Consider the following 144,179-nt stretch of genomic DNA (forward strand, 5'->3'; position numbering starts at 1 on the left):
GGGGATACCTATGTAATTGGGAGAATGCATTCAGATTAAGAACATAAGGAATGCTTTACAAATGCAACGTACTGTTAATATACTGTTCTGAGTTTGCCCCAGAGCATCGTCTGGATTTGTCTTCAGACCAGGAGGATGACAAGCCAATTTGTAAATATAATAAAACTTGCACTCAAAAAGGAAAGAAAATATTTTATGTATTTCCTAGGTGTTTGACACTCCTTAAACTGGTTTTTTTTTTCTATGTGAATTTTACTTCCTTTGGGGATAAGTTTTGTTCCTGTCCTTCTCAACATCAACAGATTAGTCAACAATTTCCTATACCATTATAGATATTTTATAGATACTATTGATACATTAAGAACAGCTTAGATTTTTCATAGATTTATCATTTGAGTAACATATATATTTCTTTTTTAGTTTTTTCTAACATGAAAAATTCTAAACATAATAACTTGAAAAAATAATACAATGAACACTCATATACCTCCATTTAGATAAAGCAATTGTTAATATTTTTCATATTTCCTTTACCTTTATATATTATATGTATATATATAGTCTCAAATATACCACAAAATCATTATTATACCTAGGAAATTTTTTAAATTATTATAGAATTTTTATAGAATAAAAATTACTCCATAAATATCACCTAGTTCCAGTTGTTACACACATTTTCCTAATAATCCTTGACCAAAAATAAATTTTTTTAAAAGGCATCTTATAGCTCACTTGCTATTGATACTTTTGTTGCTGTTTTACATATTTCGTGGAGTTTACATATTTCATAGCTCCTTACTGTCTTTTAATCCAGATCGGTCCCCTTTCCTGTCTTTGTTTTCATGATATTGAACTTTCTTAAGCATTCAGGTCCAATTGTCTTACACAGAATATCCCACATTCTGGTTGTTTTCTCATAGTGCAACTTAGCTTATACCTCCATCTCCTGTATTTCTTAAACCAGAAGTTAGGTTAGAGGTTTCGTTAGATTTAGATGAAACATTTTTGTCCAGAATAATTCACAGGTGGTACTGGGTACCTCAGATTTTAATTATATAATAACATATATAGTCATCCATCGGTACCCTGGGGGGATTGGTTCCAGGACCTCTGAGGATGCCAAAATCCACAGATGCTCAAGTCCCTTATATAAAATGGCAGAGTATTTGCTTATAACCTACACACATCCTGCCATGTACTTTAAATCATCTCTAGTTGCTTATGTTAATAATACCTAATACAATGTAAGTGCTAGGTAAATTGTTATAAATACAACATAAATGCTTTGCTAATAGTTACCAGCACATGGCAAATTCAAGTTTTGCTTTTTGGACCTTTCTGGAACTTTTTTCCAAATATTTTCAATCCCCAGTTCGTTCAATCCATGGATGCAGAACCTGTGGACACAGAGGGCCAACTGTAATGTCAAGTTACAGTTGGACTGTAACAGGAATGTAACTGTTACAGGACTCCTCTAGGAGTCCTGCTAACTTTGACCATTTGGTAAAGGTGTGACCACCTGACCACTCCAGCGTAAACTTACTCTCCAGGGTTTACGATGAATATCCTGTTCCTCAACATCTTTCACCCAATGGCTTTAGCACCCACTGATTATACTCACACTTGAACCAATTGTGACATTAGGGACTACACAGTGGTGATTTTCTAATTTTATCATTCCTTCCACATTTATTAGTTGACGTTTTTCTCTAAGGAAGAATTTTCCTTTGCTTTGTTTATTTCCCCCTCCTCCCTAATTCAATGAACATTTTTTTTTTTCTTTTTGCGGTATGCGGGCCTCTCACTGTTGTGGCCTCCCCCGTTGCGGAGCACAGGCTCCGGATGCGCAGGCCCAGCGGCCATGGCTCACGGGCCCAGCCGCTCCGCGGCATATGGGATCCTCCCAGACCGGGGCACGAACCCGTATCCCCTGCATCGGCAGGCGGACTCTCAACCACTGCGCCACCAGGGAGGCCCCAATGAACATTTTTAATATGTTATTTTTTAGTCTTCATAATGTCTCTAATGTAAATAATATCATCCCTGTTTACAAAACAGTGAAGAAACTGAAGCACAAAGAAGTCCAGCAACTTGCTCAAAATAGCCAGTAAGTGGCAGACAGACATGGAACTCAGACCTCTGATTCATACTCTTATACAGTGGCCAATGCATCACAGTTACTTCATAATATACAGCTTCAGTTGACATAAGGCATCTGTGCAACCCCTCAATTACCAAAGGTTTTTCTTCTAAAGTACCTCCGCTACGGAACTGTGACTAAGTCTCCCCTTAGAAAATTCCAAGAACTAATATTTAAATGTTCTCAGTATACGCTGTACAGTTAGGACTATTTTAAGTGAAAAATAGAAAATAGGTGATGTGCTGGCCAGGAACTGAGATGACATTCCTCACCCCATTCTCTAGTAACTAAAAACCACACTAAAAAATCTGGGGAGCTCTTGGGGAGATGGAATATTTGCTCATCCACCGTTTTTAGACTGAGTCCCTTGAAACCAATTTCCAGATAATTTCCTTATTGGCATTGGCCTTCTCAGGGTTTGGCTGGGGGAAAGATGATTTTTTTCATCATGAAGCTAATTTTGTTTTATTATAATTAAAACTACAATTGTTGGACATATTTGCACCTGGGAAAGCAGTACAGTTTGTATCTACCTATTTCCTTCCCTTCCTTTTCTGTGTCTCTGATCATGAGAACAAATGAGAGTATGTAAGATAGTACACAGCAGGCTGGCACTACTCCTCTTTATTTCAATTTCTTTTTTTCTTTCTCCTATATTCTTCTTTCTCACTCTACATCTATTATTCCTTCCCGAAAAGAAGCAAAAAGTTTATATCCACTTGTAACAAAAATTGACCTAAATTTATTCTTCTGCTAACAAGCATTTAATACTAAGTGCCTATGATTAGACAGGTATGATGCAAGATTGTGGAGAGACAAAGTAGTGAAAATTTTCACAGAAAGTCACACACAAAGCATCCATTATAATGTTGTAAGTACAAAAATTAAGGTCTGCATCTGCACAAAGGCTTGGGGAGCTAACAGGAAGAAATGTCCTCAGCAATATGACTCAAAGAGCTTTTGGAGGTCTGCGTCTCCCATAAGCACTGATTAGGGATGAACAGTTGCTTCATTTCCTTCGAACAAGAAAAAAAATATGCTATTCTGTCTATTTTAATTGAATAAAAATCTAAAAGTGGGATTAATATGAACATGAGTTTATCTCAAAGAGAAGGCTTGTAGAAAAAGGTTTCCTGGGAGATTTGTTGAAAAGTGAAAGCAAAGGCTCGGAATCCTGAAATAATGTTCCTGAGCAGAATTTACACAATCACAGCCCTGGACAGATCAAAGTAGTGCATTCCCAGAATTATTCTTCCTCCTTGACATCCTTCTGGAGTGAGGATGGTTGAGCTTATTTCGTTAGAAGATCTCAGACCCACATCAACCCACATTTAGACAACAGAGCCCCAAGATGAGTCAACTCCCCTGGGGAGACCTTGAGCCCAGTGTAGACAGCCAGTTCCTAAAGTTCAACCAAGACTTTTTCATGGTGAACTTGCCTGGGCAACTTTGAGTGAGCCACTTAACATCAGGTGTCTGTTTCCTCTTTTGTACAGTGGGAACAAAGATGCTAACCTTCCTCCCAGGTACACTTTGAAGAACAACTCATTAGCAATCATAAAGTACTTTGAAAATGTAAATGTTGAATTATAATTTTAATCAACAAATTAACCTTGGTGCTTCCCACTCACTCACTCCCTCTTGGGTAACTGATCAAAACTGTTGGCTGACCCAAGCGCTTCTGAGCCCAGAATTCACCCCTACCTCTGCACAAAACATGGTTCCTCCAGAGACCCACTGGGAGCCCTTCCATGCCCCTGTCACTACACTGCAGCTGCTTTTCTACCACTGATCAGGACACAGGAACCCCAAATGTGAAGGGTATTCAAGCTGGTACTTAACAAACACTTCAAGGAAATTCTGATAAAGAAAATAACAGGCCCAGCCCCAGGAAGGCGTAAACCACATTTTCTCTAGGTTTTGAAAGTTTTCAATTATGAAAGTATGCATTTATTCATTTATTTTTAGCAAATATTTGCTGAACACCTACAATGTGCACATTAGAATGAAGTTCTTTATAGCTCAGCCAGTAGGAATCCTGTAGCAATCAAGATCAATATTCTATGGGCCAGTGATCCACGTTAGAGGATTAAACCACAGTCTCAAAGCCAGGTAGTCATGTGACAGACACATCCAACTCCTAACAAGGGCAAGGGGGTGGCGAGGCCAGGGACAGGGGTGGAGCATGAACACCCGAAGTCTCCACTGGGTGCCTGACTTTGCCGGGTCCTCAGATCTCTCAAAGCAGTTAGTGTCAAGCACATCTTTGTACAAATGACTCCTTATTGCAGATAAAGCAATCATCAAGCCCTAGATTGGATTTTAACTCGATGCTCTCCAATATGGGATAGTAAATGTGCCAATTCCTCTAATACTAAATACACTTTAAGCTAAAACCAGAGGTGCTTCCCTTATCACTTGTTAAGTAAGTTGGGCCATAAATCCCAGTGGAAATAAGTGCCAGGAACATACCCCATCAGTAGGACTTGCATATTTTTACTAAGCTTAATTAATAGTTGCAGGTAGAGCAAAACATAGACTCCTGGTTTAAATGGTGGTATCTCCTTTCACACTTGATCTGAGCCATTCGAAAGTTAATGCACTTATCTGAGTCATTCAACATTTCAACACTTACTATTAATCATAAATTTGGTGTGGTTGCACCCGTCAGAAATTTATAAAATAAAAACAACCTATGGACTGAGCACTGGACCAAGAATTAGTAGATAGATTCAGGACTCAAGCATACCACTTTCTAACCCCCAACTGGCAGTCACTTAAATTCTCTTAGCTTGGATTTCCTCCTCTATAAAATGAGAACAATAGTAAACGTCCCTCCTAATTCCAGGGCCACTGCGAGGCACTAATAGAATCATGCACATGAAAATACTCTGTGAATTATAAAGCACCAGTTTAAGGGATGATGACAACATTTACTTCCATAAAATCTTCATGGAATAGGTGAATTTGGCAACCTTTCATTGAATGAATAAAAAAGACCTGCAGGTATTAGTATAATACAATGCCCATAGGTAATTATAAATATGCGTTGATTATCATGAGGAGGAGAATAAGAAGAAAAGTCTTGTTCTTCAGATTCTGTCTTTGGTTAAAAAGATAAAACTGGCTTCAGTGTGCTTTTCACAGCTATCACATTTATGATCTTTGCAATTAACTTCTAAAATATTCATATTTAAATGGCATGTTATAAAAATAATGGATTCAGAAAGTTACCATATTGGCAAGAATAAAGAAAAAAAATAAAACATTTCTCTTCATTCCAAGAAGTTTCAGAAGTTTCAGAGACATAGTTAATAAAATTCAATATGCTCTCAGACAGTATATACTCATGAATAGAATATCAGTTTAAAGATAATTTAACTCCTTGGTATCACCAAAACCTGCAGAATACTGCCACTAGCTATGATGAGACAGAAAATATAATAAATAGATGTACAGGCAGGTGAAATGCAACATGGATTTGCAAAATAGAGCCATGAAACAAGTTTACATATATTAGCAAATATTTGCAATATTAGTATAAACAAATTAGTATAAAAACACTAAATAGCAATGAAGTTATATACAATAAATATTATAACAATGTAAATTTAGCCTTTGTTTACCTTTCTTCTTAAAATACGTTTACATTTTTCTAAACACTTTTGAAAATATTCACGTGCCATCTACCATTGATTAAGAAAACTACACTTTTTAATATTTTTTTTTATTTTATATAACCAGCCTTCATGTATTTGAAGATTTGTTTGGAAGCCAAATACTCAATTCAGCTCCCCAAGACTGCTATCTTAGAAGACAGGGAAGATAAAAGTTAGAATCCTTGATGGAGTAGAAGGAAAGACAGAGTCAATCTCTCCTCTTCTTCCCCCACCGCACTCCCTTCTCTCTCTCTGTCTCCTTCTCTGTCTCTCTCTTTAGGACCCTCAGCAAAAACAATAGTAAAAACTGTTAGGAAAAAAACAAGTCTAGTTTTCAAACATTTTGCCCAAGGATTTTTTTCTTTTTGTTTAACAGTGTATTCATTATCTATTGCTGCATAACAAATCATCCCAAAACGTAGCTTCTTAACATAACAAACATTTAGTATTTTGTAGTTTCTGTGGGTTGGGTATCTAGGAATGGTTTAGCTGGGTCCCTTAGATTCAAGGTTTCTCATGAGGTTGCAATCCAGTTGTCAGTTGGGGTTATTTAAGGTCATCCCAAGTCCCAGCTACGGCTGAATGATTAGCTTTCCAGCTCCCGTGCATTGTTGTAGCCAGGCTCAACAGCCTCATGCACTGTTGGACTAAGGGCCTCAACTCCTCACCATGCCATGTGGGTATCTCCATGCCCCCATCATGACAGCATGCTTCTTTTAGGGCAAGTGACCCTAGAGAGGGCGCAAGAGAGCACCACAAAGGAAGTCACAGTCCTCTTGTAACCTAATCTCAGAAACGCCATCCCAGCACTCTTGCCACTATCTATACATTAGAAGCAAATCACTAGGTCCAGCCCACACTCGAACGGCTTAAACAGCATTGCATATCAGACTTAGATCACGATAGAAAGTGCAAAACAGTGACAGATGAGTTTATTTCTGAGATGAAACAAAATTGACATGTTCGGCATGACTAACTCCACTCATTAAATGACTTTGATGAATCCAATTTTTCCCAAAAAAATTAATTTAGCCATTTTCAGAATCATTTCTCATCAAACCTGTAAACAGTCTAAGATGTGCCAGGCACTGCGCTTGGTGCTGATGGCACAAAGAGAGAGATAACATCTGCCTTCAAGAGGCTTTTACTTTTGAACCTAGTTGTTTAATTCCATATCCTTGAACATCCTTTTTCATTTTTTAGTTATTTGTATTTGGTTTGGTTTTGTTGAAACAAGGAAAAATTACTCTACTTAATGAATATGCACGTACATGTGCCCTTCCAAAGAGCTCCAAAGTACTGAGTGGTCAATATCTCCCTGGACCTGAGACTCCCTACATAATCAGGTGGAAACTCAGTATACCATTATGCAGGCTAGCATATGAAAGAATTAGGTTGTCTGTCCTATGCCACAAAGGTAAGAACAGGTAAAGGAATAAAAGAATCCATCCAACTTGAATGTCTGTCCATTTTCCTACTCACTATGAATTACTGCATTTCTCTGAGTTCAACAAGCCAGTTTAGAACCATCATTAATTTCACAAACCTACTTATGTAGTTCATTCTTTAACCTCTTTATCCCTTGATTTACTGTAGTCTCAAAGCAATCACACTCTGCAATTCTGCCAGCATTAACCCCTTCAGCTTTCCCCTGCCCTTGTCCTTGTCCTTGCCTTAAAGATTGCCCCATACCGTTGTTCCACATCTCCGTTCTTTCTTTCCAACACACTGTGCTTTGCCCTACATCTTTGAAACCACCTTCAAAAATCCACATTAGATGTGCTTTTGCTCTTTGGAAATCCTGTTCTTCAGTGGGCTTGTAATCAGCTTGGCTTCGATTCTCTCTTAGTTGACAACAGTTTAGTTTAGTCTTTAGTTTCCATACTAAAGGGCCATGAGTTTCATCTCCACACAGCAAACTGCATCATGCCTATCCCAACAATTCGCATTAGGATTTCCACCATCTCCAGGGTTTGCTTCCCTGTCTGAAATCAGATAATGGGAGAATCTGCAAAGTAACAGTCGGTGAGGCAAGATAACCTGAATCCTAAGTCAGAGTTGGCTCTTTAATTTAAGGAGAATCATAATAACAAGATGTGCTGATAGTCCACCTACATAAAAGTGAGTTCAGGTATGTTTGTATCATATTTAATATGACTAGATGAAGGTTACAGAGCAAATAGTTAAAGAGTACTACTCCACTGACATTGTTATCTATTCAGCATTTCCATGGTGATACAAAATGCCATGCAAGATGCCTTTCTGGTGTTTGACACCACATCTGACTAAGCTTGGGTCATTGCTGGACTAATTCATATGAATAAGTGGGCATAACGATTGTGATGATTTTTCAGGGATCTGGAATTCTGAAAAACTTAAAGGAGAAAACAGTTCTGAAGACAGGATTGTCAAACAAAGACAGTTGTTCACCCAGTTGAATTTCACAAACATCACTGGATCCATGAGTTACTACCACAAAATCTAAATGTGTTATAGCAGTGAGTGGTCATAAAAGCATAAATTGCTGTCACTGGCAATCAGGCAGTCTGGGACCTGTAGGGTGACAAGTTGTGTTCATGGCTTCTACTGTGGTTAGCAATATACAGTCAAGAACAAAGTCGGGCCTCCAGAGGGAATCTAGGAAAGGTGTAGACAGATGTTCTGAATCTTAGAGTCTAACAGGAGTGTATTTAGGTCAAGGAATAAGGTGGAACAAGGAGAGAAAGAGCAGAAACAGAATTTGTTGTGTGACCTCTAGAAGTAGTTTCAGTAGAAAATTGTCTTGATATGTGCTTTCTAAAAGAGAAATAAGATTAGCTCTGAACTACAGTTAAACGAACGGCAAAAATCTAGATTTAAATGGAATTACATTGAAAATGTTGTAGTATCCCAGAGTTCTGACATGGTCCATGGAAAATAAATTTTTTTAAAAACAGAATTCAATGCAACAAAGAGCAGCATGATTTTCTTAGGTGAAGCTTGTTTTTCTGCTTTTATTGCAACCCCCTTTTGTGGTCTTAGTTTACGCATTCTGTTGACCTAGTTTACAAATTATTTTCTTTTCTTTGAGAGTAAGAAGAAAGCTCAAAGACAAATCAGAGATAAGTGGGCGCTGCTTCACCCATCTGGCGGCAGCAGTGTGGGCCATGGACAAAAGCGCTAAGTCAAAGAGTGAGGGGTACAGATGCTCATTTTCCTGTTGACTTCTGTTTAGGGCTTAGGGTTGTCCATAAGATCCAGTAACACTCTTCTCAGTCTAATCGGACTAACATACATGGTGAATTTTTCTTGCCACTTAGCATCTTAGAAAAGACATTTTAATTCAGTTGACACAATCAATCCATAAGCAAGTGGTTAAACGCCTCTTTGTTCTTAGTTCTCTCTTAGCACTATTGGGGATGGCTAAAGAGAATAAAAGATGACCTCTGCTTTCTATTGTGTAATATATGACTGAACAAAAATACAAAACACAAATTGTGACAGACACATGGTACTCATTCTAAATATGCACTGCACTAAGTGTTGATTATATTATCCTATTAAATTCTCCCACCATTCAATGAAGTAGAATACATTATTATCTCCACTTTACTAATGGGAAAAAGTGAAGCACAGAGAATCCATATAACTTGCCCAAGGTTATACAGCAAATAGATTGCAGATCCAGGATTCACACCCACGTATTCTGATTCTCCAATCTTTACTCTTAACTAACATGTTCTACTGACACTCAAAACAGTTGAGTGCTAAATTTACAGAAAAGAAGATAAATAAGGGTTGGAGAGGTTCATGGAGAAAGTGGACTGACTTGGAACGTGGTGAATAAAGAGACCCTAGCCAGGCAAAGAGCAAGGGATTCTGGCAAGAAGATGAATGATGAGCATGGAGTGCCCATGGGGGAGTAAAGGGGACAATCTGGCCAGGGTGAGTGGGGACGAGGAGAAATCAGATGAGATAGTTACAGTGGGAAAGGTTATGGAAATCCAGAACACTTCTAGTGAAAACTGAATTCCTAGGAGGATGAAGTTATAATTGGGTTAAAAGACATTAGCTCCAAAATGTATTTTGTAACATTCCAACACAAACAAAGCTTCTCTCAAGTGTAGAGATCCCTAAGTGATCATTTCACTGCTGGCAAAGTTGAAGAGGGGAAAATACCGACTGTCAGGTAAAGGTCAATGCAGGTTTATTTTTAGGTAGCATGGGATGGCACCTGAAGAGCCGGAGTTTTCAGGACTGACTGACAGTACGTTCTGATTTGGACTCCACCTGTGATTTCTGTCTCCTAGACAGACATCAGCCTCTTTTTTAGAAAAATGTGGTTACAGCCATTGAGGCCTGGCCTGGAGGAAAAGCAGACGGAAGGAACTTTTCGCAGTGCTACCTACTCTTTGGAAGATCAGCTGAGAGGCAAAAAGACATTGTGTCTTACCTGCAAAAAGCAGAAAGGAAGGTGAGGGAAGAGAAATGGAAACACATCTAAATCATCTCTGGGAAAAAGGTAACACTAAAAATGAGCTGGCCAAAAACAGGGTGAAGCTGAACAAGGCGGTGCGGGGGGGTGGGCATCTAGATGTGTCACCAGAACAGTTAAGAAAGAGGGGGAGGTAGGCTAGCTCAGGAACGTGGCCAGAATATTAGAAGAACAGGGGGCGATTTCATAACCTCTCGATCTCTCCAACTTCCTACAGTGTTCCAGGAAAGAGAAAGTGTGCTTGATAAGGATGATTTATTGAGCAATTATCTCTTTCCGCCCTCAGCTCTCTGGATCTGGACAGCAGACAAGTCGGGTGAGTTATTTTTGTAGAGTTCTCCGAAAGAGCTTCCTCTCAAGGGTACAGAACTTTCCAGTTAGTCACGAGGCAGCTCTACTTTCTTTCTGCACAGTATCTGTAATTTTCACTCTCCCTTCTCTGGCCCTTTCTCAGCCCATGCTTGCTCCTCACTGACTGAGGACTGTTTACTGCATCCGCCACTAGAATCATTTTGTTCACCCCTTGCATGTTTATCCAAAGTCCTCGCTCCCTTTTTGCTTCTCCCATCGTTCCTTTATGCGGGTCCTACCCTGGACTCGCTGCTCCCCGAGCAAATCATATCCCTCATGTGTGGCGCCATCTTCCCTCCCTCTTCCTGCAGCCATACTTTCTTGGTTTCCCCATCTGCCTCGTGGCAGATACCCTGAAAAGTGAAGTTTTCTGGGCTCTCCTCTCCTAGGAGGCCTCTTCACACTCCAGCATCCTGAGTCTCCACTTACTCTTCTCCTTCCCCTGTTCTTGTGACTGCTGTGGTCACCAGTAACGAGCATGGAAGAAAGGATCTGAGGAAAAGCTGTGCTTTGGGTTCAGTAATTACTCCGATTTCATTTGGGTAGTCTGAGAGTGCTCAGAGCTGTTTGTACTGAACAACCTATGGTCCCAAATATGGTAAGCCAGTCTCGCTTTTCATCTGCTGTCATGATTAAGTGGCAACTTCCAGGCATGGGGTGACTGGTATCTCAAGCACGTGCGTGCAAACAATTACATGAAGAATGCCAACAGATTCCAGACCATCAGGTCATGTTTTAGGGGAGGAGTTGTAGCAGGGAATATGTACCAGCATCTTAGATCAGTTTTAGCACATTGTTTGTTTTAGAAATTTTGTTCCAGAGGTATTGGGCACCTGATAATTTTACTGTTGTCTGCATTACAGACGACAGTAATGGAAGGAAAAACAAGTTTGGGGCTGAGTATTTTCAGTCACCAGTGACTCAGGACCAGGCACCAGACTCATTTCACTTAAGATTGTAGGTTGAACTCAAATTGGAGTCCCTGAAGAGAAAGACTAGTCCTTTATCCAGTACATAAAAGAAAGCATTTCTTATTTCTATGAAACAGCCAGGAAAGGAAAAATTGTGCAACAGCTAGAAGAGCACTGAAAATATCAAGGTTACCAAGAGTCACCCAGAAACCTTTAAAATAATTTAAAGTGGTGATGGAACAAGTAACACACTGTGTCTCTCTTGATACAGTAATCCTTACCCCTTGAACCTAACTTGTACTAACAAGTCAGTAGAACTGTTTCTGGTTGATCTACCAAGGCAATTTCCCACAGTTTAGTGGCTTGGGAGTGGTGCTGATGATTTTCTCATTTATATTACCCACAAAGCACTAAAAAATGTGACTCTGCTGGAATTACCCTTTTATGAAAAAAAGAAAAAAAATGTTTTTTTAGAAATGACTTAACTAATAAATGAATCAAGATAATACTGTACCATGATATTGAAATACATCAAAGATATGTGGATCAGAAATATGATTTTCTCAATTCTTTGCCAGGTACCAAAGCAATTCCAAGAAGTCTTGTTTTATTAGAAATTGGATTTTTAAAATATTATCCATTTAAGTTCATAGTTAGTAGACAGCTACCTTGGAAGTGGAGTTAAGAAAAAATAAAATTCAAAGGTTGAAAAATGACTAAAAGAGCAGTAAGATGCTTTGAATCATTAACAGCACTACGCATGCACACAGAGATATAAAAACAGCTAAAAAAGGCAAGGACAAAATTAAACAGTAATGATGATTTATAGTAAGATACTCTGAGACATGACAGAAATCTCAGTACACCAAAAGGAAAATCTTGTTTGCTCAAATTATTTGTTTCTTCTGTCTAATGAATGTAATTCTAATATACAAGTGATAACACTGGCATTTCTTTGAAATGTTGATTCAGTTTAATTATGAAAATCACCAAGGTATTTTCTAGCTGCTGCATCACTCCCTGTACTAAGATTAATCACATCAACATCATTCATTTAATCTTCAAAGAGGAAGCAGTTGTCCACAAAAGCCTTCAAATAGCTTCATTAGTGCAATTTTTCAGTCTCAAACGCTTAGCTGGCAGCATCTGATTGAGAGTAAAGTCATTATATTCATCTGTTTCCTAATCTAATTTTTTAATGTTTCTACACTTAATGTAGAAATGTATAAATGTGGAGTTTTTGCCTTCTCTTTGTTTGGCAAACAGCTCAAAATATGAAAAAAAAATATGTATGGTGATTAACAAAATATTGGGTCCTTGTGGTTTCAGTTTGTGAAATGTAATGTTCAGGCCCAGAACTGGTACATTTTCCCTTTGGGGGTTTGTTTAATGTGAAAAGGATTGGACCTAGAAATGTGTTTTCTTATCTATTGTAGACAAAGAAAACCTCGTAGCATGAGTGAAATTTCTCAGATGAGGAACTAGAGTTAAAACAGTCATTGCAAATAAAATTTCTTTGGTGTTTTAAAATGCAAGATGGATTTTATATTTTAAAAATAGAAATAGTCAAATGACCTATGCTTACATTACCCACTTTTAGCATCCTTCCCTTTGTTTAAAGCACTAATAATTGCTTCCTGTATTGAAAACCAATAGGCATTGGAGTCCCAGAAAATAACACTGTAACATTTGATGCACTGATCAAATCACAGTATCAATCACTAAAAAATTACTCAGTTGCAATCAAAAGCATTCTCAGAGAGATATACAGCAGAGCCTGGCACGAATAGGGCTGTGGAAGTTGAGTCATTTGTAATTACTGTACCTACTTTGAAGGGTTATAAAATGTGTCAGAAAGTAATATTTGCTGAGCCCCATTACCAAGAAGCAAAACTTGCTAACTGGCACATTAAGCTTTGTATCTTATAAAGGAATGATTTGACTTTTGACTGGTCCACTTGCAGAAATCATTGCATTACAATATTCAGTGACTGTACAAAGGGGAAAGAAAGGATGAATCATGCAGAGACATTCTCAAGTTAATATCTGGAAACCATATAATGCCAAATTTTTAAGGCAAGATCTGTGTACATGGGCTTCCCTGGTGGCGCAGTGGTTGAGAGTCTGCCTGCCGATGCAGGGGACACGGGTTTGTGCCCCGGTCTGGGAAGATCCCACATGCCGCGGAGCGGCTGGGCCCGTGAGCCATGGCCGCTGAGCCTGCGCGTCCGGAGCCTGTGCTCTGCAACGGGAGAGGCCACAACAGTGAGAGGCCCGTGTACCGCAAAAAAAAAAAAAAAAAAAAAAAAAAAAAAAGATCTGTGTACAACGGGACAAATAATGGAGTATGTTGGGGGCTTAGGCCAAGGGATCAGGGCTTTGAGTCATGAGAACAGTCCATAGCCAATTGCAATGACATGAGGCAAGGGCACAAATTTTGTTTCCACAAATTATATAAAGACAATTACAATATTTCAAATATCAACAGCTTTTAAATTGCTTTAAAATAAAACTATGATGAGCTTTGTGGAACTGAATTCTAATTGGTACAACATAATTTTAAGATAAAATGTAAATATGAGAATAACCTCAGCCTGAAAAGGTCAGTGTTGCCATTTGTCCACTGTGTGTGAAATCACCAGAGTAAAATGGAATTATACGAAAGAAGAGCAAGAGACTGCATTATTTACACATGTGTTCAATATGATAATCAGGAAAAAAAACTTTGCACTTCTTAACTCATGTATTCATGAAGTTTTATCACCTACTATATATAATACTGTGTTAGAAATTCTGGGACATAGATAGGTAGAAAAGATAAACTCTCTTCTCTTGAGAAGACTTTATTATGATAGAAATGTAAGAGTGCAAACATGACTTTACAATAGAAGGCAATGTGAATCAAGAGACTAAAGAAAGGAAAAACGGGCCTTGGAATTCACAAGTAGTTTCCTTCCTGGCTAGAAGATCATGGAAGGCTTCATGGCATGACAACATCTGTGCTTCTAAGGATGTACCCATCCCTAAGATGTTGAAAGATCAAGTTTGGAAGGGAGAAGATTAAATATTAGAGTTTTAAAATATTCTGTGTACCCTTCCAAACATTAAATGCATTTTATGTCCTCTGCAGAGAATGATAAAAGTTCTTTTCTTTTCAAAAGTATCAAAAGGATTTTTTTTTAAATATTTATTTATTTATTTTGGCTGCGCTGGGTCTTAGTTATGGCACTCAGCATCTTTTTAGTTGTGGCACGAGGGCTCTTAGTTGTGGCAGGAGGACTTCTTTCAAAAGGACTTTTTATAACAATAAACAAATAAATTTATGAAAACTCAGTGCTCATTCCAGTTGGTTTTTCTGAAATTGAGCCTAAAATACCCATTTTAATGGTTAATGTCAGACATTTAATGCCATTAATACAAAGTGTGATAAAAACAAAAACCAATAAACCTGAGCAAGTGTACATCAACATATTCTGGGAATAAAGGATGTGTCTACTTTTCAAATAACAAAATAAGTTGATTTCTTTCATGTAAAGTCTGGCGGGGAAAAAAATGATCATAAATTAGAGATGTTTAAGACTCTGAATCATGTAGCTTTGTGGATTATTTTTTATGTTTCTTCTCTCTCTCTCACTCTCTAGACAGATAGAGATAGAGATATAGTCAATGCCTGCTTGGCGCTGGCGGTAGAAATTCAGGGGCGGATTAAAGAGAATCCCATCTAAACACCTGTAGTAATGTAAGAATTCAAATATTAAATTTAATAAAGGGCAAAAAATAAAACAAATAATTAATAGAGTTTACTGAATTCATCTAATTCACAAGCACTTCTGATATGCTTCTGGTAATTTCAATTATCACCGTAAAAGTAAAGAACCTGTCTTGCAGAGCTAGATAATATTGGGAAATCAATAAACTAAAATAGTCCCAGGAATAATGGATGTGTATTCCTGTTTGCAAGCATATAAAGGATAAATACAGGTGGCTTGACAAAATACGAAGAGTTCAGGAAACAAAAATAATCATATACAAACAAAAAACAAACAAACAAAAAATAGGACCGAATCTGGGTCCTATTCCGAGCGTCTGGAAAGGGTCTCACTAATATAAGAATATGCAGTGGCTCTTTTAACTTTGAGTAACTGAGAAGCCTCTTTCACAGAAAGCTAAGGAGCTTAGAATCACCTTTCTGACCATCTTTCCTGTCTTCTATATATCCTCATAAAATATTTACTGTCCTTCTGAATGACCACTCTGATTATCCTTAGACTCCTTTCAGATTCCCTGATGATGTCATGGAGATGTTAAACCCATTATGCTAAGTTAGGATCTCCATCTGCAGTGACCTCTTGGCACAGGCTTCGAGGACAGCGTGATATTTTTACATAAAAGTTAGTCTTCATTCAAATCCTCGAGGTCTGATCCTGAAAAGAACACTGACAGCTCAATCAACCCTAATAAATACTTAACAAGGTCCATGGAAAAAAATAATAATACCATCCCCCCCCAAATCCATTATACATTCACAACTCAGTCATAAAAATGTCTATTAAAAGTACAATTATTTTACCACATTTTTATTGGAAAACAAGCGTTTATCCTAATTTACAGGTTTAACCCAAAGGTGATACATGACATTCCTTTTTATTAAGCTACTAGGGGAGTGACAAGCGATGGCGCCCAGCACTAATTATTTTTAATGTAGCATTTCAAATTGATCGTGCATAATGTGATTACAAATCATAATTAAATTAATTTGTATTGATTTAAGATTTTATAAGTTGTTAATAACTACAGTGTAGTATATCTATTTCCACAAGCTAACATTAATATTTTTAAACTGCCAAAGTACTTCCTCCTTTTCACTCCAGTTTTGTTCTCATTAAAAAGTTCACAAACTTGTCAGTACTTCATGCAGGTGAAAGCTAACTTCACAACCCTATAGGTAGAAGTCTTGAGTATTTTTAAATACTCCAAAGGTTCCTCTGAGAAATGATGTCTAATACATTTGTAAGTGTAGGATCATCTGCATTTAAAAATATATCTCTCTCTGAAACATTTTGCCCTCATCTATCTCCTAACTATCCCACCTGTCACAACTACCTTCTTGCGCTTAATTCCAGCTTCTGATAGAGTGACTGACTCTGGAAAGAACTAAAGGAAACCAATGGAAATGTAGAAGTCCTTTCTCCAACATTCCAGGGGATGGAGAAGAATCTGAAAGCCAAAAGGAGGGCTGAGCAAACTTTGTCTAGCACCGAAGCCCAGGGAGTTGGGCCTTCCTAGACACTTGCCTTGTCTCCCTAGCCTAACCACACTCAAGGAATAAAGTCCCCTCAGAATCTCCACAGCTGAAGGCAATATAGAGAATCAACTAGGAGACAGACCAAGAACACCAGGAACACCTCCTTCCCGTTTCTCTCAAGAACTGAGGGGAAGTTGGGACAAGGACGGACGGGAGTGAGGCAAAAGAACAGGACAGAGTAATGGCTCAGAAAGCCCCATCAGTACGTTTTCATAACAGAAACAAATCTTGAACAGATTTGCCAATTCAGCCTGACCGGTTTCATCACATACTAAAGAATGATTCCTTCACCTCCTCATAACTAGAACTTCAATCCAGCCGGACCCACTGGCATAAACCACAAAGAGACATAATCTGGTCCTTCCATCCTCCACGAGCCTTGGAACTGGGAGTGGAGTCCTGTAGACTGTTGCTCTCACAGAGAAGGGTGGGCCTGGAGTTGAGAATTGTTTTTTGTTTTTATTGTCTTGTTTTGTTTTTCAATGTCTTTCTGAATACCTGAAATGCCTTAAGGTCCTATCAGAGGAAAATGAAGTAATCAGTGTTTGGGAGGGCTGGTTTGGAAATGGAAGGGAAATGTTTATGAGGAAGGCTCAGAAATGAACACTGCACACCACGACGGGAAGAGTTTCCCGGATCCCAGCTGCCTTCCCCTAGGACTGACTGGTCAGTAACAGGCACCTACTGAGCTCTAGGAGTGCACGATCACTGCAAGTTGAGGCAGGAAACCCGCTGCTCACTAGCGACCACTACAGGTCTCAGCGGGGAAACGAGCAAAAGCAGGAGCACATTCGGACACTCGCTCCAGGCGAGGAGCCGAACTCCCTTCGGAGGGTTGCCCTAGCTGGACCGTCCCATCCCGGAGGCCGCAAGCCACCCGCTAGCCCTGCCCTGCGTAGACGCAGGGATCCAGCTCCCAGGCGGCCCGGGCAGGGGAGCACCGAGACGTTTGAGAAGAGCACCCTTCTCATCACCACCATAGAGAAGCCGAAGCGGGGCGGGGGGGCGGGGATCCCAAGCGTAAACTGAGCAGGGAAGGAAAAGTACGAACACCAAACTCAGGCGGTACCCAAGCGGGGCTCCGCGGGAGTGAAACGCAGGGCAGAGCAAGGGCATAGGCGGCAGGGGCTCAGGGACCCTCCCCCTATATGGCAACTTAGGGCTTGAATTCTCTTGTATACAGGGTCGAACCATCAAGACAGTTTCAGATACAAACAAGCTTAAGCAACACTTCTCTACACATCTCCCAGTTATTAAATAGCGCGCGGGCGCACACACACACACACACACACACACGCAGGCCCCGCAGCAAGAAAGCAAAAGGGGTGCAAAACAAAGGCGTTGAGTGGGTTGCCAGGTCCTGTTCCTCCCTCAGCTAAGGTGCGACCAGAATACACCCCACCCATCCCCGCCGAGCGGGTGGGACTGCATGTGCAGGACACGCCTCGTGGATAAATGCATGCGTTCGGTTGTTCCAGGTTTCTGAGGCCTCAGTTAGCCCGGTCTCATGACCAACTGCCAAAATCAGTTCTCCAGTCTAACTCTGAAGACGTCTCCTTTCAGTCAAGCCCTTTGCCACAACAGAAGGGGTCCTGGTGATGACTCGTTCTCCCCAACGCTACACAGAGAAACTCTCTCGAATGGACCGTTGTGCCTTAGCCAAAGATTTTAGAAAGATTCTTGAGTTGTGAAGGGGCCTTGCACTAAAAGGTGTTAAAAGGAGATCCCGTACGAGATGGGTGGGACAAATATTTTCAAGCAATCTCCAAACACGTTGTTATTCTGAAGAATAAAATTAATTTAACCAAACGTAACACATTCTTTTCCTTGACTAATAAAATTCACAAATGGAGATGTGGATTTCCTTGGACTTGAGCTACAGTGTAGCAGTACACTCCAAACTGCAGCCCCGAGTTTGAAGTGCTAGCCATGAATTCTCCTATATGTGCTGTCCCTGGGATTGGGATAATGAAGCACTACCCTCCAGGAATTATAACATTTTCTGGGGGGGAAAAAATCCATCCATAAGAGAACTACTTTAAGAAAAAATAAGACTCTGGTTTTAATAAAGTCTTAAAATTGATACTGAAGTTAAGTGTATGTTTGGAAAAGGTGGGTTTGATATTTTGTGGGATTTTTTTTTTTTTTTTTTTTTGGCATCGGTCCGTGTGACTAGCAGTGCAGGTTGTTAAGTTTCCAAGCAGGAGTCAGCTTAAAATGCATGGATTCTATTATATGTACAATTTAATCACAAGGTATTTAAAATAGACATTTCCATCTAAAATCCAATCAGAAATCAACACAGTTCCTCCAGGCATTAGATGATCATCTCGATTTTGCATTTGTAAACTGGGAGAAATAAATGTGACTTGTGGATACCAAGAGGTCAAGTACGGCTGCTCAAATATTTTTCTTACAAAATGACGGATTTATTAGACAAATAAGTAGCCCGGCCGATGCAAAACCCCCAGTGATTGAATTTTGACGTTAAGTCAACAACAACTCGAACTACATCAGTGCTTCAAGATTTAGTTATGATGGTAGAGATTACTGAACAAATAAGAGCCCGAAATGAATACAGATTTCTGAGGATCTGCCCCTGGCACCCTCTTCTTGACATTCTCCTCCATATGCTCCCCATATTCAGACTGTATTATAATTAAAGGACTTGCCTATGCCTCGTGATTGGAAAAGAACTGTAAAAAAATTAGGCATATTTTTCTGTTAAAAAAAAAAAAAAGGACAGGCTCAGGGAGAAAGCCAACTGAGTTTCATTGTAAATTCCTTCGTGGCCCGAAAGTCACCCACTATTTTCTAATAGTGGGCGTGCAGTGGGTGTTTAGTTTACTTTTTAAAAGATCTTATTTTCATTAAGAGTTTTAGCAACCTACTCTCCCTCCCCCCCAATCTCTTTTTAAAATACAGCTTTCCAAAAAAAATTGAGGACTTGGGCCACATTAGTATCCCACTGGTGGATCCGAATCCACTGCTAAATAATTAAACCGCCTGAAGAATTTCAGGAGTATTTAGATTTCACCTTTCCTGGGTTAACGTCTACCCCCCACCCTCCTCCCTTGCCCCGCCCCGACCCGCTGCCACCCCTCCCCCGCCTCCCGGGAGCTGGTCACGGTGCTGAAAATCCTGCGTGAATCTTGTGGGAAGGGAGGGCACCACTCATGGAGGCTTTTGCTCCTCTTGAAAAGGGGCTTAAATAATTGAGATTACATTTAAGTGTAAAGCAGTTCTTTTCTCCTCTTTTCGTGGTGAAAGGGGCTAATCTGCTCCTAGTGTGAAAATCTGCCTTTTATTTATTCTATGTGTGACTGCCTTATTGTAATGGAATTGGTGACTCAATTTCCATTTAAGTCTTGTTGAGCCAGCCAAGAACTCATTCCTTGCACCTTCTCCTTCTCGTTTCTCAATTTTCGGCTATAGTTTGGCTCCCCCTAATCTATGGAACTGCTTATTTTGCCAGGACAAATCTATATTTGATTTTAAAGCTTCGTCCGATCAAGGGCTTAAGACAATTCTCTCTGTAGCTAGAAATGCACTTTCTGGGTATCCAGGCACACACCGCTAGAGGCAACAAGCTGGTACCAGATCTTTATCCCAGATTTTATTTAAATGCAGTAATAATTGCACTCTGTAAAATAAGTTGCCCATCTGGGCTTCTCTCCCAGTTTGTCACATTCCCCTCCCAGGTATGCATGTATCCATAATTTCTACAGATGTTTCTATCATGCTGGTTTTTAAATCATCCATAGTATTAGGTGTTTTCCCAAGTAAATAAACCTGGAAACACAAAATTGCTAGCCCTGAAGTAGCAATAGAATTCATAAGCAGAAAAGAATGTTTCATAATTATTTTGTCACTTCCTAGGATTAGGTAATAAGTTATGCAATTTAAGCTCTTCTACGGGGCGGGGGTCAGGTTGTAGTTCTCTATTCTTCTTCCTTTTTTAATATTGAATAGTACCTTCAGTCCAATAATACATCTGTTTACAGTTTGCCTGAACTTGTTTCTGGATTTATATTTCAATATGCTCTTTAGGATGCAAAATTCCTGTCAAATTAAAGAGTGCTCATGTCTTGCCCGCTTCCAGCAAATCACTTGCAGCACCTAATAAATCCAGCTGGGGTTCCTTCCATAGCCCAATGCTGCCGAAATCATTATTGCCCTGCCTTGTTTCATGTCAGAGGCCTCTTCGCCTCATCTGTCATGAAACCAATTTCACTTTATTTACATCCATTTGCTAGTTTAATTACTGTGCTGATGAATAGCCTGAAGGAATTAAGTTACGAGTCTTTGGAAACCCAATGCGACAGATATATGGGCTATGTTTTAACTACAGGGAAAGAAATGAAGGCTCGTGTGGCATGCACCAAAATTTAAAGATAATAAGTGTTTCTCTGTATGCAGCTACTCTTGAGATTCAGGATGATCTGTCTTTATGTATTCATCATCTCCTGGATGAAATATAGTGCTTTAGAACCCCTCATATTTACAGATTGACTGCAGTTCTCTACAATTATGTTTTAAATGTTTTGTTTGTTTCCTTTTACTGAAAGAGTTACAGATGATTTTCCAGACAAACCAAACAACCTAATGTACTGGTGTTTTTAATTAAAGGCACCTACCAACGTTAACCTTTTCTTGTAACTAAGAGCTTACTTCTATATAAACACAAATAGGTGTATTTGTGAAAATAAAAAATATTTAACACATCCAATCTAATATACAGTACAAAGTACTCCACTTACATCCTATAAATAATGTAACAGATGTCATTTACATGATTCTTGTTTGTTATTGAGCACAATCTCACAAGTATCTTCTTTCAGGTATCTTTAAATCATAAATAAGAACATTTTGCTGGCCCTCTCTTCTCCAAGTCCAATATAATAGAGTACTATGAATCTATGTTAATGACAGAGGATTTGTGGAATGGATGAATAATCTATGTTCTCAAATATATATAGTCAATCACTTGCATATATATATATATATATTTAAAAACCTAAGATGAATAAATTTTTCAGTCATTCCATTATCCTATAAACACTTTTTAGTATAAGCCTACTATAACATTAAAAATCATATTCAAGGGTATTCTTTCCAAAATTGTATCATTAATTACAGATTGTAAATTTAAAATTTATAATCCAGAAATTGAGTCTTCATATGGTTCATAATCATGGACTATCAATTTAGAAAATAATAATACTTGAATGAACATTTGATTTTATATTTTCTCTATCCCTAGGTAACACATGAAAAGAACATAACTTTTAAATCTAAGTGCCTACATGTTTTCCTTTCACTGCTCTGTTTCTGAGAGTTCTGACATTTTAAAATCAATACTTTCATTTGATTTCCCTAAAAATGCTAAGTTTGTGGCACATGACAAACATATTCACCACTTCAAGAAAAAAATTTAAATTTTTCTTATAGACTTAATGTACTTATTCATGTATGCCATCTCCATGTTGAGTACATAGTCAGTTCTAAGGCTGTGTAAACTTTCTAAAGTATTTATCTAACCAAAATTATTTTTAAACATTCAAGGGGGAAGAGATCATTCTAAATAAAGCAGAAGTGAGAAAGAATGGGAGTTTTAAGTGTTTTCCCATTTCCTCTCCTCCTAAAAGGATTAAATACTTTCTGTACCCTGTAGACTCTGCAGTTTCATTTATCATAAAGCCAGCTTAAAAGAAGGGATAAAAATATAAACAGTTTACATTTACTATCAGAAGAACTAAAGGTGGTGCAAACTCTACTGTCAGTGCAGATACATATTGATGAATTATGTATTCATTACAAATCCTCCAGACATCTCCCTCCACAGCCCCCCTTCCATCCCCTAAACACACATTTGCCTCATTCCACCTCCCCTACTACTTTTAATAAAGCTCATCTACAAAACGACCTACGTAACAAAAACAACTTTTTGTATCAGGAGTCTTGCTTATAAAAGTTTCGCAATAAAGGAACCCTAAACAGGACCCTCCAGGTAAAATTGCCTTCTATTTTAAAAGAATCAGATGCTATTCGAGTTCTTTTGGTAGGGATTTATAAACCATCTTTAACTTGACAGAAAGGAAATCTTCAGTGATTGAGCCTTCTTTAGTTATTTTTGTTCATTTTTTAATAAAAGAAACAAAAATGATGGGGGTTTTAAATGCTTTCTCTTTCCCTCTCCCCCCTCCCCCATTGCTCTCGCACCCTTTCAAAGACCCTCTTCTCCCTCTCCAGCTCTTTTTGATTAATAGATCCATGTGGCTAACGGCCTGACATATGGTGTGCGAAGCAGCTTGAGATAGTACCTTAGGCATCCCCTACGGCCATTAACATATTAGGGGCTTATGTGCAGTCAGACAGTCAGACCTCATCTAGAGCCAGTGTGTTCAGAAAGGCTGCACCCCAGAGCTGTTTGATAGAGAGTTTCAATAATGCACCAGACTTCAATTTTAAGGGAGTTGCTTCTGGCCCTGAAACACTGGGACAAAACCAGAATAAAGTTTAGAAACAAGACTCCACTACACTCAACAACAAATAGTAAAAACTGTACTTAGTACAACACAGTAAGAATCTGTTTGTATGTGGATGTGCACGTGGAGGCGCAGCTTCAAGCTCACAAACACACACCAGTTCCTGAGCATTATCAGTGAACAGGCAAAGTTAGCTGCCTGGATTTATTTTGTTTAAAGGTTTATTTTGTTTAAAGTCCTCTTTATACCAGGAATATTAACAGTACAATAACAGTACACTTACTGATAGAGATGATTCAAAAGTGAAAACAAAATACAGCATAATATTTAGGAAAGAAACAGCTCTTAATCATGTAGCTTGACGTTTTTCCCTAGTAGAAGAAATTAAGTGCATTTTTACATCTGTAGCCTTAAAATAAGAAGGGGAAAAAATAATGAAACTGTGGATTTTAAAAGATTATATTTTAAATAGATTGGCGATCAAATCCCTAGAAAGATAACTATTATTGCTCTACAAAACCTAAAAGTTACAAATAAAGTCTTGGCAACAACTCTGAAAGGGGGAGTAAGCCTCTAGGATGTATATATATGCAGAAATATATATACACATGTACGTATGTATAAATTTTTGGCGAGGGAGATGATACTCAAAATCAAAGCAGACATCCCACTTGAAGCTTATTTAATTCACTTCAACGTCGTAACTGAAGCTTGAAATTCCCTTTACCCAACGTTCTTCTCCTTCCAGCCTCCTGCTGATAAACCACTGTACCCCTTTTGAACTGTACTCTGACTGTTAGCTTGGCAAATAAATGCTGTTCCGCCCTATTAAACCTTTTAGGTAGTTTCATCTTCGGATTTCTCAAATACAGAGCTAATAAGGAGGTGCTTTGATGCTGTCTTACTTTCAAACTATAGCCTTGAGGCGTTGAAACGCGCAAAAGGTAACCGAAAAAGTAAATTGCCACGAGCAAGGCGCACCCTCCCTTTCAAAATCGCTCCGACCCTCCGCAATGCACCGCGTGGCAGCAGAAAATCGCCTGTTCCCGTGCAGAACTGCGTCCTGTTGGCAGCCCCTGGGGTTCTGAACCCGTGCCACTTAACCAGGAGGATGGGGAGAGGGGAAGCACTTTTAAGTTTAAAAGCCCTGGGATCCCTTGAGGGAGGGGAAAGACGGGAGGCAGAGAAGGCAAAGCTTCCCAAAAGTTGATTCTAGACAAACAAATATTAGATGGGAAGCGAGAAAGGCAACTTGCTTAAGCACGCAGTAATAAAACTTTTGCATAAGGCGTGGCGACAGTGTACGACGAGAGCCTGCTCATAGGCGCTAAGGCTGATTTCAAACCTCGGGCTCAGATTACACTTTGGAAGGAAGACCCCGGCGCGCTCTAACGCCTCTCACACACTTGATTCCCCTACACACACACAAGCGTGCACATACATACACACACAAGACCTCTTAGTTGAATATAAGCAAATGAAACAATTGAAACCACATCTTTTTCTTTAAAACTGCGATAAAAGAGACTCCCGCTCAAAGGCGTCAGAGTCCCTCTCATTTAGGTATCTTTTCAGAAGAAATGAAAGCCCCTGGGAGACACCTCTGCCCAGAGTCAAATGGATCCTACCTGCTTTTTAAAATGCCTGTTTTTCCATTGCTAACTCATAAAACACATTTTAAGCAGGATAGCTGAGCTCCAATCTCAGCCTCAGAGCTCCTTGTCACGTTCTGGTTCTCTTGCTTTCCCTTTCTTTCATCACAACGCTTTGGTAAAGTCGCATAAGTGATCAAAATTAACATAAATCATTATTAGTTATTAGGATTCGCTCTAAATTACACTGTGACTATCGCACCAGCCCCATCTGCCGCCCCTGCTCTAGCAGCAATAGATTGCAGATAAAATAAATGTCCTTACCCCATTAGAAGGCTCCTGTCTCTGTAGCCAAAAGCCAAACAAAAGCAATAAATACCGGGCTTTCTCTCTCCACTATTCAGCTGTGACTCTTTTCATCAGCTCTTCTTCTAGAAAAGCTCGATAGCTGCCTGAAAATATTGCATTTTATATCACCAAAGGGCGATTAATATTGCATTAACTATATTTAAGAGTTTTTTAAGCGCGAGTATTCTACAATGCGTTGGTTTCTGTTAATATGTACAGGGGGTATCAGAACTACTGCACACCACTTAAGATATTCGTATAAACATACTATTTGTCTCACACTTTGTGTGTGTGTGTGTGTATATATATATATATATATATATATATATATATATATATATATAATGTTAGAGTGTAGCGCGCGATGTTTGAAGTGGAAGAAGACGTGCTAATGGTCTGCTTAAAGTATTCAGACACTGGCTGGAGACAGCCGGGTCCCAGCCTTCATTAAATGTTTATTGTCAACACTTGGCGGGGGCGGGGCGGGGGTAGGGAAAGACTGGTGTAAGAGAATTTCCGCGGCTGGAAATTGTCAACACTTTGTTTTATTCTGACCCATGCCTGCAAAAGTTTGTGTGCATTATGCTTCACTGAAGCCAGGTGTCAAGAGTTACCAAACTTTGGTTTGTAATTCGCTTTACCTAATCAATGCAAGGAGTCTGCCTCTCTTCCTTCTCCATCCCTCCTTTTGCCACCTCTCCAGGCTTCTTTAGTTTTTCTTCTTTTTTCCCATTCTCTTCGCTTTCTAAATCGGAAAGAAGCGACCTCCGGGGCCCTTGGGCTTGGGGCAACGGATGGGAGACAGGCGCTCCTAGCCCCACCCCTGGGGCTGCAGGAGCAGGACACTGGTCCCCTGGCTTGAGCTTTGCCAGCTTCTCTCGAAACCGAGATTTTCATCCTCCGTTTTGCGATCCAGGACTCTACGGAATTCCCCGGGACTAACGCCCAGCGGCCAGCCTTCCTCCCACGCCAGGTATAAGGTCAAATTCGTAGCAAGGTTTTGCTGGTGTGCACCCTAACAACAAAACAAAAGCCGAGACCTTATTGCTCCCAGTTCTTGCCAAAAAACGTCAACCAGTTTTGTTAAGTTTTGTGGTGTTTAGGACGTCTGTTGACGTAGGCAAACTGTGGGGAGGGGAGTATTTTTAACCTCTGCGAGATACTAGTCCATTCCCTCTTCTGGCAGGACGCCCTCAGAAGCCCTTACAGGGTGGGAAAGAACATTCGGGAGCGCTTAATTACCAGCTGCGGAACTCCAGCTCAATTCTCCGAGGTGACGCCGCACGCAAAACGCGCTTGCGCGAGCTCGGCGCGCACCGTGCGCACTCGGAGCGCGCCCAGTACGCGCGGCGCTCCCAGCGGTCCGCACTCCGCCGGTCACGCCTGCGCACGCGCGCCGGACGCTGGGCACTCGGGCGTTTGACCGCTCCCGTCATCCACGGCCTGGCTAAGCCCCGGCCAGGGCCGGTAGGCGGTAGCTGTCCCACCGTCCGAGAGGAGCTGAGGCCCCCGGCAGCTGGAAGCTTCCGGGCCGCGAGTCGCGGCAGGCGGCGGAGGGGCACAGACCCAGCGTACCTAGTCGCTGGGCCGCGGCTCGCACGCCTAGGGCGCTGGGATTTCCCCGCGCGGGCGGCCAGGGTTGGGTGGGCGTTTCCAGGGGGTCTGGAACCTTGCCTTGGTCGGGGGAGGGCGGTTCCCCTCCTGGCTGCAGATTCTGACCCAGTCAGCTCTGCCTGTGGTTTGAAACGGCACCCGCTCCTAAGTCCGAAGTCTAGCCTGAGAGACTGGAGGGGAGGGAGCAGCACCACGAGGCCGTCTCCGAAATCACTCCGGGAGCCGCAGGAGTGTTCGGCCGCTTCAGTTTCAAGGCGCTTCCGGGCCCGCGCCCCGCCCTACGGAGCCCCGGATTTCGGGGAGGGGGAGAGGGAGGGCTGCCCAATCTCTTCACCAGGCTGACTTGACAACAATTACGAAAGTTTTTAATTAGCTTCTTGTTATCATTCATTTTATTAATTTTCAGAATCCTCAGGCCATGAATTATTCAAAGGGCAAGCCAACCCGAGCGGGGCGGCCGCGCGCCCCCGCCGCACGTGCCCGGTCCGGCTCGGGCCGAGCCGCCTGCCCGCTGCCCCCGGAGGGCGTGAGGCGGCCCGGCCCCTCCCGCCGCGGTGGCGCAAAGGTTTGATCAAATATTAAATAACGTAATTATTGCGACAAGGCTTATCTCGCAGGTGGGAAAGAGGCCCCCCGTGAGATTTAGAATTCGGCTGCTATTTTTTAAAAATCAATTAAGCTTGCGTTCTCCTCTGGAACCGCTCGCGAGGGCTGGGGCTAAGACTGCAGCGGCAGTTAGTAACACCCATCAGCAAAACCACACCAGAGAATAATTGTGGTCTTCACCTTTATCACCTCGCGGGCCACCAAGGCCATTCGAATGGGGTGGGGAACGCTGCTTTTAGCCAGGTCAGAAGTCACAATTCCTACCTCACGGATTCGACTATGAAAGCCCATCCAAGTGAAAGATGGGGTAGGGATGGATGCTTCAGGCAAGGTTGGCGGAAAGACCGGGGAGACGGGGCAAGGGGCTGAGGGCGGGAGCTGGCCAGGTGAGTCCTCGGCCCAGGGCGCCCTGTCCTCTCTTGGCGCGGCCAAGTGTAGGAACGGGACCGAAGTTATCTTAATACCACAAGAAATTAAAAGTCGATACAATCACGGCAGTGGGTGCCTACGGTTTATTTGTGAGGGTGTAATCGAAGTTGAGAGCAATTTCAGAACACGCATTAAACAAAAATCTATTAAGAAGTTAGTTGAAGCGTCTTGAGGACATCATTTCCTAGACCCACAGAAGTAGCGGGTCCCGCAGCTAGGACTGGGGAAAAGAGAAAATTTAAAACGAATGGGTGGCTTAAACGTGGTAGATGCATTTTATGCTTACTTTTCTTTTGCCTTTCCTACTCCACCACCGCCTGCATTTCCTGAGAAGCTGAAATGCAAACAGAGCACAATTTTCCCTCTCCAACTTATTTTGAGATTATTTAAAAGGACCGGAGCCACGCTATTTCCACCCACTGACTAGTGCCAGAATTCACTTGAAGTTCCGTTCTTCAGAACCAGAAAACTTTGAAAGGTTAACTACCACTGAGTAGCAGGCCTTAGCACTTTCTCCAGGAGGGCGTTTGTTAGCTTGTTCATTTGTTTGTTCATGAATTGACAGTTAAAGGTATCTCAGAATAGTCTTAATATTCCTTCAGGCAGTACACAGATTCAGTCACTAGACAGCAAGGCATTTCCTGTTTTGTTTTGCACAGCTTCCTACTACGTAAAATAGGAAACTCTGCAAAGCATGTATTTTCATAATCTGTTTTATTAACATAATATTGTCTTCTCTTTATTTGGTAAGGATTTTACTTAATACAAAACAAATGCTTAGGTTCTTATTACATACATTAGTCATCATTATATAATACAAATATATTTGCCTGCAACATTTCCGTTCGGGGCAGTTATTTTTAAAAAAACAGCCTTTGTAAATCTGTTTATTTGTTCATTCCTGGTTCTCCAACAATGAAATCCGGTCATACTTTTCTATAAAATAACGGTATTTTTTTAAAACAAATGTATTTTATTTAAAACTTCGATGACATTTCAAGTTAATAACAACAGAAACAAATCAATTTTGATGGAAGAGATCTATTTTAAAAATACCTCTAGTGCTTTTTTTAAAACATTAACAATTGTTTAAAATCACAGCTTTTTAAATGTACTCTTCTTTTTTGAACATCAAGCATTTTGTTTCACAGATTTGCCGGTGAAATTAAAAAGATTTGGCTAAAGTAGGATGACTTCAGAAGATATAATCCCAGCTATTAAGAAACTTTTTACATTTGGCATCTGATCTAGTCCCGGGTCACCAACAGAGAATCTCTGATCCCTCTGGAGCAGTAGGCGGCACACTAAAGTTCCAAATGAACAGAGGCATTTGACACCATGGCTGGACAGATCAGTGGATGGTTTTTGTTAACCTCCAAATAAAAGTCATTTAGTTTCAACATTTTCTTAGAAACGTTTTTAGGCTAGAACAACACATACAAACCTCCAAATGCCTCTGCACCGAACCTTGATTTAAATATTTGGAGAGTGCGTGGTTATTTATTACCTTCCACCACTCTGAAGCGAGGGCTGTGCTTGAAGGGTTTCTGCAGTTAAAAAAAAGAAAACTTTGATAAACACAGGCAACTAATAGAGAATTCATTTTATTCAGAGCACCGCTTTCACATGAGTTATCTGAAAGTGAATTCTGATTCAGCAGAAAAATACATCATTCTCATCCTTTCCCCTCTTTTCACCTCCCTTTCAACATCCTCCCCTTCCCTGTATTTTTGGTTGAATTGAGTCTCATTTGTTGACCGGCTGTCCCAAGACTTTGGCCCAGTATAAACACAAAAATGCACCCAAATCATAAAACTGCTCTTCTTTCAGTTATGTTTTATTTGTAAGTGTACTGGGACATATCCCCCTGTTGTATTTTGGTGCACAGAAGTGGTTCTGATAGAAGTGGGGAGGAGGGAAAGATAATAGAGCAAAGACATAACCAAGGAAAAAGCTCAGCAGACATACATGGACAGGTAGATCAATCCGTGAGGCATTTCAGGATTAACACTGGCAGTTCGTAACCACTGTGTGAGTGTGTGCATTAAAGAAAATATTTACAGTAATCTTCCTTTTTTCCTTTTCCTCTAAATACAAGAATATGACAAGAATGTTGTGTTTTCGGTGAAAACAGGCAGTAGACTGTGAAATCACACTATCCACAAAACGGTCTATCAGAAAGCTAGCCCAGTTTAGTGCTCAGTTTCAAATGCATAGAATGTTTGCGCTGCAAACAATGATATACAATGTAATTAAATAAATAATGCCTAACCAGAGTGAGATCTAGTTGTGTTTCTTTCTGCACCTTTCAGATCATGCATGATTTCAGTCTTGTTAAATGGCAGGTTTTTTTCTTTTCTCATCTGTTCTGTTTTCAATTTTTTAGTGCTTATTAAAGGATGGTAATAAACCATCTCCACCCGAGATCAAAAGAGTGTCTTGTGCACCAAGCAGGCATTTTACCTAACCACCTTCAATTTTTTTTTCTCTTTTTTTAATTCATCAGTAGTTCATAAAGTACCTTGATTATTACTATGAAATACTATACATGATTTTCTATTTGGGAGACTGATAGTGCAAATTAAAGTTCTTGCTACCCAACATTTATCCCCAGCAATAAATTACTTTTGGATAATAATAATAATAATTTAATAATAATAATAATGAAACAGTTGTTCTGCTTCCCCCCGCTCCCAACATGCAGACCCTTTTGAAATAAATGGAGGGCTTTAAACCTGTCTTCCTCTCATCTGGGACTTAGTTGATTTTCTCACAGCCAAGTCCTGCTCCAAGTGAAAGCAGAAACTTCTCAATATTTCAATGAGAGAAGAAAGGGGACCTAGAAGAGCAAGATGGGTCCTGTTCTGTGGAGAAAATGGGACAGCGTATCTCTCCTACTGTCTGCCACCCCATCAATCTATTTGAATCAACAGGGGAAAAAAAGTAGATAGTTTAAAATAAGCCACTCAGAAAAATAAATGAAAGGGCAAGCAAGTTCTATGAGTGGGGGGGGGAACTTAGTTTGAAATGGTCTGTTTTCTAGATCTTAGATATGAGAGCAAAAATGGAAAGAGTAAAAAACGGGTTAAAATTGTTCTATTTTCCTAGAATAAAATATTTATTTCGGAGCCTCTAAATTCTGCTTTTTAGTCAGCCCAAAGACTATGCCTCTCTCTCCCTAAAGACCCCCATCTGACCTATCAGGCCACAGGAGTATAGGCTGGGTCACTGGAAAACTTGGACTTCACCTAAACAAGTAGCCACCCACCGCCCCTTTCAGCTGTCCCCCTACTCACTTTCTGGCAATGGAGAGTAGCCATCGGAGTCTCATTGGAAAAGAGAAAATAAATCAAAGAGGACTTGGATGGGGTGTAGGTGAGACTTAGAGGAAATATTAAATTAAACACACAAACAGAACAACTAACTTTGCTACCCAGAATTTCACCTTCCGGTTCGTCTGGTGTTCGGTCTTTGACTCAGTTCCTGTGTGTAGGGCTGGGCGACAGTAATAACGTGGTGCTCTTTTTTCTCTTCCTTGGGGGGGAGGAAGGGGGGGAATGAAGCTGCAGAACACGACTCTCCGGAGTTAAATTTCTAAAGCATTTTTTTCTTTGCTTTTGTTCTGTTTTGTTTTCGTTTGTCTTTATTTGTCTAGTTTTTGGTGGTTGGTAGGTTTTTTTGTACATAGCTCCTTGGTCCCCAGGAGATTTTGATAAGTGTCTCTGGTCAAAAACAGTCAATTTCCCTACCCTTCCCGAGTCTCCCCCCACCCTCACCCCCAGAGCCATCCTGCCCCTCACAACCCCTCCTCCACTCTCCGCTTTCCTTCCCCCGACTCCCCCACTCTCACAAATGCTCCCTCTTCTTCCCCCGCCCTTCTCTCTGGTGTCCACACCCGGCACCCCAGTCCTCTAGGCTGGGGAGGGTAAGGGCAGGGAGAGCAGAGAGGAGGTGGAAGCGAGCGCTCGAGGAGGGGCTCCCCAAATGCAAGCTGGACAACGGACACTCTACATCCGAGGGGAAACAGGCCCGGGGAAAGCCCCCCGAAATGCCCCTTCGGCTCCCCGCTCTGCCCCGCCCGGTACCTCCCATTCCCCTCAGTAAGTGGCGGAGAATTTCATCCGCTTCTGCTTCTGTCTCTGGTTGCAAAACCACACCCGCACCACGTTCTTTTTGAGGTCCAGTTTCTCGGCGATGGCGGCGATCTTCTCGGACGAGGGCCGGGGCTGTACGGCGAAGTAGGCCTCAAGCGAGCGCTTCTCGGGCGCGGCGATGGAAGTCCGCTTGCGCTTCTTCTCGCCACCGTTGAAGAGCTCGGGCTTGTTCATTTTCTCGCGCTGCGCGCCCTCGGCTTCCTCCAGCCACGCCTGCAGGATGGGCTTGAGTGCGATCATGTTGTTGTGCGAGAGCGTGAGCGACTCGAACCTGCAGATGGTGCTCTGGCTGAGCGAGCCCACGCCCGGGATCTTGAGGTTGGCCAGCGCCGAGCCCACGTCGGCCTGCGTCACACCCAGCTTGATGCGCCGCTGCTTGAAGCGCTCGGCGAACGCCTCGAGCTCGCGCGGGTCCGTGTCCGAGTCGCAGATGGACGCCAGGCCCGCCGCGCCCACCACAGCCGCCGCCGCCGACGCCGCCGCCACCTGCCCGGCCGCCGCCGCCGCCGCCGCCGCCGCCGCAGCGCCGTGATGCGCCGCCGCCGCCACCAGCCCGGGGTGCGGCAGACCCGACGGCATGTTCATGGCGGCCGCCGCCGCCGGGTGCGACAGGTGGCCCAGGCCGTGCATGTGCGGATGCGGATGAGCCGAGCCGCCCAGCAGCCCGCCGCCCGGGCCCCCGCCGCCGCCCCCCGGGCCGCCGCCGCCCGGGCCGCCGCCGCCCCCGGGGCCGCCACCGCCTGGGCCGCCGCCACCCCCCGGGCCGCCTCCGCCCCCCGGGCCGTCGTGGGCGCCGCCGCCGCCACCCGCCGCGCCCGCGCCGCCCGCGCCGGCCATGAGCGCGAGCGAGGGCGACGAGATGTGGTCCAGCAGGTCACCGGGCTCGAGCGCCTGGTGGTGATGGTGGTGGTGGTGGTGATGCGCCAGCGGCACGGTGGACGTGGACGTGCATGGCACGCTGTTCATCGTGTGGTACGTGGCGTCCGGCTTGAACGGGTGGCTCTTGCCCTGGGACACGGCGATGTCCACCGCCGCCAGCGCCTCGGCCCGCGCCAGCAGCGTTTCGTCTAGGCTGGCGAAGAGGTTGCTCTGCAGCTGCAGGCGACACAAACCAAACCAAAAAAACAACAACCACAAAACCAAAAAAAGCAAAAACACAGAACAACCACACACAAGCCGGAAAGCACGACAAGCAAAAGGCAAACACAAAGCAAGCAAAATAATAACGACGAGGGTGGGGATGGTGGAGACCGGGAAAGACAGAATAGGGACACATTGGGGACGAGACAGGGGGTCAGATGAGAAGGGACGGGAGTGTGAGGAGAGGGGCAGATGCGGAGGAGAGGGGGACACAGGAACACATTCCGGGGACGGGCGTGGGAGACGGAAAAGGAGGGGGAAAGAAGAAGTGCAGATGTAACTCGCAGCTGGGGACCCGTGTCACGCACCCGAACACGCACAGAGAACGCCTTTCCAAGGCATGAAATTAACAGGAAAGAGTGGAGGGAAATCGAGACTCATGGCCCCAGCACTCCCCACTCCGATCGCCGGCGCCCGACACGGAGGCAGAGGCGACGGGAACACGACACTAAGCGCCACTGTACAAAGACTGCCTCGCAGCGGGACTCTTCTAAAACTCCCTGACCGCAAATCCCCGCACCGGGACCTGTACACACATCAGCACCCGACATGCAGCGTCTCGGAGACGGGGAGGGGGCGGGCGCGCGGGCCGGGTCCGCGGGCATGGGGCGCTTACCGGCGGCGTGGGCAGGCAGGCCCGCCGGATGGCCTCGGAGCTGGAGTGCAGCGACGGGTACTTGTGCTCAGGGAGGGTGGGATGCATGGCAAAGTGAGGCTGCTTGCTGTTCATGGACATCATCTTGATGGCTTGGCATGTAAATCCACAAACACTCCGAAAGTCCGCGGGAAAGTGCGCACGCCGGCTCCTCCGGCCTCCCTTCGGAGGCTGCAGCCGCGGCGGCTGGCGGCGCGGAGGCGGCGGACGCGCCGGGGGCCGCTGCTGCTTCTGCTGCCGCCGCTGCCGCCCGGCGCTGCTTTGACCGCGCAGACCGCCGCGCACCGGCCTCGCGATCCCACTTCTCCGAGAGCTCTAGCCCCGTGCGCCGACGGGATGCACTCCTCTTACACCTGAGCCCCAATTCTCGCGGCCGGTCCGGGGAGCTCTCGCGAGAGCTCGCGGGCCCGCCGTGCTGACAGGCATCAGCTGTCTCCGTCTATCTGACGCGCGCTCTCCCTCTCGGCGGCGCCGTGCGTCTGCGCGCGCGCGCGCGCTCTCCCGGCCGCGACCCGCGCGTGGGAGCCGCTCTTATAGTGACCACCAGCAAGGACAGCGCAGGTGATGCACCTGTAGCTACCCGGACATGCGCACTTCACTTCTCACCTTTCCCATCGCGGGTCTGGAAAGATCAAAAGGGCCAGCTATTGTCTGAGGGTAGGCACCTTTTAGGGGGAGAAAGACAAGATGCTCGCCAGCCCCTGGGTGGTTTCCCTCCCTCCTCCATACCCTCACCGTCATCGCAAGCCCTGAATATATGCGCATTACTTAGGCACACCTCCGCTCCGGGACGTCTAACAAGCTGTTATATAATGTATACAGCTGGGCATTTGTATGTTAAATTATGCCCGCGCATTCTTCTGTATGCAGTATAAATAACATAGAAATGCAGAAGGTGCTGTCTTTTGCGGCAAGAACCTGTTTCTTTCATGGTTTATAAATAGGTTCCTGGAGAATGAATAATCGCGGTGACAGACATTTGTTTGAAGCAGTCAGATGCTATTGATTTCCATAGGATTTAATTTCCTCCGCATACTTTGTTGTTGTTGTCGTGACTATAAGTGTGTCAGGCACCGACAGTGACAGCCACTTAGGAGCCACAAGGGGCGTGTGCTTTCTACTAGGGAACGGCTGGTTGTTGAAATGAAGTTGTGCATTTCTCTTATTGTTTGTCTCCTTTAACCGTGTACAAACCCACATTTCAAACGAGCTCCGGATGATCTGAGGCTTCTTGTAATCAAAAGGAAAAATAGTTAACAGGGTGTAGCTGGGATCCTTACCTCTCTTCAGCGTACACACACACACACACACACACACACACACACACACACACTTTATGTTGGAAACTCCAGGAAAAGGAAATAGCTTCATAGAAAAGGGAATAAGATGTTGAAGAGAACTTTATTTTCCCTTCCATCGTTTTGGCTTGTTTGCCCACCACCAGCCCCCACCCGCTCCCCAGATACAGATATACATACAGATGTATAGATGTGTATATATATACACACACATATTTTTTTTCTTCAGTAGGGAACAGAATCAAGCCAATTTATAGGAAAGCGTGATTAAAATATTAATTCAAACCAACTTAAAAGAACGGGGCCCAAGCTCTGGTCCAGCCTTTATTTATTTATTTTTTATTATTGTGAAATCAAAACGTAAGAAGAATAAATCAATTAGCCAACCTGCTATGTGGCCCTTATGTGGCAGGCAGATCAAGGGCCTCCCCGGGGAACCACAGTTCAGGTGCCCGAGTCCCCAGGGACTCAGCCCTTGCCCGGGGTGATAACAGCCCAGATGTTATCACATCTGCAGCGAGAGAGCTGGAGAACGGCAAGGGGCTGCTTAGGGGAGGCAGAGATCAGATAAATAATCTTTCTGGTCTCTCCCACAGCAAGGAGGTCTGTATTTCCGCCAAAGATTAGATCTCATTTCTATAAACCTAAATTTGTGTTCGCTTGGATCTTTTCTTTGGATAAACGCGTGCGTATTTAGCGGACACGCTCCCTACTCAAATTCCAAGAAGAGCCCAGAGGCGTCACCACGGCTTTTTTTTTTTCTTTTTTCTTTCTGTCTTTTCTTTTCTCTCTACCTTTCCCCCTCCCCCAACCCCCTTGCAGCCCGAGAGGGGAGTTAAGAAGGATGTTCACTTGCTACCGTGAGAAGGAGCCTCGTTTCCATCCATTACGCGGTCCCTTGGGAGTGCTAAGTGCAACTTTATCTCTGCGGGGAATGGACCACGAGCAGGACATCGCTGGAGGGAGCGAATGAGTCCTACGGTAGTCTTCGCACCGGGTGTCCAGGCTTAACTTAATCCTTCCTGACACCCACCGCGGCGGTTCCCTGAGCTCGCCTGCGTTAGGGGGTCGGCGGGTCGGGGTGGGGGGGGGAAGAAAGGGCCCCGCAGAGGATGAGCGCCTAGATCCTGTCTCCCCCTCCCCCCAGGGAAACGCTGGCTTTTAGGGACCCCAAAGAGTGCAAGGGAAACAAACGCAAATGGCACAGTTTGGGGGCCAGATGGACTCTGAGAGAGAGAGAGAGGTGAGCCCCTGAGTACCTGAAGCCCATCTCGGTTTACCCTCCAACACTGAGAGAGCGCCAATTAACCCAGCGGGGAGGTCCCTGGCCTGAGGTCAAGACTTCACCACCTTGTCCAGACTCCTCTCCTAGTTCACTTCTTTTTGGACAACCAGAGTCCCTGCCCAGCTAAGGGCGGGCTCAGACCTTTGCTCAGAATGTCTCACTTTCCCCCAGGGCTAGAAATAGGGCCCTGGGTACAATTCCCATCTCACTACCCCCCTCACCCCACTAATGGATTGGAAGCCCATTTAGGGCACATCTGTGTCCACCCTGGCACTTAGGAAGGGTGCTTGTCACAGAGTGAAAATACCCCATAGAACAATACACGTGTGTAGGAAGGAAGAGAAGGCAGACGGCGAGGGCCCGGAGAAAAACAAAGAGAGTTCTGCAAGCCAGGACCAATGGGGAGTGGGGGGCAAGCAGGAAGATCACCGAAGTGGTCTCCTCTCTGCCTGAAAAGGAGATGCAGATTGGAACAGAAGGGCGTGCTGTTCCCACGCAGAGCTGTCTATCTTGATTCCAGCCAGCAATTTTTCCAAAGTCATTTATCTCATCCTTCCCTCATTTACTTTCTACCCTACCTTCCTTCCTCAAATGCTTGCTGAGCACCAGTCTGGGCCAGGGCAAGACACTGGAGATAAAATGAGGTATAAAATACAGGCATCTGCCTTCGGGTGGTGACAGTCTATGAGAGTGGGGTAGCTACAGGTGAAGGGGGTGTTTTTGTGGTACAGGTGTGACAGGTGCGATGAGGGAATTGTATAGAAATACCGGGTGGGGTAGGGGATGATGCTTGGAGAATTATCCTGTCACATCCCTGCTGGGCCTCAGCCCCAGGCTAAAGAGTGGGACAAGGTGGTAGATCTGCCGGTACTTCCTTGGACCTTATCAAGCCTTTCCCTACTCTCCCCAGGGCAGTGAAAGGGAAGGGTGGTGGACTGGGGCTCAGTCCATCAATGTCACTGCTTTGTTTTCTGGGTTTGGCAAGTGCAGTAACTAGATGGCCCCTGCCAGAGCTAGTGATGCCCATGTGGGGTCTGAGCCTTGGCATAGAATCCTGGGCAAGTTGGGGTTTGGTTTTTTCTTTTTTTCTTTTTCCTTCCTGTTTAATGACCAACACAGATTCCCGCCTCACCCGATCTCATAGCTTTGCATTTTATCAAGAGGGAGATAATGAATGCACAGCTATTGATTTCCAAGGAATTTCCGCCCCCAGGGATAGGGAGTCTATCATCTGGATCAGAAACACATTTCTTTCCCTCATTAATTAATTTTCTCTTCCTTCGTTGGCAGGCCCCACTTCACATTTCCTTTCGCCTCTTTCCCGGGCTTAGGGAGCAGACGTTGGTAGGCTGGAGTGAAGACCCGCGGGAGAGGCGCAGCACAAGGGCGGGACCGGCTGGGGGTGACTGCTGCTCGCCTTTAAGCACCCCGCCCCCTCCACAGCTGCCACTGGCTGGGCAGCCTTTCTTCTTCCGAAGCGGCGCAGGCAAAGTTAGCTCTGGACTCAGCAGCCCCTGCCTGCACGTCTCCCTCTCCCCAGCCCCACCTCTGGGCTTGAACCCGATTTATTTATCCGCATTCGGGGACGCCGGGGGGCGGGGGAGGGGGGGAGCGGTGGTCCTGAGGAATGTGCACTGAAGTGAGTGGAGATTGTGCGCGTTCAAGAGACGGGGATCGGGCCTCACGTTCTTGCCCAAACACGGGGATCTGGAACAACATGCAAACCCGGGCGGCCCAAGACGGAGCTCTGCTCCTCGCAGATGCGGGCCGCCTCGTTTCCTCCCGGCCGCCGCCCAGAAACTCGGCCGGTTCACCGCGCAGCCAGCGCCCTGCGCGGGGGAAGTCGCCAGAGCCTCGAGTCGGCCGGCTTCCGAGGCCGCTTGGGTTGTTTTAAGCGGTGGGAATGAACTGGCCAGCAGAGGACTAGAGGCCTAGAATTGGGAGGGGGGCTGGGGGGAGTGTCGGTTCTCGGAAGAGGGGCGGCAGTTGGGAGGTCCGGCTCCCTTCCGCTCAGACACCCTCTGCCCGAAGGGTGGGACAGAGGAGGGGCTAGTGCCGTGCTTTCGCTTCCCCTCCTGGCGGTCTTGCCAGCGTCAAACCTGGGCAGCTCTGCTCCTGGGTCTCTCTAAGCGCTGACCCTTGTGCATTCCGGCCCCGCCCCTCCCGCGGTGTAGGCACTGGGCTCCTCGCCCGCCCAGCCCGCAAGGCCGTCCTGGGAGGTCGCCCTGCCCTGTGCCACCGCTCAGCCCAAGGCGCGAGTTCACAGCCACGCTCTCGTTGGCGAGAGCTGGGAGATTTCCCACAGGCCAGTCCTTCCTTTCCACCCGGCTCTCCCCGCACCCGCGGCCGCTTGTCTCCAAGGCCGGGGCGGGTGAGTTACTGAGGCCGGTGGTGATCAGCTCCTGTGAGGCTCCCAGCTGGGACCTGCGGAGGAGGTTCTCGAGTAACCTCTGGAAAACCCAGTGTTTTCGTTCTTCTAGCCGTTTAATTCAAATGCCACTTCCGTTGGGAACATTTTCCTGGATGTCGAGCACCCCACTCCGAGATGTCCCTGATACACACACTTGGGATCCGAATGATGCGGCAATAAAGTTCACTGCCGGTCATTATCTCTCTTGGCGTTACATCTGTAGAGATCTAGGGGTGTGTGTGTGTATAGATATATATAATATTAATATATATTATATATTAATACATTATATATTATATATATATATATATATATATATATATATATATATATATATATATATATATATATAATCTCCACCCTAACCCCTCGGTGGACTTAAACCCACCTACCTTGTGAAAGCCCTAGGGATGATGTAGGACTACGTCTCCGTCCTAACAGGGGCACGGCCTCCCTCGCCCGCTAGTTGCCAGAACAAGTTTCACTGTCCAAGTGACAATGCTGGACCGCTACGCTTGGCCCCGGGCCCCTGTGGTTTAGGTCCCAAGGGAATCAGAGCTGCTCCCGCCCCGCCCAGGCCCCTTCCAGAAAGGGAGAACGCGCTGGTCAGAGAAGGGGCTTCGAGGTCTCCTGGTTACGAACAACAACGAACAAACCAACTCTACAACAGACACGCCCGCCCCTGACCCCACGCGACCAGATGGAAGTTGTGTCGCCTTCCTCTCCCCGGAGAGCCGCGGGCCCGCCGCTCCCACCCGGCCACACGCGCGCGTTGGTGGGAAGCAGCTCCGCTGGCGCACAAGGACCGCAGAGGACCCCTAGGCCCCCGCGAGCGCAGTTCCGGGAACCGAGAGGCGAGCGCCCGTCGCCCTCCGCAGGCTCGGCTCGGCCTGCAGGAGCGGGATCCCCAGGAGGGTCCAGACGCCCCGAGGAAAGCGCGAAGCCTCGAGTCCACACGCCGAAGTGCGGAGCTGGGTCCTGTCGCCCGGCTCCGAAGCTCGCAGGCGCCGCCGCCAGCCGCCCCTCCTCCCCGCCGCCTGCACAAATCAAAGCCCCTTGCGAGGCACTGGGAAATAGTTGCCTTGTCATGTAACACATTGCCCTGATTTATTATAAAATTTTAACGAAATCATGCATATTTTAACAGCCTTTAATCACTGCATGAAAATTTAATTCATGGACTGTAGCGCGTTTAAATAAATGAAGTGTTAATTCATTAGGATTAATTAATTTGTTAAAGGATTGTGTGCAAGGTTAAGGTGGAAAGAAAACTCTTTGTTGGTTTCGCGTCTTAATCGCCAGGTTTCGCGAGTCGTAATAAAACGAAAGGAAACCGCAGAGCTGGCCCTTTCTTTGGGCGGGGCCCTGGCGGGAGCCTCTGAGAGCGCCCTCAAGAACGCGGGAAACTCCGACCAGAGGGGCACCGGCAGATCTGTCCTCCCGGGAGAAGGGGGAGCGGCACTGGCTTCGAGAATCCGGGAAGGAGGGGCTCGCCGGAATCAGAGGAAGGTAAGCGGGATCGTAGCCGAGGCGGGAGGGCCAGACCTCACCTCCCCACCCCCAGCACAAAGACGACCCAGTAAGTGAAGCGAGGTCGCGCCTTCCGGTCCTCGGAGCGCCAAGCCTCGGCTTAATGGACAGATGATGGGCCAGCCCTGCCACCTCCTGAGCCTTCTAGCCTTCTGGGAATCACAGTCTCGCCAGCAGGCCGCCGGTCCTGGCGGCGAAGCTGAGCCTAGAGTCTCAGGGGATTCTCAGAGAGAGGAGGCGGACCAAAGCCAAACTTGCCAGCTCAGGCTGGGGCAATCGGGAAACCTTTTCAATCAGGAGCCCTGATGTTAGGGAATGGTTCCTTCAGCGCCTCTTCTGAGACATCTGATGAATAGGCAACCCCTTGAAGGAGAGCGGACACAGGCGCAGAAGATATGTCCTCTTCCACATCAAACTCTTATTCATCCTTAAAGACCCAATACAAATAGCACTTCCGTGAAGCAGCCTGGTTTCCTTTCTGCTCCACGCTATCCCCAATACAGACACTTTTCTACTCACCAGTGTTATAAGAATTAAAATGGTCCAGAACTAGGTCCTCCTTCCTCACAGAAAGTCTCAGTAAATGCCTAAGTCAAATCTTTGCCCAAGGGTACTGGATGTTCACAGCCCCAAATTATGTGTCACACTAGGCGAACACTTCTACACTTACTTGGTTAATGCAACTAACATTTATTAGAGGGGGTCTGCTCCCTGTTAAGACACAGCAGACCTAGAAATCTACCTTGATTCAAGAAATGGAGCTTCAATCGAACTTATTCTAGGCTGCCTCTGTCATGTCAAACTGAAGATCATCCAAGCCTAAGCTTCAGATGGGTTCTTAAAAGAAAGCTGCAGCTTCCTCCCTCAGAGTGGGGTTCCGAGAATTAGGCAATAAATGTTCGCTATGCACTCTGAGATCACTGCTTAAAAGGTTTTCTCTCTGCCAAGTGTTATTAAAAGGATCGGGTTACATCATGATAGGCAAAGACTGTTGTAGGACTCCCGCGAATAGGAATGAAAGACCTTCTTATGAGGCCTTGGGAAACCCTTCTAAATAGGCCACACTCCATGAAACTAAACTGTTCTCTACAAATATCATTCACAGGTACAAAAGTGAGGGGGGAAAAAGTCTAGTGCATGTGTTACACTTTGAATTGAAAACCATTCAAGTTTATAGAAACAGGTTCCTGAAACATCTTAAGAATCAAGACCGAAGCTCTTCCCCTGTTCAGTGGTACCTTTAGAGGTTTCAAACCAGAGTAAATACAAACGAACTTATAAGAAAACAGAGAGATTTGAAATGAAGGGGCTATATATCTTCAAGTCTGACATTTTCAGTTTAAGTCTCAGTTGATCCATTAGAACAGGAAAAAGACTTGTCATTTTGTATGGGATGAAGATTTTAAAAATTAAAAGATAAACACTAAAGGTCATGTCAAAATAATATCTAACATCATGTCACGTTCTCTTAGCCATAGCATTTTAAAAAGATGAGCAGTCAAAAGATACTGTTTTTATAAAGACATGAACTGATGTGTCTTTTCCCTTTATCACTAGCATATCTTTTTCTAACATAGCCTTAGTGCTATTTTGAAATTCATCTAAATGTCAGAGTTAATGTGAATCTTTATAAACTTAAAAGTGGCACACACACAACTCCCATCACTGAGCTTCCACTTAGTAGTAGACTTAGATCGAGGACACAGTCAGAAATTAAATGCTACTTGAAAAGAAACATGCTAATACTTCCAAAATACTATTTTAAAAAGAATCCTTGGGAACTTCAAACCCATTCATCCTTTGGCCTATAAATGTGAACTCCCATGCATCCCATGCATGAGGGAGGAAGAGTACAAGGTCTGGAGTCAGAGGCCCAGCTCCAAGACAGGGTTCTAATCCTATTCTAGCTGTGTGACAACTAATTCTCAACTCACTTATTTGTAAACTGGGGAAAATTAATTCTTGGCTCACAGAGTTTGAAAAGAAGATTACATGAGATACAGGTTAGCAAAGTACTTGGTTTCAAAAAAAAAGTATGTCTTGCTTTAGGGTGTGTATATATAATAGATATATTTTAAAATGAGACCACCATATTTGTCATGACATTTCAGATTATGGTAAAGAGATTAGGAGTACAAATGAGAATGTGTCATTAAAATCAGATCCTGCACAGATTATTTCCTTCAACTGAGGAATGTCAGTTATTTTAATTTAATATAATATATGAAATATTGTTTTGGAGAGAATGGAGCAGTGTTTCTGAAGCAGCTAGGAAATACTCTGGCCCAATAGAGACAGCCTCAGCCAGTTAGGCACTAGTAAATCAGGTTACACACTCTGCATTTCCATGGCACAGTGTCAGTTTGTATTAAAAACTAACACACTCAGTTACAGACAGAATTAGAGTGAGGTTTACCCCAAAATTTACTCTATTCAGAAAAATGTTAGATCTCTACGTTTAATAGAATTTCAAATGCATATCCACATTGTCAAAGAGATTTAAACTGCAATATCTCTGAAAGTATCCATTAGCTTAAACATTATCATAAAGACAAAGTAATGCATAAATACTTATTGGAAAAAAATGATAGAACAAAAATTACGCTTTATATTAAGCCTTTTTGTGGGGAGAAGGCTCTTATTACTTCTAAAAGGAGAAGTCATGATTCTCCAAATCACAAAAGTGACTTTTTATACTTTTATGGTTTTGTTGAATCCTGAGTCTATTATAACAGAGGTCAGCAAATTTTTCTGTAAAAGGCCAAACAGTAAATATTTTAGGCTTTGTGGGCCATATGGTCTCTGTTAAGACTATTCAACTCTGCTGTTTCAGTGCAAAAGCAGTCCTAGATAAAATGTAAACAAGTAAGTGCAGCCGTGTTCTAATAAGACTTTATTTAAAAGCACTGAAATTTGAATTTCATATCATTTTCCTGTGTTGTGAAATATTCTTTGGATTTTTAAAAGCCGTTAAAAATCTATAAACCATTTTTGGTTTACAGGCCTTTCACAAAAACAGGTACAGGCCAGACTTTGGACCACAGGCCACAGTCCACCATCATGGCCATAAATATTAAAAGATCAATAAAAAATGGTAAGTTTTACTGGTCTTTATAGGCTAATTCAACATGAGACAACATCGAGGATTACAGTGCTTATGACATCCTTTATTCAATTCACATAGAAAAGCATGCAGTATTACTGTAAAACAGTACAGTATTAATGTAAAACGTTCAGTGCACATTAGATAAACAAGTCATTAACACAAAAACCATTTTTAAAGGCCTATATGGGCATACCAAACATGTTTAGAATAATATACCTTTTCAGAATCTAAATTAAAAATTGTGCTTAGCTCACCTATTCTCACCCCCTTTACACTCTTCATGAAAAAGTTTTTTGGGGCCTACATAAAAGATCATCTTTTAGCCAACTGAAACTTCTTTTTCTTAAGTAAGGAAAACAGTGCAAGCAAGAATGCTACCATGCATACAGTTTCCATGAAGAACAGTAACATGCAAACAAGAACTTTACCACTCCAAAGAAAGTTCCCCTGGGACATAAGTGGATCAAGAACTTGGCAATGAGTGCTTCTGCACCTGTATATCTGAAACGATGAAGCTACCATGTTTAGGCTCCTCCAAACACAACTGTTCCATGACTTCTTGCTAAAGTAGGCTCAATTTCTGATTTTCAACACACACAAAAAGATAAGTGAATGAAAGCTACCTGACATAAAACAAGTATTTTCATATAGAAAATGTATTCTTTCATACTAGCAACACATTTTCACAAAAACTGGACAGAACACAATGTTAAAAATGCAAACATATACAGCAAGGTAGATGAGTATTGGCCTAAGGTTCGAGTGCTGTTTCTCCATCATGGCCTTGAATAAAAGTTAGGCTATCACTAAACATAAATAAAAAGGGGCAGGCAAAATAATTTCCACCCTAGGAAAAGCTTTAAAGAAACTCAAGTGTCTTATGAGCAGTATGTGGCCAACACCAAAAGTTTTATTTTAAAAATCCAAGTTCTGAAGATAACTGAGGCTTACTAACAGGCCATTGTACGTGAATAGTTAAATCAAGATTCAAGAAAACAAAATATACCCAAACCAGATACGTATAATATTCATTAAAAAGAAACTCTCACCCTACCTTTTCTGGTCAAAAAGATCCCCAAATGAAAATGAAAAAGACTAAACTCTTCAAAGTGAACAAAAGTGTCCTGGGTACAGGCTAATCCACCATTCTGACTTGACACCTGACAAAAGATTATCAATTCAAAATGGTATAGAGCATTTATGAGGGGAAAAACTAACTTTAAAATCTTACATTCCTCTCAGGACAAAAACATAAATGACACCTTTCTAATGAGTCAACTTTTAGTTGCTTTTGATGGGCTGGCATTGGAAAGGCTGCTCTGGATTTTTCTTTTTGTTGATTGATTCACATTTTTATTCCTCTTTTCGGGCACAAAGGAAGCAGACCAAGGAGACTGAAGGTGGTTATGAAGACCATGCATCTCTGAGGACATCTTAAACAAAGATGACCCAAACCTTTGATCTTCAAACAGCCTGTGTGAACTGCTTAACAAAACACCCTGGGAAAACTCAGTCTGAAACAAACAGCTTGGGGGTTTGATTTCATTGGTTCCTGGGTTAGAACTGGGATGGAGTGAAAACTCTTCATTCATTTCCTGGTCCGATGGAGAGAGGAGAAAAAAAGAATTGGGTTTCCATTCATTTCCATTTTCTAACTGATCAGTAGTTAGAGAACCTTTAGAAAGGTTTGGTTTAGTTCTTTCTTCCAGCTTATCTGGTTCCTCAAGGAATTCACTGCATTGAGATGACTTTGCTAAGCCATCCAAATCCGATGACTTAAAACCGTTATTACAAGGGCTCTTGCTGTTGTCTGACTCTGACATCATTGAATCCAGCTCTGAGATTTTGTCAAGGTAAGCTGCATCCATTGATGCTTCGCTGGATGTTCTTGTCCGATTCATTTCAAAGGAGCGGAGAGAATTCAACCTCTTGGATAAACATGAACCTGATTTCTCACTCAATTTTGAAGAAATTTCTCCAACACAATTTGCTATCGTGTTCTCTTCTGAGCTTTCAAAATCCAAGCTGGGGGCATAGCTCGTGGAACAACAATCCCAAAACCCCGTCTTTGGGGAAGTAAAACATTCTGATTTCTTTTCACTTTCACTTCTATCATCTTCTGAAGAATCTTTATTACAAACATTCGGAGAATCACAAAAATCATCAAACACCAATTTTCTCAGATGGTTTGAGTGCTTTCTGGAACCTCCTGCTTTGACCACAGAGCTCTCTCTATTTTCTGGCGTATTGAGCTGAAGGCAACTAAGGGACAAAGGAGTACACGGAGCTGGAAGATCATAGAGTTCTTCGTCTTTGTAGGATACACAATCACTTGGCTTATTACCCCATTCTCTTTCCAAATAAGTATCCATACTTGTATCTGTCACATCTAACATTATTTCCACCCGTTTGTGATATAAGTCTTTGTTCTTAGAAGAATTTGGTTCTGTTTTGCTGGTGCTTTCCTGTCTGACAGAACTGCTAGAAGGTTTTGCCAGGTGTGAATTCAAGGTTGATGAGCCAAGCTGCTTTCTGGCACCATCACCTTGATTCTTGGATGCCATATCCTCCTCGGTGCCTTTGCTCCCCTTGCCATCTGTGGAAAGTGCTCTCTGGCAAATGGAATTCATAGCTTCCTTCTCATCACTTGAATTTTTTAGCTGTGTAATTTGAGATTCTAGTTCCTCTATATATTTATCACTTCGTTCCAGGGCTTTCTTGAGGCGACTGGTTTCACGTTCATACTGTTCTACTTTGGACTGAAGAGCAGCTACCGTAAACCTTCCAAACCTACAAAGAATAGAAGGATCGTTAACCTTACAGTTCAAGATTTTTTCTTTCCTTTTCGAAGTTTAAGAGTGCAAACTGTCTCCGCCCATTCTAATTTCACATAACAGTGACACTTCAGACCACTCAACGAACAGGATAAGAGCAATGACAGATGTAGTACCTTCAAAAGAGGGTTTCCCCATTTATGTACTAATGAGCATATGATAATAATGGCAAAGAGCTAATAGGATACTTCCGTGGTCAAATCACACTAGTAGGTAGCAGCGAGGCAGAAACTCGCTGATAATTTCCCTCCTATGAGCTGGCGCTATCAATTCAGCTCATATATGCATGAAGAGTTATACCCTAAAACAATGGCAAAGATTTATGATAACATTTGAACAGTGGTCCACATCTTGAAATATTCACATTCAATCATTTTCCTATCATACAGCACTGTTTTACAATACATTCCTTATACAATGTCACCTTGTCAAATATAAAATGCCAATTTGAAATTCAGAAATCTTAGCAGTTCCAGCAGGAGTGGGTTTAAATACTTATTTGGACCCTTTCAATTATAGCTACCCTTGATCTGAAGTTTTTACTTGGCCTTTCTGAATACTGGCCTTTAATTCATTTCAGCTCTATTTATTTTTGGCATTTCACAACTGTGTGGGATATCAATTTCATTTCTTCCAACTTTGAGGTACAAAGTCAATGCTTGTGCTTCCAGTGTATTACACATAAAAACATTTTCACATTTTCTGAAAAGGGACATTTTGAAGAATAGATGAAAAAGAACACAACAAAAATTCACTCCTCTCACTTGGGATTATCTTGTTTCCACTATTCCCTTAAGAATGGGTACTGGGGTTCAGCTAAGAAAACAAGTTTTGAGTACCTAGTATGGCTCATGGTATATTTGGAGCTGATGATAAAAGGATCAATAAGACTGTCCCAGCTCCAAGGGACACGAAGTATCTATCGTAAGTTCTATCTGATCTGACTACCAAAGGAAATTTCATCTTTCAGGAAACTGCTTCTTATGAGTCAGTAAACATAAGTCTTACATTCTAACCCCATGAAAAATAACTTCTCTCCACAAAAGTTCTTTTAAAAAGCTTCTTCTTAATCATCTTTTTGATGACTTAAATATAGGCCCATCTTGAAGAATTCAGGGATTGTCTGTTTTGAGCAAGGTACTTGAGAAGGTGACTTCTAAAAACTTTTAATCTACGGGTTTAGCTTTTTCTTTCTTTTTTCCCTAATTACAAAAGAATAATTACAATTAGGAAAATGTACTGAGTATTAAAAAATTAAAACGGAGAAGGAGCCAACAGTAACTGTACCTCTTTGCGTCAACAACTACATGTTGTATGACTCTCACTCAACGCCCATCACCTCCTCCTAAACTGTAGCCCAGTTCACTCTCCAGCTCTCCCCTACATGATTCCTGCTCTTGTCACTAAAGGAAAAAAGCAGGGACAAAGGTAAATATAGATTCATAAAATCTCAGGGTTAGAAAGGGCCTGAAAAGACATGTTGCCAAATACTGACCTATTCACTGCAATGAACTGATCTCCCAGAAAGAGCACACTCCCTTCAACCTCTAAAAATCAAAGCAAACACCAGAGGTATAACAAAAACAAAAGCAACTTCAGTAACAAGCCTCCTTGTTTTAAAGACAAAGTTTACTACTATGAGTATTTGGTTAAATGAATGATGGGAGTTTTTCCTTTTTCACCAAAGAAAAATGTTTTGTTTTGTAAATGTAGTATTTGACAGAGTGGTAGTTTCTGCAAGAGAATTTTAAAAAGTGGACAAAGATCTTTAAGTTCATTCAGCAAAAATATCTGTGAGTTCTTGGGACTTCCCTGGCAGTCCAGCGGTTAACACTCCCCACTTCCAATGCAGGGGGTTCGGGTTCAGTCCCTGGTCAGGGAACTAAGACCCCACATACTGTGCAGTGTGGCCAAAAAGTAAAAAATAAAGTAAAAAATAAATATGTGTGGGTTCTTGACTGTAACTACTCTGGCATAATCAAACAACCCACATATTTTTAAATGGAAAAACTATGTAGCATGCAAACAGCAAAAGTGACAACCTTAAATTTGCTTGCCAAGACAAAATTTGCTTTTTCTTAAGTTCAATTTTTATAATAAAACTATCCTCAGATGAAAAATAAAATCAAATGGTTTAAAATCAAATAATGCTACTAGATAGTAAGTCAGCTGTTACCAAAGGATGTCCTTGGGAACTCAAAGGCCTACATAAGAAGTAGTGACAAATAAGGAATGTTTCCCAAAATATTAGCAGCTTCTTATTCTAGGTTTTAGTCTGGAATTTCAGATATAATGTCATTTTATGATGCTATATTTGCCCCTAATTTTTTTATTATTATGTTTTTAAAAGAAGTTAGTTAACAAATGTTCTGAGCTGAAGTCAAAATGATAGCCTAAGTATATTTTTTGTATTACTTCAGAGAGAAAGCTGAAGTGCCATGAGAACTAACAACAGAGGCCAGCAACTAAGCACATATGAGAGGGACAAGCAAGGAGGAGTCACTGATGGAGCCGGCTGTTTTCTAAAAGGTCAATGCCCTCAGTTCCCTTAAGTTCTATTTCAATACTCTGCAAGTCTATAACACTTCAAATATTCAGACCTTTTTACCATTCTAATAAGGGAACTGTGCTGGTGGGCAAACTAAAAGAAATATATAGTGAAACCCAATGAACTGATCAATTAATTTATCAGTCCATGTAGCTTATCTGTTTTCTGTCTCTCTCTTCCCCATTAGAGTATAAGCGTATAAGCTCCAGGAAAGCAGGAATTATGGCTAGCTCCCTAGAACAATTCACAGTACACAGTAGTTTCTCATTAAATATTTTTTGAATAGATGTTATTTTCTTACTTTAAGATACATCAATGCCTTACATCAAGACAGAGCCAACACCACAGGATAATCCAAAGGTCCTTGGGCCTCTTTCACATGTGAGTATTATGAGTCACTATATTACTAAACTAAATGTTTCATACGTTTGAGTTTCATACGTTTGACTGCTTATTTTCTTTTTTTCACTGACACCAGGGAAAGCAACAGAGAATGACATACATACACAGTATAGTTCTTTTTATTGTACAGGCTTGCTGTTCTACACTCTACTCCATCCAAAAAACTTTCACCTTAGCAAGAGAATGCAAACAGATGAGACTTCTGACATATGTCTAGCTTACCCTAGATACCAATATTAAATTTGGCAAGAGACAATTTACTTGATCATATAGAAATAACAATTAGAGATGCACACCTGATGCTATACTTCCACGGATGAAAACAATGAGGATAAGAGCTTATTTAACTTTGGGTATTAATACTCTCTTTTCCACACTAATTCCAGATATTTCCAGACTACATAACATTAAATGAATCAATGCCAAGGCAAGCCAGAGGGATTTCTAATATCATTTACCATACTTCCTTTTCCTGCGCAAATTTCAAAATGGAGTATTTTTATAAACATTCCATTAGAGACCAGAAGGCTTTGATTTTCAAATCAGCAGTGATGGCCAAGGGCTTCATTATGTCAGAGAAAACATAAAGCAGTTTGGGGGCTGCATCTGATATCAGAAGTGTGTTTTGCTAAAATCTAAGGAGAAGCTTAAAGGATTTTTCATCTTGCAATGTTAACTGATGTACACATTCTGGCTGAGAGCTCCCCTGTTCAAAAAGCTACATAAGTACAAGATTGGTCCTGTCCCTACTAGAAGTAAGAGAAATGAAAAGTCCTATTGGTTTGACCTCTGAGGTATTATAACTAGAGTAAGGGCATCTCTAATAATGAAAAGTTCCCAAGACCACATTTTCTCATAGCTCATCACACAGGAGGAACAGGACGTGTTTGAAAGGTGTCAGAAGAAAGCAAATGTGGTAAAAGAATAAATGCCAGAACCAAGTGTCAAAAGAATTAACCTCTAGTGCTATGCAGCCATTAACTAGCTGTGAAACTTGAGTAATTTACTTTGCCCCTCTAGTTCTCAATGGCAGCCCCAACAAAAGGGATTAATGCAGCAAAGCCCAGTGGGTTGCTGAGACCACCAAACTTCAGAAACATCTTCTTGAGGAACAAGAGGGCATCTGGGGAAGTGAGCCCCTCTGCCTTCCATGTACCTTTGATTTTATGTCTTTTCCTTACTTACTACCTGAGGTAAGAGTGAAACAAAGTGAAAGCAATCTTTGGATATGGACCAGCTTTTGTGATCCAGCCTATCTGATAGGTCTTCAATATCGAGGTCCTTGATGGTTTCGATATGCACAAATTTCAGTTACCACAGTTTAGTTAAACACCACCAGTCACTGAACAACATGGTTCAAATTTACCACATTATATTAACTGTGAGTAGCTGCATAAAGTAAAACTTCACTGCCAGCTTTTCAGTTCACAGAACACTATATAAACAACAGACCGTGCATCATGAACAGTGACCAATCAGGTCACTTCTCTCAAAGTCTGAAAGTGACTGTGCACCTGTTATTCACTTCATCCACAGACAATAAAACATAGAGTTGGGCTGTCACATGACATTTTACAAAAATGGATAATCAAAAGACAGAACTAGGCAACAAAGATGAGGTATAGCAAAGAAATGGAAAAGTGATTAATGCCAGTAGTAAAGTTAGAATCAAATGTAAGTGTAGAGAAGAACAGCTGACTGTGGGAATGTTGAAACTGTCACTATTTGAGAGACCCTAGGTAAGCCAGAGGAACTTGGGAAAGGCAAACTTGTTGACATAAATGAAAGAAGTGGCTGTGATGAAAAGGATAAAGATGTCTAGAGGAAGTGACAGGCTGGCAAAAAACTTCGCATTAAAGCAACATGGAGCTATTGCACAATATTGAAAGCACAAAAGGATTAAATGTAAAGCTGATGCAAACTTAGGAATAGTTGTTGAAGCGTTAGAAAAGTTGCTGCCTTCATATCATAAGCTATACGCTAAGAAGGCAAGCACTATTCAAATTATTCTCTGTAAGTTTTTTATAAAGAAATAAAACATTTCAATTCTCAGTTTCTAATGTTTTAAATTGTACTATAAAAATATTAATGTACTAAATAAGTATGTTTTACTATTTTTCATCTTCATATACATTTATAACTGACAGATTTAATGCTTTGATTAAAATTATTAAAGTTTATAGAACAATTTGATTTTTCTCACTGATTATTGAGATTGCTTTGCATGGTTTTAGGTTGAATGGTCATTTTTATGATTCTATACAACCATGCAAAGTGAGGATTACCTGTACTAAAGTAATGCTTGGTATGTGGGAAAACCAAGTAAACTTAAGTGAGTCAACAATTGTTTTTTAAAGAACTGTTACATTTATCTAAGAAAAGAATGACCCAGGCATACAGTATATTTTATTGCAGAGTTGCCTGGCTATATAGCTGCAGTTGCATATCTTCTCATTCCCTGACTTATGGAGATACTAGGAAAGTATCTTCTTTACTTAAAACATGGAAGAGAGATAAAACTTTTAGGGGAAAAAAATTTCTATCGTTCCTTTCCCTTTCCTAAGTCTTTTCTCCTACAGCATAATGTATGGGTTAAAGATTCCTTAAGTTTGCAAATGCCTCTTTTTTTTTTTTTTTGCGGTACGCGGGCCTCTCACTGTTGTAGCCTCTCCCGTTGCAGAGCACAGGCTCCGGACGCGCAGGCTCAGCAGCCATGGCTCACGGGCCCAGCCGCTCCGCGGCACGTGGGATCTTCCCGGACCGGGGCACGAACCCGTGTCCCCTGCATCGGCAGGCGGACTCTCAACCACTGCGCCACCAGGGAAGCCCCCGCAAATGCCTCTTTTTGATTATACATAACTTCAGTGAGTAGTCTGTAATATGAGCTCTTTAGGATCTGAGTTTGGACGGGGCTGGGAAGGAAAGGGGGAGGTCCAGTGCTGTGCTCTGCTGTCCGCATGTGTGTACAGGATGGGGAGGAGGCGTACTCCAGGGAAAGAACACAGGGAGGACCAGCACTGTCGGCAGCTCAAAACTGTACTGGGTGGTGGGGGCCTTTCTCTCACCGGCTCCCAGTGAGCTGTCTGTGCGTTACTCATATCTACTCTCATCCCTGTGTACGTATCAGGAGGATGGGGGAGAGCGTTCTGTCTTTAAACTACTAGAGAAGCTTTGGAAAGTGCCCTATACATTTTCTTCCACTGCTGAACCTGATGACTTGCCAGTGTTTCTTCAAGAGAGTTTTCTCTGTTTAAAATGAAACAGTTATGAAAATGTTACAGTCCTAGAGAATTTGTTAATCATAAAAGTACTGTCTATGGCCAATCTTTGTCACACTAGTTGAGTCCACAAAAATATATTCAACATGAGGCATACCAAAAGAGAACAGGAAAAACCTCTTCCCTCCTGAAGACTCAAGACAATGTTTCTATTCCCTGGCCCAACATCCGAATAAATAAAGAAAGAAAGGCAAGTGAACTCTGGGGATGGAAATTACCAAAAGTAAATGTAACAGACAAATCGGCCACAATGCTGTAAGTGACTACTAAGGACAACGCTGGTGACAATAACAGCAGCAGCCACAATTCACTGAAAGTTTACTTATGTCACGGACGCTGCTATATGCTTGATATATATTTACTTACCTAATTTAATTGTCATGTTAACTTTATGAAGCAAGATCTATTACTCTTATTTTAAAGATGAAAAATGAGACACTTAAAAAGGTTGCCTCTTCTTCCAGGTTATGTAGAAAGGAAGCAGCAAGAAGCCAAGTCTGTCTGAGTCTAAACACCATGTATGAAGCCATATGAGATGCTTGAACACGAGATCCCTTCTTAAATAATGTCAGCACCTATTTATACTATGACATAGTACAAAATGCAAGCATGTCTACTGAGTGCCAAGTCTGTATATATGATCAAGGGACTAGAATTGTTGTAGTATTTATTAATACATACATCTGCTATTAGAAATATGGAGAGGAAATAACAAGATGTAGAAATACATTCAGATATGTATGCACAAAGCCAATAAATATTTATCAAACAACTATTATGTTCTAGACATAAGTTCAAGAGTATTTTCAAACTTCCAAAGATCATTTATTAAAATGGCCTTGCAGGAAACTATAGCACAGACAGATCAACCTGGCAAATGCCAACCCAAAAAGGGTGACTATTTTAACCAGAGATATGAATACGAAATCTGAACCAGAACCATAAACTGGAAGCTCCATCTTTAATTGTGCTATGTATAAAAAGCATACATCTTCCTGTCTATCTCATGCACAATCAGCAGGCATCTTCAACTACAAGGAAACAAAGCTACCAATGTGAAATGAGCAAAATTTTAAATGTATAATTTTCAGACCTAAATATCACATAGGTACTTACTTATCTAGGGTTCTAATAGGAATAAAAAATACAAGCTATGTTATATTGCATCTTATATTGTTATATTTATCACAAAACAGAAAGTGCTCCAATATTTGGAAGAATAGAAAAAAGCCACAATTTCCCCCTAAAGACAAAGGTCACATGGACAGTGGAACTAGACAAAGAACTAAGGCCCTTGCAGTCATTCCTTCTTCCTCCACCTCCCAAAAGTCCTGTTTAAAAATTAAGGTAGAATCTGATTGGCAAGCTTTCAAACGGAGAACAGAGTTTAAAAATAATAGCTCAGGGACTTCCCTGGTGGCACACTGGTTAAGAATCTGCCTGCCAATGAAGGGGACACGGGTTTGATTTCTGGTCCGGGAAGATCCCACATGCCATGGGGCAACTAAGCCCGTTCACCACAACTACTGAGCCCACACGCCACAACTACTGAAGCCCGTGTACTCTAGGACCCGCGTGCCACAACTACTGAGCCCGCATGCTGCAACTACTGAAGCCTGCATGCCTAGAGCCTGTGCTCCACAAGAGAAGCTACAGCAATGAGAAGCCTGTGCACCGCAACGAAGAGTAGCTCCCGCTCACAACTAGAGAAATCCCGCACGCAGCAACAAAGACTCAATGCAGCCAAAAAGGAAAAAAATCTCGTATTATTAACACAATTTTAAAGAAAGGTTTTTTGTGTGTGTTTATTTTATTGAACTAACCATGCATTTGTATTTAAAAATTGTGGTGAAAATTCTTGCTGCGATACCTAGAAATTCTTAATAGAAAACACCCAAGTGCTGGGCAGCATATGTAAATTGAAGAGGAACAGGTTCTTTTTTGTAGTAAGTCTCTAAAAAGGGTTAACCCACATCTATATTCACTGCCTGAAGATGGACTACTCTTTTTACTGTAGAATAAATTCCATTCTATTTGTTAAATATATCTCATTTCAATTCCATGCAGAAATGTCCTAATTTTCTGCCCTAAAAGATCAGCCTCAAAGTTGATATGACATAAATGGCGATCCTAATCTTTCATGGAAGGAGAGAACCTTGAGATATGCTATTTCATATCTTTTTACAGTTCTCAGAGGAATAAAGGATTTATACCTTTTCCCAAAATATACTAACCTTAACAACAACAATAAAATCTCAATAGTATAAAAGAATGCAACTGTTGTTGGGTGAAAAAAAGCATACTTAAAAATCTCTGAACTAATAGTATCTATACATTTTTCACTATAGTTAAATCAATCTCTCTCTCTCAGCATGAAGAACAACACGAAACAAAATAAAACAAAGAGCTGTGATCCAGCCACTCTGTAATTATTGCTCAGACGATAGTTACTGAGGACTAATGCATGCTGAGAGGTGATGAGGAAGGAAAACAAAAGGGGTAGAAGACATTATCCTTGTTCTCACGCAGTTCATCATCTTTCTGACAACCTTACCGCTCAGTCATTAGCATGCACTACAGGCTCCTAAAATATCTTATCAATACAATAAAGGCAAGTTGACAGAAAACTGCAGCAACTGTCCGCCCCCAATTAGCTGAATATCCAGAGAAGGGCCCCTCAGGCAGCTGAGGGGCCTGAGCACACCCAGCTGTCACAGTCTGGCCCCAGGGTATCATCAGGCTCCCCTGACAGTCTACAAGTTCCCCTTCCGGGAAAACCAAAGGGCACAGCAGAATCAGTCAACGGATCAGGCTGGGGTCAAATACCAGGAATCATGGCATTTGTCAGAGCAGAATCGTGAGAAACAAAAAAGGCCAGAAAAGGTCAAGAAGAGAGAACAGCCAAGGCTAGCAAGAGCAGAGATGCTGCTGAGGAAGCTGAAAGCCAGGTGTAGTACTGGCACATCCTGAGACACAGTTTAGGAAGAGCAGACCTGTAAACCAGGAAGGGGCACAGCTCACTGTCAGCATGGAGACAGGTAAGGGCAGGAAAACCTGGTTCAAGTAAGGCGACTCAGACCAGAAACATCGTCCTGGAGCCAGACAAGCCCTGACACTACCTCCTCTTTTCCTCTTTCTATCTCTCAATCTCTAGTACAATTTTGGAAAACTTCAGGAAATTCCTCTACTCTCCTCATTTGGAGAATGCCAGGAATCTCTGACTTTCTGCCCTCTTAAACCCTATATACCTTAAGCTTCAAGAAAGCTCAAGATCTTAATTCCCTGGTCAGTTCCCTCCAAGCAGCAGTATAAAGTATTAGAGTGTAAGGACTCCTTCCTTCTGCCATGTCCCAGAGGAAAAATACACACAAACACACACACACAAGCACTCACACACAAACACTCACACTTTACACAGATACACACTGAGTTCATTAAAAAAAAAAAAAAAAAAAAAAAAAAACATGTCTTGGGCATTCCCTGGCAGTCCAGTGGTTAGAACTCTGCACTTCCATCACAGGGGGCATGGGTTTGATCCCTGGTTGGGGAAATAAGATCCCACAAGCCGTGTGGTGCCACCAAAAAAAAAAAAAAATGTATTAGTTCCAAGGAGCTGGTAGATTAACTGAGCATGACAGTCAGATCTGGTCAGTATACGATGTAATCCTTAAAACAGTATGATAAAAGAACCATCCTGGAAATCTCGGAGGGTCTCATAGATAAACTGACAACTGGGCTCGATCTCAAAGGATGGGTAGGGATTAACCAGGCAGAATAAAACAGAGAGGCTAATGGAGAGGACCAGGGAAGGCAAAGGAAAAGACATGAGCAAAGGTACATGTCATAACATGGCATATCTCGGCCCAGGGAGAAATTCAGCATGGCCACAGCAGAGTATAAGAAGAAGAAGGTTGGAGAGGTGCTAAGAAGGCTAAGCTGAAATCATATTAGTAAAGCAGCTCCCATACTATACTAAGAAATTTGGGCTTCAATTTGTGAGCAATGGGAAATCACCAAAGGTTATTAAGCAAGGCAGTGAGATGATCAAAGTTATATTTTAGAATTCAGGCAACAATAAAGCAGATGCTCCAGGGTTGAGAGAGGAAAAGAAGAGCAATCAGTCGGAAGGTTGTTAAAATCGGCTAAGCACGAAATCACGTGGATCTAAACTAGTGGGAACAAGAAGAAGATGCGTTACCGAGGCATTTAATAGGCAGGATAGAATATACTGAACACTTAGGTGTGGGGTGAGGACAAGGGGTGGAGAAACATAGGAAGACTGAAGTTTTTATCTTAGGCAACCGGATGAGCAGTAAAGCCATGAAGGAGGATAGGAACAAAGCAAGAGGATAAACAATCTTTTGTGTGGGATGGATAATGGATACAGTTATTTAGACACAAACCTCTACCAGTTCTTTGTGTTACATGCTGTGCCAAGGACATACAATTATTTCCCTTAGTCCTCAAAGCAGTACATTATCCACATTTTATATAAAGAAAGCAATGGCCCCAACGGGTCAAGTAATTTATCGAATGTTATTTATCTACTTATTTAATGATTCAGCAAGTATTTATCAGGTGCCTCTCAGGTGCTGGGGTTTTGCAAGGGAAGGACATAGGCAGCAAGGCTGGACTCAAGTCACAGGCTGCTTTCGGCTTTCATGTCACCTCAGGAGAGTTATTTGAGAACAAGCCTTCGGCACTTCAAGTGAGTTGATTTGAAATACTGAAGAATTGCTAACAAGGTATATACAAACATTAATGTGAAGTACGTTGAATTTAATGTTGAATGCTTTCAAGCATTCACCTCACAGAGCCACTGTTCAACACTGAAGGAAGAGAAGGGTGGGGGGGCGGACGCAGCCCTCTGCTGCTGCACCTCCTACTTCCTTACTCTCTCTTTTTTTTTAACATGTTTATTGGAGTATAATTGCTCTACAATGGTGTGTTAGTTTCTGCTTTATAACAAAGTGAATCAGCTATACATATACATATATCCCCATATCCCCTCCCTCTTGCGTCTCCCTCCCACCCTCCCTATCCCACCCCTCCAGGTGGTCACAAAGCACCGAGCTGATCTCCCTGTGCTATGCGACTGCTTCCCACTAGCTATCTGTTTTACATTTGGTAGTGTATATATGTCCAGGCCACTCTCTCACTTCGTCCCAGCTTACCCTTCCCCCTCCCTGTGTCCTCAAGTCCATTCTCTATGTCTGTGTCTATTCCTGTCCTGCCTAGGTTCTTCAGACCATTTACTTTTTATATTCCATATATATGTGTTAGCATACGGTGTTTTTCTCTTTCTAACTTACTCACTCTGTATGACAGTCTCTAGATCCATCCACCTCACTATAAATAACTCAATTTCATTTCGTTTTATGGCTGAGTAATAATCCATTGTATATATGTGCCACATATTCTTTATCCATTCATCTGTCAGTGGACACTTAGGGTGCTTCCATGTACTGGCTATTGTAAATAGAGCTGCAATGAGCATTGTGGTACATGACTCTTTTTGAATTATGGTTTTCTCAGGGTATATGCCCAGTAGGGGGATTGCTGGGTCATATGGTAGTTCTATTTGTAGTTTTTTAAGGAACCTCCATACTGTTCTCCACAGTGGCTGTATCAATTTACATTCCCACCAACAGTGCAAGAGGGTTCCCTTTTCTCCACACCCTCTCCAGCATTTATTGTTTCTAGATTTTGTGATGATGGCCATTCTGACCAGTGTGAGATGATACCTCATTGTAGTTTTGATTTGCATTTCTCTAATGATTAGTGATGTTGAGCATCCTTTCATGTGTTTGTTGGCAATCTGTATATCTTCTTTGCAGAAATGTCTATTTAGGTCTTCTGCCCATTTTTGGATTGGATTGTTTGCTTTTTTGATATTGAGCTACATGAGCTGCCTGTATATTTTGCAGATTAATCCTTTGTCAGTTGCTTTATTAGCAAATATTTTCTCCCATTCTGAGGGTTGTCTTTTCGTCTTGCTTATGGTTTCCTTTGCTGTGCAAAAGCTTTGAAGTTTCATTAGGTCCCATTTGTTTATTTTTGTTTTTATTTCCATTTCTCTAGGAGGTGGGTCAAAAAGGATCTTGCTGTAATTTATGTCATAGAGCGTTCTGCCTATGTTTTCTTAACCGTAGTGATAAAATCATGGCATGGGGAAGCAATATAGCATGTGATTATGAGCACAGGCTCCAGAGCCAGACTCTCTAGAACTGAACTCTGGCTTTGTCTACTTACTAGTGCTGTGATTTGGGGGAAGCATGTTTTAGAAACAGAAGAAGACCAGTATGGCTAGAGCAGGATTAGCTGGGGGAATGAGAATGAGATGAAGTGGAATAAGCAAGCATAGACTAGTTGGTGAAGAGTCTGGATTTTATTTTAGGAAAACACTGGATAGGAGATTTAATAGTGTGGTTTATACTTTATAAACAGCAATTTTGAGCATGGTGAAAATGAACTGGGCAGGGAAAAGAGAGACAGAGTGGAAGCAGGGAAACTTGAATCCAGGTACTGTTGTCTCCAGAACTAAGTATTTATTTAACTACTGTGCTTTGTGGCGAATTTAAGGTATAGGATCTTGAGTGCAAGTATAAAATAGATAGATGGAAACACTAATCTACAGTTTAGGAGAAAAGACAAGGCCAAAGATTTAGATTTTGTTTTGTAATCTCAGACATACAAGTAGATGATTATTAAAGCCATGGGAGTTGATAAGACGGCTCAAGGAACACAAATACAGCAAGAAGGGAAGAACGTGCAGGTTATGACTTACGAAGTCTATTCTTTCCTCCTCAGAGCACTTTTTTCATGTACTAATAATAGGAAATACTGCTCACCATCTAGAGAGTATCTGGAGCCTTTATCTTCCCCCAGAAGGAGCTGAGGCATGGGTGAAGACTGGTCCATAACGATAAGCCTTGGGGCTGCCGGGCAGTAAAAATGATGCTTAACACTACCATACTATCAAACCCACAGATCTCACTAAAGATACAATGACATTCCCAAACACATATTTATAGAAAGGAAAGCCATTAATCCAATTATAACCAGGTTTGATTTAAATCACCTATGGAATTTTGTATATGGAGCTTTATACCCTACGCTTTAAGGTAAGTTAGAAGCTAAGGGCATGGACATCTGCTCTGCCAAAGCCTCATAATAGGCAGCAACATGGCACAAACTCTGCCTAGCAAGACTAGAACAAAAAATATGTCACAACTGAACAGAGAGATCTCAGAGAGAGGGCATGGGACTCTCAAGTGCTTTACAAATCGATTCTTCATACCCTTTCGAGCAAAAAAATCACTAAGGAACTCCTCTATCACGGACAAATATATCACACTTCCTGGTACAGTTCAGGAATAGAGAAATGCAATTCTAAAGTCCTCCCTTTAGCTTCTTACTCTTGTTTCTTATCATGTGGAGGTGTGACACTTGGCATTCCCCGTTAAATAGGAGACTGAGAACAGGCCTTTCTGCTTAGAGCAGAATGTAGTGGAGTACTAGATGTAGTGGAATTGTGCTAACCAGCTGTTTAAGTGGGATGATGATGGTCACAATGGAGAGATGTGCAAATTACACAGAGGACCTCTGCTCTGCTGAGTTTGAGAAGGAAGCCACCGTGTTTCTTGAGCATGACTCGTGGCTGCTCTGGAGACAAGGAACTAGAGCTGAAGGGACCTCTTAATACTCCTAACCGCTCAAGCTGTTTCCTCTTGCTCAGAATGCCTTCCTCTTCACTGAAATCTCCATCTTTCAAAGCTGGGCTCAAGTCCTGCCTCTTAGATAAAGACTCTCGTCACTCCAACCAACTGGCCGTTCTCTGAACTCATACTGCTGTCTCTGCTATTTGACTTAGTAACGATTTAGTATTTAATTGTTTCATGTATTTTTTCTCTTGTCTTCATTAGGTTATGAACTTCCTGGAACCAAGGACTACGTTTTGTTGGTTTTAATCGGAGAACAGTAATAACTCCATATACTCATCACCCACATTCAAGAATTATCAAGATTTTGCCTCATTTCACATATATATATATATATCTTTTGTTAAAATATACTATAGTTCATATTTTAGTATGCATTTCTAAAGAAAACATGGACATTTTGTTAAGTAACCATAAGACCTAAACAAAATTAACAGTAATTCCTCGGTATCATCTAATACCTAGTTCATATTCAAATATATCCAATGGCCTCAAAAATGTCTTCTGACATTTGTTATTAATCAATATCCAAACAAAATCCATGTACTGCATTTGGTTATTATATCTCTTAGTTTTCTTTTACTGTAAATCAGGCTTCCCCTCCCATTTTGCCAATGACTTAATGAAGAAATCTGGTCATTTTTCCAATTGACTATACCATATTCTGGATTTGTCTGTTTTATCATAGTCTTGGGAGCTACGTTTTTATTCATTTACTCAACAAATATATACTAGAGGCAGAATATTAGCCAGACACTATAAAATGCAGGGCTACAACCATGAATAAAACTATAGTCCTCACTCAAAAAGAACATGAAACAAATAATTACACAAAACATTAATTATTAGTAATTGGGATATGTGCTAAAAAGGGAAAGTACAAGGTAGTAAAAGAAATTACAGCAAGGGAACCTAACCTACTTTAGGGGTCAGAAAGAGTATTTATTTTGTATAGTTCAAAGCACCTAGGATACTGTCAAGTAAATAAACTTTTAGTATTTCTGGACTGGTTGGGAGAGTAAGTTTTCTTCGCATAACAGTCTTGTAAACTAAAGGACATTACCACCACCTCTTGAGTTCTGAATATCAAATCTGATTCTCTTAGGAGTCCATGTTAGAGAAAACTGAAAGGGCAAACAGACGGCTTTCTCCAGGTGAAACAAATTAGAAGACAAATTCAGGAAGTCTCTGGCTACATCAAGTCAAAGAAAAAGATTGCATTTTTCTGGACCACCAGTTTAGATATCGAAACAATGAATTTTTGACAAGGAATAGAATGGATATTATTGATACCTAGAAGAGTATGATTAGTAGGATATCTGCCACACTGCTCAAAAGGGCTTTTAACTTAAAGTTGAGAAAGGAAAAATATGCAGGTACACTTTTAAGACTGGATATAATGGAGGGTAAAAGATAGACTGGAAAAACAATAGCAGAGGAGATAAATGATAATCCAGATTTCATTTTAAAGATTATAGCACTGTTTTTAAAAATTATAAAATATATTATTTTATATAATACTATCTACTTGAGACCAATGTAAATGTCTAAGTCCCCCCCTTGTTGACACCAGATGTTAGTCTAGTTCTGGGGAAATAGCATGATATTTGCTTGAGTGTCCTAAAAAGAAATACCTTCTGCTATGGACTGAATTGTGTTCCCAACTTCCCCACCAAATTCATTTGTTGAAGCCCTAAACCCCAATGTGACTATATTCAGAGACAGGGTCTTCAGGAGGTAATTAAGGTTAAATGAGACCATAAAGATGAGGCCCTAATCCAACAGGACTGGCATCCTCATAAGAAGAAGAAGAGAGACCAGAGCGTGCACGCTCTCTCTCTCTCTGACATGTGAAGACATAGTGAGAAGGCAGCTGTCTGCAAGCCAAAAAGAGAGCCCTTGCCAGAAACCAAAATTGCTGAACCTTGATCTGGGATTTCTAGCCTCCAGAACTGTAAGAAAATAAACACCCAATGTTTAAGCCACCCTGTCTATAGTATTTTATTATGACAGTCCAAGCTAACAAATATACCTTCCTAATTTTTTTCCTCTCTAGTATCTAAATTTTAAAACTCTCTCTTCTGCATGATTTGTAGAATATGTCTGCACAACCTGAAAGATACATCAGAAACTAAGGTCATGCGTATAAAAAGTATACCTTGATACCTAACCAAGTAGACACGAGAAAAATAATTTGTCAAGGCACTTCCTAATCAAGGGAATGAAATGGAATAGATGGTTTTTATTTGCTTGCATTTACTTTTAAACCCTTGAAATGTAATATTCTTTTCAATACGAACAGGAGCTCTCTTCAGGTGAACCAGATCTGGGTATTTTCAGCTGTGGTCAGCTTCTCTCTGAATCCCACTAGGGTTTGGTGATGCAGAGTAAACAAGGCTATAAATCAAAAGCCATGCTTTTAATACCTCAGTGCATTGCAAATTGATCAGGAATAGGGGTCAGTTCAAATCGTTTTTTAAGTGAAACTGTTCCCTTCCCCTGAAGGGAAGGAATGGAAGTTAAAGATAGCAAATCCCAAAGTTATATGGGATTCAGAAGTGTGGTTGCTCGTTAGAATAGACAGCAGTGATGTTTCTTTAGATATAAGATTCTTCAGTTGTTTATCAGGTAGGAGTCAGGGCTATTTAAAAACACACATCCTGGTGGCTAGTATTAAATCTGAAATCTGGTGGGCAACTTTTCAAGAAATAAAAGCTACAAACAAAATGGCTTTAGTTCCATTCAGCCTGCCGTGGGGAATGGCTAATGGACAAGCATTACTATGACTGGCAAGGCGAGCTGCCAATAAATGAGAAGAGCAGAGATTCAAACCGCCATATAATAATGGCAACACTTCTTAAGTTTATTTCACTAATTCATCAAAGTACGACATTATCTGAAGTGAAAGAAAAAAGGGGAAGGAACTATTTAAAAGTAAAAGCTATGCTTCTTTGTCTATTGGTTAGTTATCTCTGCTTTGAGTAATTATGGTTTATTTCTACCATTTCCTGATACTATACTTGTTTTACTGAAGGCAATATTTTCTCCTTTTCAAATGACAAGCAGAGAACTACCTCTGGTAGGATAAATTTCCACTGTTTGTTTATGTCTGTCTTTGTCTTTTTCCATTAGGAAAAAATGAAGTCTAATGGTTGAATGGGAAGGCAGTGTGGAGTTCTGATATGCCACTCCTCAGAGGGATGGGGGCCATATTCTCTTTTCACTTGTCATTTTTTTCCCTAGAAAAATAACAACCTTAAGCACTGTCTCCCATCTTTTCTCAATTTTCAAGTCTTAACTCTCAATGGTTTCTTATCATTTTAAACTAACTGTTAAGTGGGTCAATAGTTCCAACTGCTTACCTTTTGGAATGGAGTGAAAACTATCCCATCACAAAAGAATAAATTCAGTTAATTGTATAGTTCAAATCAGTCCAAAATTCAACAAATGATGCCTTAAGATTCTATTTCAGACAGGCTTTTTAGTGTAATGGGTAGTGTGATAGTTTTCAATGTAATGTAACAGAACACAGATTCCGGGGCTAGACTACATTGGTTCAAATCCTATTTCCACCACTTACTAGCAGTGCAGATTTAGAAAAATTAATTTGATCTCTATGCCTCCATTTCATCATCTGTAAATGGAGAATAATAATAGTTCTACATCACAGGTTGTTGCACCTGGCAAAGAGAAAGCACTATATGAATTTTAACTATGATTATTTCAGAAAACGTCCAAAGGGCATTATGTTACTCTCCCTACTCTTTGTTCGGACCACTAAACAGTTACATGTAAAACCAAGTGGAGGCTCACCTATCTTAGGTCACATAAAACAATCCTCTTGCTAATCAGATACGGAAAAAGGATAAGAGGGAAATCTTCTCTTCAACACTAGCCTTAACTGAGACAGATTTTACCAGTAACATAAGTATACACTTGATGTTTAGAGGTAAGACATTCTATTTAAAGTTACATGCTTCAATGAAAAGAGTCAAATGACAAACACAAACTATAACAGCAGCTTATTCTAAAACATTGACATAACCTGAAACATTGCTCTGTTAGCAAAATACATACTTCTGGGGTGATCTGTTATCAACTTCAGCTTTCAGTCGTAAATTCTCCCTCACCAGGCCACCATTTTCCAATTTCAATTTTTTATTTGCCTTAGAAAAAGAAAAAGTGTTGAAAATAATTAAGCACAAGTTAAAACAAAAGTGCCTTGTAAAAATAATGACATGAGCCATCTGTATTTTTTTAGAGCAACAATATCAGAAAACTGAATATTAGAACATGTCTTCAGAAGCTTAAAATCACCATTGGGAATGACTTGTGAAACTGTGAACACAACCAAGCATTTTTAATCCATATTCCCCAAGCACTCTGCAAATCCCCTATCCAGGGAAATAAACGGAACTATGTTAGTCAGCTTAGAGTCATTAAGGGACTAAACTAATGGCAAATATGTTTTTTTCTTTTCCTTTTTCAAATAACTGAATGCTCTAAACATGATAACATTATACCACATGCAATTATTCACAAAACTAATGCTAAGAATCTTGAGCTATGAGATTGATTTTTGGTTGCTATTTTAAAATAGTTTTTAGTGATAACATAGCTTGCTTTCTTCAAAATGGCTTTCTCAAATGCTCTGGCTCACAACTTCTGGGACTCTCAGAATTGAATCAATGTTTTCTAATAAATTCTACGGATTCTCTTTTGATTAAAAAAAAATCCCAAGTATGATTTTCTTTTTTTGAGTTCTATGATACCTAAAAACTGCTTGACAAAACATTAATTCCTAGAAAATCTAGAAGCTCAATATTGAGTCTTGACAGCCCAAAAAGTAGTGTGTCTATTGTAGTCTTCTTAAAAGCTACTTCATTTAACCCCCCTAGTCATTGTGTTTTTCAATTCCAACAAAAAATAAGACTCCTTAGACTAGGAACCAATCTTACCAACCTGGCAAGAGAAATTCATCGTCTGACTAGAACATTAACATTCAAAGTGAAGGGGTCACAAGAACACTTGTCAACAAACAGGTTTAAACCAAGAAAACTTGAAAACAGATTTTAAAAATCTGACCAATAATTTGTAGAACGTTTCACTATATTATTTGTCTATCAACACACAAATGCCCCAAGAGGATGACAAGAGAAGCAGGACAGAGGACACTCTTCTGGGCACCAAGCCTAACTCTCTCACTTAGACTCATCTAGGTTCCTTTTGAGCTCTGAGAACCTGCTTACCTTCGTGGGTGCAAACCAACCAGGATTATGGAGGGTTAATTCTTTAAGTGACTAATAAATACCATTACTGCCCCTCTGAAGACACAGGAAAAGTAATTTACTTCCTCATACACACAAACAATGAATTAAGCCCTCATAAGAGGAGGCACTTAGTGAATGCTTTTTGATGATGAATGACAGGCTTAAATTAGAACCTCATTTGATTTCTTTTCCCCATCCCCTCTGTCAAGGTCTCTCACCAGTCCTGTGGCTCTCTAAGATTCTCTTTATGGGCTGGCTAGTTCCTCAACTATTAGAGATGGTTTCAAGTTCAGGAGAATCAGGTAGGTAAAGTTACAAAGGGGAGAGTTCTGCCTATTTGTTGCACCCAAAAGAGTAGTGAAGACTTCAGCTAATTATTATATTTTGCATTCTCAACACTGGCTTCATAATTGTTCAAAACTCACTTAGCCCTGGAAACATTAGAAAAATAGTCCAGGATTGCTTCAAGATGGTGGAGTAGAAGGACGTGCTCTCACTCCCTTTTGTGGGAACACTGGAATCACAACTAACTGCTGAACGAGCATTGACAGGAAGACACTGGAACTCACCAAAAAAGACACCCCACATCCAAAAACAAAGGAGAAGCCACAATGATATGGTAGGAGGGGCACAATCACAGTAAAATCAAATCCCATAACTGCTGAGTGGGTGACTCACAGACTGCAGAACACTTATACCACAGAAGGCCACCCACTGGAGTGAAGGTTCTGAGCCCCACGTCAGGCTTCCCAACCTGGGGGTCCGGCAACGGAAGGAGGAATTCCTAAAGAATCAGACTTTGAACTCTAGTGGGATTTGATTGCAGGACTTCGACAGGACTGGGGGAAGCAGAGACTCCACTCCTGGAGGGCACACACAAAGTAGTGTGTGCATCAGGACCCAGGGGAAGGAGCAGTGACCACATAGGAGACTGAACCAGACCTACCTGCTAGTGTTGGAGGGTCTCCTGCAGAGGTGGTGGGTGGCTGTGGCTCACCGTGGGGACAAGGACACTGGCAGCAGAAGTTCCGGGAAGTACTCCTTGGCATGAACCCTCCCAGAGTCCACCATTAGCCCTACCAAACAGCCTGGGGTAGGCTCCAGTGTTGGGTCACCTCAGGCAAAACAACCAACAGGGAGGGGACTCAGCCCCACTCTTCAGCAGAAAAGCAGATTAAAGTTTTACTGAGCTCTGCCCAACAGAGCAACAGCCAGCTCTACCCACCACCAGTCCTTCCCATCAGGAAACTTGAACAAGCCTCTCAGATAACCTCATCCACCAGAGGACAGACAGCAGAAGCAAGAAGAACTACAATCCTGCAGCCTATGGAACAAAAACCACATTCACAGAAAGATAGACAAGATGAAAAGGCAGAGGGCTATGTACCAGATGAAGGAACAAGATAAAACCCAGAAAAACAGCTAAATAAAGTAGAGATAGACAACCTTCCAGAAAAATAATTCAGAATAATGATAGTGAAGATGATCCAGGACCTTGGAAAAAGAATGGAGGCAAAGATCGAGAAGATGCAAGAAATGTTCAACAAAGATCTAGAAGAATTAAAGAACAAACAAACAGACATGAACAATACAATAGCCGAAATGAAAAATACACTAGACAGAATAAACAGAATAACTGAGGCGGAAGAACAGATAAGTGACCTGGAAGACAGAGTGGTGGAATTCACTGCTGCAGAAGAGAATAAACAAAAAAGAATGAAAAGAAGTGAAGACAGCCTAAGAGACCTCTGGGACAACATTAAACGCAACAACATTTGCATTATAGGGGTCCCAGAAGGAGAAGAGAGAAAGGACCAGAGAAAATATTTGAAAAGATTATAGTTGAAAACTTCCCTAACATGGAAAACGAAATAGCCACCCAAGTCCAGGAAGCACAGAGTTCCATACAGGATAAACCCAAGGAGAAACACGCTGAGACACATAGTAATCAAATTGGCAAAAACTAAAGACAAAGAAAAATTATTGAAAACAGCAAGGGAAAAATGACAAATAACAGACAAGGGAACTCCCATAAGGTTAACAGCTGATTTCTCAGCAGGAACTCTACAAGCCAGAAGGGAGTGGCATGATATACTTAAAGTGATGAAAGAGAAGAACCTACAACCAAGATTATTCTACCCAGCAAGGATCTCATTCAGATTTGATGGAGAAATCAAAAGCTTTACAGACAAGCAAAAGCTAAGACAATTCAGCACCACCAAACCAGCTCTACAACAAATGCTAAAGGAACTTCTCTAAGTGGGAAACACAAGAGAAGAAAAGGACCTACAAAAACAAACCCAAAACAATTAAGAAAATGGTCATAGGAACATACATATCGATAATTACCTTAAACGTGAATGCAGTAAATGCCCCAACCAAAAGACACAGGTTTGCTGAATGGATACAAAAACAAGACCATATATATGCTGCCTACAAGAGACCCACTTCAGACCTAGGGAAACATACAGACTGAAAGTGAGGGGATGGAAAAAGATATTCCAAGCAAATGGAAATCAAAAGAAAGCTGGAGTAGCAATACTCATATCAGATAAAATAGACATTACAATAAAAAATGTTACAAGAGACAAGGAAGGATACTACATAATGATCAAGGGATCAATCCAAGAAGAAGACATAACAATTATAAATATATATGCACCCAACACAGGAGCACCTCAATACATAAGGCAAATGCTAGCAGCTATAAAAGAGGAAATCGACAGTAACACAATAATAGTGGGGGACTTTAACACCTCACTTACACCAATGGACAGATCATCCAAAATGAAGATAAATAAGGAAACAGAAGCTTTAAATGACACAATAGACCAGATAGATTTAATTGATATTTAGAGGACATTCCTTCCCAAAACAGCAGATTACACTTTCTTCTCAAGTGCACATGGAACATTCTCCAGGATAGATCACATCTTGGGTCACAAATCAAGCCTCAGTAAATTTAAGAAAACTGAAATCATATCAAGCATCTTTTCTGACCACAACGCTATGAGATTAGAAATGAATTACAGGGAAAAAAACGTAAAAAACACAAACACATGGAGGCTAAACAGTATGTTACCAAATAACCAAGAGATCACTGAAGAAATCAAAGAGGAAATCAAAAAATACCTAGAGACAAATGACAATGAAAACACGACGATCCAAAACCTACAGGATGTGGCAAAAGCAGTTCTAAGAGGGAAGTTTATAGCTATACAAGCCTACCTCAAGAAACAAGAAAAATCTCAAATAAACAATCTAACCTTACACCTAAAGGACCTAGCGAAAGAAGAACAAACAAAAGCCAAAGTTAGCAGAAGGAAAGAAATCATAAAGATCAGAGGAGAAATAAATGAAATAGAAACAAAGAAAACAATAGCAAAGATGAATAAAACTAAAAGCTGGTTCTTTGAGAAGATAAACAAAATTGATAAACCATTAGCCAAACTCATCAAGAAAAAGAGGGAGAGGACTCAAATCAATAAAATTAGAAATGAAAAAGGAGAAGTTACAACAGATACCACAGAAATACAAAGCATCCTAAGAGACTACTACAAGCAACTCTATGCCAATAAAATGGACAACCTGGAAGAAATGGACAAATCCTTAGAAATGTATAACCATCCAAGACTGAACCAGGAAGAAATAGAAAATATGAACAGACCAATCACAAGGAGTGATATTGAAACTGTGATTAAAATCTTCCAACAAACAAAAGTCCAGGACCAGATGGCTTCCCAGGTGAATTCTATCAAACATTTAGAGAAGAGCTAACACTCATCCTTCTCAAACTCTTCCAAAAAATTACAGAGGAAGGAACACTCCCAAACTCATTCTATGAGGCCACCACCACCCTGATACCAAAACCAGACAAAGATACTACAAAAAGAGAAAATTACAGACCAATATCACTGATGAACATAGATGCAAAAATCCTCAACAAAATACTAGCAAACAGAATCCAGCAACACGTTAAAAGGATCATATACCATGATCAGGTGGGATTTATCCCAGGGATGCAAGGATTCTTCAATATATGCAAATCCATCAATGTGATACACCGTATTAACAAATTGAAGAATAAAAACCATATGATCATCTCAATAGATGCAGAAAAAGCTTATGACAAAAGTCAACACCCATATATGATAAAAAACCCTCCAGAAAGTGGCCATTGAGGGAACCTACTTCAACATAATAAAGGCCACACATGACAAACCCACAGCAAACACCATTCTCAATGGTGAAAAACTGAAAGCATTTCCTCTAAGATCAGGAACAAGAGAAGGATGTCCACTCTCACCACTATTATTCAACATAGCTTTGGAAGTCCTAGCCACGGCAATCAGAGAAGAAAAAGAAATAAAAGGAATACAAATTGGAAAAGAAGAAGTAAAACCGTCACTGTTTGCAGATGACATGATACTATACATAGAGAATCCTAAAGACGCCACCAGAAAACTACTAGAACTAATCAATGAATTTGGTAAAGTAGCAGGATACAAATTTAATGCACAGAAATCTCTTGCATTCCTATACACTAATGATGAAAAATCTGAAAGAGAAATTAAGAAACACTCCCATTTACCACTGCAACAAAAAGAATAAAATACCTAGGAATAAACCTACAGAGGGAGACAAAAGACCTGTATGCAGAAAACTATAAGACACTGATGAAAGAAATTAAAGATGATACCAACAGATGGAGAGATATACCATGTTCTTGGATTGGAAGAATCAATATTGTGAAAATGACTACAGTATCCAAAGCAACCTACAGATTCAATGCAATCCCTATCAAATTACCAATGGCATTTTTTACGGAACTAGAACAAAAGATCTTAAAATTTGTATGGAGACACAAAAGACCCCAAATAGCCAAAGCAGTGTCAAGACTTTTCAAGACTTTTTTCCCTCAAGGGAAAAAAGACAGAGCTGGAGGAATCAGACTCCCTGACTTCAGACTAAACTACAATGCTACAGTAATCAAGACAATATGGTACTGGCACAAAAACAGAAATACAGATCAATGGAACAAGATAGAAAGGCCAGAGGTAAACCCAGGCACCTATGGTCAACTAATCTATGACAAAGGAGGCAAGGATATACAATGGAGAAAAGACAGTCTCTTCAATAAGTGGTGCTGGGAAAACTGGATAGCTACATGTAAAAGAATGAAATTAGAACACTCCCTAACACTATACACAAAAATAAACTCCAAATGGATTAGAGACCTAAATGTAAGCCCGGACACTATAAAACTCTTAGAGAAAACATAGGAAGAACACACTTTCACATAAATCACAGCAAGATCTTTTTTGATCCACCTCCTAGAGTAATGGAAATAAAAACGAAAGTAAACAAGTGGGACCTAATGAAACTTAAAAGCTTTTGCACAGCAAAGGAAACCATAAACAAGACAAAAAGACAACCCTCAGAAAGGGAGAAAATATTTGCAAACGAATCAACGGACAAAGGATTAATCTCCAAAATATATAAATAGCTCATGCAGCTCAATATTAAAGAAACAAACAACCCAATCCAAAAATGGGCAGAAGACCTAAATAGACATTTCTCCAAAGAAGACATACAGATAGCCAAGAGGCACGTGAAAAGCTGCTCAACATCACTAATTATTAGAGAAATGCAAATCAAAACTACGAGGTATCACCTCACACTAGTCAGAATGGACATCATCAGAAATCTACAAACAACAAATGCTTAAGAAAAGGGAACCCTCTTGTTGGTGGGAATGTAAACTGATATAGCCACTATGGAGAACAGTATGGAGGTTCCTTAAAAAACTGAAAATAGAACTACCATACGACCCAGCAATCCCACTACTGGGTATATACCCAGAGAAAACCATAATTCAAAAAGACACATGCACCCCAATGTTCACTGCAGCACTATTTACAATAGCCAGGTCATGGAAGTAACCTAAATGCCCATCAACAGACGAATGAATAAAGAAGATGTGGTACATATATACAATGGAATATTACTCAGCCATAAAAAGGAACAAAATTGGGTCATTTGGAGAGACGTGGAGGGATCTAGAGACTGTCATACAGAGTGAAGTAAGTCAGAAAGAGAAAAACAAATACCGTATATTAACGCATATATGTGGAAGCTAGAAAAATGGTACAGATGAACCAGTTTGCAGGGCAGAAATAGAGACACAGGCGTAGAGAATAAATGTATGGACACCAAGGGGGGAAAGTGGCGAGGGGTGGTGGTGGGGGTGTGATGAATTGGGTGATTGGGATTGACATGTATACACTGATGTGTATAAAATGGATGACTAATAAGAACCTGCTGTATAAAAAAAATAAATAAGATAAAATTCAAAAATTCAAAAAAATTTTAAAAAGTCCATTTCACTCGTTCTAGGTATTCCTTTATTCTGAATGTTTAGTACTCCTATATTTGATTTACAGTATGTTATTATCTTGTACTTTACATTCAAGGTTTGCCTCTGCAGTCCATGTTTTAAAATTTATTTATGTCCCAGCTTATTGCCTAATTCTACCTAATACCTTCACTGGGCATCCAAAATGGGCTTATTAAATATCCCAGATAATTGTGAGGTCTCAGGGTAGCTCTGGGTATTGAATTTAACACGTGACCTTTAAAAGAACAAAGAAAAACTGTATTTTATGTAGTTCTCTTTTACATACATCTCTTATACCACTCTTTTTTTTTCCCTATACCACTCTTATAAGCCCAGAGTAAAGTTTTCATACACATCTTCATGCTCTAAGAAACGTTTATTGCCAAAAATTTCAATGCAATTCAATAACTATAAGAGACCCTATAGAACTTACTGATGGTTCAGGAAGAAGAAAAGCTAAAGGGGACATGGCTAATTGATAAATACTGTGACTTCCCAGCTGTATTTCCTTTTCATGTTCTCTTCTCTTCTTAGACAAAATGCTAATAATGTTGGCTACCGAAAACCAAAGAAATTACACACTTCCCCTAAACTTGTAACAAACTCGGTGCAATTATGTCTGTAGTTTCTTTTTTCTCTAAAAGCACTAAGTTCCCTTCTTTGTCTCATCTTGGCCTTTTCTGAGCCTAAATGGCATTTATTTTACATGTGGGTATGCAATTTGACTTAGTAATCACACTAAGTTGCAGATACTTCTCTGCTACTTAACCTCACTGAAGATCAGTATGTGGTAGCACATCTTTAAAATATCATATGGAGCATTAATGATTTCAGGAGGCAGGATTTAGTAATTCAGCACAGTTACAGTATTTTAAGAGAATGCACATAGGCTGAATGGGTGGTTGTGGACCTGGATACCACAAAACCATCTCTATTCATCACAAGACTCCACTGTGGATAAATTTGAAGCCAAGCTGAAGGCTAGTCCCTTTGGCCAGCAAAGCTCTACAGCACTTGATTATTACCTCTAGTGCTGATAGCATGGATCTCATCTCCCTTCCTAGACTGGAAAATCCTAGAGGTTTGCCCTTTTCACCTATGCTTTATCTTGTTGTATGCATGGAAGATAATTGAAAAAAATGAACCTGCCTCATAAGCCAAATATTCTTTTTCACGGAGTAGTCTAAGGCAGCTACTCACAGCTCTCTTGGAAGTAGTCATTAAATCTTTAACTATTTACAATATTAAAACAAATCAGTGAATGGTAGTGCTAGAAAAGATATGGTCTAAACCTTTCATTTTATAGGTAGGGAAATGGACAGGTGTTTGTCTTTATGCATACAGGGAAGTCACTAACATAAGCTTAAAAAACAAAATTAAGCCAAACCACAATGAGAGGAATAGAAATACATCCTTTAAATTGATGTCACTCTTCCACAAGAAGATGCAAACTCATATAGAGGCACTACAGAGTCTCCAATTATAGTCACAAATGGAACCACCTGATATTTCTTGGCACCTAATAACATTTAAGGAGAAAAAGTTTTCCTATTTCTTATAAATGCTCATCCAGGGATTTCTGTCCTTTCCCCCCAAATCATCTAATGATGACTCAAAATAATATGGTGACTTATACTTTTGAAGGTACTTAAAATACTACAGAATTTTAAAAACAACCACAACTTACCTCCTTCAACTTTTCCACATCATATTTCACTTTTTCATAGATTTCATTAGCTGTTCTAAGTTTTTTCTTCCACTCTGCTACAGTTTCTGGGTCAATTTTACTTGGATTATCTGCAACTGGATGTTTGTCTTCATTTTGGTTGCCCTGCATCAAGGTTAAAGGATCCAGAATAGTCTTGATCTGTGACTCCAAGCTGAGATTTTTACTCTTAAGCTCTTCTACCTCTTTCTGTAGACAATCTATTTCATCCTGAAAAAGCGTTGCATAGCCATCAGGTAGACAGAGACATTAAACACATACATATGCTAGAGTGAGGCCAATGTGCTTTTAAATTTTATACTCAGAATTCTGTAGATACATAGATTCTTTACGCATCAGAATAGCTTTGCAGACAGAAAGTCACATCTAGTTGAAATTCTTAAAATGTATTTTGACTCTGATAAAAATAGGCATTTCCGGGCTTCCCTGGTGGCGCAGTGGTTGAGAATCTGCCTGCTAATGCAGGGGACACAGGTTTGAGCCCTGGTCTGGGAGGATCCCACATGCCGCGGAGCAACTAGGTCCGTGAGCCACAACTACTGAGCCTGCGCATCTGGAGCCTGTGCTCCACAACAAGAGAGGCCGCGATAGTGAGAGGCCCGCGCACCGCAATGAAGAGTGGCCCCCGCTTGCCACAACTAGAGAAAGCCCTCGCACAGAAACGAAGACCCAACACAGCAAAAATAAATAAAACTACCCCCAACATCTTCTTTAAAAAAAAAAAAAAGGCATTTCCATTGCTTTTATTTTAATTCAATGATAGTTTGTGATTTAAAAAAATTAAAATGTTGAATCTTTGATTCTATTTTAGATATCCAGAAAACACGAAAAGGCACATGAATTCAACAAGGAAGTAGATTCCTCAGAAGAAAATTCTGAGGCATGTTTAATCGCTTTACTGAGGGGAATTTAAAAATACAGTCTTGATCAAGATTTATAGTTTTGTTTGATGTCTATATTTTTGCTTCTATATTTGAAGTAGGAGTAAAACCACATACCATGTCCTTTCACTTTCCACTTCAGAATAGTACCTGTAGTTAATTTTTAACTCTTCTACATTCTGAATCTTTAATTACTGCTAAGACTATTCCAGGTATTAGTTTTCCCCATGTGGAGCTGCTTGCTACCTTAAATCCAGTAACTAAACATTTGGGGCTAAAACTCTTTTCTGTGATACAATTAATTCATCTATAATGGATATTTCATCTTAAACTAAGATTGTCAGAAATTCTGTTGTTAGACAATACATTTCAATATGCCAGTGATCTTCTAAAGGATTAATTTGATTAGCATCTAAGTGTGATAAATATTAAGTAAAGAAGAATACGTTTCAGAGCTAACACAGATAGTGCTATTTACTATTTTAAATTACGACACATTTCAAGTATTACAAAATAGGAGAATCGCTTTACTTGTTTGAATTAATATATTAATGAGTAACCAAATATAAACAGGAAAACACATACGAATGGACATTTATTCAGTCATTTATTTATGTCCCACTTTATTTCAAAACATTTTTGAAGCGGCTGAAGTAGTTCCCATTTACATAGCATAACTTAAAAATATTTTGTGTCAAAGGAAGAGAGCGATAATATCCCTCATTTAGTCGATATAAAATGACAACTGGGCCTAATGTTTATTCAAAAGTATATGTATTCCATTAACATGAAGCTAATTTAGAAAAAATTCCATCACCATGTCAAATCACCTTCACAGGAAGAAAACCACTGCATGAGCTCACATATATGTGGCATCTAAAAGAGTCAAATACATAGAAGCAGAGTTAAACAGTGATTACCAAGCGTGCAAGGTGGGGGAAATGGAGAGGTGGGAGAAATAGGGAGCTGGTTCAAGGGGTGCTAAGTTGCAGTTATACATGATAGAGATAGTCTAGAGATCTACTGTATAACATGATGACTATAGTTAATAATACTGTACTATATACTGGAAATCTGCAGAGAGAGTAGATTTCAGGTACTCTCACCCCACACACAAAGTAACTATGTGAGGAGACAGCTATGTTAATTAGCTTGATTGATGTAATCACTTCACCATGTATATGTATATCAAAACATGTTATACACCTTAAATATACACAATTTTTATTTAAAAAAAAACACTGTTTTACATGGGAAAAGAAAATAAGAATTAGGAAATAGCATATCTCACACCAAAATCTCTTTGCTGGTAGCTGACATAAGTATATTTTCTTGACCAGAACTGATCAGACTTATAATTAGCAGTGAATTTATAGGTAGAAACAAAAACAGAATGATGGTTATAGCCCCTGTTTGCCAGACCATTCACAATGCCTTGTCGGGGCTGGAAGACTGACTTTTACAAGGGAGTTTCCTCTTGAGGGAGTAACTTACAAAACAATGTTTCTGTTGAGGACAAATTTAAAATTAAAAGAAAGAAAAAAGGAAATGTTTCCGTCTGTTCCTTTCCTCTATTTGAAATAGGAAAGGGAAAAAGAAAAAGAATTTATCAAATAAGATATTTTTAAACTGGCATTTAAAATAAGATTTCATTAGATGCTTACTCTAAGAAGTCCAGGGACTGATAGCTCAGTTTTACCTTGAATTCAATGCTGTCATCATTTAACATTTTAATTATTATTTACCTCATATTCTTTGTGGAGTAATTCAAGTCTAGTTTTCCGAAGGTGCTTCCTGACTGTATGGCTTAGTATAGGTTCACTTTCACTTGTTCCTCCTATAGGGAAAAAAAAAGCTAACTTTTCATTCTGATTTGGGTAGAATGACAATTAAAATGAACTCTTTTCTTATTGTTCTATATAGTTCTCTAGCTTAATTTCTACCCTTTTCCTTATAACCACGTGGGCTGCCATCTAGGCCTCTTCTGTACTTTAATCCTGAGAAAAGATAAATAACACCATAAGAAATACCTTCAATAAAATATCATGTTGTGTTTACTTACCTATGTATCTTATTATATTAAACTCAATGAAGGCAAAGGCAATATTTTATTAATGATCACATTTGGACGACTGCAAATTTTGAGCACCAGACAACTGTTAATGATAAAATCAATGACTATATTTACAGCTAACCAATAAGTTGTATAAATAATATATTATCAATATGACCTGTACATGATATAATTATCAAATACATATTATTATCTGTATATATCACATATGATACATATATTATGATATATATTATTATAACCAATGTATTCACTCAAACATATGTGGTTACACAACTGAAAAGATTAATGTGTCTTTTCACTGATTCTAACAACCCAGTTACGATGGATTATAAATCACAGCACTAATTGTATGCCCATAATAACTCACACAAACACACTCAAAATGTTTTCTTCCTGAGAGCTCTTCACTTATGCTGTGGTTACCTTCTTTGTACTTCTTAGCATCATGATAGCAAAGGCATTTACAGATATTCTTTTTCAGGATGTTCTATCCAAATGGCAGGATGGATGAACCATTTTACTTGAGAGAATTTATGAAATATCACTTAGATATGAATGAATAAAGGAAGGAGAAGGGATGTGAAAAGAAGCTGGGGAAAAAACATTCGAATTATTTTAATCAACAAAACTCATATTCCGCAAGGAAAGACCTGACTCCTGGTAAAGGTCAGTGCAGGTAGAAAAGTAGGGGCTAAGGTTAACACTCCAGTTTCCAGCACAGCAGAGAAATATTCCTCTATCAGACTTCATCCAGGTACTCAGGAAAGAAACCTTGGAGCCAGCTCTGATTCCCCTTTCAGATCACTTAGTTCCAAAGTTCCACTGGTTGTTCTTTTGTTCTAGCATATATACCTTCCTTTCCATTATAAAAATTTTAGTTAAGTCCATTTTGCGTAACTTAAGACTATTACAATGACTTCTTAAGTTTTCTGAAAGGTTTTTTTCTATGATTCATGCTATCATGAATTCACTTTCAATTTTTCCTAAAGCAAAACCAAATAAAAATCATTTAATTTTAACAATCTAAGAGAAATAACACTAAAAAAGCTCTTTAAATGCTTTATTTTTCAAGAATCTTCTAGTTCAAGTTTTATCCCCTCTCTTACCTACACTACTGTAGGACTGAATGTTCTTTTTTATTCCCTTAATCCAGAATCACACTCTCCTTCACCTGGGCAAGCGCGTCCAACCTGACCTACTCAACGTCCCGTTTCTCCCCTGGAGCCCAGCCTGCACACATCCCCTGAGTGATACTCCTCACACACATTTTGGGTTGTGCCATCCCCTTGCTCAGACCATCATGCCCACCTCGCCCTTCTCACCCACACAGCAGTTCCCCGATTTAGTCTGTCACTCAAGATGCTCTGCACTAATACACTACCAAATGTAAAACAGATAGCTAGCGGGAAGCAGCCGCATAGCGCAGGGAGATCAGCTCGGTGCTTTCCCTCCCTCCCACCTAGAGGGGTGGGATAGGGAGGGTGGGAGGGAGGGAGATGCAAGAGGAAAGAGATATGGGGACATATGTATATGTATAGCTGATTCACTTTGTTATAAAGCAGAAACTGACACGCCATTGTAAAGCAATTATACGCCAATAAAGATATTAAAAAAAATAAAAATAAAGTCTCAATTTACATTTTCAGTCTTATTTCAACAGTCAGACCCAAACTAGACTACTGATCATTTCCAAAAACATGCCTTACTTTACTACTTCTAAACTGTAGTGCATGCTATTCCCCCTGCATGAAATGCCCTCCCTAATCTTTACCATTTGAAAACTTATCCATCCTTAAATCTCCATCTTAAAGGCCACCTGTGTCATGGATCCCATCTCAATGTTCCTAGCTGAACTTCCCTGTTTAAACTCTGTGGACCTTTCTGTTAGTTTGTTTTTGGCTGTTAGCATCTGCTGCTTTAAACCATTAATATTTTGGTCCACATGCACAGCCTCTACTAGAATGAAAGCTCCAGGAGGCTGAGACTTCTCATAGCGCTTTGCGCTCCTCAGTTGCTCCACTTACAGATTATGCCAAATGATCAATCCATCCAGTAGGATATTGGCAAAATAACATCACTGAAGATTGTCTATTTCAGTCTTCCTCCAAATAGACACTATTTAAGATTGTTTCAAATCTATTTCTATGTGTTTATAAAATAGACCCTTACCAATAATCTCTTTGCAAGGATTTTCAGGAGTGATGGGGACTCTGCAGGCTGGACATTGGCTATTATTCTTCAACCACAAATCGATACAAATTGAACAAAATACATGGTTGTTGATGCATATGACAGGCTGGCGTACCTTTGAAAAAAGAAACATTACTTTTAGTACAGGGCAACAGTCATAATGAGAACCTCAACAGTTTTAGCTTGGAGCAAATCTCTTCTCTAGAGTACAGCGGTAGGTGCTTTAAGAGGAAGTATAACATCTAGGATTCATAAAAACGCTGCTTGTGCTACAACACTGTTTCTTACACATGTATAATACAGATACTAGCTTAGGTGTCTGGTCATAGAGACTGAAACTGTGAACACGTCATGAAATGGTTTTATTCTGTTCCAAACCACACTTATTGCCAAAAAGAAAATGCACCTTGTTCCACTAGGGCTGGGGCAATTTTCCTTCAACTATTCTATTTTTGGATCACGAAATGTCAGAATTAGAAGGTTTTTTAAAGATTATTTAGTCCAATCACCCATATGACATTCAATACTTGAAATCCTTCCCTCAAGTCATTCCACTATATTACAGAGCAATAGCAATCAACAATTTAGCACTGATCCTTACTAGAAAGTCCCTGAAACCAGAGGCGTGAAAGCTACAACAATCCTAAAAGACATGACATACGCTCATGTGGTTTACAATCTAAATAGCAAACAATGCTGACAGAAATACTGAAATACACCGAATACACAAATCTTTGACTCAGTGTAATCAAATACAAATAACAATACTTTACATTTATATTGTCTTATATTTTACAATGGGCTTTCCATGCATTCTCTCTCTCAATAACCCTGTGAGATAAACAGTAAATATACTTTACTAATAAGGAAACCAAGGTGTGAAGATATTAGGTGGCCTGCTCAGGGTTAACGATGTAGGTGTTCTGACTGTGTGTAGCTGTTTTATCAGAGGGAAAATAGAAGAGAAGCTGTTTTAGTTCTCTACTTATTTGTTTACATATTTATTGTAAATTTATATTTATCTCCGCTTTTAGACTGGAAACTCCGTAAGAGCAAGAACTTCTTTCGTCTCATTCATTTCTGAATCCCTGGTACCTAGAAGATAGCCTAGTACACAGCAGGTACTCAATAAAGGCTTGTTGAATGAAGTAATTGCTATTAGGACAGTACTTAAAATTCAATTTATTGGGGAACTTGCCAGAGGGAATAGGCAATTCTTTCACATTTTGCTGTAAAGAAGAGAGCATAAAAATATGGCCATCGTAAGAAATGATAACAGGAATGACACAGTAAAAAGGGATATTAATTAATGATGGAGGAAGAGGGGGAGGGATTAGAGCCATAGATAGCAAAGTCCCTAAGCAGTCAAGAGGGGAATGATATCCAAAGCACAAGGGGGCAGATTTTGGCTTATATGGAGTGAGGATCTGTCCTCCATTTTAACAAAAGGGAAAACCGAGGGTACAAGAACAAATACAAAGTGGATGGAAGATCTGTTGATGGAAAGATGAGGGAACTCATGTTCCAACTGCTTATTCTTTGTGATTAAATATGAGGTGAGGTTACCAGCTGCAAGTGAGAAGAAGGGGGGAATATCGACATGAGAAAATAGGAGAATAAAGCAGTTGTTCTGAAAGGTAAGAAAGTAAATTTACTAGCGTTATGTACAGAGCTGGATTGCCAAACACTGTTGAGTATGTGAATGGCACAAACTGAGAGAGTCATAGAGTCAACCAATGGATCCTGAAAAGGCCGAAGTAATACTGAAGAGTAGGTATGATGAGAAGAGAAGCAGATGCTCATGGTCAAGGTACAGGAGGCGGCACAGCTGCTTTCCCTCATGTTTTGTCCTGGGACACCTTACCTGACAGAGTTCTATTTCCTCTCTCAATCTCATGTATCACATAGTGTTAACATCTTTTCTATGGTAACGGTTCCTGAGAATCCTCTGTAACTGGACCTTAGTAAGTGGCAGAGCTTAGGCTTCTAGAGACAAACCTGGGGCCGACTTCAGCTCTGCTACTTATTGAACTGTTTGACCTTGGGTTAACCCTTTAGTTACAGTGGCATCTGTTTCCTCTTCTGAAAACTACGGTTTAACCTAGTAAACTTTTCATTCAGATGTTGCTTAAGATTTAATAATATAAAGATGTAAGCACAGAGACTTCCACATAGCAATCCCTGGGGAGGGGAGGGGAAAGGCAAAAAGGACTATATCCACGTGCCCAGGACCCAACTCCATGTAGGCATCTTAAAGCTGCCCCAACCATAACATGTCCAAAGCCAAACCTGGCCTCCACACATTCACTCCCACTCCTGCACTTCTTGTCTAAGTTACTGGCACCACCACCTCACCACTCAGGCTAGAATACTCAGAGCTGTCTCTGACTCACCCTTTTTACTTATCCTCGCCATCCAATCAATCATCAAATGCTGGTATCATATATCAGTCTAAGAAGCCAGAGATTTTAAGATATACCCATATATTATGTACCACTAACAAAAAAGAAAGAATGAAAAATGCTGCCAATTACAACTGCAAGATGCTACCGCTTGTAAAATAGAACCAGATTTCAGAAATGTTATAACGTGGAAAAAAAAAGTATATCCCAAAATAGTCAAAATGTGGCAAACCTACCTCTAGATGTTCTTTTACTTATCATCTATCACTTCTTTTCCATCTTCCCCTCAATGACTTCAGGTTCTCATTCTCTTAACCCAATCTATTGCAATGACCTCCTCCTAAGCTTCCTTGCTTCCACATGTTCACTACTGTCCACCTTTCATACTGATGCCAGAGCTAGCCATCTAAAATATGGAGCAGCAGCTTTCACTGCTCTCCTGCAAAACAACGTTTTTTTTTTTCCCTGCTCATAGTTTTAAGTACAGCTTCCAAAGAACAATGTAATCTGGTTCTTATATAGCCGTATCTTTGATCTGCTATTTCAATACTTGACAAAACCTATACTTCAACTACACAGATATACCCAATGTTCATCAAAAAGAATAATAGAGTCTCCTTGTTTACTGGGCTCTCATTTTTTAGCTTAATATGTTCTACTGGCCTCCCAACTTCCCCAATCAAAATAAAATCCTTCCCATCTTTTAAGATGGAAATCAAAGGTTACCTCTTCTGTAAGGCCTTCACTAATCCTTTTTAGAATTAACTGGATCTTTGTCTGATTCTTATAAGGGCACTTCCTATGCATTGATTTAATGTTCACTGGACTTGGAAGATTGTTTACATCCTGCCTTCCCTATTAGATTTCAGGTTCCCTGGGGGCAGGGACACTGTCCTGTTCATCTTTATGTCCACCTACAACAACTTATACAATGTATACTCTAAGATTAATAGAAGTGAATTTTGATGTATTAAAACAAAAGGCTGAGATAATGCTGCTAAAAGCATCTCAAGAAGCAAAAGGTCAATGGCCACTGCCAAATTTTGAAAAAGTGAAAGTTTAACCTTTCCATTTAATCTGCCAAAATGACACAGAAGAACAACCACAGGCAGACTACTTGGCTCTGTCTGCTAACAGCCATTGGCAATGTCACCCAAAGGAGAATCATTTTCACTGTTCAATACCTGGTATTATCATTGCCATTGTGTTGGATTTTGAAACAGTTGACTAATTCATTCTTTGGACCACGTACTTATCAGATGATGATTTCTAGACAATGGTTTAAATGTACTTAGGAGAATAGAAACCTATAAAGGAGAAAGAACTACTAAAACAAATTACTTGTTATTTATTTGACCATAACCTACAGAAGCAAAATACAAAGAATCTAGCCCTCCTTCAATTCCTGTCCACCCATCTCCTCTGCCCAGATCCTGCTATATATAACACCAAAACACATACACAAATAATTTTCTTTAATAAGATCTTCTCAAGATACAGAAATAGTCATAATTTGCCTATGTTATTAGACTTTACATCCAATTTACTCTCAAATGAGATCTGTGGCAATAACACAGTAAGCACTCTTACAAAATAAAAATGCAAGAAGACAATGGCAAAGCTAAGTGGCATGTACAATTCCAAACTCATCTGGAGTAAGCATGTTGAGGTGATATCCTAGGGTAATGCCCCATGAGGCCGGTGAGGAGGAGGAAGAGGAGGAAGAGAAGACAAAGTAAGGGATGAAAAGTGGGCTCTTCTCACTGGAATGGGCCTGAGGAAGCAGTCCTAGGTACAAAAAACATCAACCCTATAATATATAATTCTACTATGTAGTTTCTTTTATCTGAAGATGTTTCAGTTTTAAGAGACTTTACCACCAAAACCCCTTTCATAAAAAGCAAACGTACCTGGGAGGAGTCATGCCTAAAGGTGTTGTCCATTAATATCCATTCTAGACTTACCTAATAGGAGTTATACATTGGTTTAGGGCAGGGTCTGCCAACTTTGACACTACTGACATTTTGGAACAAAAAGTTTTCGTTGTGGGAGGCTGTCCTGTATATTGTAGGATGTTTAGCTAGCAGCATCCCTGGCCTCTATCCACTATATGTGAGTAGCACCCCCCCCCCAAGACAATCAGAAATAGACATTGCTAAATGTCTCTGTGGAACGAAATGTACTCCCATCCCATTGAGAACCACTGGGCTGGGATACTCACATGAATTTCCCTAACAACCTAATGGGGTTGATAGTATCAAATTCATTTTCAGCTGTAGAAACTGAGACTCAAGGAAATAATGATACAGGTTCTAAGTGGCAGAGTTAGCATCCAACCACCATTACACGTGCAAACTGAATGATCTTTCAACTAAGAAATAGTTCTTTCTTCCTTAGAGCAGGTTTAGTAAATAATAACCTGGGAGTAAGAAATAGAGGCCACATGCCTGAAAGGATCAAGACACCAGGATCAGTAGGGACTGCAGAACAGAGCTACTGTACTGATGGAGGTGGCTGGAGGGAAAAGGCAGTAGATCAACTTTACCAACTGGCCTGGCAATTTCACTTCAAATCAACTTCTCTGCTCTTGTCACCTTTACTAGAGACTAGAGCTAATCCTTCTTCTCTGAAGAATATCCTTCTGGCACCTGTGTCAAAATTTTATGGGTTTCATTAGTGGAGACCTAGAAAGACTGAAAAACAAAGCTGAGGTAGAAATGATTGTACTAGGGGCCCGCCTACTCAACCTTAGAAATTTGGAAACTTTTAAAAATAATTCCTGGATTGCTCTTGCTATGTTTCAAGAAATCTTTGGCTCTGGGCCAGAGTTCAGGACCTAGAACTTTAAAACTGTGTGATCCCGAGAACTCAGTTATTATACTTAATGCCTATTGGTCTGGGTCCCCACTTCTGTCTACATAAAAAGAGAGATAATACATTTCCCCTCTCCCACCTTTATCCCTACCTAGAATGCCTTAAGGATAAACTGGAATCTTATTTGTGAAGTAAATATGTCAGCTATTATACGCCAACCTTGAAAATTATTAGGATATATCAACACTTTTTTGAGTTAATTTTTATTATACTCCATGTTAAGACACAACATTGTTATACTTTTCTGAAAGTGTCTACATTCTTCAAGCTTATTTTAATCTAGAAAAGAGAAAATGCAAAACTTATATATTCCACATGACTTTTTTCCAAAGCAAATTACTTGTGACAATTATGTACAAGGCTGGTTCTTAAATCTACTCTTGGGAGCTGAGAGACAATCAGGACTCCGACATGGGCTCAATGTACTGATGTGGATGGCTTGCTGGCCAATCAACAGCCCCTAATGAACACTGATTAATGATTTTAGTCAACCTAGAGTTAGGATGCTACGTTGCTAAGGCTTTGTCTCTAGCCCTATCTTTGCAACATTTTAAATCAACTGCATGTGTGGAAAGCAAAGCAAGAAGTCCTCCCTGAAAGAAGGGTTCTTTTCCACAGTGTTCCTAGTGAGAAAGAGTCCATGCTATTACTGGACATTTCAAGAGACGGACACTCCACATCCTGAGAAAGCTGATCTCATTTCTGATTATTTCAGCCAGAAAGCTTGCATTATATTAAGTACAAATCTTAATATCGCGGCGCTACCCAAAGCTTGATTCCTTTCCAAATGAAAATACTTTAATGATTCGCTATCATGTTCATTCACTCCAACACTATTCCATTCCATCTATATTCCAACCTCAATTTCAATTCCTTTCCAAATGATTTCAAATACTCTAGTTTATTTATATTTATCTTAAAGCGTGGTGCCCCAAACTGGATTCATGCTCAAGTGAGGAATAACTGGATATGATATATTAATGTTAAACAGCATTAGAAGCCTAGTTGCTTGGCACTTCTCTTGAGAACCTCCTTTGTCCTTTGATAAAACTAACTGTGGGCCACATTTGGCTGTCACTCACGGCAAAAACGCTGACTCGGTCAATAAAAGTATTACCTGCAACAGTTTCATTTCATAGCTTGAATCCTAATCGAAGAGATAAAAGCCTGGAATTATCTAGAGATAAACCGGTCTGTAGCATTCTGGCGGCATTACCAAATGTCACTGAACAGATATCCTGGGCTAGATCATTTCTGTACTTTGGCCTGCTGGCCTATTAGCCCAAGGCATGGAAAAAAATTAAAGAGGAATAGGCAAGAAAAGGTTATATATAAATTGTCCCACAGGATGTACCCAACTTCTTCAGGCCACACAGAGCTCTTACTCACAATATTGGCAAGGTTGCTAAACATTATTGGGCAGAGAGAATCTACCTTTAAGACGGAGGTAGAGTCAGAGGTAGGAAATGCAAAATGTTTAAACTTTTCCATTTTAAGCGCATTTGTATTCAAAAGACAGAGCATTAACCACTTACCTACTTGGACTATCTCCACTACTGCTCACCCCCACCCCCGCATTCTTCCCCACCTCCACCCCCATTCCAATCAGCATCTACCTTATCTCTTCAGATTTAAGATCTCTCCCACCCCTATCTTCTTTAAGTAATATGCAAGGTTGTTTTTTTTTTTTACAGTAAACCTCTAGGAATAATGGCCCCTAATTCTGTGGAAAAATCAAAAATGAAGACTGCTAATTCTATACGGTACCAATGGTGAGGGCAGCAAAAGGATGATTATACAGAAGAGGGCTAGTCAGGAAGGACCTTAAGGCAGATCTCAGAGGTGGCCGGAGATGCTGTGTGTCGGGGAGATGGAAGTAACATTAGGAACGCGCTGCTACTCCAGGCCATGCCACCTCCAGTACCCCACAAATACAGCTGTGTGCGGGAGGGTGAGTAGCACAAGCAGATCAGATTTGCTTTAACTATACAAAAGGCAACAGGGATAGGGAACCAGCTAAAACCTCTGGATGTACTGTGGCAATTTCCTGGACAAACAGGTCCCACTCTGTTGGGAATGTAAATCTTCATTGAGTGAGTGTACTGGTCTCATGAAGCAACTGGGAAGAACATTTACTGGGAAAGGCTGGCTTCCTCATTTTGAGGGTCTGCCTCAGTGTCCATAGTAAAGGTTAACATTTATTAAGTGCCAAGCTTCATGCTAAGCACTGCATATGAATTACTTCATTTAATCCTCCCCAAAAGACAAGGATGAATGTTAATACTATTATCAATCCCATTGTACAGATAAGGAAACTGCTCTGAGGGAGGTTAAATAATGTCTACAAGGTTGTATAACTAGTAAGTGCAAGACCTAGATTAGAACTTAGTCGGAACACAGTACTCAGGGCCCTCAACCACTACGCCGTTCTGCCTCCATAGTAGACATAAACAAATGCCTATTTACAAATCATTAACCTTTAATTAATTAATCACATTTAATTCTAGAACACAGTTAACCAGTACATGGCAGAAAAAAGACACCAAAAGTGTCTGCTGTTATGCATGAGTTCAAGTGAGTTTTTAGGAAGTAACTTACTGAAGACACAAATGGTAACAGAGGTTCAAACGCTGGAGACTCTAAGCCTTAGTTTTCTTATTTGGAAAATGGGGAAACCAGCCCTATCTATCTCACAGCACTGGTGAGAGCGGTAAATGAAATAATTAAATGTATACAAAAGCATTCTGTAATCTGCAAAGCACTATATTCTATTAGCTATCAGTTTTGTTAAATACAGGAAGCATAGGTAGGCAAAATCGACCAGGCAAAACACATTTTCAACACAACTGCAAGAGACAGTTTATGAACTAATGGAAACTAGATATAATGTGTACAACTACAACCAAGTGAAAATTATTTCCGAAGGATATTTTATCAGCCCTTTACCAGGCTACTGTTGGGAGTGAATTCACTCAGAACTTAACTTGTGGGAACTTCAAGACAGGAGCCAAATGTAGACTGTAGCAAATTGAAACATCTTCCCCTCCTCTCAGCTATGTATGCAGACAGTGGTAGCACGTGCCAGCTCAAATAACCACCCTCCACAGGCCATCCTTGATCTCGCCAGTCAGAATGGATCAAGCCATCTCTATATCCTCTCACAGCACATCTGCTATTTCCTTGGCATTTCATTCTGATGGATATCATGAGTTATCAGTTTCTTCCAAGCCTGGCTTCCTACTACTTCTTGAACTCAGGAAATTCACATAGACTTAAAGCAGATGATCAAATGATCATATTGGCTGGCACTCAAATGTTTGCTCTATTAAGTTTGCATTTCCCAGTCCTAAGCCTGTGTGTGTGGGGGGGGGGGTAAACACACGCACAAACACACCATAAACGTAAAAACAATTCACTGTGAGAAAAAAAATCTCCTTTCTGGACCTACGTAGTAAAACAAAATGTTCTTCTTAAACCGAACGGGAGGCACAAACGGAAATGAAAGAGGAGACAAATGCATTAGAACCTTCAAAACTCCGTTTCTAATTCTGAACTACTTTCTCCACCTAGTTTCACAAACACCTTAGGCACCTCTTGCATCACAAAAAGACGGTATTCTACCTCCTGACTGGTCCGTTCTTGGAATTAAAGACCGTATCTCTCATTCTAAACGTCATTCAGGGGCACGTACTATTCATTTTTCAAATTCTGAACCCAGAGCAAAAGCCACTCCCAACGCCAGGTTAAGTAAAGGAAATGATCCAGGAAATGGAAAAGACTCTTCAACCAGCACTGGAGGCCCAAGAACAAAACACTCTAGTTTGTGCAGAGGACGAAGGAACCTTAGCGAGGCTCCCAGGAAACGTGCTTTCAGGATTTGATGGGGATGCACAGGGGCGTAAATTGCTGGGATTCGTTTCTGACCAGGCCTCCTTCGACGCCGGAGTCGTCCGGGTGAGGCCGCCCTCCCTCCACACCCCAGACCGCTGTCATCTTCCTCCGAAAGGCACAGAGATGACCACACGAATCGCGGCGCGCTCCCTCCGTCGGCCGGGACGTGGCCTCCCCAGCCTAAGGAGAACGCGGGTCGGCGTCCTCAACCAGCCCGGCGCCTCGCGCCGCGTCCCCGCCACACACAGAGACCGGCCTCGGCTCTGGCGGGCCACTGCACACCCGACCCCGATTCGTAGCCGTGCCCGGAATCACCCATTACCTTCCCCAAGCAGATGTGGCACGTGATGGGTAGAGTGAGCGACAATGTAACGTTCTGCACGGTCTGAGCCATGGCAGCGTTCAGAATCCCGCCAACACGGAAGTCCCGCCGACCACGGCTTCTCGCCCTAACTGAGGCCGCGCGAGGCCGGCTACGGTAGCCCAGCAGGGCCACGCCGCGCCGGTCGAGGCAACGAAAATGCGCTTTCCCAACGCGCGGCCGCCGGAGCTGTTCCCTTCCTTCTTTCCTTGCTTTTCCGTTTGAAAAAAACTCTCCCCGGTTCGGAAGCTACAGGATTCCTGAGAATGGGAAGGAAGGAGGTTTACTACGGGCATCGAGGATCTTGAAAGTTTAAATGAAAGAGTAATGGTGGAGAGAGGAGAGGAAGATGCAGAAAGGCGATTTAAAATCCCAGGATCTTTCCAGGAGGGTGGGGAGGAGGGAAAGAGTTTTCCGACTAAAGATTAAACCCGACACAGAAAACACGGCGCAGTCAAAACGGGAAGAGGAAAGACGTTATCTGTACATTTTAACTTTTCCAGGCAACTTTCTACCGCGCTCAGGTCTTTTTACATTCTTAAATGATGTAATGTCACTTAAAAACGACAGTGATTGTCTCCTTGTTTGTTTCAGAAACGTTTTGCGTACATTAATAGCAGCTTTCCGTGAAGACACGCTTTCACTGTTGGTCCTTCTGTGATTTCTATCCGAAAGAGACTTTAGGATCGGAGCCGTGGACTCTGATTTACACCCACATGTGAGAAAGCTGCAAAGAGCGTGAACCATCCACACTCCCCGACAGCACTCGCACAGGCGTTTAAAGCCTTCATTTCAGGCGCCTGGTTGGATATGAAAAGTACCACTATGCTGCTGAACTCTGAAGAAGAATGTGTGATGTTATAAGTTGACACTTCCTACCAATGAAAAGGAAAAACTCTAAAAGTTCCTAAATGAATCTTTGAGTATAACAGATTTGGAATTCAACTGCAATTTACTTTAAGTGAGGAAGAGCCAGTATGATCAATTTATGCAAACAAATACAATCTGTGAGTAGGGAGGTTTAGAAACAAAACCAGTGCAACTACATCTACTAATCTTTTTGTGGGAGACAGCATTATAATTACAAGAAGCAGCCTCATGGTTAAAAGAAAGGGGTCTGGACCTGGGCTGCAGGGTAGAAATCCCTGTCTGAACAAATTCCTGGCTCTACTGGCTTCAGACTATTTGTTTAACCTCTCTGCTTCTTAGCTTCCTCATTGGTAAAGTGTGTGTGTGTGTGTGTGTGTGTGTGTGTGTGTGTATTGAATGAGGTCAATGTGTGTTTACTATCACGTCTACAAAAGGAACAGACAATTATGAGATTGGAGCAGCTAGTAATTCACTTGAAGTAGCCCAATTCCAGTTCAAAATCGGCTCACAGGTGATAGTGAGAGTTCTTCCAAACAGCTCAGTAACTTAATTTCCTAGGAATTGGAGACCATCACGTGCTTCGGATAGGAGATCTGGGCAAAATAGTCATATTGATTGTCTGTTTAATGGCCACTTTTTTTCTGAATGACTGGCCTAAAAGTCATCTGGTTTGCCTATTCCCTAGCTGTTTGGAGTCATGTTAAATGGGGTCTCGGCTTCACATGTTTTGCTAAATGCATCTTTCATATTCCTGGCTGTAAATCTCAGGCTTCAGAATGCGAAAGCTCCAAGTCATTACCCACAGTTGTTCAAGGTTTGCCTTTTCCCCATCTTACTGTGTTCTTCCCTGTTCTCACCTTGTTCTCACCTTTTTTATACCTAATGTGGTATTTTAGGACCTGTCATTCCCACCCTCTGAGGGGGATGTAGGACTGAGCCTGTTCTGCCTCTCACACCAATCCTTGGAGACAGTGCAATAGGAAGACACGTTGGAGACAGTTTTTTTTAAAAAAAGACTTTTCCAAAGCTACTAGGGAAAGTTCATTTCTTGTTAATCATCCTGATGATTGGTGTTAGTACTCAGTCATAAAAATATATTTAAAAAATCATAACTGACATTTTAAGTAGAACGTTTAAATCTGGACTATTTCGAACATCCCTCGTTTGTATCATTGTCGCAGCTTCTCAGTGCTGTTCTAGTGCTCTGTCTATACAGCTCTTTTTGCACTAGGCTAATAACATTCTATTATAGTTGATTGTTCATTTGTTTGCCCCTACAACAGACTGTCTGTTTCTTGAGGCCCGGGATTGTATTTGAGTTATCTAGTATCTGGTACTGAGTGACTAGTCCACAGACCGTAATATTTTCTTTAGCCACAAACTACCTTTATTACAGACCCAGGCTGCTTTACACATTGAGTTTACTTGTTTTTCACTTCAAAATGGAAAACTGTATTCCATTTTGCTAATTATAAAAATATCAATAGTAAGAGTCATCTTGAAAATTAAGCCATTTATAAATATATAAAATAATAAGCAAAAGTTCCTCTAGGCTTATGCCTCACCTCTCGATCCTGACTGGTAGTCACTATCAACATTCTGGAGCATATCCTTACAAACATTTCCATTCATATATTATTGTGTGCATAAGCACAAATAGGATCATACCATAACATAACATACCTGCTCTGCTCACTAATGCTCTGTGAATAAGTACACACACACACACACACACACACACACACCTGAGTAATATCGTTAGCAATACAGACCAACTAGGACTCTCTCTAGGTCCAGATTGATTCCAGGCCAATTCCCAGGCTTTGCTTTAAATAATTCAAATGCTTTAAGGCCAGGAACTCTCTCTTCCCTCTGCCCTATGAAGGGCATTTCTCTTTTTTGGTGATGCACAAAATTAACTCTTTATTTCACTTCTTAATACATGCACATCCTCCCAACACTCTGGAAGCTGGAGGCTTCCAAAATACGCTGACGTTGTCCTCGCTTTGAGTTTCACTGAATTCCCGCCAGAATTCTGTGCATTGCTAACACTATATGCAAAGGGGTGGCAAGGAATAGCCGTGAACACACATACTGCAAGTATCTTCTCTGCTCACCTGTGTACACCATGGTTCTTACTGACTTGACTTTCGAAAGTCCAAAGATAAAATGATTAAGAATATCAACATGGGGGCTTCCCTGGTGGCGCAGTGGTTGAGAGTCTGCCTGCCAATGCAGAGGACACGGGTTCGAGCCCTGGTCTGGGAGGAGCCCACATGCCGCGGAGCAATTAGCCCCGTGAGCCACAATTGCTGAGCCTGCGCGTCTGGAGCCTGTGCTCCGCAACAAGAGAGGCCACGATAGTGAGAGGCCTGCGCACCGCGATGAAGAGTGGCCCCCACTTGCCGCAACTAGAGAAAGCCCTCGCGCAGAAACGAGGACCCAACACAGCCATAAATAAATAAATAAATAATTAAAAAAAAAAAAAAGAACATAGGGGTTAACATAATTTAAAAAAAAAAAAAAAGAATATCAACATGGCAACATCAAAGCTTTAAACCAAGTGCAGGACTCTTCTGAATGTACGTCTCTGTGTGACTACACAGCTACATGCCCTTGAAGCTGTCCCTGTATGACCAATAGAGTATGGTAGAAGTGACATGTATGACTGCCAAGGCTAGGTCATAAAAGTTACTGTAGCTTCTGCTTTGCTCTCTTGGATTGCTTGCCCTGTGGAAGTGCCTCAAATAGTACTCAGACAGCATTGTGGAAATGCCTACTTGGGGAGGATCTGAAGCCTTTTGTCAACAGCCAACACAAACTTGCCAGCCATGTGACTAAGCTACCTTGGAAATGGATCCTCTGGCCCCATTCACGCCTTCAGATGACTACAGCCCCAGTGAACATCTTGACTGCAACCTTCTGAAAGAACCCAAGCTAGAATTTCCCAGCTTAGTCACTTCTGAATTCCTACCTACAAAAATTATCAGAGATAATTAATATTTATTGTTGTTTTGAGTCACTAAGCTTTGAGGTGAATTGTCCCACAGCGATAGAAAACCAAAGCAATGCTTTAATTCACATTCGCTTTAATTTTAATAAGATATGGCATCTTGACAAATCATATTCTAAACAGACATTATTTGGCCCAAATCATTAAATAATGCTGCCATTACTTTAATAGGAAAACAAAGATTACATGGCTTGTTGACTTTCTGCTTAATTTCTTTCTAGGCTTCTTCATAACCCCATGAGGAGTCCTGTGACCTGAGGAGTTTGATCAGATACATACAGCACCTGGGATAGGCTAAAGCCTCCTGAATCCTTAGAATTATAAACTTTTAGAAGTAGGAAGGATCTTGGGGAGTTTTATGCAGGCCTTTCCTTTCATAAATGAGGAAATTGAGGCCTAGATAAGGTAAACCACCAGATAATGGTAGAATTGGAGCTAAATCCTAGATCTCACTTAGACTCTTTGAGATTGTTGGCTAAATGCCTTCATGTAAGTGCGAGATGTATTATTATTAATAAAGTAGTTCAGTAATAAAAAGTCAGTTACAATTGAATTTCTTTGCTAAGAAAACCATCAAATAGCCGTGGAACACCTTTTACTCCTTGTTTAAATCGGATTCAGTTTTATGATAAATTATTTAAAAGCAAGTTTAAAAAAATATAAAATCTTAAGTGCTATTAAAAATTGATTAGGAATGCATTATTCTTTCATTGACCCAGTTCAGATTGTTTTTTAATTTTTTTGGTCAAAGCTAATAAATTTGAGTAGATGTTTCAGGCAGACGTTTTGTAATCATTTGGTCATCAGTCAATTAATCACAACTTCATAAATATTGATTTCAGATTACGTTTATTTTTCATTCCTGAAAGACAGTCTTTTTTTCCTTTTTTTTTTTGGTTTTAAATTTATACACCCCCAATTGGACTGTGGTTAACACTGAAAAAACTCATAAAAGTTGGATTAAAAATTAATCAGAGGTGCTGGCCCAGTTGTATGGATGGTACCATCTTCTCACAGGCTGGGAATTTTGAGCTAAAATGTCTCAAGATATCATCATGAAAGATGCTTCTTACTATGGCAGAAGGAAGAACGTGGGTTTTTCTTGCACAGTGGTTTTTGTTGTTATCTTTTTGTTGTTTTTCTTTCTAGAATAGACAGTTGGAAGTTAGCATTTATTCATTTAATGTATTTTTATTAAAAACATTAAGGAGGGCTTCCCTGGTGGCGCAGTGGTTGAGAGTCCACCTGCCGATGCAGGGGACACGGGTTCGTGCCCCGGTCCGGGAAGATCCCACATGCCGCAGAGCGGCTGGGCCCGTGAGCCACGGCCGCTGAGCCTGCGCATCCGGAGCCTGTGCTCTGCAACGGGAGAGGCCACAACAGTGAGAGGCCCGCATACCACAAAAACAAACAAACAAACAAACAAAAAAACACATTAAGGAAAACTAACTCAGACAGTTCATTTCATGGAGCTAACATTCTAGTAGAAAAGTTACACTTATGCTGTATTGACTTGGAACCAAATCCTGGCCTCCTGAGTAGCAGTTGAGGTTTTAATACTGAATCTACACATCAAATTTTTATGTAATCACAATATAAGTGATTGCAGAATAAATAAATAAATGTAATTAGTTATTTACTATTCCACCAATCTTTAAATTTTTTTACGTGCCAGGCACTGGTCTAAGAGCTGGGTAGACAGCTGTAAATCAGATAATGTCCCTGCCTGCATTTATTCATTCAACAAATATTTTATTGATTATCAGTGATGTGCCAGCCCCTGTACTGATTATGGAAGTACTGAGCCCAAGTCTTCTATTCCACCATAAAATGTCTATCTTGACAGTGATTTCTCTTCCGGATGGATGTTCTCATTGTTGGTTAGCCCCTGGCATTATGACACAGCAAGTTATAATTTTTAATATTTTTAAATGTTGCAAATTGGGTGATTGTTTTAAACTAGGTAATTTTTTAAAGAATATTTTAGTTCCACCTAAAGCTAAGAGGTACTTCACAAATGTTTGTTGAATGCTGGAGAATGAATGTAGGAAATAATACGTCCAGGAATATCGTAATAGGAATCACAAAGACAGAGAGGTTTTAGGATTTGCCAGAGCAGCAGAATAGGAACCCCAGCTCTGAGATCCTGACTGCTTTGTCTTTAACATGCCCGACAGGGACTTTACTTGTTTGATCCCTGGTCCCTGGTCGGGGAACTAAGATCGACATGCCAAGTGGTGTGGCCGAAAAATAAATTAATAAATACTTTTTAAAAGCTTTTAAAAATATTAAAAAGAAAAAAAAACACTTAAAAAAAAAGATGCCCAACAAAGCACAGTCCTTTTCTTCTTGCCCTTAGTTTAGGTGTGAGCAGCCCTTCCAAGGTGGGACCCTCCCATGGGAACTCAAAACCAGGCCTCTGTTCATCCTATTTACTGAAGCCCTATAATTAATTGCATTCCACCTCTGTGTACCTCTCTCACAAAGACATCCTGCACTTGGCCGTGGAGTCCTCGGCAGCTGGCTGGAGTCTTGCCAAGTGGCTTTACCTCTTTTAGGTAAAGCATCAACACTCCTTTACACACTCAACACTCCCAGTCATTGTTTCAGCAGTTGAATCATTTATTACAAGTGTTATTTAAAATATGGCTTCCTTTCCCCATCGTTTCACCATCCTCAACTCTTTGATCTATGACTTTACTTTCTTTTCCTCCTCACTCCATTCACTATGACCAAGTCTCATCTCTTTCATGATGCTTCTCGTGTCTTCTCCAGCCTGCTCATAATCCCCTTGCCTTTCAAATTCTTGGTCACTTATGATCTACATCCACCAGTTTTTGTACCTCATGCATTTATTCTCCGAGCTCTTATTTCACATCCACAGTGGATCAAGCACCATGACAAATGCTAAAGTTAAAAAGTTGAAAGGCAAGACCAGCCCTGTCCTGGTGAAAGTTACATTCTAAATGCAGGAAGGCAAACATATTAATAAGCCATCAATTATACAATGAGTTAATTCCTGCAGGCGTTGAGAGGGAGAGCACCCAACTGAGCCATGTGCAGTGGCATATACGCCTCTGTTGGGCTCTACATTTTTGGAAAAATCTCTCCCTAACTAAACTGGAGGTCCCTGATCATGAGGAACCCTACATTATCCATGTGTGGCACAAAACACAGTGGGTCTCAGCAAATAATGACTTACTGATTGGCAGTCTATCCCAGTTTTAGCTCTATTTCTCTCTATCTCTACTTGCATATCACCATTTTAAAATGTATATTAATTTATTCGAGCTGTTGTTCTCAGGTTTAGAAATAACAAGTGTGTGTGTGTGTGTGTGTGTGTGTATTTTTACCCAAGAATGATGTTTTCAAACCATCATACAAATTATTATTGTTTATTTATTTATTTATTTATTTTTGGCTGTGTTGGGTCTTTATTGTTGTTCACGGGCTTTCTCTAGTTGTGGTGAACGGGGGCTACTCTTCATTGTGGTGCGCGGGCTTCTCATTGCGGTGGCTTCTCTTGTTGTGGAGCACGGGCTCTAGGTGCCTGGGATTCAGTAGCTGTGGCACACGGGCTCAGTAGTTGTGGCTTGAGAGCTCTAGAGCACAGGCTCAGTAGTTGTGGTGCACGGGCTTAGTTGTTCTGTGGCATGTGGGATCTTCCTGGACCAGGGCTCGAACCCGTGTCCCCTGAATTGGCAGGCGGATTCTTAACCACTGTGCCACCAGGGAAGTCCCTATCATACAAATTAAATAGTAGGATCTGTCCAGAAGAGCAAGTCCACGGGCAGGATCCCTCCGTGGTAAGCTAGGGGAACGGCCTCTTCTGCTACACAGCATGTAAGTTCAACTTAGAGGAAAAGGTGCGGCCACATCACAGAATAGGTCACGGATGCTATTCTCTCAGAAACAGCCGGGGGATCATAGCATAAAAGCACCTTTTTTCTTTTCACTCTTACCCCACCAGCTGCTTCCACTGTCTTCATTACCCTCCCTTAGAAAGCACTGTCCTACTTCCAGAAGCTTGAAGTGGCCTCCACAAGGACAGTGGACTCCTTCCAAGTAGCTAAGTTTGATTGCCATTCAAAGAAGGCATGAAATTATATGATCCCTTTAGAACGATCACATACACAAAACAGTTTTGAAGTTATTGTAATTTAATGATTAAATCACAGTTCTCTGTGATCTCTTATCCACAGTCCTCAGCATGGCTTAATAATGAAGGCATGGCTGTTTGTTTAGAATTTAGCTTCTGTGACCAAAGAAGAGAATCTTCAGTGGGGACAAGGGTATGAGCAAATAGGCACTCTAATTCACCACAAATTAACGATGTAGCTGGATTTTTTTTTGACGTGAACAAGAGTTACTATGATAGCTGTCTTTGTTTGCAAAGGCTGCTGTAACAAAGTACCACAAACGGGCAGCTTAACAATTCAGATGTATTGTCTCAGTTTGGAGGCCAGAAGTCGGAGACCAAGGTGTTGGCAGGGTTGTTTTTTTCTGAGGGTTGTGAGGAGGAATCTATTCCATGCTCTGCCCTTGCTTCTGGTGGTTTTCTGGCAATTTGTGTTGGTCCTTGGCTTGCAAAAAGACCCCTATGATGTCTGCCTTCATCTTCCCATGTCTTTCTTCCTGAGCGCGTGTCTGTCCAAGTTTCCCCATAAGGGCAACAGTCATATTGGAATAGGGGCCTTCTTATTTCAGTATGACCTCATCTTAACTTTAATGAATTATACCTGTGATGGATGTGGAAGCAACCTAAGTGTCCATCGACAGATGAATGGATAAAGAAGATGTGGCACATATATACAATGGAATATTACTCAGCCATAAAAAGAAACAAAATTGAGTTATTTGTAGTGAGGTGGATGGACCTAGAGACTGTCACACAGAATGAAGTAAGTCAGAAAGTGAAAAACAAATACCATATGCTCACACATATATATGGAATCTAAAAGAAAAATGGTTCTGAAGAACCTAGGGGCAGGACAGGAATAAAGACGCAGATGCAGAGAATGGACTTGAGGACAAGGGGATGGGGAAGGGTAAGCTGGGACGAAGTGAGAGAGTGGCATGGGTAATAACCACCACTCATGGAGCACTTATTCTGGGCCTGGTGTGAGGTCTGTGCGGTGCTGTGGGGACCTTGAGGGGATCTCTTTTCAATGTAGAGATCAGGGAAGTTTTTCCATCCCCAGGAAAGGACGGTTAGAATATCTAGCAGTCAGAGGGGACAGCAAGGTCCCTCAGAACAGTGGGAACCCTAAGTACAGCGGAACTGGCTGGGCGAGAGAGAGCCTTCTGGATGTGTGCAAAAGTTTGGCTGTTGGGTGGGGAAAGTGACATCAGAATGTAACCGAGCAGGATCCTCAGGGGACTTCCCAGGGCAGATCCCGCCCCCATATCCTCTGCTGTAGCTCCTCTTTTTTTAAAAATAACGATTCTTTTTTTTTTTAATCTCCTTTTTGAAGTACCCAGATAATAGTATCTCGTGCATATCTCCTGAGTTTTTCAGATGCTAAAAAGCACCACCAAATGGAAGAAGTTGACTACATGATGATCATGAGCACGTAGCCGCCCCTGTCTGCCTCCCCCCATCCCCCAACCTTCTGGCACCCAAAGATTGATGTAATGTTGACTGCCCTGTGACCTCACCATCAACCAATCAGAGAATCGTGCACGAGCTGATCACCCACCCTGCGGGGCCCTTCCCTCACCTGACCTATAAAGATGCTTGGCTGAAACCCTCGGAGGAGTTTCAGGGTTTTCTGAGCGTGAGCCCCCGTTCTCATTCTCCTTGCATGGCCCAGCGATAAACCTTTCTCTGCTCCAAACTCCAACGTTTCGGTTTGTTTGGCCTCACTGTGCATCAGGCACATGAACTTGTCTTCCGTAACAAGGGTTATACCAGGATTTCTAGCTTGGACGACGAGGTAAGGAGTGGAATATGGGCAACTACTGAATTTTCTAATTTCGCTCAAGATTCAGAATTGTGGTCTTAGCATAGGTACTCTCTGCCTGGCAGAATGAACACTTTCCAAACTCTTAGGTTTTTATTTGTCAGAAATAAATTAGTTGTGGGAAAAGATGATGTAATTAAAATCAGGTTTTTAAAAAATTGTTGTTGCACAAATTTATTTTGGAAAAACAGAATATATCTTGGAGCACTTCAATATGCAAACCTCTCCATGAAGGACTCTCACCTTGATTTAAAATCTGTATGTAAAAGATTAATGAACTAGGAAAGGTCTGTTTTAGAACGTTCATATAGATACGAGAGACCAATGTAGTCAGTGGATAGTGGACAGGTAATCACCAGAAGAGTCAGTCTTATTGAATGATAACAGGATACAGTTAAAAATAAATTTTATGGGCTTCCCTGGTGGCGCAGTGGTTGGGAGTCCGCCTGCCGATGCAGGGGACACGGGTTCGTGCCCCAGTCTGGGAAGATCCCACATGCCACGGAGCGGCTGGGCCCATGAGCCATGGCCGCTGGGCCTGCACGTCTGGAGCCTGTGCTCTGCAGCGGGAGAGGCCAGGGCGGTGAGAGGCCCGCGTACCGCAAATAAATAAATAAATAAATAAATAAATTTTAAATTCATTGATGTTTGAATGGATCTGTCATTATTTTGGCATTTTAACCAGTATTTGGAAGATCCACAAGGGATGAAACCTCATTGTTTTAAAAATAAACTTTTAAAAATACAAAAGCACAAGGCTTTAGGAGTCAAAGCAAATGCTAAGTGGAAAATTTTTAAATTACTGCCTAAAGCCTTTTTTTAAACTGGTGAGAATGTTTTATGAGCATACAGTGTGCTTTTTAGGGGAACATGGAGGAAAGCAAGGCAGGAAGGAAATATATACATTCTCTGTTAACATTGTGTGTATGCTGTATGTATATACACACCTCCACCCCCATACACACTTCCCTTCATACACCTATATAACTAACAACTCGCATACTGAATTCAAATGAACAGAAAGCTCAGGTAATCAGTATCAATACTACACAGTTATAACTGAAATTCTTAATGATGGTTCTATGACTCTGAAGAATACTGAGATGCTTCTGGGATCCTAAGGGTATGTTAAATTATGCCTAGGTCAATATTCTTGTTAATTATATTTTATTATATTATTTAAATATTGGCTATTCTTCTGTGTTATATATTGTTGCTCTCATTTGACCTAAATAGTTAATTAACTGTCCTTTAATTTGCTTAGGTGTGAGTATTTGTGAAAAAGGGTGTTAACAAGTTTAATTTCATAACCAGTCTTCAACAGTGGCTGTAAATGTGGCATTTAATAAAACATCCCTTTAATATAAAAAGAATATAACCTGGATGCCCTACTACTGCCTTATTTTGCTTCTACATTAAATTTTTGAGGCGTTTGGTTGGAAAAGGGTGTTTCTTTGTTTTATGAAAAAGTTGACACATAATTTTATTGTTTGGCATCAGCAAACCCTTTTTGTTCTCTAGTTTAGGGCTTAATTCTCAAGTTTTTGTTCTCTAGCTCTCTTTGTCCTTAGTTGTTCCAAGATCTGATCTTCAGTGATAATGCTTGGTTTGATACAGGCATCTCTAGGCAACCAACATTTACCAGAATGTGCTTCCTAATTTGGTTTAGATTTGCAATCCATGGTAACAGAGATTTGGTGTTCAGGTTAGAGCACCCATTCTTTTGGGGCCCTCCCCTTAACCCCAGCCCCAAATGGTAGGGATGATGAGAGATTTGTTTTCAGGATGGTAATAATGGCCAGCTTACTGGATTCTACTTACTGGATTCCAGTCACTGTCAAGAGCTTTAAGTGCTTCCGTTCATTTAATTCTCAGGACAACCCTATGAGACTGTTACTATTTCACTTTTGAGAAAACTGAGGTGCATTCATTCATTTAACAAATGCACATTGAACTCATACTATGTGCCAGGCACTCATCTAGGTTTAGGTCCACAGCAATGAATAAAATAGACACAAAGTCCCCACCCTCTTAGAGATTACCCTCTGGCAGAGGCTCAGAGAGGTTTGGAGACCTTGCTCCAAGTAGGAGAGTAACTGTGGGGTGGGATGTAGCGTGTGAGCTTTAACCACTGCTTCAATATTGTTTTCTCAGCCATGTACATTCCACAGGGAACCTCAATCTATGGTGACTTTTGAACTTTAAATAAAAATGTCATAGAATTTATTTGGTTCAGCAAATGTTTCTGAGTGCCTGCTATACATGGCTTGACGGAAACAGCACAAGACTCAGAGTTGTTTCTCTGACACTATTTAGGGGCAAAGCCCCAAGCTTCTTGGGCCTTATAGGTACTAGATGAGATGTCACTGAGTTACTCTAATTTTTAATGGTTCTATGTGTCTAAAACTTTTTGATGCAGTGTATAAAAATGTATGCATTCCGAAAGCATATGCCAGATGCTGACTTTGGGAACTGTAAGCCTTGTGCAGGATTTTGCGGTTTTCAAATGCATCATCTGATTAGCTCATCATAATGGCCCAGTGAGCAGATTGGAAAGATGTTATCACTTCACTTTTACGTTTGTGGAAACTGAGGCTAAGTGGCTTACCCTAGGACACGGAACTAGCAAATATGGGGGCAAACATTTAGATTCCTCTCTTCTCACAAAATCTGGCCCAGCTGTCTTTGGAGGGCGAGATTGAGCTTGTCTTGGAGAGAACTGTTTATTAACCTCTTACTATACTCAAAGACACTATGAGCAATGACAAATGGAATATGGACCCTGCATCTTCTTAAAGCACTTGTAGTTCAGTGGGGGTAGAATACTTATACACAAATAACTCTTAAAAAGGAATAAAATTGGAAGAGTCTTAAGAGAGATTCAACTATGCAATAATAGGAATTGGGTGGTGGGAAAGATTATTTTAAGTGGATTAAAAAGAAGACTCCCTAGACAAACATCCTTTGGGCTTGTCATATATAGACATATGGAGTAGGGGAAAGGGTGTTCTAGGTGGAAGTGATAACATAAACTAAGTTATGGAAATAGAAAAGCATTAAGGAACAGCCGACAGTTCAATTTAGCTGGAGCATAAACAAACTGGGTAAGGGCAGCCGTAGAGAGACCAGTCAGCTGGGTTGAGGCCAGTGGTCGAGGGTCCCAGGACTTTGGACTTTGCTTTGTAAGCTCTTGGGAGCCAATGGAAATTTCTGAGCAAGGGAGCGTGTGATCAGAGATATGCTTCAGAAAATCCAACCTATCAACAGTGTATAAAGTGGATTGGATTGTGGGATAAAAAGGCAGAATATTATATGTTCTGAATGTAGCCAGGAATGAGAGAGATGAATCTCTATAGTCTAGAATATTGAAAGAGTTCCTGGAGCAGGAATGACTTGGTCTGGACTTAGACGAATGGCCGAATTTGCTGAGGGAAGCCTTGGTAGATGAGGATGAACATGAGTGAGGTTATACCATTCACTCTCACCAGGGCACTCGCTGTTCTCTGGGGAATAAAAAGCCATATGCTCTTTGAACAGCAAAGTGAATACTAAACAGGAGTGCCCCCAGAGTGAATCCAAGGGTTCAGAAAGCTCTGAAATCAATCCAGAAATGCAGAGTCAGGGGCCAGATATGCCTCCTGGGCTGCATGACCTAATCTTATGACAAGTTTAGGCCAAGAGGAATGCTTAGTACCACTTTGGGGTCACAAAACTGTAGTTCAACTCTTAAAGAGAATATCAACCTTTATGTTATTCCCAATAGCATCAAAACTTAAACAATCATCATTAGATTTATAGAGGATAGGTGGAAGAAATCAGACCAGGTGGCTGGACAAAGCACAGAAGCTCAGCCTGAAGCAATGTAGCTCTGCTGTAAACAGCTGGGAAACAGCTGCCACTGACAGCCCCCGCTGACATGCTGCTGCTAGCGACAGGTGTGCTCAGTACTAGAAGTGACATGAAATATGCAAGGCTAAGCAGTAGGACTCACAGGCCAGGCCTGAGACACGCATTCGAAGGCAGGCCTCTTTCTGCTGGTTGACTTACTGTGTTTCCCTTGCCCAGGGAGGAAAAATGCCAGCAGATTATCCTTGCTTCAAATGGAGATCAGGAGGCTCCATTTGGAGTTTCTTAGGTCTTATACGCCATTGCTATCTACATAGAAACTCTCCTGCAATTGTCAGACTTTAGATTGTGTGTTTGTGTTTCAGAAATTGGCAAAATGTTGTCCAAGGTCGTTCATCATTTTACACTCCCCCCAGCAGTGCATGGGAATTCCAGTTGCTCCACATCTTTTCCAACAGTTGGTATGGTTAGCCTTTTATAAGTTTAGTCATTCTGATAGGTGTGCAGTGGTGTCTCTTATGGTATTAATTCACATTTCCCTAAAGGATATTTTCATGTGCTTTTTTGCCGTCATTTTTCTTCTTTGCTCAAATCTTTGGCCCATTTTTGAAATTGGATGCTTGTCTTCGTTTTTAGTTGTAAGAATTCTTTATATATTCTAGATACAAACCTGTGGTCAGATACATGCTTTGCAAATATTTTTTCCCAGTTTGTGGCTTCTTTTTTTATTTCCTTGAGAGTATCTTTTAATAGCAAAAGTTTTTAAGTTTGATAAAGGTTTTGCTTTCTCTTGCCCCCATCTTTTTGATTCTTTCAAGTCCAGGGGAAAGGGCAGACTCTTCTGGCCCAACTTGGCTGCTGTTTGAGCAGGGCCATGTCAAATATCGTTCCCAACTTTAGTCCAGGTGTTCCTCTTTCTATCTAATTGTGATTGCATAGTTGCTGTGGCAAAGAATAGAGAGAAAGAGTAAAGGATCAGGTGAGGTGTGGGTTTTGGGGGAACTATCAACAGATCTTAAGTCCAACCACGACTGGCATTCAATCCACCGAAAGGATTTCGACGGAGTTTCTCTTCTTTTCAATGGAAGCAGATTCCTTGACAAGTGTCTTCTCAGAGTCCCTTGCATCCCTTGAAAAGTATGATTTATGTGAGATGGAAAGGTTTGATTCTGAGCCTGTGACTTGTGCTGATAGATTTCCTTAAAGGACACCTCGAGTGACTTTAAACTATTCCTGCTACATTTTTGTCATACCCAAACACTTCAGAGGCAACAAGGTTGCTTTTTGTCTTATTTATTTATTTGTTTACTTATTTATTTACTTCAAGAGGATAGATACTCAAGGCTGAGAACAATGGCCTTACTTCCAGAAGATATCTGTAATACCCTTTAAAGAACATATTTCATGTTCCTCTAAAAACTTTCTAAAAATCAGAACCAGCTAAGTAAGAACAGTTATTTGTTTCCAACCCCATACTTACCGAATCAGAATTTCTAGGCTGCAGTTCTCCATGTGATTCTCTCATTTACACCCAAATTTGAGAACTATGGGCAGAAATGTCTTTTCTTGTATGTTTGGTCAGTCATAGAATATGAATACTGGTCTCTGTGCTGGGGCAAAAGCGTCACAGGAAGGCAGAATTTATGTCCAATCTCATGCCTTTTACAATCAAAATTCTGTGCTTCCAAAGAAAGTATAAGGAAAACAGGAAGAGATCCCCACACCTGCCTCTGGGAGAGAAGGAGTTAACTTGCAGGATGCTAACTGATTATCACCTGCTCTAGGCAGGAATGCACCTAAGTCTATTGGCTGCAGGCAACAGAGTCCCTAAGGGGCGTGGGGCAGAGCCTTCTGTGGTTGGAAGGCATTATTTGCTGCCTATTCTGTGGGGCTGAGAAAAGTGGATGTCATTTTATTGAAGTCAGAAGGAGTGGAGAAGAATGGCAGAAGTCATTTCCTAGAGGTTTGGCATTTGGTTGCAGAGGCATGACGCCTATTAAAAAGCATGGCTTTTTAATACTTTCCTAACAAAATACAAACTTTCTTGTAATTGTTTATGGGAATCACTACGTTAGCACAATGCTAAAACAGAAATGGTGTTCATGAAATACAAAAAGACTGCAGGCAAACAATATATCCCTTCATCCACTGCATGAGACAACCCAAAGCCAATGGAAATTTTCTTTTTTAACTTTAGAATTTTTTTATTTATTTTTAAAATTTAGTTATTTTAATTTATTTATTTTTGGCTGCATTGGGTCTTGGTTGCTGCGCACAGGCTTTCTCTAGTTGTGGCAAGCTGGGGCTACTCTTCGTTGCAGTGCACGGGCTTCTCACTGTGGTGGCTTCTCTTGTTATGGAGCATGGGTTCTAGGCATCCGGGCTTCAGTAGTTGAGCTCAGTAGTTGTTGCACACAGGCTTAGTTGCTCTGCGGCATGTGGGATCTTCCCGGATCAGGGCTCGAACCTGTGTCCCCTGTATTGGCAGTCAGATTCTTAACAACTGTGCCACCAGGGAAGTCCCGCCAATGGAACTTTGTGCCATATTGGATATACACTTTTTCCCACCTCCTTGCCACTGTCTATGTATTTCCCCCTAAGTATTACCATCATTCTATCCATCTTTCAATGATAGGCATAAATACTGTCTAACCTCATGCCTATCCCATTCCCCAACTCTTTAGCTTGAAGCTTTTCCACATCTTGCTACTGTCTACTTTTAATTCTTCCTTTCTGTAGGAACTCATTGCTTTGCCTACCTAGGTATGTTTCCTCACAACCATTACAATGCTAGGCGGGGACCAACATCTGTTTCACTGTACTTGCCATTTTTTCCCTTTGTCTAAAATGTTTTCCCCTTTCTATGATTTTAATACTACTCATTTTTTAAGATCAGAATAAATTCCATGTCTTTCTCAAGTTCTCGCCTGCCCATGGAGAGCTACCATTATTTCTGCCTCTTCTGCTACTCTAAGAGTCTGTACCTCCTCTTTGGCATTTTTCATAATTTGTGTGATTCATTATCTTTTCATGAGTTTTATCTTCTTAACCAAATTGTAAGTTTCCTGTAGGCTGTATGTCTTCACCTTCTTCACATTCTCCCGCAAGACTGTCAAAGAAATCTGGCAATTTTAATATTTCCTGGTGAAATTCAATATATGAAGAGAAGATTCTAGAGGCTGGAGTAACACAGAGAGTTGTATTTTAGTCTGCAATTTAGAACGTATCTGAGTCGTACCTGTACTTCTCATATCTCACCAAATGGTGAGCATCTAGATGGCAAGGAGTCTCATATATATCTTTGATAGTAAATGAATATTTATTGAATGAATGATTAGAAAGAACTTTCTTGTAACATCAAAAAACATGCCAGGGCTTCCCTGGTGGCACAGTGGTTAAGAATCTGCCTGCTAATGCAGGGAACACGGGTTCGAGCCCTGGTCTGGGAGGATCCAGTATGCCGCGCAGCAACTGGGCCCGTGAGCCACAACTACTGAGCCTGCGTGTCTGGAGCCTATGCTCTGCAACAAGAGAGGCCGCGATAGTGAGAGGCCCGCGCACCGCGATGAAGAGTGGCCCCCACTCGCCGCAACTAGAGAAAGCCCTTGCACAGAAACGAAGACCCAACACAGCAAAAATTAATTAATTAATTAATAAACTCCTACCCCCAACATCTTCTAAAGAAAAAAAAAACAAAAAGCCTACTCCACTCTTACCTCTCAGTGTTCTTGCCTTTTTTTTTTTTTTAATGTGCTTTTAAAAACTGTAGTATCCGTGGATAGAACTGCTTAGAAATGGATACAGTGCTTCACACATACCCTGCTGGTTCACACCTCTGTGTCTTTGTCCGTGGAGTGCCCTCTGAAGTATGCTTTTTCCATCTTTCTTCACTTGGCCAACTTTAACCCATTCTTCAAGCCCCAACTCAGTCTCTCCTCCAGGAAATCTCATCAGAACCTTCAGGAGTTATTCACCTCTCCTCTATTCCCAGAGCACCCTGTACACACTCTAAATTATGCTTTATCGTGTATTGTTGAAACGTTCTGTTCATGTGCCTGTCTCTCTTGTTGAACTACCCTCTCCTCCAGGTCACAACTGTGTTATGATTTGACACAGGTTATTTCTCAGCCTCACCCTAACCCCATCCCTCACTTTGCACAGAGTCTGGTATAATGATTCAATAAATATTTGTTCAACTCTTGGCCAGTGATTTTCAACTGGGGGGAGGATTTTATTCTCCAGAGTTTATTTGGCAGTGCCAGAAGGTTTTTTTTTTTTTTTTTTGTTGTTGTTGTTGTTGCGGTACGTGGGCCTCTGACTGCTGTGGCGTCTCCCGTTGCGGAGCACAGGCTCCGGATGCGCACAGGCTCAGCGGCCATGGCTCACGGGCCCAGCCGCTTCGTGGCATGTGGGATCCTCCCGGACCGGGGCACGAACCCACGTACCCTGCATCGGCAGGCGGACTCTCAACCACTGCACCACCAGGGAAGCCCCAGAAGGTATTTCTGATTGTCACAACTTGGGGGGAGGTGTTGTTACTGGTATCTAGTGGGTAGAAGTTGGGGATGCTGATAAACATCTTACAAGGCACGGGACAGTCCTAGCACCATTCCCTCTGCCCCCTACTCTCCCACCTCAAGGAACAAATAATTATCCAGTTCAAAATGTCAGTGGTGACTGATGAAGCTGAGAAATCCTGTAGCAGAAGAGGCAGACATAATGGCTTAAATTGTGATATGAAAAGTGTTTACTAAAAGGAATGCTTTGGAAATTTTAGTGGCTATGTATGCTCTCATCTCTGTATTATTTGTTTTTCAGGAAGACTTTTAGATTTGCATTAACAGTTGGGAATGAACTTATAATAACAGCAACTTGTGATATGTGAGTGAAATGGCTTGGTTTCTAAGTGTGATCAATGTTGGAAATTAGAAGTTAAAAGCTTTTGTTCATGAAGGGTTCTATAGGTTTACTAAAAACCTCTATGCAATTATTTGAATTTGTTTCAGGTGAATTTAAAGATGATCAAACCTTTGTGTGTGAAAAATCAATCCTGTAGGGATTCAGAATAGCATCTCCTGGTCATTTATGAACTGAACTGGGGAACTTTTTGAATTTTATGTGCTAACTGTAGCCATACTCCCACATAAAACTGCAGGGGGAACTGTACTTACACAGGAGAGACTCTGGTGTGTAACTGCATACAAACACGGCTTTCAAATGACTTCAACTCACCTACTTAGACCAAAGAGGCTGTCAGTTAATTTAACAAACTATCCCTGTTCCCTGATCTTTCGGCCATAAAAATTGTTCATCTGCTCAGTCACAGGCCATTTAATTTTGCATGCATCGTTGCCAGTTGGTTACAGTAATTAGCATTCCCTATATTGTGGCAGCTTCCCTGAAGCTATGCTAAGTAGGGTTGCACTTTTGTGTGGAAACATAAGCTGGGTAGTGCAAATGAGCCTGGCCACCCATCTTAGAGACAGAAGCCCTAACTACCGTCTTCTTGGCTTGGGGTGCCTTCCAGGCCCACCTGCAGATCTTATTTACTGATTATTAATGACAAGAACTGTAGGCAGCTGTGAAAGGCGCAGCATGGCAACTCAAAGCTGCAACTCACAACTATCCTCCGTGGGACTGTAATTTTCTTGAATGACACCTGACTTCATTTTAATTTCTTTCTTTGCCCCAAATGCACTTGTGCTGGAGAAATGCAATAGAAATTCAATGAGCTCCCCATTTAATAGGCAGACTTGCAACATTTGTTGGTGCATCTGTTAGTTTCCTGGCAGACGTGGGGCATTTGGAAAGGGAATATACATTTGTGTTTGTTCCATAGTTGGCACACAACGTGTAAGGCAATGATTCAGCAGGGCCCCTGGTGAGATACCAAAGAACAAGGTTACCTAGTGGTTTACTAGTTGCCAGTCTATGGAGATCATATATTATATGGGTTTAAAAATCAAATTTGATTGAATAAATGTTAATTTTCAAACAACATTATTGTTCATGCTTAGGAGACCAGATTTTTATTCCAATTTAGAGGGACATGGCATTTTGTGTAAACTCAGAAAATGAATTGGCTTCATTAGGAATAAAAACTGGATTTAGTTCTTTGAAATGCACACAGCTGCATTTTAGTTTGTACATCTGCAGAGTTTTGGTTTCCCGGGAAACCACCATGCAAGAGTTTGTAAGAAGGATACGCCACACATTGCTTTATATCCAGAGTGATTTTATTTCTTTTTCTAATATGCTAGAAAGTAATATTTCACCAGTGGAATTCATTTTTGCATGTTTAATTTTCAGGTTAATAGGACGAACACCTTGAATGTAATTAAATATAGGTTATGTTGTTTTCTTCTATTGACCGATGCTAATGCAAATATGGGGCTTTAGCTCACATTAGTTGCCTTCTTTACTGCAGGGCTGAACTGTTCAGATGAATAAAAGCATCTTAAGTTGAAATTTTGGGGGGTGAGGAACTTATAAATTTTATGATGGATTAGCCATTTTGCTGTCCTATTTAATCACCAGATTCTCTAAGTACAGTGAACTGTGCTAATTAAAAAATGATCTATGTAGTCTGGGCACAATTAATCTTTATTTGCATACGTTTTGAGGTTAAATAAAGTAAATATTACAAGGAGAGAAAAGAACTACTTGAGTATTTGGTGATTGTGTATGCAGTGGGAGACGGTGAGGGTGACTGACAAGATGAAGACAAGGGATGTGGCAGTGTAGCTGTTTTACTTTACTATTTTTTAACAGGAGTCGACAAAGGCTCATTTTCATAAATGTCAACACAAGCATAGGAAACCAATAAGAACAGTGGATGTTTGGGAAAAAAACTGGGCCCGAGTGCAGTAATTTCTTATTTCATTTGTTACCAAAAAAGAGAAAGAAAAAAGGCACGGAATGCCCAACAGACATTTTGCCCAGCAAACGGACTTCAGGACCCCATTTTAGAAATTCCTGTAGACCACATCACAAGAGCTATAGCAGGAGGAAAAAGTGGGGCATGTTTGCATTGTCCAGGATGTATTTCTGTGAGAGTGGGTATCTTAGAAAAACTAAAGTCTGCTTCCAATGGCCTTTTACTCCTGTTCATTTCTTTAAGGTAACAAAAATGGTCTTGCTTTTGATGGGGGAGGAGGAAAGAATGTAAATACTTGTCTAAGAATATTGTGGTGAAGGGCCTTTGGAAAGCTTTATTGACAAGCTCCACCTCAGTTACAAATGAAGGGAAAGGCAAAGGGTTTGTCAAGGCAGTTTCTTATTGGGGTCTCCTAGCAGGTTATTCTGGTCAATGTCCAGAATGGATCAAGAACATGAGGGATTCAGAGCCACTAAAATTCTGTGCTCCATTTACCACCCTCAATGGCTGTGGTGGGGGGATTAGAGACTCAGGAAGATGAGCAATTTCTCAGGTGATTACGAAGAACTTTCATTTTAGCCAAAAGACTTTTTCTAGGGGAGTCAGTGGTATAGGAAGAAACTCAGCCCTACATTCTTGAACTTTTTCACAGAGTTATTTCTTGTATGGAACAAATATACATATTGTGCTCAGTTTTACCTGTTAGCAATAACAGGTCATACCTCTTTGTGATATCTCGGTGAACTAGATCCAAAGTGGTGAGAAAATAAAGTGATGGTAATAGTCATAAAATCATATAACTTAAGATCTGAAAGGGACCTTTAACACCATCAAAGTATAGAAAGTTTTCTTCCCAGGAAACAAGCAAAACACAATTTTTGCCCCATTTTAGCTTCTATTTAAAACAGTGGCTAAGTTTCATAATTCTTTGTAGGCCGCTGGTTCTGCATTGCCATTGACTCCAAGAAAATAAAGGACAATTGTAAGATAATTGAAACCTGTTCTTCAAAAATTCTCTGAAGTGAATACCCTGTCATTGCAATTCAGAGGTGGGTCTGGACCTGGCCCAACTTTCCATGTGGATGATACTACATCTTGGAAGTTACCCTTAGGAAACCAAGTATTCTCTAGTCATTCTGGATATTCACATCTAGTACCATGTGGATTTGGAGTGGAGGTGGGGAGGTGTTTATCATTGAGGAATATATTTACACTGATGGTGACATTTTGGTATATTTAAGTTTAAGGGGGTTTTCAGCCAAAAAAATCATCTGAGACAGGTCAGATTTGCTGACTACATTAAAATGTACCCTGAATTTGGTTTAGTCAGTTGTGATGAGGCCAACAGATCAGGAGACAGCTGCCATGAAGGAAGAAGCTTTTAATTCCAGTTGCCTAGAAACAGGAAGCATGGCATACAGGGCCACATGGGGAAGCGCCCAGGGCAGTCAGGAGGCAGAGGGGTGAGGGGAAAGAATGACCACAAGCCTTTATTTTGGTTTCTGTGGGAAAGGCAAGGCAGGGTGGGGTAAGCACCTTAGGATTGGCTTGTTTGAATAATTTCAGTGGGCTCTAGGCTATAGGGGTGATCTCTGGTTGTCTGGTACCTGGACTGGGATGATTTAGAACAGGGGAAATATTGGTTTGGTGTTTGAGATTTAGTTAAAAGAAGTGTTTAGGGTTGGATCTGTTGGTTTGTATATCCAAAGGTGCACTCCCAGGCAAATTGTTTGCTACCTCTAGGAATTAGCTAACCCTGGGAGGAGCAGGTTCCCCAAGATGCCAAAGATCATAAAATATAGAAAAAAATATATGATTAATACACTGGCTCTACTTCTACCCTAAAGCCTGTCCTGTAGGACCAACCTGCAATCAAAGGTGAGATTTTGAGGTTGACGGCATGTTGGTCTTCCTCTCCTAAGGGGAAGTGGGGCCTTGACAACAGATGGGAGCTTATTTTAAATGTTTGGCCAAATAACCCTCAAGGAAGCATAACAATAATGATAATTACTATTTATTGATCTGTTACTCTGTGCCAGGTACTATGTTATGCACTTGGCATATATTATTTATTTCTTTTTTGAAACGTAGGTACTGTTTTCTCCATTGTAATATGAATAAACCAAAAGCTTAGAGAGGTTTAGCAGCTTGTCTATGGTTTCTTCATCAATAGAAAGCAGAGCAGGTATTCTAATCCAGCTCAGACCACAGAGGTTAAGGTTTGTGCTCTTAACCTCTACACCCAGACTCTGAGATTTCACGGAGTAGTAAAAAAGGAACAACGGCAAAGACGAAGAGCCTGACAGAGGGTTGGCAGTATTTTAGTTTTGCAAAGCAAGGTCGTTTTAAAAGGAGGGCAGTGTTATTATACTACTCCAACAAAAGAAAAAAACAGAAGTGAGAAACATGTAATCTCAGAATACAAGGCCACTGTTTCCATGGAAGTACAACAAGTCCCCTACATACGAATGAGTTACGTTCCGAGAGCACGTTCATAAATTCAATTTGTTCGTAAGTCAAACAGAGTTAGCCTAGGTACCCAACTAACACAATCGGCTATATACCACTGCTTTTACATTTGCTTCCAGACAACCTGGGCTTGAAATAAAGATACTGTACTACTGTACTCTATACAGTACTGTACAGTAAATTATACAAAACACAGCCATTTGTAGAAGATGCACGTCCGTGACAATGTACTCCAGACACGTGAACTAACTTACGTAACTGGACATGCGAACTCATGTTCACATCTTTGAAATTTTGCAACTTGAAGGTTTGTATGTAGGGAACTTACTGTAAATGCAGTTTTATGAAAACTCAGTGTAGTATCTTTGTTTTTCTCCTGTTACTGTGGGCAGTGCCTGATGGGCAGGGTTTGGGATTGGTGTGGGACAATACGACAGTACTGAGTAGTGATGAGGGGCCCTGGTGGCTACTGGCACTGCTCAGGATCTGGTGTCAGACCCTGCAGGAGGTCATCCCCCAGTGTGGTGAAGAGGGCATGAGGTTAGAGAGGCAAATGAGAGCTATACAGCTCTTTCTAGAAACACCAATTTCAGAAGCTCAAAGGATGAAACAGATTTAAGGCAAATACAAAGAGAAGGGGATGGATTTGGTATCTTGTTTGAATGAAAGACAACAGGAAAAATGGTTTGTTCATAAGATAAAATTTAGCAAAGCTGAAGAGGACAAAGGTGAGGGATGATTGAATAAGGGCACAGGAACTTTTTGCAAAGATGACTGGTGACCAAATGTGTTACATCCTTATTAAGGACAAAAAGGGGACACTGGCTAAAATAGCAGCAGCAGGAAGGTAATAAATCAGATGGAAGGAGCACATGATGGCTGTAAGTTTCCTAAAATATTGGAGTTAAGAGTAAGACGTCCTGTTCCAACCCTTAGGCTCATTAATTCTTCACTGTTGACCAATACAAACAATGGAATTCATTTTTCTGTTCCTCTCATTTCTGTTTAGAGCTGAAGTGAGTTCTAGGATGGGTCTTTTCCACTTTCCACTTTGCATTTTTCACTCTGATAAAATATTTTTACGTTTTTCTTTTAAAGCTATTGTTGGAGGAGGCCATTGAGAGGACATGGTTGCTGGTGAGCTGAACCCAAGGTACTCCTCACCCCCTCCCCTGTCCTTGGAATGTATACTCTGCCCACCATTCCCACAGTGGGAACATAGCCTTGAGAGAGTAAGGTATTGTCGAGCCCATCTGGACTATATGACTGAACCCTGTTAAGGCCTCTATATAAACTTTTAAGATGCTGGTGGGTGGATGTGGAGAGCTAGTCATCTTGCAGCTCCCCAAGACAAGCCTTGTAAGTAAGTTTCCTTGCCTATTTAAACAGCCACCTACCAACCTGGAGTGGGCTGCCTCTTTCTTCAGTCTCTCCTTGGTTTCTGTGTATGGGGCCAATTTGAAAACCAGCAGCTATCAAGGTTGAAATAAGGAACTTTCTTTTTTAAAGTTGGGAAAGACAAGGTAGATTGACAGGGGAGATGTCCTACCTAGGTCTCGATTTGGCCTTTAGAAATGACAGCAATACTATGTCTATATACACATAGAGAAATGCTACCTGTGACTGTGATATAATGCCCAGGAGTTTATAACTCAGCAATTCAGGACACAGCTTGCGGGGAGGGGGAGTATGAGCTTTGTGATAAGGTCCCAGTAAAGTCAAACATAGTGTGTGATAGTCTGGCACTCAGGAGACCTGAGTTCTTGTTTTCACTTTTTCCCTATCAGTTTCAGAAACGTTAGTTTTCTCTCTGTCTATTTACACCTTTGCACTTATCTTGTTACCCACTAGCAAGCTATGGTTATTACAAAAGAAATGACAGATATGTCCCAGGCTTCTTGCATAATTTGGAGCATGATTTTACCAGGTCACTTATCTTTATCTTTATAACAACCCGGCAAGGGAGATATCGTTTTCTATATTTTATAATTGAGGAATCAGAGACCCAGAAAGGTTAGGTGACTTGCCCAAAGCTGCACAGTAGTGGAGATGAGATTGAAACCCCAGGCTTTGTTCTGGTACCCTACACAAGGGCTTCTCCAACTGTAATGTGCATATGGGCTACCTGGGGACCTCCTTAAGCTGCAGATTCTGGCTCAGTAGGTCTAGACCTGGCCTGAAATTCTGCTCTTCTAACATGCTCCCAGGTATTACCCTTGCTATTGGTCCTTGGACCACACTTTGAGTAGCAAGGTATTACGTACCCATCGTTGACAAATATGGTGGAAGTCTGAAGTTGTGTTCTTCCTGAATTTAGGGGAAAGTATTCATTCAGTCTTTCACCATGAAGTACGATGTTGGCTATAGGTTTTTGTAAATGTCTTCTATCAAGTTAAGGAAGTTCTTTTCTGTTCATAGTTTGCTGAGAGTTTTTATTGTGAAGAGATGTTGAATTTTGTCAAATACTTTTCTGCATGAATTGATATAAGGAATAAACAAACAAAACAAAATGAAAACAAACTCCTAGATATACAGAACAAATGAATGGTTGCCAGAAGAGGGGCAGGGCAGAAACAGGTAAAGGGAACAAGAGGTACAAAACTCCAGTTATAAAATAAATAAGCCACAGGGATATAATATACAGCATAAAAAATATGGTCAATAATATGGCAATAACTTTGTATTAGTACAGATGACTACTAGACTTATCATAGTGCTCATTTCATAATGTATGCAAATGTCAAATCACAATTAGTATACCTAAAGCTAACATAATATTGAGCATCTACTATATTTCAATTAAAGAAAGTGACCAAAGCACAGAGTTCCCATATACCCCTTATCCGCACACATCCTCCCCTATAGACATCCTGTGCCACATTGGTACATAGGTTAAAATTTATGACAATATATTGACATATCACTATCACCCAAAGTCCATAGTTTACACTAGGGTTCACTCTTGGTGTTGTATATTCTATGAGTTTTGACAAATTACCTTTTAAAATATTATCTATGTGTTTTATATTTATTAAAAAATATTAAAAATACTTTTATCAAATTGGCATTGCTATCTCATATTTTTAAACTTACATTTGAGTTTTTACTTAGGAGATTCTTATATACTCAATTGTATTGTTTATGTTTATTTACTTTGCCCATGATATTAACATGCTTGTGTATGTTATTCATTTGTAAAAGATTTTTATATATTAAGGCTTATAAATAATACATAAAATTTTATTTTTTTAAATATATTAATTTACTGAAATCTCTTAATAGATTCAATAGTCTTTCTATTGATTTATAAAGCTTCCTTCTGATCATCTTGTCATCTTCAAACAAGGACACTTTTCTCTTTCTTATTCTTTTCCTTTGCAATATGTATATATATCTTGTCTTTTTGCATTGGCCAAGATTTCCAGAACACTGTTAAAAATAGCAATGATAGTGAGCTTCTCCTATTTCTGTCTTTAATTATCAAGGGTCTTGTGTTTTGCCATTTAGAATCACCTTTTTCGCTAGCTCCTAAAATAAACTTTTAACATGAGAATGCTCTTTTCTATTTCTCGGTTACAATGAGTTCTTATCAGCAATGACTGATTCCTGATTTCAGTCAGAATAGCACTAATCTTTGACTCTGATAACTTTCAGTACCTAGACGCCAGGATTGGACCTCAAACTGTTAAGCTTAATTTTCTAAGCGTGTCTTAGAATTCTTTCTGACAGCAGCCATTACCTTGGTGTCTCTCTCTGATATTTTTTTACTCAGCAGTATATCCAGACCACAAAAATCAATCTAGACTTTAGCTGCTGAAAGTTCTACAGTCACCAGAGACTCCAGAGAAAACCAAGCCCCTCAATAATCAGAGGTTTCTACCATTTCCATCATTTGGTAACATTAAGTATCCTGTTTTAATCCTCATTCCTTGGATTAGGAATCCCTCAGAGCAACCATTCCAGTCTTTCTGCTTTTCAGCACCCAAGTGCCACCCGTCTCCTCACTCCCACTCTACCTGGGAACTGCTGATATTAATTGTTTTAGAACTCCTGTGGCCAACTAAATTCTCTCTGATTCTAATTCACCTAGAATCGAAGTTTTGCAAAGGAATTAGAAAAACTGGAGGTGGGGAAGCAGGTAAGCAATTTGATTATCTCAAAAAGCATCACTTGTACCTAGAGGGACAAGTCCTCAGAATTATGGAAATTGTTTTGCTGAACAAGGGGCTGAGGGTGGAGGAATGGTCAGCGTAGCTTCCAACCTTCCAGATGAAGAGGTTTGCTCTTTTTCTTGAAAGGCACTATAACAGAGTGGGTACAAGCAGAGATCTAAATCCTGAAAATATGTATTTGAATTCTGGCTCCAACATTTTTTTTTGAATTTTATTTTATTTATTTTTTTATACAGCAGGTTCTTATTAGTTATCTATTTTATACATATTAGTGTATATATGTCAATCCCAATCTGGCTCCAACACTTTTAACTCTTTGGTCTTGTGTAAGTTACTTAAGTTCTCTATATCTCAATTTTTTTCAGATATAAAATGGGGATTAAAATATCTTGTAGCATTCCTTTGAGGGTTAAATGAGTGTAAATACACACATAAACACACACACATGTATCTCTCTATCTTTCTGTCTCTATCTATCTAAACAGGTAGATATATAGATATATAGTGTTTAAAACAAGCATATGGCACATAGTAAGCTATCATTATTGAGGTGAAGCATGGTAGTCCTCTATTTATTATTCTTTTTTTTTTTACATCTTTATTGGAGTATAATTGCTTTACAATGGTGTGTTAGTTTCTGCTTTATAACAAAGTGAATCAGTTATACATAAACATATGTTCCCATATCTCTTCCCTCTTGCGTCTCCCTCCCTCCCACCCTCCCTATCCCACCCCTCTAGGTGGTCACAAAGCACCGAGCTGATCTCTTTGCGCTATGCGGCTGCTTCCCACTAGCTATATATTTTACGTTTGGTAGTGTATATATGTCCATGCCACTCTCTCACTTTGTCACAGCTTACCCTTCCCCCTCCCCATATCCTCAAGTCCATTCTCTAGTAGGTCTGTGTCTTTATTCCTGTCTTACCCCTAGGCTCTTCATGACATTTTTTTTTCTTAAATTCAATATATATGTGTTAGCATACGGTATTTGTCTTTCTCTTTCTGACTTACTTCACTCTGTATGACAGAATCTAGGTCCATCCACGTCATTACAAATAGCTAATTTTCGTTTCTTTTTATGGCTGAGTAACATTCCATTGTATATATGTGCCAGATATACTTTATCCATTCATCCGATGATGGACACTTAGGTTGTTTCCATCTCCTGGCTATTGTAAACAGAGTTGCAATGAACATTTTGGTACATGTCACTTTTTGAATTATGGTTTTCTCAGGGTATATGCCCAGGAGTGGGATTGCTGGGTCATATGGTAGTTCTATTTGTAGTTTTTTAAGAAACCTCCATACTGTTCTCCATAGTGGCTGTACCAATTCACATTCCCACCAGCAGTGCAAGAGTGTTCCCTTTTCTCCACACCCTCTCCAGCATTTATTATTTCTAGATTTTTTGATGATGGCCATTCTGACTGGTGTGAGATGATATCACATTGTAGTTTTGATTTGCATTTCTCTAATGATTAATGATGTTGAGCATTCTTTCATGTGTTTGTTGGCAGTCTGTATATCTTCTCTGGAGAGATGTCTATTTAGGTCTTCTGCCCATTTTTGAATTGGATTGTTTGTTTTTTTTGTTATTGAGCTGCATGAGCTGCTTATAAAATTTGGAGATTAATCCTTTGTCAGTTGCTTCATTTGCAAATATTTTCTCCCATTCTGAGGGTTGTCTTTTGGTCTTGTTTATGGTTTCCTTTGCTGTGCAAAAGCTTTGAAGTTTCATTAGGTCCCATTTGTTTATCTTTGTTTTTATTTCCATTTCTCTAGGAGGTGGGTCAAAAAGGATCTTGATGTGATTTATGTCATAGAGTGTCTGCCTATGTTTTCCTCTAAGAGTTTGATAGTTTCTGGCCTTACATTTAGGTCTTTAATCCATTTTGAGCTTATTTTTGTGTATGGTGTTAGGGAGTGATCTAATCTCATACGTTTACATGTACCTGTCCAGTTTTCCCAGCACCACTTATTGAAGAGGCTGTCCTTTCTCCACTGTACATTCCTGCCTCCTTTATCAAAGACAAGGTGACCATATGTGCATGGCTTTATCTCTGGGCTTTCTATCCTTTTCCATTGACATATATTTCTGTTCTTGTGCCAGCAACGTAATGCCTTGATTACTGTAGCTTTGTAGTATAGTCTGAAGTCAGGGAGCTTGATTCCTCCAGCTCTGTTTTCTTGTTCTCAAGATTGCTTTGGCTATTCAGGGTCTTTTGTGTTTCCATACAAATTGTGAAATTTTTTGTTCTAGTTCTGTGAAAAATGCCAGTGGTAGTTTGATAGGGATTGCATTGAATCTGTAGATTGCTTTGGGTAGTAGAGTCCTTTTCACAATGTTGATTCTTCCAGTCCAAGAACATGGTATATCTCTCCATCTCTTTGTATCATCTTTAATTTCTTTCATCACTGTCTCATAATTTTCTGCATACAGGTCTTTTGTCTCCTTAGGTAGGTTTATTCCTGGATATTTTATTCTTTTTGTTGCAGTGGTAAATGGGAGTGTTTTCTTGATTTCACTTTCTGATTTTTCATCTTTAGTGTATAGGAATGCCAGAGATTTCTGTGCATTAATTTTTTATCCTGCTACTTTACCAAATTCATTGATTAGCTCTAGTAGTTTTCTGGTAGCATCTTTAGGATTCTCTTATGTATATAGTATCATGTCATCCGCAAACAGTGACAGCTTTACTTCTTCTTTTCCCATTTGGATTCCTTTTATTTCCTTTTCTTCTCTGATTGCTGTGGCTAAAACTTCCAAAACTATGTTGAATAAGAGTGGTGAGAGTGGGCAACCTTGTCTTGTTCCTGATCTTAGTGGAAATGGTTTCAGTTTTTCACCATTGAGGATGATGTTGGCTGTGGGTTTGTCATATATGGACTTTATTATGTTGAGGATAGTTCCCTCTATGCCTACTTTCTGGAGGGTTTTAATCATAAATGGGTGTTGAATTTTGTCAAAAGCTTTCTCTGCATCTACTGAAATGACCATATGGTTCTTCTCCTTCAATTTGTTAATATGGCGTATCACACTGATTAATTTGCGTATATTGAAGAATCCTTGCATTTCTGGAATAAGCCCCACTTGATCATGGTGTATGATCCTTTTAATGTGTTGTTGGATTCTGTTAGCTAGTGTTTTGTTGAGGATTTTTGCATCTATGGTCATCAGTGATATTGACCTGTAGTTTTCTTTCTTTGTGACATCCTTGTCTGGTTTTGGTATCAGGGTGATGGTGGCCTCGTACAATGAGTTTGGGAGTGTTCCTCCCTCTGCTATACTTTGGAAGAGTTTGAGAAGGATGGGTGTTAGCTCTTCTCTAAATATTTGATAGAATTCGCCTGTGAAGCCATCTGGTCCTGGGCTTTTGTTTGTTGGAAGGTTTTTAATCACAGTTTCACTTTCAGTGCTTGTGATTGGTCTGTTCATATTTTCTATTTCTTCCTGATTCAGTCTTGGCAGGTTGATCATTTCTAAGAATTTGTCCATTTCTTCCAGGTTGTCCATTTTATTGGCATAGAGTTGCTTGTAGTAATCTCTCACGATCTTTTGTATTTCTGCAGTGTCAGTTGTTACCTCTCTTTTTTCATTTCTAATTCTATTGATTTGAGTCTTCTCCCTTTTTTTCTGGATGAGTCTGGCTAATGGTTTATCAATTTTGTTTATCTTCTCAAAGAAACAGCTTTTAGTTTTATTGATCTTTGCTATGTTTCCTTCATTTCTTTTTCATTTATTTTTGATATGATCTTTATGATTTCTTTCCTTCTGCTAACTTTGAAGATTTTTTGTTCTTCTTTCTCTAATTGTTTTAGGTGCAAGCTTAGGTTGTTTATTCAAGATGTTTCCTGTTTCTTAAGGTAGGATTGTATTGCTACAAACTTCCCTCTTAGAACTGCTTTTGCTGCATCCCATAGGTTTTGGGTTGTCGTGTCTCCATTGTCATTTCTTTCTAGGTATTTTTTGATGTCCTCTTTGATTTCTTCAGTGATCACTTCGTTATTAAGTAGTGTATTGTTTAGCTTCCATGTGTTTGTATTTTTTACAGATCTTTTCCTGTAATTGATATCTAGTCTCATAGCATTGTGGTCGGAAAAGATACTTGATACAATTTCAGTTTTCTTAAATTTACCAAGGCTTGATTTGTGACCCAAGATATGATCTATCCTGGAGAATGTTCCATGAGCACTTGAGAAAAATGTGTATTCTATTGTTTTTGGATGGAATGTCCTATAAATATCAATTAAGTCCAGCTTGTTTAATGTATCATTTAAAGCTTATGTTTCCTTATTTATTTTCATTTTGGATGATCTGTCCATTGGTGAAAGTGGGGTGTTAAAATCCCCTACTATGAATGTGTTACTGTCGATTTCCCCTTTTATGGCTGTTAGCATTTGCCTTAGGCATTAAGGTGCTCCTATGTTGGGTGCATAAATATTTACAATTGTTATATCTTCTTCTTGGATCGATCCCTTTATCATTATGTAGTGTCCTTCTTTGTCTCTTCTAATAGTCTTTATTTTAAAGTCTATTTTGTCTGATATGAGAATTGCTACTCCAGCTTTCTTTTGCTTTCCATTTGCATGGAATATCTTTTTCCATCCCCTCACTTTCAGTCTGTATGTGTCTCTAGGTCTGAAGTGGGTCTCTTGTAGACAGAATATATGGGTCTTGTTTTTGTATCCATTCAGCCAGTCTGTGTCTTTTGGTGGAAGCATTTAATCCATTCACATTTAAGGTAATTATCGATATGTATGTTCCTTTTCCCATTTTTAAAATTGTTTTGGGTTTGTTATTATAGGTCTTTTCTTTCTTTTGTGTTTCTTGCCTAGAGAAGATCCTTTAGCATTTGTTGTAAAGCTGGTTTGGTGGTGCTGAACTCTCTCAGCTTTTGCTTGTCTGTAAAGGTTTTAATTTCTCCATCAAATCTGAATGAGATCCTTGCTGGGTAGAGTACTCTTGGTTGTAGGTTTTTCTCCTTCATCACTTTAAATATGTCCTGCCAGTCCCTTCTGGCTTGCAGAGCTTCTGCTGAAAGATCAGCTGTTAACCTTATGGGGATTCCCTTCTGTGTTATTTGTTGTTTTTCCCTTGCTGCTTTTAATATGTTTTCTTTGTATTTAATTTTTGACAGTTTGATCAATATGTGTCTTGACGTGTTTCTCCTTCAATTTGTCCTGTATGGGACTCTCTGTGCTTCCTGGACTTGATTAACTATATCCTTTCCCATATTAGGGAAGTTTTCAACTATAATCTCTTCAAATATTTTCTCAGTCCCTTTCTTTTTCTCTTCTTCTTCTGGAAACCCTGTAATTCGAATGTTGGTGCCTTTAATGTTGTCCCAGAGGTCTCTGAGACTGTCCTCACTTCTTTTCATTCTTTTTTCTTTATTCTGCTCTGCAGTAGTTATTTCCACTATTTTATCTTCTAGGTCACTTATCAGCTCTTCTGCCTCAGTTATTCTGCTATTGATCCCATCTAGAGTATTTTAAATTTCATTTATTGTGTTATTCATCGTTATTTGTTTCATCTTTAGTTCTTCTAGGTCCTTGTTAACTGTTTCTTGCCTTTATTCTATTTCCAAGATTTTGGATCATCTTTACTATCATTATTCTGAATTCTTTTTCAGGTAGACTGCCTATTTCCTCTTCATTTGTTAGGTCTGGTGCGTTTTTATCTTGCTCTTTCATCTGCTGTGTGTTTTTCTGTCTTCTCATTTTGCTTATCTTACTGTGTTTGGGGTCTCCTTTTTGCAGGCTGCAGGTTTGTAGTTCCCGTTGTTTTTGGTGTCTGTCCCCAGTGGCTAAAGATGGTTCAGTGGGTTTTGTAGGCTTCCTGGTGGAGGGGACTAGTGCCTGTGTTCTGGTGGATGAGGCTGAATCTTGTCTTTCTGGTGGGCAGGTCCACGTCTGGTGGTGTGTTTTGGGGTGTCTGCGGACTTATTATGATTTTAGGCAGCCTCTCTGCTAATGGGTGGGGTTGTGTTCCTGTCTTGCTAGTTGTTTGGCATAGGGTGTCCAGCATTGTAGCTTGCTGATCGTTGAGTGAAGCTGGGTGTTGGTGTTGAGAAGGAGATCTCTGGGAGATTTTTACCGTTTGACATTACATGGGGCTGGGAGGTCTCTTGTGGACCAGTGTCCTGAAGTTGGCTCTCCCACCTCAGAGGCACAGCACTGACTCCTGGCTGCAGCACCAAGAGCCTTTCCTCCACACAGCTCAGAATAAAATGGAGATAAATTAGAAAGAAAGAAAGAAAGAGGATAAAAGAAAATAAAATAAAGTGAGGTAAAATAAAATAAAGTTATTAAAATAAAAATATAATTTTTAAGAAAAAAAAAGAACACGGACGGATAGAACCCTAGGACAAGTGGTGAAAGCAAAGCTATACAGACAAAATCTCACACAGAAGCATACACATACACACTCACAAAAAAATAATAAATCTTGCTCTCAAAGTCCACCTCCTCAATTTGGGATGATTTGTTGTCTATTCAGGTATTCCACGGATGCAGGGTACATCAAGCTGATTGTGGAGCTTTAATCCGCTGCTCCTGAGGCTGCTGGGAGAGATTTCCCTTTCTCTTCTTTGTTCTCACAGCTCCCGGGTCTCAGCTTTGGATTTGGCCCCGCCTCTGCGTGTAGGTCGCCTGAGGGCGTCTGTTCTTCGCTCAGACAAGACAGGGTTAAAGGAGCCGCTGATTCAGGGGCTCTGGCTCACTCAGGCCTGGGGGAGGGAGGGGTAAGGAGTGCGGGGCGAGCCTGCGGCGGCAGAGGACGGCGTGACGTTGCGGCAGAGGCCAGCGTGACGTTGCACCAGCGTGAGGCGTGCCGTGGGTTCTCCCAGGGAAGTTGTCCCTGGATCCCGGGACCCTGGCAGTGACGGGCTGCACAGGCTCCCCGGAAGGGGTGTGTGGATAGTGACCTGTGCTCGCACACAGGCTTCTTAGTGGCGGCAGCAGCAGCCTTAGCGTCTCATGCCCGTCTCTGGGGTCCGCGCTGTTATCCGTGGCTCGCGCCCGTCTCTGGAGCTCCTTTAAGCAGGGCTCTTAATCCCCTCTCCTCGTGCACCAGGAAACAAAGAGGGAAGAAAAAGTCTCTTGTCTCTTCTTCAGCTCTAAACCTTTTTCCCGGACTCCCTCCCGGCTAGCCGTGGTGCACTAACCCCTTGAGGCTGTGTTCACGCCGCCAACCCCAGTCCTCTCCCTGCGCTCCGACCGAAGCCCGAGCCTCAGCTCCCAGCCCCGCCCGCCCCGGCAGGTGAGCAGACAAGCCTCTCAGGCAGGTGAGTGCTGGTCTGCACCGATCCTCTGTGCGGGAATCTCTCCGCTTTGCCCTCCGCACCCCTGTTGCTGTGCTCTCCTCCGTGGCACCGAAGCTTCCCCCCTCCACCACCCATCTCCGCCCTCGAAGGGGCTTCCTAGTGTGTGGAAACCTTTCCTCCTTCACAGCTCCCTCCCACTGGTGCAGGTCCCGTCCCTATTCTTTGTCGCTGTTTTTTCTTTTGCCCTACCCAGGCACGTGGGGAGTTTGTTGCCTTTTGGGAGGTCTGAGGTCTTCTGCCAGCGTTCAGTAGGTGTTCTGTAGGAGTTTTGTTCCACGTGTAGATGTATTTCTGATGTGTCTGTGGAGAGGAAGGTGATCTCCGCGTCTTACTCTAACGCCATCTTCCTCCTCTCCTATTTATTATTCTTAATCCAACTCCTTTGACCTTTTAGGAGAAAAATATCCCCAATTACTAGTATAAACTGTCACTTTTAGGTCTTAGTTGTGGTGTGAATTTTTATGTTCTTAAAAGTACTTTATTTTTTAATAGATATAAAATACTCTAGATGTATTTTAGCATTAAGATAGGAGAGATTATCAGAATCTGATAGGCAATGTCATTGAAAAACCTGCTTCCAATCTTGGGATGTGGGGATAAAGTAATGAGGATTAAAAATAAGATAGATTTGGTGATTCTACTGAACTTGTCATTTATATAAACACAATATTAGGAATTCAAAAGATACTATAATGGATATATTACCACCTAATTAATACCATTGCTTGTATGACTACTCTCCGTAGCACTTATTTTTTTAAGGTTCAGCCTAAATTTTTGGTGTAGTAGACCAAAACATCTGCCTGATATCAAAATAAATATTTTTGTGTTAAATTGAATATAGAACAGAATCATATTCACTGGCAGATGATACTGCAGTACCAGATTTAGTGGCTGGCTGTTATATACAGTATCTTCTTCAACTACAAGCAAGTGTAAATACATATCATTTGCTTATGTCATTGTGCATTCACCAGAATGGGTTACTAGTGTGATTAAAGCTAAGGATTCAGGTTATTGATAAAGGGGATTGATTATCGCATTGCATGCATTACCAACTTAGTCTAAAGCCTTACTACTTTTTAAAAAAATATTTATTTATGTATTTATTTATTTTGGCGGGGCAAGTCTTCGTTGAGGCATGCAGGATCTCCACTGCTTCATGTGGGCTTCTTAGTTGCGGCATGTGGACTCTTGGTTGCAGCATGCATGTGGGATCTAATGTCCCAACGAGGGATCAAACCCGGGCCCCCTGCATTGGGAGTGCGGAGTCTTACCCCGTGGACCACCAGGGAAGTCCCTAAAGCCTTGCTACTTAAAGCTCAGTCTGCAGGTCAGGAGCTTTGGCAGCTATTTAGGACTTGTCAAAAAAGTGATATCTAAGACCCCAACAAAGACTTGCTGAATCAAATCAAATTAACAAGACCCCTAGATGACTCACATGTACATTACATTTTGAGAACCACTGGTCTAGTGCAGTAGCTCTTGAACTTTTCTGTAGAATTGAATTGTCTAGTAACTCTGCCCAGGCATCCATACCAAGTAAACCAGAATCTCTGAAGGTCACACCCAAGGCCTCAGCATTTCTGAAAACTCCCCCATGTGATTCCAAATGTACAGCCAAGTTTGAGATCCAGTGGTCTAGAGCCAGCTGAGAAATCTTCAGAGAGAACCCCTTCCCAACCCTGTGGCTTTTTATAAGCCTCCAATTTCAAATTGGAGTTTGGGAGCTACAGCAATGTCTTCATCTGAACCGGGAGCCCCCGAGACTAGAGAAAGGAGGTTGCATTCTCTATGGAACTTAAGACTCAGGTTCCTCAGAAACTCAAGCATTCAACTCTATATTCTCTGTGACTTTCAAGAGCTCGTAAGATAGGGTTAGTTAGGGGTAGTGTCTCCTCTAATGTGATTTGTGTTTGACAGTTTCTAGTGAATGTTACTCAAGGTAGAATAGTGACTAGCAAGGTAGTTACCATACTGTACAGGGTATCCTGTGTCTCTCACTGTAACCCTTCTTATTTTCGTTTACAGTGATGGCAGCCCAGAGTCCGTGTAAATCACCATGGGAGCCATCTACTGGGAGAGCCTTCACTCTCAGTAATCAGTCTGGAGGCTTTGGCTCAGCACCTGGGTGATGGGGCTACATCCTAAAGAACACCACTGGGGCTGCTTTGAGAAAGACCTGTGCCCACAAAGTTCCCCAAGTTAATTTTTTCCCTACTGTGGAACTGCCTTCATTTGCATTGACTTTCAATGACCTACCTTCAGGCAAACACCTGCCTGCAATAAGAGGTGTGGTTTAAAATAGAAAAGTGCATTTAATGAATAACAGTTTCCACGTATGAACATCTACAAGCTTGTGGCCCTGGATCAACCAGGCTGTAGGTAGGAGACCGGCATTGATTAGGAGTAGGTAGAAGAGGTAGTGTGAATGACAGTGGGGCACTACTCAAAACTTGGAAGACTTTCTGCCTGAAACCTCCCTTCTTCGTTTCGTTAATGTGATTATAGCCTTTTCATTTTTTCTTCTGTATACTTACTCACTTTTGACTTGGATCATTAGCCCATACCTTTTGCAACAGAGGAGGCTGACTTGAGGTGAGAGGGAAACAGCAGGAGAACATGAACTTGTAAAGATTCAACTTTCATGGCAGCCTTGCAGCTTGAAATCAGACATAGAAAAATAGAGACAATATCGCGAATAAGCAAAGGTATTGTTGATTCGCGTTTTTGCAAATAATTGCCTGGGATGCAGGCAATTTTTTTTTTTTTTTTTTTTTTTTGCGGTACGTGGGCCTCTCACTGTTGTGGCCTCTCCCGTTGCGGAGCACAGGCTCCAGACGCGCAGGCTCAGCGGCCATGGCTCACGGGCCCAGCCGCTCCTTGGCATGTGGGATCTTCCTGAACCGGGGCACGAACCTGTGTCCCCTGCATCGGCAGGCGGACTCTCAACCACTGTGTCACCAGGGAAGCCCAGGCAATTTTTAATGTAGAAAAATAACCTTAGGAGCTTGGGGAATAAAAGCGAACCACCTGAGATATTTAAGTTTAGGAAAAACAACTATTTGGCATGCAGAGTGGTTACCTTTTCTGCTGTATTTTAATGTATGCAAATGTAGCTTGTATTATAACAATAATTTCATGGCAAGTCCGAATGAAGCCCATGTAGGTGGCTCTTTGATGCAGTTTTGATTTGAAATTACTGTTGGAAAATTTAGTGCATAGTGTGGAGGCAGCATACAGATAGTGCAGGGAGAGAATATTGAGTTTTTTATGCTCGTTTTAAAATAAAGTGTTGTATGCCAAATGATGTGATTAGGCAAACTATTAACATCGTAAAACTCTCCATAAGGTTTGCTTTTAATGTGTTTTGAACGAACAAATCAATATTGAATTGTATTGTTAGTCTACTATATGTTTATATATTTGGGCACTATTTAACTTAGGTATGAGGGGAGGAGGGAGAGCTCTTGATCTTACATAACCAATTCAAAAATTTTTTTCTAGAACCGTTAAAATTTGTTTCAATATAAGCCATAGATATCTATTGCTTTTTTCCCTTTAATTAATTAATTAATTTTATTTTTGGCTGCACTGGGTCTTCGTTGCTGAGCGCGGGCTTTCTCTAGTTGTGGCGAGCGGGGACTGCTCTTCATTGTCGTGTACGGGCTTCTCATTGCGGTGGCTTCTCCTGTTGTGGAGCACAGGCTCTAGGCATGCGGGCTTCAGTAGCTGTGGCACACGGGTTCAGTAGTTGTGGCCCGCGGGCTCTAGAGCCCAGGCTCAGCAGTTGTGGTGCACGGGCTTAGTTGCTCCGTGGCATGTGGGATCTTCCCAGACCAGGGCTCGAACCCGTGTCCCCTGCATTGGCAGGCAGATTTTTAACCACGGCGCCTCCAGGGAAGCCCTCTATGCTTTTTAATTTGATCATTAACCCTTTTTGTGTATCTATAGTTGTAATCACACCGTAGAATTCCGGTTTACAGGGAGGTAGCAGTGGCTAAAACCTGAATATTCAGTCTTGCTGAGATATTTTGATGTCATCACTCAGCAATTATTGAGTGTCCATTGTATGTAGAATTCTTTAAGTTGTGGAGGAATCAGAAAAGTTATAGAAACCTTGATTCTCAGCATGAGGGGAAAAGACAGGGAACTAATATTTATAACGTATCCACTCTCTACCAACCACTGGCTTATGAATAATAATAACATGAAAATGTTATCCCCCCCCCCCGCCAAAAAAAGCCATACGACAAGCCCCTGAAACAGGTACTATCCCTGTTTACAGATGGGAAAAGTCAGTTGTTCAATATCATACTGCTTATTAGAGTTAAACCAGGATTCAAAGTCTGGTCTCTCTTATATCAAAACTTTGCCTTTCCATTAGAAAGAAATATAACATACATGTAGACATTTTGCCTTGATCACAACTTTTCTAGACCAATATATAAATGTTGATGGGATGCTAGAAAAATCAACCTGACCTAGAATTAATCCAGGAAGATTCTTGAAGAGGGTATTGCTCTTCTTGGAAAGCATCTTGTATGTAAGTGTTACCATGGCCCTCCTCTGCCTGGTAATGTTGTTATTCTACTACTGTCTTCTGTCTTGTAGAATCTTGATGGTATTTTACTAGCAAAGCTGAAGTATCCCCATTTTCCTGAAATTATCTATGTGAAATAGTACTGTTTCTGGTCGTTTCTATGTGTCCATATTTTTCGATTTAGATTACAACTTTACAAAGTGTGGACTTTTAAAGTAGATTATCTCCCAGTAATCAGTAAGAAATAGATTATTCACTCTTAAAGCAGAATGGGATAGTGTTGAACTGATTAACATCTATACCAGTGACCCCTTGGTCTTATTATAACTCCTTCCTTTCTTGCAGAATTACCCACGTCAACAACTTTGATAGATTTATATACGTTGTGTAAATTACATGGAATTCTTTTTTTTTTTTTTTGCTGCACTGCGTGGTATGTGGAACTTCCCCAACCAGGGATCAAACCCGTGCCCCCTGATTTGGAAGCATGGAGTCTCAATCACTGGACCACCAGGGAAGTCCTTGGTGGTTTTCTTACAAATGCTAGTAAACCAACTTCTGGATGATCATTCTTATTACTTACTGTGTTTACAGATAAGAGAGAAAAATAAGAAATCTTAGGGAGAGATTAAATTAACCTGAGTGAGAATTCCTATGCAGTGGTGTCTTCCAAGGCATCGGTTTCAAAATTATGCCACTGTTGTTTCAGGCTGGCACTATTGGGCCAGAATTCTGTTTAGTAAAATGAGTGGTAACACAAGCAATACCGCAGGTTGTGCTCCTTTCCTATATTCTTGTAATGCTTGTTTCCTATTAGATTAAATAATCCCATCTTTGGCTTCTATGAAATATTGAGTTTATTAAGGCAAGCTTTCTGTCCCTATTTAGGGCATGGTCTCCTGCTGGGCATGAACAAGAAGATTCTAAAGAAACCGATAGTTTGCCTCTTGTAGAATGATTTGGGGGTCTCTGAGCTCTTTGGATGATTATCTACAACAACTAATCCAAAAATCAATACTGATGTTATGATCTGAGAATGGCTTTATTGTATTGTACATATTAAAACATAAGCTCCTGATTTTTTTCTTTAAAAAATTATAAGCTGATTTATCCTTTTTGAATTCATGGCTTGGATCCTAACAGCACAAAATTATTTTAAAAATTCTATATTAAATGATCTCCTTTGAGTCAAATGAGAAATGAGTAACAAAGATATTGCTTAGAAAAGCTGCTAGCTTGGTACAATGGGAAGTGCTATTTAAGTTGCTGTTGGCTAGAGGTGATCCATGAAATCATTTAGAGAACTCTTAGATGCAAAGTTGAGTCTTAAAAGGACAAGGTATATTTCTCTAGTCTGGAGCCAGGCCATGACACCAAGAGCTAGAAAATCTAGGTTCTATCCATGATTCAGTTACTGTCCAATCATCAAAGCAAGTTATTAAGACCTTGTGCCATGTTCTATGGGAATGCTTACCTCCTAAATATGTGAATAAGCCAAGTATTAAGAAACTACTGCTTATAATTATGTCTTGGCATGTTATGTTTCCTGAAACTTTAATTATATCTGATTTCACATCTACCCTTTGAAATTACTGATAGTATTACGCTCATATTTTTCATTGGCAGTTTTTGTTGTTGTTAAACATTACCTCTGCTTTTATTTTATTTTATTTTATTATTATTATTAATTTTTTTGCGGTACGCGGGTCTCTCACTGTTGTGGCCTCTCCTGTTGCGGAGCACAGGCTCCGGACGCACAGGCTCAGCGGCCATGGCTCACGGGCCTAGCCACTCCGAGGCATGTGGGATCTTCCCGGACCGGGGCACGAACCCGTGTCCCCTGCATTGGCAGGCGGACTCTTAACCACTACGCCACCAGGGAAGCCCCTGCTTTTAACACTTAGAATTATTCCATACTAGGGGAATGGATCACTCTTTCTACAGTTCCAGTGTATGACATTGTTCATAATGATATTAAAAGTTTCACCCTTTTTAGCTTCTTATTTTAAGCTTTGATAGAAGGTCACTATTTCTTTTCAACTATATTGCCCTGATTTGTCTTCTTTTTTCAAAATTTGTAGTTTATGCTTTCTTTTCATGTTGGGATCCTCCCTATGTGGTTTTATTTATTATGAAAATATGTTCATCTATCAGGGCCTCCTTTTAGAGGAGTAAGACCCTGTAAAGGACATTTCCAACTTTAAATATGATTTTATTTTATGATATTCAAATTATTTTAAAAACAAGATGGGAAATGAGAAGCAAGAGTAGACTTGTTTTGGAAAGGATGAAAAAGCAAAAGAAAACAAAGGAAAACAAAAGGAGAAGAGAGGGGGAGAGGCAAAGAAGCTTTGAAAACTTCATCTGTCTTTCTAAGTCAGGACCTGGCATCTTTGACATTCTTCTGCTCTGGAGTTCTGTGGGGAATTTCTGCTGTTCTTAAGCAGCCCACAGGGCTCGTGGATGTGCTCAGCCATTGCATATGCTACAGGAGGTGGTAATATATTTAATGGCATGTGTCTAGTTAGTCACCAGTTACAATAAAAGGACATGAAGCAACATGCGTCTGTTGGGCCTCTCTGCTCTTTAGCAAGACTGCAGTCTTTCTTTCCGGGCTCAGGAGGATGATGTGGGTCAGGACTGTCAGGGCACTGTTCCCAAACTAGTTCTCTTTCCAGATTCCACCAACCTTGAGATGTTGGAAGAGAGAAGAATGTGCCTACAGAATGTGCCTGGCACATAGTAGGGATTCAAGAAATGTTTACTGAATGAATGAATAACTCAAGGGCTATGAAATGAACATGGAGTTATCTGAATCCAGCTGGAGGCTCAGGAAGGCAACAGTCCTAGACTGTGGAGATACCAGAGTGAAGTCATATGGAGATTGGCTCTCAATTTAACCTCACAATTACATTAAAAAAATAGATTGGGCTTCCTTGGTGGCACAGTGGTTGAGAGTCAGCCTGACGATGCAGGGGACACGGGTTCATGCCCTGGTCCGGGAAGATCCCACACACCGCTGAGCGGCTGGGCCCGTGAGCCACGGCTGCTGAGCCTGCACATCCGGAGCCTGTGCTCCACAATGGGAGAGGCCACAACAGTGGGAGGCCTGCGTACTGCAAAAACAAAACAAAACAAACAAACAAAAGATTTTTAATTAGCATGATATAAATATTGTGATATAAAATTACATGATATAAATAGATTCTAAGTGTCCAGTTCAATGAGTTTTGACAATTGTATAGACTTTTGTAACCACTACCAGAAGAAGATATAATTCTAATCATGCCAGAAAGTTCCCACATGCCCCTTTCTGCCTCTTTCTGCTCCCACCTCCACACCTACTTCTGTAGATTAATTTTGCCTCTATTTGGATTTCATGTAAATGGAACCTGGTTTCCATTTCATAGAAATAGATGTGTGACTTCTTTCACTTAACAATGTTTTTGAAGTCCACCTATGTTGTTGTGTGTATTGTAGTCCTTTTTAAATTGTGAACTAGTATTCTATTGTATGGATATACCTCAATTTGTTCATTCATTCTCCTGTTGATAGACATTTGGGTTGTTTTCAGGTTTTGGCTATTATGAATAGAGTTGCCATAAACACTAAAAATACCAGCCCTAACCCCTGGCAACCACTAATCTGTTCTTCATTTCTATTATTTTGTCATTTTAAGAATGCTGTATAAGTGAAATCATACAGGATGTAACCTTTTAGGATTGACTTTATTTACTCAACACAATGCTCTGAAGAGCCAGTAGAGTCGTTGCATGTATCAGTGATGTTCCTTTTCATTGCTGAGTAGTAGTCCCTGTTATGGATGTACCACAGTTTGTTTAGCCATTCACCAGTTGAAGGACATCTGGACTGATTCCAGTTTTTGGCTATTATTAGTAAAGCTTCTACAAATATGTATGAGCTTAAGTTTTCATTTCTCTGGGATAAATGCCCAATTGCTGGGTCATATGGTAGTTGCATTGCAAATGTAGTTTTGTAAGAAACTGCCAGACCATTTTTCAGAACAGTTATACCATTTTATATTCCTGCTAGCAACGTGTGAATAGTCCAGTTTTTCCACCTCCTCTTCAGCATGTAGGGTTGTCATTATTTTTTATTTTTATTTTAGACATTCTGATAAGCATGTAGTACTGGAAAAGGGTTCCCAAACCCAATTTTAAAGCATGTGGAGGCTTCCCCACACCAACACCCTGCTGGTGTCCAAGAATTCAACTCAATTCTGAAGCTATCTACCAGAGATAGAATCAGATTCCACAGGAAAAGGGCTCAAGTCCCACAAGGCCGCCCTCTACTTCAGACACCGGCCACAAGTCCAGGTTGTTACCTCTATTTCTGGCTATAAATCAGAGGTTCTCATGACCCCTCTTTGGGTTCGATTAATTTGCTAGAATGGTTCACAGAACTCTAGAAAACCTATTTACTCACTAGATTACTGATTTTTTTATAAAAAGATATTAAAGGACAGGAATCAGCAGCCAGACGAAGAGATTCATAGGGTGAGGTCTCAAACTAAGTAGCTTCTTTCCTCGTGGAACATGTGGCACACAGAAGAATTCTGGTTCTGCTGTGTAGAAGCTCTCCAAAAAAGGCCAAAAATCTGTCCTTTTGGGTTTTTATGGAGGCTTCGTTAGGTAGTCATGATTGATCAAGTTATTGGTCAACGCAACTGATACAACCTCCAGCCCCTCTCCCCTACCTGGGAATCAGGGGTGAGACTGAAATTGCCAACCCCCTAATCACATGGTTGATTCTCCTGCAACCAGCCCCCCACCTTTGGGTGGGAACTGAGGACAAGAGACTAACTATTATTCCATTGCTCTGATCACTGGGGAGATTTCAAGGATTTTGTAAGCTGTGAACCAGGAACTGTGAATGAAGATCAAATATATATTTTTCCTATAAATCACAATATTGCAGTAGTGATACCTCATTGTGGTTTTAATTTGCACTTCCCTAATGGCTAGTGATGTTGAACTTCTTTTCATGTGTTTCTTTCCCACAAATATTTTCTTTTCCATGAAGTGTTTGTTCATGTCTTTAGCTCATTTTTTGACTGGATTTTTTTTTTTACTGCTGAGTTTTGAGGGTTCCTTGTGTATTTTAGATACTAGTTCTTTGTAGGATTTGTGTTTTGCAAATATTTTCTCCCAATTTGCAGCTTGTCTTTTTTATCTTCTTAACAGGGACTTTCACGGAGCAAAAGTTTTAAATTTTGATGAGGTCTAACATAAATTTTTCCTTTCAGGGATCATGGCTTGGTGTTAAGTTTAAGAATTCTTTGACTAGACCTAGATCCTGAAGATTTTATCCCATGTTTTTTCTAAAATTTTACAGTTTTATATTATACATTTAATCTGGGATCCCTTTGAGTTAATTTTCATAATGTGTAAGGTTTAGGTTGAGTTCTTTCTTTTTCTTTGTCTATGGATGTCAAATTGTGCTACCATAATTTTGTTAAAAGGCTAGCCTTCTTCCATTGAATTGCTTTTGCGTCTTTGTCAAAAATCAGTTGGAAATATCTGCGTGGGTCTATTTATAATTTCTCTATTCTTTTTTTTTTTTTTGCGGTACACGGGCCTCTCACTGTTGCGACCTCTCCCGTTGCGGAGCACAGGCTCCGGACACGCAGGCTTAGCGGCCATGGCTCATGGGCCCAGCCGCTCCGCGGCATGTGGGATCTTCCCGGACCGGGGCACGAACCCGTGTCCCCTGCATCGGCAGGCGGACTCTCAACCACTGTGCCACCAGGGAAGCCCTCTATTCTTTTATTTTGGTCTATGTGTCTATCTCTCTGCCAACACCAAACTGTCTTGATTGTATAGCTATATTGTAAGCCATGATATTGGATAGAGTAATTCCTCCCATTTTATTCTTATTTTTCAAGAACGTACTAGCTATTCTAGCACCTGTGCCTTTCCATACAAATTTTAGAATAAGTAAGTTTGTCTCTGTCTGCAAAAACATAGACAAGATTCCCTGCTGAGATTTTGATAGGAGCATTAAGCTTATAAATCAATTTGGGGTGAATTGAATCTTTATTGCGTTGAGTCTTTCAGTACATGAATACAGTCTATCTCTCCATTTCTTTGTCTCCTTTGATATCTGTCATGAGCATTTTAATTTTCAGCATACAGATTGTGTACATGATTTGGTAAGTTTTATTTTATTGGGAGCAACTGTATGAATGGGAATTTTTGATGCAGCTGCCCCGTTTCTATCCAACCATTGTATATTATGTGTGTTAGGTGAAGGAGGAAGGTAACTTGTCTTTTATTTTGTAGGACCTCAATCTGATGGAGAGGACTGAGCTCTCCCAGAATTCCTAGACTTCATGCTACATTTAACAACTAGATGAAATTTTGGGGTTGTCTCTTTTGAGAAGTGGGTGAACGTGTTCTATGTATGTGAAGAAAAGAACACATAGGTCTTGAGGTGTCCAAAGAGGTAGACTGTGGCAGAAATTGTCTCCTAATATTCTGTTATTCCTTTTTACACAGTAATAGACTTTTTCGTTAATCACAAAATCATCCAACGTATGACTTCATTTTTCAGCCTCACTTATACCTGCATGTGGCCATGTGTTTAAGCTCTGGCCCATGGGATATGAGTGGATGTTATGTATGGAGTTTTCGAATTGTACCCTTAAAGAGAGGAAGGGTAGCCATCATGATCTGTCTTCCTTCCTTTCTGCTATCTGGAATGTAAATGCAGGGCTGAACTTTTTTGGATGTGAATGAAGGCAACACTCTTCATTCACATTAAGAAGATGTGAACTATTGTAGGGATATTAAACAAACGAGATAGAAGGAGCTCGAGTCCCTGAAGTGTGAAGCCACTGTATCAGCCAAAAACTCTTTGTGCTCAGTTTTGGGCCTTTATACAGGAGTGGAATCTGCATTCTAACCTATACTCCTGTCAACCAAGAGATAAGCACTATTAATATTTTAGGGTGGCCCTTAGTAGTCATTTCTCTGTGTGAATATCTTTGTATGGTTGATTTATACTCTATTTTCATTTCTATATACTTACTTTTACTAAATAATATATTGTGACTGTCATTCTTTGTCAAAAGATGTACATCTATGATTATACTTTTAAACCATGACTGGTATTCCATTATGCATCTACCATAATTTCATTAGTCATTTTCTCATTTTTGGACAGCTTTTGCTATGATAGTACTACCATGAACATCTTTTTATATAAATCTTTGACCACATTTCTGACCATTTCTTTAGGGTAGATCACTAGAATTAGCTATTATTTGAGCAAGAGAATAACGCTCTTAAAAATTGATAAATTGCTTCCAGAAAGTTGTACTAATTTATATGCCCACAAACGTAGGAGAATGTATGTTTTCCCATCGCCTTACCAAGATAATTAACATTAAAAAATGTTTTTGCTACTCAGATATGTGAAAATAAATCTTACTATTATTTCAATTTGCACTTTTAAAATGACTATTGATGTGGAATCATTTTTCTCATTTCTCTTCCATAAGTTGGCTATTCATATTGTTAAAAGATAAACTGAGACACATTATACTTTTGAAGAGTTTATTTGAGCAAACATCAATTTGAATAGGGCAATGCCAAACCGGAAGTGGTTCGCAGTGCTTCACCAGCAGCAGCCAAGGGAAAGGCTTTCATAGAGCAGATGCGGAAACAAGCAAGAGAATTGTTTGGCCATAGCTTAAGCAGTTAGCCTATTTGGGAAAATCTGCTTGGCTGTTTGTGACTGGTTGGTCTTAATTTTCAATTTCTTAACTTGAGGCATTTATAGGAATCAACTCTGGCTTAGGGTGGTTTCACTTTGCTTACTAGGCTGCCAAGGTATTAGAGCCATCTCAGTCTAATGGTTTCCTTGTTTAATTACTTTACCAATATTCATTTCTCATATATCTATTGATTCTTAGATATGTTTACATTATTCAATTTCCATGAATTCTTCACATGTTGAGAATTCTCCTTTATAATATTATGGCATGTATTTTCCTGATTTGATCTGTCTTTTAACTTTAGATATTTTTGAGAAACTAAAATTTCAAACAAAAAACTACAGACATACCTCAGAGATATTGTGGGTTTACTTCCAGACCACAGCAATGAAGCAAATACCACAAAGAAGTGAGTCACATGAATTTGTTGGTTTCCCAGTGCATATAAAAGTTATGTTTACACTATACTGTAGTTTATTAAGTGTGCAATAGCATTATGTCTAAAAATATAATGTACATACCTTAAATTAAAAGTACTTTATTACTAAAAATGCTATCGTCTGAACCTTCAGCATGTCATAATCTTTTTGCTGGTGGAGGGTCTTGCCTTGATGTTGGTGGCAGCTGACTGATCAGGGTGGTGGAGGCTGAAGGTCGGAATGGCTGTGGCGATTTCTTAAAGTAAGACAGTGATGACTGACATTGTCGCCATATTGATTGACTCTTCCTTTCATGAACCGATTTCTCTGAAGCATGCAGGGCTGTTTGATAGTATTTTACCCACAGTAGAACTTCATTCAAAATTGGAGTCAATTCTCTCAAACCCTGCTGTTTTATCGACCAATTTTCTGTAATATTCTAAATTTTTTGTTGTCATTTTAACAATCTTCACAGCATCTTTACCAGTAGTTTTCATTTCAAGAAACCACTTTCTTTGCTCACCCATAAGAAGCAACTCCTCATCTGTGAAAGATTTATCATGAGATGGCAGCAGTTCAGTCCCGTCTTCAGGCTCCACTTGTAATTCTAGTTCTCTTGCCATTTCCACCACATCTGTAGTTACGTCCTCCACTGAAGTCTTGAACCCATTAAAGTCACCCATGAGGATTGGAATCACTTTCTTCTAATCTCCTGTGAATGTTGATATTTTGACCTTTTCCCATGAAACATGAATGCTCTTAATGGCATCTAGAATGGTGAATCCTTTCCAGAGGTTTTCAATCTACTTGTCCAGATCCATCAGAGGCCTCACTATCTATGGCAGCTATAGCCTTTCAAAATATATTTAAATAATAAGACCTGAAAGGCAAAATTATTCCTTGTTCCATGGGTTATAGAGTGGACGTTGTGTTAGCAAGCATGAAAACACCATTAATTTCACTGAACGTCTCCCTCAGAGCTCTTGGGTGACCAGATGCGTTGTCAGTAAGCCATATTTTGAAAGGAATCTTTTTTGCTGAGCAGTAGATCTCGACAGAGGACTTGAAATAGTCAGTAAACCATATTGTAAACAAATATAAGGTCATCCAGGCTTTGTTGTTCCATTTATAGAGTTCAGGCAGAGTAAATTTACCATAATTCTAAAATGCCCGAGGACTTTTCGAATGGTAAATGAGCATTGGCTTCAATTTAAAGTCACCAGCCACATTAGCTCCTAACAAGAGAGTTAGCCTGTCCTTTAAAACTTTGAAGCAAGACATTTTCTCCTCTCTAGCTATACAAGTCCTAGATGGCATCTTCTTCCAACATAAGGCTGTTTAATCTACACTGAAAATTTGCTGTTTAGTGTAGCCACCTTCATTAATTATATAGATCTTCTCGATAACTTGCTACAGCTTCTACATTAGCACCTGGGCTTTTATGTTATGAAGATAGCTTCTTTCCTTAAACCTCATGAACCAACCTCTGCTAGTTTCAAAGTATCCTTCTGCAGCTTCCTTACCTCTATCAGCCTTCTTAGAATTGAAGAGAGTTAGGGCATTGCTCTGGATTGGGCTTTGGCTTAAGGGAATGTTGAGGCTGATTTGATCTCCCATCCCGACCACTAAAACTTTCTCCATATCAGCAATAAGGTTTTTTTATTCCTGTATTCACTAGAATAGCACTTTTAATTTCTTTCAAGAATTTTTCCTTTGCATTTTCAACTTGGCTAACTGGCACATGAGACCTAGCTTTTGTCCTATTTCAGCTTTTGATATGCCTTCCTCACTAAGTTTAAATATTTTCTAGCTGTTGATTTAAAGTAAGAGATGTGTGAGTCTTTCACTTGAACACTTGGAGGCCATTGTAGGGTTATCAATTGTCCTAATTTCAATATTGTTGTGTCTTAGGGAATAGGGAGGCCCAGGGAGAGAGAGAGAGATGGGGGAATGGCTGGTTGGTGGTGTAGTCAGAACACATACAGTTACAGATTAAGTTTGCTGTCTTATATGGGCACGGTGCCCCCAGGTCCCCACAGATCATCATAACAAATATAGTAATGATGAAAAAGTTTGAAATATTGGGAGAATAATCAAAATATGACCCAGAGACTTGAAGTGAGCAAATGCTATTTTAAAAACGGCACCGATAGACTCTCTTGATGAAGGGTTGCCTCAGACCTTCAGTTTGTAAAAGGTGCAATATCTGTGAAGTGCAATAAAAATGAAGGCAATAAAACAAGGAGTGCCTGTATTTAAAATACACTGACACTTTTCTTAGTTCTCCCATTAGTTTCATGGAAAGCATTTCTTCCTTCAGAAATAAGATATTCTTTCAAATTTTCTTCTATTTTAAAATAGTTTTTTGGTGTGTGGATTTCTGAAAGCAACTTAAAATGTATTTCAGTGTACGGTATGAGGAATCTAAAGAATTGCTTCTATATACATACTTCTCTTATTGACATAATTTGAATATTTCATTCCTTTTCCATTGTTTTATGATGCTTACTCTATCATGTATTAAATTTTTACATATGCAAAGGTTTACATGGACTATTTATATTAATTCATCCATTTCTTCTTTAAGTGGTAACTATATTTTTATTGGCTCTTTTAGCAGTCAGTTGCCTTAACTACTCGGCCATCTCATCAATTGGCTCCTTTAAGTTATATTTGAAAAAAATTTAAATGTAAAAAAGCAAAAGAATAATATAACAGTTATTCAGATTCCCACTACCCAGGATTAATATCGATTAACACTTTTCATATTTGTATTGATACAATATTATTTTAGTGATTTTGCCTTTTTTTTTTTAATCTTGGCTTTTTAATATTTTATCAGAACTGGTAGGGTAACTTCCACATCAACTCTTTTTTCTAGAAGTTTCTTACCTATTTTTACTTATTGCTTCCTTAAATGAACTTTAAAATCATTTTATTAAATTCTCTTAAAAAGTCATCAAGTGTTTTTTTTAGAATTTTGCTGATTCATGAAATAATTGACAAAGAATTGATAATCCCAACCAGAAGAAGCATATTCTCTTATTTTCTTATATCGTCTTTATATTTCTCAATAGATTCTTATAGCTTTATCTACATGAATCTCATGTATTTTGAACTGTATTATTTCTTGTAATTAATGATTATTTAAAGTTTTGATATCTTATTTTCCCTCCTGTATCTTCAAATTGGTGTACTTTTGCATATTTATCCTCACATTGGATTTGAGGAACTTAGTTTGGAATGGTTAGGTACTATACCCAAATTGTACAGTGGAGTGGGAGAACAAGATTCGCACCCACGTCTTTTTACTTAAGGTACAATACTCTTTCCATTCCATCATATTCTGACGCTTGGCAAAGACCAAAAAATACCGCTAAGAACTAGAATACAAAGCACTGTGCCGAATGCTGTAACGGAGAAAGAATACTGTGAGAACTGATCTTTGTGTCCAAAACATTTTTTGAAAAACAAAAAACAAGTGGAAGATACATGCAATTAATTAAAAAGCAATGAGAAAGATCAGCACGATTGTTTTGCAGTAGTGATTGCTCAGTGGACCTCTGTGAATTCAATGACTGAATGCAAGATGAGCTTTCACTGGATTTCCTGGTTTTGTTGTTGCCCACTCAGCCCCTTTTTTGGCTGCTGCACTTTTTACTGCTTGTGCTTATTTTTGTTTTGGCTTCTGGATCCCTGTGGCTGTGTATTCACCAATGTTAAATAAATTGTCTACATCCTTCAGCTGGATGCCCTGCTTTTTGAGAAATGTCTGTGGTTTTATTGCAACAAGTCCTAGTGAAACTTGGTCCAATTACATAAACGTATTAAATATTATATGAATAACGCTGTCACCGCCATACACTGATGTATGTTGTGATTCACTCCCAACTCGACTGACGATGAACAGCCATTCCCCCAGATGGATAAGCTTTTGCAGAGGGTTCCCTCTGCCCCTCAGCTGGCTGTTGTTCCCTCAGAAAGCTGCCTGGCTCCACAGCCACAGAAACTACAGTATAACCAGGATGCTGATGAAGAACCAGCCAGGAGCGGGGCAGAAAGGGAATCATTTATGACAGGATAAAACATCTTTCCATCTGCAGGTATAGGAAGGTGACGCAGGAAAACATCAGGAGCAAAGTTCATCTAACAGCTTTATTTTATTTATTTATTTATTTTGCGGTACGCGGGCCTCTCACCGCTGCGACCCCTCCCGTGCGGAGCACAGGCTCCGGACGCGCAGGCTCAGCGGCCATGGCTCACGGGCCCAGCTGCTCCGCGGCATGTGCGATCCTCCCGGACCGGGGCACGAACCTGTGTCCACTGTATCGGCAGGCGGGCTCTCAACCACTGCGCCACCAGGGAAGCCCTAACAGCTTTATTTAAAAAAAAAAACAAATACCCTGGAACTTGTATAACCAAGCGTTGTGCTCTCAGAGTCAATCATCTCAGTAGAATTTACATGACTTTCTAACTTTTCTTGAGAGATTTCTTTCAGAACATGCCTTCATTATATATTTCATATATTTTCAGTGGAGTCTCATCTAGTTCCCTTTAGGGTAGCTCCGATTTCTGGAAATAGCCAAAATTCCCTGGAAATTAAATCTACTGGGCAAAGTTTGTAAACAGAATAGATACCTGGATTTTTGATGGTGATGGAAATGTGACCCTGATGGGATAAAATGGCTTTTTATTTGGATTTTCTACTGGCCTTAATGACCAGGGAGCTAACCATAAGGGCAGCCTCGTGGGTTTATATAGATGTATAGGTTTCTCGTTCCCAACGTTGCTTTTGTAAGGTCACAACTCATTTGTAGGAATGCATTCTAGGTTGCTTAGTTAAATGTCAATCATATTATCTGTACACCTTTTTCATGTCTTGTCAGGAAACTGTGGGATTAATGAGAGCCTCACCGTGTCCCTCTGCTACCAAAGTCAGATTGCTTCTCATTTAGTTTGTTTCCTGTCCAAGGGCCTGATAAAGCCCATTTATAACATGGTCTCACCCAGTCCCTGATGAAGGAGACAATTTCTGAGTACTAGAATGATGGATTGATTAATTGCTGGGCCCCTTGGCCATTTTAGTGGTTCTCTTTTTCCAGAAAATTGCAGCCATTTTATTTCTTGCTGTGTCATAGTTTGATGAAACCCAAATTTACATTTATTCTCTTACATGATATTCTCTTAGCCATATTTGTAAAGAACTTAGAAAGACCTTTTAAAGTGACTTTGAGAAAACGTTAAAGGGCTTACTCAGCTCAGTTAAAAAAAATTAAGAACAATCTGGATGCTTAGATTATGAAATCCATTTATCCAGTGATAATCACGGGGAAGCAGGAGCAGCCTTAATAAAAGGAAGAAGAGGTGGGCCAAAGAGGAATGAAGGAAAAGAATTCTGGAAGCACCAGCAGGATAACAGTTGCTACAGTAGGGGAGCAAAATTTGCCACCCCCAGATTTCTGTTCAGAATGTGGATTATTTGAAGCTAAAAACAATCAGGGCCCAAAAGACTCAGGAAGAAACTTGGACCTTCCTGCTAACCACCTAACATAATTTAGGTAGAGGGTATGCTCCCAGAAGAGAGCTATCACCAGAGATATCTGCAAAGAATATGGGCTACAAGGCCTAGTGGTCAGAGTCCACTCTGCCTCCCACTGTCTCTGCAGGGCCCGGCAAACATTTGTTTGCCAAACTTTTGCTTTTCCATCTCCATGTAAATTGTCTTCTTCCCCTTTGAAGTCCCAACCCCCTACCCCGACATCCTCTTTTGTCTTTAGCTGAAGATGGGATTTAAGGTGAGGGCTTCAGCCATTTTGGTGCGTTACTCAGTTCTCCTGGGTCTCTCCCATGTCTACATACTATTAAACTTTTGTTTGATTTTTCTCCTGTTAATCTGTCTCATGTCAATTTAATTCTTAGGCCAGCCAGAAGAACCTAGAAAGGTAGACACCATACATATACCAAATGTGTGCCACATGCCATGCACTGTGTTTGGTATATTCCTTGTAGTATCTCATTTAGTTCTTACAATTAGTGAATTTGGTAGCTTTCTTCCACTCCATTTTATGGATTTGGAAACCGAAGCTTCATGCTCAGGATCTCATGGTAATAAGTAGTAGAACTTGGCTTTAAAGCCATGTCTTTCTAACTACAAAGTCCATTTCATTCTCCTATGCCTACTTGATTTATACACTGGCCAGTGCTGTAAAAGGTATTTTGACCATTATGGTAGAGGAAAGAAAGGAGGTGCTTATTTTCTTCACTTCAACTCATACAGCTAACTTACAACGTCATTCAAAATGTACAAGTGATATGAAACATAAAAATACAATAATATCTAGATTTGGGCCCCGAAAAGCAAATTAATGAAAAAAGACAGAACTGGCCTGCTACATACAGTAGCACATGAAATGAGTTTCTTTATTAAAGAATAAATGCATTTCATAGTCATCATTTTGAGTAATCTAAAATATGTGAGGGAGGTTATCTTTACACCACATTACACACTTTGATGTTCCCGTTCACTATGCATTTTGACTTTCTGATGCAACATTCACCGTAGAGTCTGTCTCCCTCTGAGGGCTTTATTTCAGATCAAAAAATGATGGAGTAGCATGGATTATTTTGGTATGTGCATTGCTCCTTCTCTGAGGTGGAAATGTTTGCTTTTCTGCAGTAAGTTCACTGGGAGACTAGCTCTGCACATAGAATTTCAAATATAGCCTTTGTACTCCGTTTCTCTTGGTTAATTTACATATTGTGGCTGTATCACCTGTTAGCTTTGCAGAGAACAAGTACAGCAGGAAGTTTGCTGTTGCCCAATGACAGGGGCTGAGATATTTACAGTAGATGAACAACTAGATCAGAGTTAGAAGGGTTACTTATAAAATTCTTGTCCCCTCTCTCTTTCACTTAAACAGATTTTGAAAACATCAAGAGAGGTTCTTTGTTTTGCATCATCTTTCATGATAATGTTGTTTGTCTCCTTCCTTTCCTTTCCACTTTTTTAAAGCTTATTTTGTAATATCTTGCCGCACTTGATTGTTAAATTGCTTGTTTGGTCGTCCATCTTCCCCCATTAGACCGTAAGCTCTCTCTGTCTTGTTCAAAACTGTACACTCAGCACATAGCCGAGCACTTGACACTCATGAGCTATTTGTAGAAGGAATGAGTGCATGTTAATTGAGTGATTGGCTTCCTTTTTTTACAGGATCACTAATACTTTCCCCTCAGTATTCAACTTGATTGTTATGAATACATAGTATCTTTTTATTGCAATACAATAATCTGAACACATAAATAAGTTTTGCAAAAAATATACAAAAAGACTAAGATAAGCTGAGAAACTGGACAGGAAAGGAGCTCCCACACGTGCAAACAGTTATCAGCACCGTTTTTCCCCCCTGGTTGCTGAGAGATTGACTCTTTTCTAGCTTTGACTCCCCTCTGTGGCTGCTCGCCCATGGGGACTCTGGAAGCATCCAAAGCTATGCAGCCACTAAGTTTGCTGAGAGATTGTTGCCCATAGGGAAACTGAGGGGCAGTGCTGACTTTGGCTGCCACAGCCACGAGAATTTATGTAGATTTTAGCATTATAATCTAGACGCTGTCCACATCTTCAGAAAGATACAAGTTTAAGAGAAGGGGACAACCAATACAGAGAATAAAACTACTACCCTTTTTTTAATTAGAAAAATACAGGTCATACTGAAGGCAGTGTAGATTCCTAGATGTTCATCTTTATCCATTTTTATTCACCTTCCCTTTCACATATTTCCTCCTTTGTTTCAAGTCTCTTATTTTGATAGAAAAGGAAGGAATGCAGAAAACATAGGAAGATTATTTGTTACATTAAAATTTTTTAATCTGAAATAATATGATCTATCTACTTATAGTAAAAGACTGATATAGACGAGTAGTCTAAGATAAGTCAGGTTTATTCCTCAATACCAACATTGTGATATAAGCTCATTTAATTCAATTCAACAAATATTTGTTGAGTTTCTTTATGGGTAATGAAATGTGCTCCATATATTTAAATACAATAAACAGTTAAATGAAACTGAAAATGAGACCAACTGTTCAACCCATATGTAGAAAAGATGAACACACAAAAATATGGACAGTGTTTTTGTTTTTTGGGTTTTTTTTTTTGCTGTTCGCAGGCCTCTCACTGTTGTGGCCTCTCCCGTTGCGGAGCACAGGCTCTGGACGTGCAGGCTCAGCGGCCATAGCTCACGGGCCCAGCCACTCCGCGGCATGTGGGATCTTCCCGGACCGGGGCACGAACCCGTGTCCCCTGCATCGGCAGGCGGACTCTCAACCACTGCGCCACCAGGGAAGCCCCAAAAATGTGAACAATGTTTTTTAAACATTCTAAATAGAAAACCGAGAGAGTTTTATGAGAATTTTCCTTTTTTTAACTTAAAATATTTTTCTTATTCAGTGCCTGTAATTGCCATTTTCCTTCCTAAGTCTTCAGGCTGAGTCCATGAGCTGCCAACCCTATGGGCCTAAGATGCTTGGAAAGTACCTAGGATGTTAAAATTTCAAATACTTTGCACCTTCCATTTCCTTAGGCAAACAATTGTTCT

At 40.7% G+C, this 144,179-nt stretch overlaps 2 protein-coding genes across 2 annotated transcripts; both read right to left on the reverse strand.

Moving 5' to 3' along the window:
- Positions 1 to 32,017: 32,017 nt before the first annotated feature.
- POU4F1 (POU class 4 homeobox 1) lies at positions 32,018 to 33,953 on the reverse strand (the record flags this gene model as incomplete). Its single annotated transcript, XM_082602155.1, has 2 exons — positions 32,018 to 33,169; positions 33,831 to 33,953. 2 exons carry the CDS (start codon positions 33,951 to 33,953, stop codon positions 32,018 to 32,020), a joined length of 1,275 nt encoding a protein of 424 aa, XP_082458281.1.
- Positions 33,954 to 43,846: 9,893 nt separating this feature from the next.
- Positions 43,847 to 88,451, reverse strand: OBI1 (ORC ubiquitin ligase 1). Its single transcript, XM_082602565.1, has 6 exons — positions 88,312 to 88,451; positions 78,802 to 78,937; positions 76,301 to 76,392; positions 73,636 to 73,884; positions 64,359 to 64,447; positions 43,847 to 46,288 (listed from the first exon to the last, which is right to left on the reverse strand). Exons 1-6 carry the CDS (start codon positions 88,381 to 88,383, stop codon positions 44,773 to 44,775), a joined length of 2,154 nt encoding a protein of 717 aa, XP_082458691.1. The 5' UTR covers positions 88,384 to 88,451; the 3' UTR covers positions 43,847 to 44,772.
- Between the last annotated feature and the right edge of the window lie 55,728 nt (positions 88,452 to 144,179).

This window comes from Mesoplodon mirus (genome assembly GCF_964341445.2).
Source record: "Mesoplodon mirus genome assembly, chromosome: 17".
In the NCBI taxonomy this organism is placed as follows: Eukaryota; Metazoa; Chordata; class Mammalia; order Artiodactyla; family Ziphiidae; genus Mesoplodon; species Mesoplodon mirus.

Coding starts and splice junctions, on each gene's coding strand:
- OBI1 (XM_082602565.1), bottom strand. CDS start 88,383: ATGGCTCAGACCGTGCAGAACGTTACATTGTCGCTCACTCTACCCATC. Junction 73,885..76,300: donor TACTCCACAAAGAATATGAG/GTAAATAATAAT, acceptor ACGCTTTTTCAG/GATGAAATAGATTGTCTACA. Junction 46,289..64,358: donor GATAACAGATCACCCCAGAA/GTATGTATTTTG, acceptor TATTCTTTGTAG/GTTTGGAAGGTTTACGGTAG.